The sequence below is a fragment of the Thunnus maccoyii genome, chromosome 14 (genome assembly GCF_910596095.1).
Source record: "Thunnus maccoyii chromosome 14, fThuMac1.1, whole genome shotgun sequence".
Classification (NCBI taxonomy): Eukaryota; Metazoa; Chordata; class Actinopteri; order Scombriformes; family Scombridae; genus Thunnus; species Thunnus maccoyii.
Genome location: NC_056546.1, coordinates 25,609,371 through 25,712,078, shown reverse-complemented (window position 1 = coordinate 25,712,078; position 102,708 = coordinate 25,609,371). Strand labels below are relative to the sequence as shown.

Sequence of the window (102,708 nt, the reverse complement as noted above, 5' to 3'; positions counted from 1 at the left end):
CAGATGATGATGTGCTATGTGGTGCACCTAGTGCGTGTTGCACTTAAAGGGGAAGTCAATCGATTTTGCACATCAAAGTCTGTTTGCAGGTCTTTGGGTGTACTGCTGCATATGTTAACAAAGCTGTATTAAGTCTTTTGAGGCTCCAGAGGGAGCTGCGTGAAGTCTGATAAATTGCCTTGAGTGATGTCATTTTTTGATTGGGGCTGAAGACTACAAATCTGGGAGTGTGGAGTTACTAGACCTCTGTAGTCCACTCCTCATCTTTGCTTAAGGCTAGCAGCGCAACACCCGAATCTCTACAGCTCAGGGAATTGAGTCAAGTTGCATTGTGGGTGATGTAAGTGTCAGATTTTGACAAGGAGGAAGAATGCATGGAATTAAAAAAAAGATGATGTCTCTGGTGCTGCTGCACGACTTTAATCCTATTTTAAAAATTGTCCGTTGAGAGTCTGACAGTGTGATCGGAGTGCAATGCTAAATCACCTCAGCTAACCAGAGGGGCACGTAGGCTGACCAGAAGACCATTTAGGCTTCCAGAGGGGGCACATGGGGACACTCAATTGCTTCAACTGCTACTCTTGCGTGACATAGGAACAAAATGATGCATTTAAGTGTCCCATTAGAGCACACAAAAAATCTAGCTTGAATAAAAGTTTAAAAGAGACACTTTGGTAGCAAAAAGAGCTAAAAGATGAGCCTTTAAGCAGCAGATGATCACTTTGTCTGCAAGATTTCAAATGTAACTTGCTTTGTTTAGATGTGTGAGTGATGTGTGCCAGGCAGCTGAAGTTTGTAATGGAGCGTTTCACCGACTGACGAGGATTACAAATTTCAGGAAAATACGGACCATGGAAACAAAAGGTAATACCAATTTGAAGTGCTAATAAATTTATCTTAATTTTCTTGGATACAAACTAAACATACAGTATCATGAATTGAGAACAAGCTGTGACACAGTTGCTGTATCAACAAGCAGGACAGAGAGGACCCTGCTGAGTTTCTGTAAGCACAGTATATCTACAATAGGATTAGGACACAGTCAAAGGAAATCAAAGGTCAACTAATGGCTTGTCTTAAAAGCGGAGGGTGGAGATTTGTTCCTTTTGATGTAGTCACACACACCCACACCTCACCCAAATCAGGTTTAGCTCCTTAAACAGTGGCAGGAAGGCAGAGTATGCCAGGGGCCAGACGCACACAGAGAGCTGAGCTAAGTTCTTGGCAATAACAAGGTTTAGTGAGGTCTATGTTCAGGTGGAGATAGCTGGTAGACTGGATGAAATAATGAAAGGTTACGGTGCATATTGTTCATTTCAACAGAGAAAGATTCATTTTCCCTATCATATAGCTTAATGGCTGCAGTGTGTGCAAAGGAGGCCATGAACACACTTGTGTTTTTACTCTCCTTATAGGGACCACACACTATCATTTAACAAACCCTAAAATAAGTTTTACCAACACTTACTATGACCCCTACCGAATCCTTATTCCTTATTACTTCAAAACACAAGTCCTAACCCTGAACTGTCACAGTGTTTGGAGAGGTGTCACTTTTTGTGACATTTGGTCATCAGATGACTGGCAGGCATTACATCAAACAAAACAAACAGACATATAGACAGCAGAAAGAAGAGAGTTGTACATAAATAGACAGTGTGAAGGTGACCCCGCCTCCAGCACTGTCACACCACAGATCAGCGTGACGCCAGATGACCGGGTGCCATGATCCTCTCACTCTGTGTCCATGTAGACATCCATGTGTCTGCTGGCCGAACTCGAACCAACATTCACTACCTGAATGACAGGTCACAGGCTGAACTTTGACATACATTCACATCTAATATTATTCTGTTTCATGGAAGTCTCAGGAGATTTCCTAGAGTGATTGTCATGATACTGATATTTGTTTGATAGAATTTTTAAAACAAAAAACAACTTAAAATAGAGCACAAATATTCTCCATATGCCAGTTCACTTGTCAATTTGCAGAATTGCTGAGGTCATTAGAATTTTTGGGACCTAAAAATGTTCACATAGAGCATGAAATAAAATATGCTATTTTGTCTTGATAAAAATAATTTGTAAACTGTAATTAAAAAGGGCTTCTAATGACCTCTACTGTAATTTCTATCATTTTATGGCATAAATTAGAAGACAAATTGACATTGTTGGGATGTAAATTGCATGAATTATATAATATTGATACCCCCGTTTAACATAAAAGGGAACCTCCTGTAATTTTACGCATCATAGTTTGTTTACAGGTCTTGGGGAGTATTACTGCACATGTGGAAAAAGTTGTATAAAGCCTTTTGTGGCTCCAGAGGGAGCAGAGTGAAGTCTGATAAATTGTTACTTGAGTCAGCTTCAGCTGGGGCTAAAAATGAAAAAAAAAAAATGTGTGGGGGTTTGGAGTTAGAAAGAAGTGAGGTTACCAGAACTCTGTAGCCTGTTCCTCATCTCTGCTGGAGGCCAGCAGCTCCAGCCTACTGACATAGCACATCCGAATCTTTGACTGAACTGTAGGTGGTCAAGTTGCATTGTGGGTAATGTAGGCGCCAGGTTTTGGCAAGGAAGAGACTGCATGGAATAAAAAACACAATATCTCTGGTTCCGCTGCATTAATTTTTATATTTAAAATAAAAAAAAACTAATGTGAGTCAGACAGTGTTATAAATCATTGGAGTATTCTTTTAATATCCCCATTTTATTGCTTTGTATGTGTATTGTGTATGTGTATATTTACTAACGTTAATATTCTCTTTTTGTAATTGCTTTGCATGCTTATAAATTATTTCAATAACTTTTAAAATTTTAATATCACATTGTCTTTTATGGTGACCATATATCATCTGTAGTTGTCCAGGAACTACAGATGAACTAACGCTGCCACATTTACAGCACTGTTTATTAATGCACACTGTCCTTGTTAAACCAATAAATAAATAACTAGAATAAATACATTTACTCCCTTTAAATGTGATTTTAATCATTTGTGTCTTTTCCCAGACATACGAGTTTCCAGTGACTTTGGCTAACAAGGTTGTTCATGTGTGAAATATATAATTCTTTTCATATACAGTGACTGTTCTGTCTCTGACCTCTGTCACTGTTTGTTATCTACTGACAGACAAACACGTCTCTCTTCTCTCTTCTCCTCGCTGATCCCCTCGTTCACTTTTCCTCCAGTTTTGTTTTCTGCTGCTTAACCTGCAGATCTGCTTAAGAGGCCAGACGAGTGAGCAGAGCACGAGGCTGAAGACAGTCTGGCTTAATGAAGATAACTACGTTTACTACGTAACAGTCCTGTCTGCCTGTATGTATGTGTGTGTGTGTGTGAGTCACAGAGAGAGAGATGCCAGTCCAGCGGGAATAACAGGAACCAATCAATGTGATTATAAAGGGCATTCTCTGCTGCTGAATTGATTTTGATTCCTCCGACTTCCCGCTGAACAGACACACCGGCTGATTTTCCCAGAAAGAACTCGGCAGCCTCGAGCTCTTTATTATTCTCTTGATTTTATCGAAAAATACAGTTCAAATACTGAAACAAAATCAAAAGAGAGGCTGTCTACCTCAACCTCACCTTTGGTAAAGATAGAAATAAGTTATCTTATCTATCAAGTCCAAAGAGAATGTAATACTGAATACAGTCATAATGTCATGTTTTCTTTATAAAATCATGCTTTTTATCAACTTTATTGTGAACATGAAAATGCCAGTTGCCACTAATGTAACATGAAACCTGCACAGCATAATGAATTAAGTAAAACCAGATTTCCCTTCTTAAAAGTCAGAGAGTCTGTGGCTGAGCTGAGATCTGAGTCCCCTCCCCAGTTCATCCCTCCCGCCCCTTCCCAGATACTGAGCTTTTTGTTCTGCATCTAATGTTTTCATTAGGAAACTGGACGCAACCAAGTCAAGGAGGGAAAGATTAGTGAGCAAGAGAGCGGACGCAGGGCAACGAGGGAGAGAGGAAGAGTTGTGGAAAAGAAGAAATCCTTTGGTTTTCAGTCTGGTTCTGGATTTGAAGACTTTTGGGGGCTTTCTCTCCTTTCACACACTCTTTGAAACACTCTTTGTCACCATCTGTTGCACAGGTTTCCCTCTTCACCATGATCCATCCCCTCACCTCCTCGGTTGGACTCCTCCTCCTCCTGATTGGCTACGCTGCGGCAGGTAAGGGATGGGTGTGGTCTGGAGGAGGGAACGTAGAGGGGTCACAGGTCAGACAGGAAGGGCCAAAGGACACACAGCTTGGAAATCAGCTGAGCAGATAAGTGGTTCAGTCTGTTAAAGGTTTTGATTTACGGATCAGTGCAGCAGAAATACGTTTTCTGATGCAGTATTGTTAAACAGTTCCTGGGATCATCATCAGTCAAACGAAGTTACATTCTCAGTTCTCGCAAATTCATGTCTATTATATACATCAAGTCTTTGTTTCATGGTACAATACATGTCATAGACACTCACAGATGTGTGTAAGTGTGTGTAGATGATGGCTGGATGCACACATGTGAAGCTGAACTGACATCATGTGTGTTCATACACATACATGTGAGTGTGTGTGTGTGTGTTAATGGTTTGCCAGCACATCTGTTATTAATTTCACTGCAGCTCCAGCCAGACTTCATCTGATATACTGTCAGCACAGCTTTAAACAACAACTTTTTCCTTCATGCATGTTCATCTGCCTGCTTCTAAACAGTGTGTGTAGCTTTGTTTACCAGTGTTACCAAACTCCAACGGATAATCACAAAAATGTGGGCCAGTTCTCTCAAACCAAATCTGTGACTGATGGCCTCAAGTGTAAATTACAGTGACTTCATACTACAAGAATGGCCAACTGCAAGAGGCACACAGCAAAATGAACACAACCTCATAGGGCACGGTGCTCTGCTGGTGTCAGAAAAGTATATGTGATTTTAAAAGATTAAATTGCAATGCTGTCACAGTTGTACGTTGTCATTTGTCATTTTTGATTGATTGACTGTCTGAGGGCGAACGGCAGAGAGGGAGAGGATGTGTGAGAGTAGCACGCTGCTGTTAGGAGAAACTTTTCATTGAGACTGTGATGGACAATGAATAATTGTCAACCCTGAAGTATTTTGGTTTAGTTTCTGACTCTCTGACTCTAAGCTCAGTGCTCAGTTGGCACAGGAGTAGAGGATCAGGCCTGTCCAACCACCCAGTCTAGTGAGCAGTGCTGCATAGGATGAGTGGCATATCCTTTTATTGGAAACTGAAGGCATTCAGTGTATATGTTTTGGCCTGTTAGCAGCTAGCACAGTCATAAGGCTTAATGTTAATAAACCCCTGGACCTGACAACAAATCATTTTTACTGAATTTTCTGAAGAATTGTGTGTTTGCTTGTGCTGAGAGTTGCTGTTCAAATTGCAAATAGTTGCCACCATGATGTAAAATCCTGTCAGTGTTTTGGCATCTGATAAGTCTTAAAATTCCCCATCTTGTTACTCAAACTGGTTCTCATTGTGACACACGGCTGTTTTCAGTCTCTGTGCCTACCAACAGATGAGAGCAGCTTGATGTCAGATGACGTGTAGGCACTGAAAGCAGTTGAACCGTGATTTGAAGAGCAGGAGATGAAAACAGCTGAAATGTCAGCTGATGAATGTGCACTGAAAGCAGATGAATTGTCGGTGCAATTATGAGCGCTGGAGATAGTTGAGGTGTGTGCACTGCAGATGAGGTGTCAAATTATTTGTAAGCTCTGACAGCAGTTGAAATGTGTGTTGAGGTGTGAGAGCTGAAAGTAGTTGAACTGTCAGTTGAAGCGTAAGCATCAAATGGAGGTGTTTTAGTGATTGTACCATACATGCAGGTTTTTTCACTTCACATTTTTGTGCTTGCTGGTATTCACTGCACACATCTTATGACTGGAGTTTAAAGCTCATTGATCATGCTTGTAAGCTGCTTTGCGGTTTTTCATGAGCGTCTATCAGACTAGAGCTCGGTCTGTATGTATGAAGACTGCTGTCGTGAACTATCGCTCTGACCTGCATTGACTTCCCAATTTTGCACTCGGCTGCACTCCCTCTCCCCTGTAGAGAGTCATGTCATCGTAAAAACCTGCAGAGCCAGAAGAACCTGCGCACAACACACAGTCCTGCACACACTCACGGTCATTCACCTTTGTCCTCGGGTGGAGCCAGTGAGTTGGACTGTCATATCTGTGTTTGCTTTTCCTGTGGCATGTTTCCTTGGAATGTGTGTGTGTGTGTGTGTGTGTGGGGTGGGGTGGGGGGGGGGGGGGGGGGGTACTATGTGATTTCCCAACTCCTCCTGGAACAGTTCTGACAGGGAAAATATGTTTTCATTTGAGCTGGACAAAAGCAAATGCCAAAGGAAACGCGAACAAATACCTTCTCACTGTTTGGAAACCCAGACTGTTGTGAATAGAACATTTCAGCCAGTCAGCTATTCTGCATCAGCCACATTAATCGCATCTGTAGTTTATTTCATAAGACACAGACACTCCTTCCTTTTCATAAGAGCTCTGACAGACTCGGTGGGTGAGACATTCATCATGAACATCAGCATGTCATTCTCGGTTGCAAGTTTTCCCCTCTTAAAGCACAGGCTGTGCTGTGTACACACTGATCACACAAACACACACTGACACATGGATGGAAGCACAGCTGCGGTTTGGGGGATTTTGGAGCCCCCTTTTTTTTTTTTCTTTTTTTTTTTTCTGCTGATCGGAAAACCAGCCACACATTTTGTAACAGCTGAAGACTGTGGTTGTTATGAAATGCAACAATGGAAACCGCCACTATGATCACTTCCCATCTGATTCTACCTCTACCTATCTCTTTAGCAGACAGCTGATAATTCATCTGTCACTGTCAGACCAAAATAGATGAACTCTGAAAAGTCTTCATGGGCCCAAGTGAGCTCAACAAAAACCTCCGTCACGGAGGTCACACTGGAGCAGACATCTGCTTTGTTCACTCAGTGAGAAAATCTGACAAAAGCGGCTCTTACAGTACCTTCCATCCATCCGTTGCTTTTTCTTGGCCTGTTTCCTGCATGTACTGCACTTGGCACCCCTCCTGTCGGTGTAATGGAGCTTGTAAAATGCTTCCATGGGATGTTGTTGTAAAATCAAGACAGCCTGATGCGGAGGCATTACTGTAGCCTACACGGGAAGACAACGTGCAGAATAAGATATGGGAATCATTTCTGGCTGGTTCTGCTGGCACAGCCATTATTGAAGAAAGAAGAAGAAAAGATTTTGGGGGTCGGTGCAGGACTAACTTGTTAGGGTTGGATATTGTTTGCAGCATGAGATCAGCAGAAAAACAATTCTGTATCTACCCATTATATTTCCCCTGTATGGACAAAGAAAACTGCAAAAAGATGAAAAAATAAGGACTTTAAACACCCATTCATCAAAGGCAAACAGCTTTTAGTCCTTTATCTTTCATAGTTTACGTCAGGTATAAATATAGTGAAATTTGCTTCTGCTGAACAGCTAAGAACACCTGAAGAAATCCACTGTCTGTGTTTATTTCAGGGTAGACTGAATGCCTGGTGTTTTTGTTCTGAAATTAGAATTTCCATCATATGTGAAACTGCCTTTTCAAATAAAGAGAGGAAAACAGGTTATAGATGCCAGGAAATGAGAAATGAAGGTATTAAATGGTAGGAAAAGGTGGGGAGAAATTGAACCGGTATGTCTTTGTCATAGTTATCAGATGAGTGTCCAACTGGATCAGCTGTTAAACAAGAAAACTGTGTATATTAACCTCCAGAAATGCACAAGATATATGTGAAGAGGTTCAAGGTTTAGTTTTTCTGTTTCCACAGTTGGAGAGAGATAATTTTGGCTTGTTGGAGGTTACTAGCTCATTGCTTGTTGGCAGTTAAAGCATACTTTATGTGTTTTTGCAAACACTAGGCAAGGAACCAGCTCCTAACTATATTTTTCCAAGAGAAAAGTTGAAACTGCAGCCTTGTTTGGTCATTGGCAAGCAGCCACGATTTGAATGATGTTGACAAAACCCATTCCACTGAGGTACCTAACACTGCCTTAGCATCATTAATGTTCAATAACAACACAAACTGTCAGCCATTAGCTGTTCGCATACACTCCAAATGTTTCATCTAACAACAGCGACAGCACTGCTGCCAGCACTCAGTAAATGAATGAGAGGTTCACTCATTTATAAAGTATAAATGCTATCAGTGGGAGCCTGGCCTGCAGCCACTAAGAAGGTGTTAGAAAATGGAAGCAGAGTCCTGAGAGAGAATGCCAGCTTCCCCTAAAATACGTCGGCTTCAAAGAGAAACAGATAATTGGAAACATAACTGTGAAAGAAACCGGCTGAACAATGCATGTGGCCCTGCTCACCCTGCTGAAGTTCATTCACACCAAGAGCATTATAGTGGGCTGACTGGTGCACTGTTTTATTCTCTGTTTAGACTCTGTGTGAGTAAGGATGATCACTCCACTGCTATTATTTGTACTTCAGTTACTTGACAGACATATAAGTTGGAAAACAGTCAAAAATAAAATATCATTTTCCTCTTGTCAGATTTTAAGACTTAAAACATTTAACACTACATTCATTTGTCAGCACTATTGATGTTTCAGCTGTTAATTTCTCATTTTTTTCCTTGTATTTTATGGTGCCAAAAGCTCCACTTAAAGGAATAATTGGAAATTTTTGGAAAAAAACGCTTATTTGCTTTCTTGCCAACTTTTTATTTGACAACTTTCGGACTGAGCCAGACTGTTTCCAGTCTTTATGCTAAGCTAAGCTAAATTTCTGCTGGCTGTAGCAATTTAACATACAGGCATGAGACTGGTATCGACCTTCTCATCTAATTCTCAACAAGAAAGCAACATTATTTCCCGAAATGTCAAACTATTCCTTTAGCATCATAAATTGGAGTTTATATCCTTGTATTGCTCCTTCAGGGAGAAACCAGGCCTGTTTGATATGTGGAATCTGTGTTTTTGGTTTAAATGTTTGCTGTTTTTTAGAATAAGTTGGGCTTTAGTATCTTTTACTCCCATAGAAAAGATTTTTTCTCCTAATTTTTCTTCCTAATACTTGTTTAAAGTGGAGGTTAAGTGAAATGCTCCTTTTAAAATCAGTATATTGTTTAAGCATATCATCACTAACTTTTATGATGCTTTTTATGGTTTTCAGCAGTTTGCTTGCTGTAAGAAACTTACATTTTATACTGTTCATCTACTCAGATATGCACCTGTTTTGCTTTCAGTACCTGCATCTGACCTGCGGCCTCGAGCGGTGCGTTCAAGTGCATGTCAGGAGCACACAAGTCTTCACAGCCGCCTGGATACAGTGGAGAAGGTGCTTTTTTTTTTTCAAACCAACCTCACATTCAGCCTGCAGTGGTTTGAAATCACCAGGATTCGGGATGTTTTTTCCCCCTGGTGTTGTCAGCTTCATTATTAAATGTCAGCTTTCTCTCCGTCTGAGTCTGCCAAAAAATCCTCAGCATTTCCTTTCAAGGATAAGATGTCGACAAAGCAGTGGCTCAACAGCACATCCAGTCTCACTTACTGTGCAAAAACACCAGGATTTCTACTTTTTCCAAAATGCTGAGGAGCTCCTAATTCATCTCCTCCGATAAACCCCAGACTTACTCTGACCTTACCTTACTAGCTGTTTTGGGCAACTGTATAATTCATATGAATAAGTGGTTGTATTATTCATGAGAGATGATTCTATTATTCATACTACAACTTATTAATGTATTATTTATACGGCGACCACACAAATATGTCTTCTGTCTCCTGCAGAATGTGGAGGACACAGTTGAGAAGCTGGAGGTTGAGCTGGCTGCTCTTCTGGATGCCATTGAAGCCCCAAAGTGGCGTCCCCTGTTGGACAGTAGAGGAAAGCCTGTAGACATCCTGGAGGACCCAGAGCAGAGGGGCCAGTCCTAAACCAGCCATCCATGGAGGATTAACTATAGACAGCTTTTGAACTTGGACTTTGAATGATTAAATGCATCTGTTTCCATGAGTTAAATGCAAACCTATGTACACATATACCTTAATACAGAGTTTGTACCTTAAAAGAAGAGGCAGGCTTTTGCACAAGACTACTGCTTAGGTGTTTGCATTATTTACTCTTACTAATCCTGCAACAACCTCATTTCTTTGATTCAGCCCTAGATTCTTCCTTCTGCAGACAATAGTGGCACAGCTCATCTTTACAACACTGTTCAAAGAGATGAATTCACTTTGCTCAGTCAATTCCCACCCCTGCTCTTCATCGCCCTCTACTGTCTACAGACAAACTGTGCCTTTAACCCTTCACCCTGCATTTGAGTGAAAATGACAAAGACACACACGGACAGATGTCAAATTACTGGAAGGAGTTTTATTTCTTTATCAAAGCAGTTAAAGCAGCATGTTTTTAAACACACGGAGCAGTTCCAGTTGGTACAATACAAGGCTTTTCACTAATTCCCCCTAAAAATCCTGCAGCACAAGAACATTATGCAAAATAGGATCACGTGGGGGAAAGGAGCGGCATAAATCACATTTTCTTCTCCTTGATTTGTTTTCTCAACAGGGCACTGAGTTTCAAACTGTATCCACAGAGTTAAGACATCTACAGTATGGTACGCCTCAAGAGCATCCATCGGAAAACAGTAGAATAGGAGACATGCTGTTGCTGGTCAAACACTAGCACAATGCCTTTTGAAACACCTAACGGCATCCAAAACATTAACACATAAAGAAACATGTCAGGAGGGTTTGCAAGCACTGTCCAATTAGGAATTATCACTGATATCGAGGAACAAATGCCAAAACTGCAGATTGTAACTTAGAGAAAAGCTACACTTAAATTAACTGTCAAAATCAGTTATTATCCATTTACAAATGATTAACATATAATTACACATCCACTTCAGGCTTATGTTAATTCCTATGGTGTGTAGACTGATTTAATGAGTCTTAGAAATAACTGAGCTTTCTTTTCCACATATGAAGACATTCAGTTTTAGTAATGCAGCAGATACTGTGTTGGGGTGAAGTGAAAAATCTGCCCCCAATTCCAGTTTCTTCTTGCTTTGTTGCACAGACAATAACGCAACACTTAACCCACAACAGAGCATCACACACAACTGCTGACTTCATTCCACTCATCCGGCAAGGGTACGAGCCTGTATACTTGAACAAAGCATTAAGACAACCTACAGGATGCCAAAGGGTACTGCGTATCATCTAAAAATATCATGCCGTCCATATAACACTGGGATTATACAATTTTGTACAGTTTAATGATCACAAAAGTCACTGTCCAGAAACAGTCACGCAGGCCAGTTACAGTATACTCTGATTTGGACTGTGTCAATAATCAGGTGAGCATCGAGGGATGCGATTACCAAAAGCTTGTGCATGCACAAATCAGCCGGTAAGGCTCAAGCTCCAGTCTTCGGCAAAAACAGGCTTATATTGTAAAGGTACATGCAAACAAGCGCAGGGACTGAGACTATTAAATTCATCATATGCTTTGGCAGACCTGGAAGATGCCACTTTATATCCCTTTAAAGAAGCTTCTTAATCTAATCATAATATATAGCATTTAAATAAATAGTTGAACTTTTTGGAAAATACATTTATTTGCGTAGAGTGAGATGAGAAGATTGATATCAGGCAATTAGCCTAGCTTAGCATAAAACTCTCAAGGGACCGCTACAACCTTCAAGACAAGGGTTACGCGGTTGATGGAAGCAGCCGAGCTAGCGCTAATACTAGCAAGCTAATCTGCTAGCATACATCATTGGCCGTAAAAACTGTTATTTCCCAAGATGGGCAAGTTACTTGAAAAATGTAATAAATTACTCATTACTCATTGAAAAAGTAGTTACATTATTTGTTACTTTAGTTTTGTTTCTCAACCCAGCTCAATGAAAGATGCTCCAACTCCAAATCCTCTATATTCACACATCACATATTCGGTATTTTACACATGTAGAAATAGAAAATAAGGCATTAACATTTAACAACCAGCCAGGCTACATTTTGGGGGTATTTATTGACTATCAACAGCATGCTTAATTTTAGCCCCAGAGATTGTACAGGGGACGGGTGATTCCTGAATGTGGGTTTACCAGTGGCTAATGAGAGCTAGCTAAGAATACACTACATCTTTATCTGTAATTCTCAAAACAATACAAGTACTGAAGGAGGACTACTTTTTGGTAGCATTCTTGTTAGCTGGGCTACACATACTGTTTTGACAACCACAGTTAAGGATGTCTTCAGTAGCGTACATTACTTTATGTTTACTTTACTACATGATTTCTGGGTTACTGTTTTGTATTAATGCCTCTGTCTGTCACGTGACCATCGCCTTGTGGGTCGTTACATTCCAATGAGTCTGCCAAAACAACATTTGAAATCCACCAACCACACCCCTAAAGCTCACAAATGAAGTGTATCTCATTTTTAAAATATGTACACAAACAGTAATATAAAAAATATAATTTGTGGTTTTATAGTTATGTGATGTAACACTTTTTCCATCCACCCAGAACTTAACAGCATTTACAGAGAGTCACTGTGGTTACCAAATAGTTGCAGCATGCAACTTTCCCAGAAATTTTCGGTTTTACATCACTGTTTGTGTATGGGTTAAACACACAAGATACAATATTTCAATTAGTGAGTTTTATGCTACGCTAAGCTAATCACCTCCCAGCTCCATCTATGTATTTAATGTACAGACATAAGAGTGGCATCAATCATCTCATCGAAGTCTTGCACAGTGAATAAACCTATTTCCCAAAATGTCTATTACTTTAACACCCCCCCAACTTACCTGAAATGTATGCTTTATACAGAATCACAATATGATTGTATAAATTATATTATTTTCACTTGCAGAAGGAACATTGAATTTATGTTATACTGGGAAAAAGAGACATACATTCACACACTCAAAGTTCCTTAGAAATGGTTATGCAAATGGTAGAAAAGCTTTGGCATATTTTGCCTACAAGTTGTGCCTGCACACTTGGAAAGAAGAGCCGAATGAAGCAGTATGAAGGTTCCACTTCAGACAGCTCTTCCTTTAGTTTAATATGTCGAGTTTGCAGTCCCACATAAAACTGTGGTGAGTTTAATTACCTACACTGTATGCTATTTACAAGGTTTTCATTTTATTAGGCCTTAGGGTTTTAAGGTGGACCTTTGCTACATGTTCCCAGGTGTTCAAACTGAGATTAATGGTGCCACCTTAAATGTACCACTATCACTATGACAGTAATAGACTAGCTCATCTATACAATTTGAAGTACCAACAGGGCACAGCTACACATTTAAGTACAGCCCCAAAACAAGCTCTACAGAGAGATGATCTTTATAGTAACCGAGCACTTAGAGATGATGAGGATGTGCAGTGAAGCTAACAGAGCTTTCTAACAGATTCTTAAAGGATTGTTGATGATTGGTATTTATTCCCCAGAGCACTTCTGAATGCCCTCTAAGTCAGAGCAAAGCGCAGGGCTGAAATACTACATCTTTTAAGCATTACAAACACAGTGACGAGAAAAACTTTTCATTCTGATTGTTGCACTGATTTCCCATAAATTACAGTACCTTAACACCTTAAAAAAAGCTTGGAAAATACTTCAGAAATTATAGTTGGCTAAAGAGGAAAATCAAACTAGCATTAACCTATAATGCATCCATGGCAACAATGTGATTAACAAATACTGATTATCATCAACAGGCACCACTTTAAACAGGTTTAGAACATGAAACCAGTCACACTGTCTTGGCCGACTGAAAACAGCCGTGAAAACTTCAGTGTGTCTTGGAAAGGTGTTGCAACAGGAGGAAGGCGCTCCAGGAGAAAATGAAAAACGATTGTTCTGAATTAGGGCACACATTACATGAAAGAGGCTGAGGGCAAGAGTGAACTGAAGACACAGGCAAAAACATAAACTGAGTGCCTGCGTGTGCTGAATAATTCAGTCGTCCCCATCAGATTTAGAAGAGGAAGGCTGAGAGGGGAGGCGTCTCCACCGAAACCGCCGATCCCCCAAAAACCGTGGACTGCTATTGCTCAGGATGTCATCATGCTCGTGGAGCATTCTGCTTGTGAACAACACTTCCTAGTAAGTGATACCTTATTTGTCATGCTATACTGTAACATTGCATAGAAGTTAGAGCTTACTCTAGGGCGGAGGGGGAGGCGGGGACTCTCTCTGCTTCATTCATGCCTTACCGGAAGGATGCTACAGAACAAACCTAAATAAATAAAGGAAATGGTGGGAGCCATTTTGGGTCCTGCTGTGCGTCAGTCGCCCTGCTGTGCGTTTCCTCCGCTCCTGGCTACAACAGAGGAACGAGGTGAGAACGTATGTATTGGCTTGGCACAAACACTCCTGTGTTCATCACTGCGGGGCAATGTGGCGCTAGCAGCTGCCGGGGGAGGAGCAGACCGAGCCGCACATGCTCAGTTTGGAGGAGGACTCGGGCTCCGGCTCAGGATCTGGTTCGGGCTCTGGTTCGGCAGTGTCATCATCGGTGGCTCCTGCCTCTGCGTCTCCATCCCCGTCTCCACTGGCATCGTCACCGCCGGCCTCCGACTGACCCTCCTCCTGACGCTTTTTCAATCTTAGACACATGGAGAAATAGACGGAGAAAGACATTTACAATAATGTATGTAAACCTCATCTTCATTATAATTTTAACCTTTAACCCCATCTGGTTGACCAGGCAGACAAAAATGTCAATTTTTTAGTATTTTCCTTATTTTTATATCATTATGAGCACATTTGGTCCTCATAAATTAAGTCAAATCCAACACACACACATACAGAGAAAGAAGCAGTTAGTAGTCGGATGTAATGAGAGGCCTTATATCGTACTTGTCTCTGCTGTGCATAATTCTAGATATTATGTCCTCAATTATAAATAGAACTAGATTGCCATTAATTAGAGCAATAGGATATAATAAGACATTTGCCATACAGAAGGATTTCAGTAATGCTGCAGTGGCAGGACCTGGTCAATAATAGATGAGGCAATAATTTAGAGCAGCACTGAACCAATATTCCACCCTTTACATTGCACAGAGGACATATTCAATGATAGATGGACCTCATAGTCTATATTCATAATGAACAGAACATATACACAAACATTAGATGCATAATATGTAGCCAAAGCAGGGTGGAGTCAATAAACTCTTATCTATAATTTACACATTCAAGTTATTTTATTAAAGAGGCTTGTCTGTCTTGCAGGTTTGAAGTGATATGCAATGCTCTCCTTTAAGCTGAATGTCTTCTTATACCAGTAACTTTAGTGAGTTACATACACTGCATGCTCTGTGGTTTTGTTTTATAGTGGGCATGAGATAGTAATTGCTGTGCAGCTCCTCTCCACGTTCTGTGGCTTATACACACACTCTTACATTTTGTTGTGTTTTTTTGCAGCAGTGATGCTGCAGGGTATTTTCAGTGTTAGCTCTACGTTCATCCATGCTTTAATCAGAGTCACAGTTTAAGTGCAGGTGAGAAAAATGTATGACAATAAGAACGTTATTGTGAACTTTTGGATCAGACATGGTGTAAACAAACCAAACCAAACCAAACTTAAAAGCAAAGTTGAACAGCAATATTATTACCTAAAGCTTCTCTTGTTAACATCCTTTGCAGTTTACTGATTAACTTCTGACTGGTTCAACTATTACCTACAGTACTTGCTCTAGTGGTGCACACTCACTGTTTTTCTGTGTGATGAGGAATTATTAGCAGCTTTCAAGTTTACCTTCAAATAAAGCGGTAGCAAATGTGGCTAAACTGGTAACTTCTTGAAAACATGTCTGATCTCTTGTGTTTGGTGAGTACATTGATCTAATGATTGATAGAAATGATGGCAAAATCTACAAAAATAAAACTTCTAATAAACAGAGTTTTCCTTTCAGAGGAAAGACAAAAGTGGTGCAACATCACCTTACATTCAAGAAAACAAGCAGAAGAGGGTAGAAAAAAAGAACAACTACTTCAGCAATGAGAGAATTAATATCGTAATATCTCCTTGTGCATCTGGAGATATCTGGATCTGTTGGGCTCCAACAGGAGCCACATTTGTTTTGTTTAAAGGGTAAATGAAGTATAATTATCGACGTATTTTGACCTTTGCATTTGGTCCAGCAGGATGATTTTTTCTGTCTGTGTTGCTGCGTCACTGTTGAATGACTAAACAGGAAAGTCGGCTTTAAGCTCTGTGTTATTGACGGTCTGCTGCTGATGTTGTGTTCTCTTACTTCTCACGGTTGAAGATCATGAACTCTTGCTGCACCACTTCAAGGCACTCCTGTAGATAGTCATTCTCCTGCAGGCAGTCAACAGACAAAACATCCTACTCATCATCCACATCATCAACATCCTCCACATCAACATCATTTTCATGAGGAATTACAGAAAAAAAAACTTAATGTCATCTTTAATCAGTCACTGCCTGACCTCTGTGGTGAAAATGTCTTTTTTTCATTCCCCCCCCCCTTGGTTGATCTTTTTAAAACAAGTCATGAATTGTTTGTGAGCTCTCCTCAAATTGGATGTTTGGCCTGAGACAAAAATAGAAGCTCATATTTCCGAAAGCACTTGGGGCCATGACAACACCACTGAAGGCTTCATAATTTAATAATCTTGGTAATAACGCAGTATGAGCACACACAAGCTACACACACACACAGGCTCAAAGTCTCATAACCCTGCCATCGTTAGAGGTACACACTCCTTCCACACGCTGATCAGTGCTGATAACATGTGACACACACACACACACACACACACACACACACACGCACACACGCACACACACACACACACAGGACTGACGTTAATAACACTGATGTCATGATGACTGTCTGATGGGAACAGGCTGTTTCTCATAAATACAGAGAGGATATCTCTTGTCTCTGGTAAATAATGTCTCAATCAAACACAAGGACAGGGCAGAAGAGACAAAGAGACCCTAATACTAACAGTATGATCCTGGTTTAAGCACATACAGGATAAATCAGGACAGGTTTCATCATGTATTAATAATTTCATTAACTTCTCCACAAAAATGTAGATGATTTCTAATGATAACCTGTCTATTAAAGCAGGCTATGTGACTTTTGAAAGAAGAAATAACACATTTTTTCTTTTAAAAATGAAAAGTTGAATTCAGAGGCAATAAAACACACTAACTCACTTCAATACACTCAATGCCAATGTTAGCAAGTTTTAGGTATATATTGCTGTGTAACAGACCTTACTGAGTCAGTTTACTGACTTAGTGACTCTTTTCCACTGGTGCTACTGTTAAAGTAGGTTATATTTAAACATATACAGTATACATATATAAAGTTGGATTGATATTTAGGATTACAGCAAAATTTTCACTTGTAAGGAATAGTTTGAGATATTGGGAAACATGCTCATTCGAGTTAGATGAGAAGAACGATACCAGATGTGAGATAACCTGCTAAATATGAAGATACAGTTAGCCGCAGGTTAGCGTCTCTTAGCATAAAGACTGGAAACAGGGGAGAAGGGTTGAAAAGGGCCTGGTTCAGTCCAAAGGTAACAAAATTAGCTTGTTCTACAGTGCAACTCTAAAGCTCACTTACACATAGTATCTTGTTTGTTTAATCTGTACAGAAAACTAAGTGTGAAAACAGCAAATAATCCCTCGGCTAAACTAAGCTAACCGGCAACTGCCTCCAGGTTCATATGTACCGTACAGATGTGAGAGTGGTGTCGATCAAACTACCTTAATCTCAAAATCCTTCTCTTTTGATATAATCATATTTCCTTGTGTTCTGAGTGGAGTAAACAGGAGTAAAATATAGAGAGATTATTGGCTGTTTGAGAAGGTATCAAATCTAAAAAGATCACAATAGCCTACCGCTAATCGGGCTGTATGATGCATGATGCCTGCAGCTAATATGTTTGTACAATGAGTCTTTTTCTGCTCAATAGGACAATGTTATTCATTTTGCCTTGAGAGCTGAGAGTTGAGATGATTCCCAACAACAAAAAAAAGATGAGATTTGGACTGTCGCCATTCTAAAAATATGCAGTTCTGACAGGAACTGACAGACTAGAGAGACCGAGGTAAACCTGATGAGCTGCATTGTTATCCCAGGCGGACTGGTCCTGCCTCTTCATGTATACAGTGCCTATGGGCAAGTAATTTACCATGTCAAAATCCCATGCAGCATACTGCATGCAGAAATAGTTTGTTCTCATCTGTGTGCTAGTGTCCTCATTTGCTTTTACCACCTACATAGTGAAAATAATAAGGCTAAAAGGATCACATTAACAGCTAAACAAAAAATCATAGAATTGTTTAATGGCAAACAGCCTTTTTAATGTGAAGAAGGCTAAAAATAACCTTTTCCATCATCAAAGGGAATAAAAGCCTTTTAACAGATTCGGTAACATCTTGAATTCCACCTTCATGCTCACAGCTCCTAAACAGGGAGCCTCCTCCTCAATGGAACATATTATTTAACATATTATTTTTAATGCTGAAGTTATGCAGTGTTTCAGTATTTCATCTCCCACATCTAAAACTCAAGTATGAAAGACAGTGAGGATTATGTGACACCCTCTTTCAAATATCCTTAAGGAGAAACACACATCTACACACAAAGTGCATAACAGCTGCAGCTTTGGCTTTTAAGATGTGATTTGTTTGTGGGTCTAGGATACGGTATCTTCAACATGGTTTGCAAATCCACAACTCTGCAAATTGTAAAACACATGCAAAAGTGAAAACACAATGAACAGAGATGCAACGAAAGAAATGTTTTAGTGTTTGTGGCATTTCCTTGAAGGTACCCTGTGGAATTTCTGACCTCTAGCAGTGCTGCGTAGTAAATTCTTTATGAGTGGGTCCCTGTTTTGTTTGTCTCGTGTATGCCTACAAGGACACACAGTTGACGTTATACACAGTTATACAAACCATTATGGTTCCACATTATTCCACTGATCTATAGGTGACTATAATGCGCCAAGATGTGCAGCAATGTGCCACAAAGGCAGGGAAGAGGAAGACAGCAAGCTGGTAAACATGGATGTAAAAGATGCAGGATTTAACATACCTTAAAATCAGCTTTGCAAATGTTTAAGGAGGAAGGAAATTTGTTTAAACGTTTCTTAGACCTCAAGGATACACGCAATGAGTTCTGGTGACAAACACTAAATGTAAGCAGGACTTTTGTTTGTCTACAAGAAAAATTCCACAGGGTAGCTTTAATACTTGTGCTTTTGCTTTTGTATGTGTTTTGTCCTTAGAGACCTCCTGGTCTGACAAAACAGACAATTTCATCTTTCATCATCTTAGACATATTATAGACCAAATAGCTCTTGAGAACATGTTTTCAGGGCCTTTAAGGTAATTGGAGAAGATGGACCCTGCAGCCCTCTCTGTGTGATTGATCAGCCTGTGCAGACGATATCACTCACAGACTGTGAATCCTTGCTGTTGTCTCGAGACCGGTTCTTGGCCAGCCTCTTCTTCTTCTTGTGAAGGGGACGCGACTCCAGGATCATCTCCTCCAGCTCAAAGGTGGGGTCACAGTGGAGGCGACCTTTCTGCAGGAGGAAGACACACAGGAGATAATTAGAAGAACAAACACATACACACACACACAGGATCATAAATCAGCTGCGGTACACAGCTACATACACTGCATAACACACATGGATGCGCTCACATGCACATGAGAATGTACAGTTAAGTGCATGTGCAAACACACTATAGAGGAAGCTGCATTCAGTTTCCTTTGCATTATTTAGTTGCTACACATGCTCATTACGATCAGCAAACATGAAAGAGTGCCTGTGTGTGCTTTTAAGTGTTTATCGTATGTGTGCGTTTGTTGATATCTGATTACTTCATACTAACATTAGGAACAAATCCGGCCTCCATCTTCTTCTCGTACACGGCGTCCCAGTTGACGTCAGCGAGGTAGGGAGATGTCTGCATGTCAGACAAGCTGGAGAAACGATGCTCTGGGTTCACTGTCAGTAGCTGGAGGAAAAGAACACACACACACACACACACACACATATAATGTCACCTACTTCTTGTCACCTTCCAAGTAGCAATATCACCTTCACAACTTCTCTCCTCGCTCGCAGCCAGGCTGTTCTCTCAGCGAGGTGAAATAAACTCGACAAATTGTGGGTGAAAAGTAAAAAAAAAAAAATCGATCAGATGGTTTCTCTCCTTTTTATCGTGCGGTTTGAAAGAGCAGTTCACTAAAAAGATGTGTTGCCAGTATGTGTGGCAGCTGGGGTAGCTGAAGTGAACATAACAAGGAGCCGAAAATATCCGGTGAAATTTGTACCACTTCCTGGTCTCCCTCAAATAATCCTACCTTAAAAACCTCTATATCTGATATTCCATATTCCTACTTATAATCACTGCAACTCCTTTCTATGACTATTATCTAGTGTTATTTTTACTATTATTATTATGGATGCATTTTCACAACAGTTTCAATTAGCAAAACTCTACTATATGCTGTATTTTGGCCAAAAATAGTTAGCAGTTGTGTTGCAATGCTGCTCACCAGAGGAATGTTAAAATAGGAAGAAAAGCTTGCAAACACATGTTGCATTGATCCAGTGGCCTGTGAACTTAAACTGAAACTTGTGCTAATATGAGGTGTCTGTATTCTGCTCACTATGCTTGTGTTTTGCACTTTGTATGTCAGGACAGTATTTTGTGTATAAAGGTAAGAATGTAGCAGGAATTTACAAAAAAAAGTGTAATTATGTTGCCACCAAACTTCAACAAGAAGAGGACAGAGACTTTTAAGCCCTTGTTGATGTACAAACCAACAGGGGGCACTGTTAATCAAATCAGCTATTCATCAGGTTTGAATCTAAATTGTTGCAGTGATCCAGACACATGCATGTTGCACATTAGTGTGATTGCGTCTTCCGGAGATGAAAGAAAAACTGCTGCTGATACAGTTGTTTTTAATGGAATACCATCTGTTTCATGTTGCACCTCGGGGTAAACGTTGGAAATGATAATAGGATGTGGCTTTTGTTGTCATGTTAACGCTCCTCCTGGGCTTTATTTTCTTCCTTTGGTCACAGGCTGATTCGGTTTCCTCCTGAAGGGCCGGTTAGGTCTGTCTCGCTAGAGTCCAGACACGGTAATCGATCAGCAGCAGAGCGGAAGAGATCAACGCTTCGTCCAGAACACTCAGTCGCTCAGACACAGAGCACATGCACGCACTCATGCTCACACTTGCACTCTGCCAAAAAAATATCCTTCTTAACAAGCCGTGGTTTTTCATAGTCTTGTCTTAAGAGGACTAAAGATATGCTGCCAGAGGGGATGATGTTTCCTGCACAGTTTCACTTGTTCAAATGACAACATGTTGGCACACAGCTACTATTGTTATTGTAGGGAGAAAATGACTCTTGATTCAACAAAGTGTTGAACAGATTTATTTCCATTTCCCATTTGACGCAAAGGGAATTAACTCATCCAACTGGCAGACTTCACTTGTAAGAAAAGCACGTTTTGAGCCTCAATATGAGGTTAAATTACTTGTTATGATGAATATCGTCAGCAGTACACACACACACACACACACAGTTTCTTCTCTAACCCACTTGCGCCATTTCTGTGCTTCCAACCCTCAGAATCCCATCTGTCGTTTTTCTTCTCCTTTGCCCTGAGGGTCTCAGCTCATCCTCCCTCCCTCCAGCTCCAGACCTCCCTACCTGCATCCTCCGGTCCTGTGGCTTCAGTGCCTTTTTACCTCAATATGGACCCTCTATCACCCCTATATCCCTGCCCTTTTTCCTTCCTGACAGGGTCACGTTCAAGTCACTTTGATTTCACTTAATCAGAAATAATGTAAAACAGGAAATACTGTAATCTTCATCCCTTCATTATTTCATTCATTCATCTGTTCATATTTATTGACAGTATGTTCAGGATTTTACCAAGCAACATTTAAGACTTTGAAAATGATTTTGAATGATATTTGGAATAAAATAAGTCAAGTTTATCCACCTAACTACAGTAACAACATGGACATCAAAAGGAAATGTATATCTAATGAGAGTAGATCATAACATTTCTTACTGCTACCACACACTTCCACAAATCAAGAAGGCGTTGGATGCAGAAGTCAAAGCATCCACATAAAATAAGTGGCCAGTGTAGTAAAAAAGGAAAATGTTCAGGGACACATCCGATTGTGTTCATTAAATCTAAGCGGTTTTCCTTGATCTAAGAGACAGCTGCCATTTGTATTGATGATGTAAAAGAACATCAAAATCACTAACCTCTACCACTGCCCCGAAATTCAAGAGTTTCATCTCTCAGTGAGTTTTAAACTTTGAAGTAAATCCAACTACATAACTCACCGAGCTGATGGTAAATTATGTCCCGCTCACCTTCCTCATGAGGGAAACTAGGTCCTTGGGCCATGCTGGGCTGTACTGGACACTGACTGTACTGAAGAGCTGAATCAGAGACTCCACTGAGTTACTGGCATGGATGTCATAGGGTCTCTGGTAGGAAGAAACAATGAAAAAAGGAAAAATGGGGAAATGAAGGTAAAGAGAAGTGGATGAATGCAGGAAAGTTCAGTTTTGCAACCTAATAACATAAAAACTCAGTCATGCCTTACCCATCCACGCAGCACTTCGAAGACCGTCACCCCTAGTGACCACCAGTCTACTTCAAAGGCGTAGCCTGTCCCTCCACTTACAAAGGACTGGAAGATCTCTGGGGCTGAAAGCACAAGCAGAGAATCACTTCAGAAGAAGAAAAAGCTTCTCAAACCACTGGATATACATGCAGCATGTCTCTGCAAAATACCAACAGAAAGCGTTCGTTTTACGGTAGATGTAGTTGTGCCATCACAAGACAAGACAGAACATTTTTTGCATTTTTGCCTCAGCTTTTCATAAATAAACACAAGATCTGTAATTTCTATCATCTAATTCACACAAGTATCTCTTTAGTGATGAACGTGTTAAAAAAAAGTGTTCAGAAATCAGCAGAAATCTGAGTCTACCACCTTCTGGCAGCAGTGTCTAATTTGCACAAAGCGTGTATCAACTACAAGCTTGTCACATGCTTACAATTAAATCTGTGTGCTTTGTGACATCCTACTGAGGTTGTTAGCTATCTAACAAAGAGGGAAACCATCAGTTTGTTCCAATTAACTGGAGTGTCTCTGTTCAAGGTACATCTGAGCATTTTAGGTTACAGACTAGAGGCAAAACAAGACAGTTTCCTACATTACTGAGTTGCCCTGTGCTCAAAATACAATAACCCTTTCTTGTAGCCCTCTTCTTCTTGCCAATGAGTGTTTATTTGCCTGAAGCAATCAGACCTCCATGATGGCACCAGCAATGGGTGATAAAGTTGTGATGCAACTGCAAAGCAAAATTACCCATGTAGGGCTTGGTTCCAGCTAAGGCCGTGGCTCTCTCTCCATCCTTTATTATCGTTGCTATGTTGAAGTCCGTCAGGTGAGCGTGACCTGAGGAGAAACAACCATAAAATCCATCAAAACTGGTTTTAAATATACAAAATTTTGGAAATATTTCAGCAAGGACAAAACAGTCTGACATTTCAGTAAACTGGACCAGTGTGTCCTTGTGGTTTTGTGTGTCACACACTGTCGGACACACATTCTTGACTCCTCTGACCTTGTTACCGTTGTGACTCATTAGTAGCCTGCAGGGTCATTTTTGTGTGTCCTGCTTGTCACGATGGACCCACTGCTGTCTGTACAGTACGCTGTGTAGCTAAAAGGTTTTCACACTCATTCCCAGTTCTCCTGATACTGTCAAAAAGTGGATCAACACTTACTGACTGTACTAACATTTCAGGGCTTAAACTGAAGAAAAAACACATATGTCTTGAGGACATATTTGAAAGTTACTTCACTTGTCAAGAAGGTTAAAACAAATACAAATGCACTAATACACAAACCAAACAGTTCACATCCTTACCTTGCTCATCCAACAGGATATTGTCTGGCTTGACATCTCTAAAAGAGACAAACACAAATCGCAAAAGAATTGTCACATAAATAAGCTTAATGCATGAATGCAGCGTGATTTTATGTGATTCATAAACACATACAGTACTACTGAAATGTTGCTGTTAGTGCAAGTGTCTCCTAAATGACAGTATTTCTGTATTTCTCAGTGAAATCAGAGCGCAGTGTGTCTAGTCATCATAGTCTATGGTCATGTGGGAAACACAGGGATTAGATGTGTACAGTATGTGTGGATGTGAAAGTTTGTAGGAGGTGTTTGGAGGCTGATGTAAGTGTGAATTACATGTTGGTGCAACATGTTAAGTGTGTGTGTGTGTGTGTGTGTGTGTGTGTGTGTGTGTGTGTCAATGACAAGGAGAAAACTCTCCTTCCCTGCATTTCAAACGTTGCCAGAGCGCATGAGAACACAACCATCACCCTGGAGGCTCTCGCAGGTTTGTGCGTGCATGCTTATTACACCGGGCACCCATGTAGCGGACACATTCAGGCACGCTCTCACACCCGCGCACTCACACATCTCGACATTTCCCAGCCCCTCCAAGCCCTCCACAGGCAATTAACGGAGTGTGCACAGCTTATTTAATTATGCCGCACGTCACGCTGGTGTGGAGAACACACGCGGTCCTCAGAGAGCATCTACACACCCCACAGGACGCATGTGTTCGCTGTGGCTATGCAACACTAAGCTGATGCTAATATCATCTGCCAAAACTCTTGGAGGGGAGTGGTGGAGGTGGAGGTGGAGGTGGAGGTAGGGGGGAAGGGGGGAAGGGGTTGGGGACTGATCCAGCAGAACAAGCCTGGAGGGGAATACATACATGTTCACAGGAGGAATCCTGATTCCAGTGCCAGCTACAGCAACGTGCTATTTTGTTTGATGTACAAAATTCACTCAACATTTGATTCATTTTGCAGCGAGCCCAGAAACACTAATCCAACTTGAAACAGCATGGGAAGTGAATCTCATTTTGTACAGGAACAAACATCCAGTGTGAGATGACCTAACAAATGGAGCTTTTAACATGTTGAAAGTATGATGAAGAGAAGAGAAGAGAGGAGAAGAAGAGGGACTCCACTTCCCTTACTTCCCTTCTTCTCATAGGACTAATTTTACCTTCTTGGGCATGGTGGCAGCTGACTGTTGCTAGGAGACCAGAGACCCTTCTTCCCTCAGTTGGTGCAACAAAATAATTGTATAGTATTCTCCTGTCAAAAACTTACAGGGTGGAACAAAATTGTAGAGCTGTGGACGGCCATGGATACCCAGGGATTGGATTACGGCTCTGAGAGCAGACACAATTGTGTCAAAGGCAAAACAGCTGATGTGAAGGAGAGGGAGAAAAAAAAAGCACAGATAAACAGTTTTTGTCACCTCTTTCTATTGGCAGTTTTGAAATGTACATCATGGACGTAATTGCCAACTACAACGGGACAAAAAGACTCTGGCTACATGTCATGTAGTGAAATGAGGGAGCATGACTGACTCTACTACATAGCATCACACACTCACACACACCTGGACTGCTATATAATATATATATTTAAGTCATGAAGATTATGCTGTGATATGTGATTCTGCATCACATGAAGGGGCACACAGCTTCCTGTAAATACAATAATTTGTATATTCTGTATATGATGCATGTATGTGACTCATGTACTAATGTTTGAATCAGGCTTTTACATTAAGTTAAGGAATAGTACTACATTTTGAGAAATTAACTGTCTTGCTGAGAGTTAGATGAGAAGATCAATACCACTAACCATCAAGCAGAGTCTTAATGGAGTCTTGTCATCACTGTGAGATTGCCAGGCAACCAGTGGAGACTCCAGGAACTCACTGCTACTCTGCCAAAAAAGTAGTCCCGCACATAACCCCCCCCCCAAAACACCACAAAGTGTCATTAGGGGCTTTTTTATCCACCTGTTTTTATTTGTTGAGCTTGAGCTTGCCCTCTTCTTCTGCGATGGTTTAATGACTGGAAAAGTAGCACCACCAGCTGTTTATGTTGGTTAGAATTACGTTACATTTGGATGGAAAGATAACAATTTTTACACTGGTTTTTATATGGACAAAACAAACAACATATAATGTGTTAATAGTGAGCTTCAGAGGTGGTGGTAGGTGAATTTTTTTTTAAACTTTTGGACAGAGTCAGGATAGATGTTTCCTTCTGTTTCCAGTTCAGACATATACTAAGCTAAGCTAACCCACTGCTGGCTCCAGCTTTATATTGAACAGCCAAATATGATATTAATATCAGTCTTCTAATGTAACTCCTGGCAAGAAAGTAAATAAGCGTAATTCCGAAAATGTGAAACTGTTCTTTTAACACTTCTGCTATGTGTCTCTCATCTAACTGCTTGTTTTTATTCTGTAAAACACTTACATTCTTTTATTTTTATTATGGTAAATGTGAGGGTAAATAGGAAAACACAGGTATGCTTCATTGTGACAGACCTGCAAGACTGCACAACCATATACACACACACTCACACTGACAGACAGTATACTGTTGTTTTAAGGAAGAAGTGTAGCCCAAATGAGGTTTTGAACACGGTTCAAACTGTTTTTTTTCAGCCATCTGTGGCACTAAATCTGCAGTCTGCAGGGATCCAGCTCTTTCACTTACTGGACTGCACAGACACTTACTGCTGCACTCAGCATATTGTACAAAAAGATGTGGACAGCGAGTCCACTCTAGTTATAGATGATGGATGGTAACAATTACAGGAACACACATAAGAGCTATCTTAAGACATGTGAAATATTGCAAATAAAAAAGGGATGTACTCAATGAGAAACTGAATATATGAAAAAGCCTCAAGACAGCCTGCTTGCATAATACTCTTTTCGCTTATGCGGTGGTATATTTTCTGTCTGATAATTTTATGCTCCACTATAATTCATCTCACTCTTACAAGAGATTCAATCATGTTCAGTTGTCTGAATAGAGGATAGCAAACTAACTCTTCTTCATACTGTCTATGGATACAACAGTAAGTCATGACTGGTGCATAATAGAGAAAACGTTTGTAGAAAAAAGCATACACCTTGCAGTAAAAATGAAAACATGACTAACACTTTCTACCATATTTTCTAGGGAGCTGCGGGGCACCATGCTTTCCTCTGGAAGAATAATGTATCAGCTGACAGGACATGATCCTAACCGTAAGGTGGAAGTGGAAGCAGGTCAGATTTGTCAACAGGACGTGATAAGAGTGGGTGTAAGAATATACATATACATCTATATATACTGAGACATTTGAGTCATGTTTACAGCCCAGAGAACTACATATGAAGCTAGTTAGAAAGGCACTGTGACTTTGTGATTCCGACAAACTAAAAGGGCTTACATAAGGGAAATAGATTGTTGCAGCATTCCCTCTGGAATAAAAAGGAGTAAAATGCATGATGTAAAGGCAAGATTCTTGACTTTTACTAAAATTCAGTTTGGGGTTTGACTTCCAGTCTGAAGAGTAAATGAATTACATTCTTCAATCACCAATAATATTGCTGAAAGCTGGGGGAGCAGAACTTTATTTATCAGTGGCAGGCACCATGAACAAAACCTCTTGAATACTAAAAGTTACAGATACAACCTTGAAGCGATCTTCAGAATTTCAGGAGAAATTCAAGGCTTTGAACTGAGGCTATCTGATGAAACAAAATATAATGATGTAACAGGCTGACACTGGTGCATCAGATGTTTTTGGAAAGTATTGTAAGTAATGTGGGTATAAACACTTTAATGGGTGTATTTGAGTTGAATGTGTCGGTCTCTCTTTGAACTGCTGTTTTGCAGATTGGATCAAAACAGTTCAGCTGATCCAGAAAATTAGACATCTGCTCCCACATTAGGAGTGTCATTGTGTTTAATGTCATTCATTCAAGTCATTTTATTCAGTGTGATACTTGAACACCAAGGACCTAAAAAAAAAATCCAAGCCAACATGTGCTAACCAGACTTTTATATTAAGTCTTGTTGGCACAGACCTAAAATAAAATTAGTTTTTTAAAATACAAATCAAAGCTTCATTAAACTATATTTCTATATGAACAATTGATCAATTCTCTTTATGTAATGTGAAACTGGTTGCTTGTAGTATCAAACCCATACAGAATTATCACCTGACTGCAGTTTTCCTCAGCTCAACACAGTGCTTTATGATTGTTTCTTATGGCCAGCAACTTTATTGCTGTGGTTCCGTCTCACTGCTCTCATCCCTGTTGTATCCAGTCACAGCCGGCAGCGGTTTTCAATGAAAAAGATCTAATAAACACACTGTGTGCTACCTGCCCGGCACCAAACAGCACACACACAAACTTAGTGACTAGCTGGTGAACACAGCAGAAGGAAGGAAGTTGTTGGAGATCAGAAGAAAAAATGCAAAAGGAGAGTAAATATCAGATTAACGTTTGACAGGTGGACTCCAGATGAATGATAATGTTGCTGCATGTTTGCCAACATATTCCACATATCAATTTCATGAGGTGGTAACATGTCAGTGTTGAGTTTGCAGCTTCTTTTTATGTCCCCAAGAGCCTCCCCTCCCTTGACTTACTGGCTTCTACATAATTTAGAAAAGCTGAGAAATTGTCTTTATGTAACATTAATTTCTAAATGAAAAAAAAATCTATGTTTTTAAGTAATACAGTTTTAGAAATAATTTTTGTCATTTTTCTCAGGTAGTTGACGGTGAAGACAGGAAAGACTAGGAAGAGAGGCGTTTATTACTCATTTCTTAAGAAATACTGACAAAAGGCTTGGAAGCCGTGGGAGGCCTTGAGCTGTGGAAATAGAAAAAAAAAGAAAAACATGATTTTGTACCTATGGATGATGTGCTGGCTCTGCAGGTAGTCGAGGGCCAGTGTCATCTCACAGAGGTAGAGTTTGACAGCGTCCTCGCTGAACTGGACACTCTGCTGTAGGTGGTAGCGCAGGTCTCCTCCCAGCAGGAGGTCCACCACCATGAACATGTCCTCCTCATCTTGGAACGAGTACCTGGGAACGGGGGGAAGGAGGAAGGACACAGGACTCAGTCGCTGTCCGGTTTGAAAAGGAAAAACATGCTGTACAAACAAAGACAACAACTGAGCACATAGACAACACACATATAGTATAGGGGGACTTGTATACTCTTGAGAATGCATGCAGCAGACATGTGCAAAGCTTACACGGTAAACATCTGCAGACACACATGCATGTTCATATAAACCCACACAAGGACAAACATGGCAGATATCTACAGATGGGTGACTAATTAAAGGAAAAACCATCATAAAGTGTTGTTCTAAGGCCACCACGAGCAACCAGAACAACTTTGGTGTTAGTCGGAATAGATTCTCCACGTTTCTGAAGAAAGAGATGAACACCATTCTTCCAAATGATGTCCCCTCATTTGATGTTTTGAATGATGGTAGTAGAGAGCGCATCTGTCCAGAATGGTGTTCAATTAGGTTGAGATCTAGTGACTGTGTAGACCACAGCATATGATTCATATCATTTTCTTACTCATCATATCAATCAGTGACTCTTTGTGCCCTACATGGAAACATCTGAATGTATGTCTCTCAACTCATTTACTCAGGTTTTTCCTTTAATTTGTCACCAATCTGTACGTACAGCTACATGCATCTTTCTCTGCCTAGTACCTAAACAAATAATTCTGAATCTGCAACCTTAATGCATAATGTATATTTATCTCAGAGTAGTTTATGTATGAGTGTGCCTTTCCTGGCAGTCTCAGAGCATGCACTTTGTACCGTAATACGTTAACACCCATCATTATCCTAATAACATGCCACTTATTTGAAGGAATGCAAAAAGAGAGGAAGTGGTTGTCAAATTACAGCCTGGAAACAGCCCATTTTTGCTTGACGTGACTAAACTGAAGGCTGCTCGTGGTCCGCTTAACATTTTTGTCAATCAGGCTTACTAATCATGCACATCAAATTAAAACACAGCCTCTCAGTGATCTGGGTGGGGATTTGTAACACTCCAGTCCACAATTTCTGCCCCAGACACTGAACAAAACATTAAGCCACATGGGTGAATAAACTGCTTTCATTACAACAGAATCTAATTTCTCATCTAAGAAAAATAAAGGCATCTTAATAGCCCTCCCCCCCGCCCCCCGTGTCTATTTTCTGTGGAGGAGAGAAAACAAACTAAGCCTTGGTGATTTATTCTATCAAACTTGGTTTAATGTGGTTGTTTCTGAGCCAATTCTTTGTTTTCCCATTAAAGCTCTGACACCGTGGCAGTATTGCTTCTTTTTATAGCTGCAGGTTCCCTCTATATCTTCAGGCTTGGTCAGGGGGACATTCTGATTGGTCCTATTCAGGTGCAATTTCCTGCCTCTCTATAAGCGAGAAATGGGGTCCGTGTTTGCTGCAGAGTGAAAATCATTCCATCTCATCCACAGATTGGACGTTCTGCCTTAGAGAAAAAACACATTTGTGTTACTGTTGGGTCTTTCTCTTCTCCTAAAACATCATGTAGATTAATTGATGAAATGGCCTTGACTTTCATGTGATAGTATAGATAATGGGCAGAATGCACACTCTACTAATACACAAAAACAACACGTATAGCATTTTCCCTTGATGTATTAGATTATGAGCCTTACCGCTCAATCTTTAAATACTGTAACATTAAACGACAAGTTTGCACCAAGATTCAGCTTTATATTAAAATTAAGAGTTTTTGTTCAAGACACCTACATTTTCTCTTTCTCAGACACCCTGCCCACAATGCCGCAAGACAGTCCTGCAGCATGTATGCACTCAATAGGAGGTGACAGTAGAACCACCTACATTAGACACAGTAAACCAACCTGCCCTGACCCTACAAAGATTAGCCTCACTGTTAAAACACAGAGTAGCCTCAGCAGATGGCCAGCCGCAGGATGTTGTTTGCCATTGGCAGGGATTCCTCACTGTCACCTTTTTATCACCTCATTGTCACAGTCTGATTCCCGGTATCTAGTTGACAGATGAGCATCCTCTGAGGCGGCACTCGCTATCTCAGTGTTCCACAAAACGGTCTTCCCAATATACTGCTGAAAAATATCTGTGCTCCCAATGCGAGACTGTGGCGGCTCACTCTGGTTGTCACTCCCTTCCCCGCTTTTGCTTAGGTAACAAGGAGATGTCAGATACAGGCCGACAACTGGAGCATATGAAAGCTCGGCGATGACAAGCCCTGTCACTTTGAAGACTCTTGCCAAGGATGGGACAGCAGAGAAACACAAACAAAATCTACGCCATTTTTTGGGAGCTCATCACACTAAATAAAACACAATGTGAAGTCCACAAATTTGACAGTCCTAAAAAATTAAATGGGGGACTTTCCTGCTGTCTGGGAGTGGAAAGAAATACTGGTTAAACAATAGAGAAAAGGAAAGTGACAAGGATTAGTTGAAGGGGACTTGTTTCTAAAGATTTTTTGTAGACGTCCATTCAGCCATTTTCTGCTGAACATTCAGGTCTGGCTTGCAGTGGTAGTAGGATAAGCTCAGTGGCCCTGACGTCATTCTCTCTAGCCTTTTCCTCCAGCGTTTTCCTGGGGGATCCCAAGGTGTTCCTCGGCCCGATAAGATATACAATCCATGCGGCATGCTCCAGGCTCACCCCTGGGTCACTTCCCAGGTGGACATGAGGTGGGGTGTGTGAAGAATCCTAGTCAGATGTCAGAACGACCTCAACTGTCTCCTTTCAATGCAAAGGAGCAATAGTTCTACTCCGACCTCTTTCTGGATTTCAGAGCTTATCACCTTGTCCCTTAGGGTGAGGAAAACTCATTTTGGCTGCTCATATTCAAGGTTATTACTACTTTAAGGAGATAGTATACATTGGGGACAGACAGGTGAAGATGAAATGTGAAGGGTTCTGATTTAAATTAAGGCTAATGGTGGTGCTTGCATTTGGTACAGATAATAAAAATAAATGTAGTAAATGTAGAAACTACAAGAGTGCAGATCTCTGCCAGGTGTGCCTGGGTGCACGAACAGTCCCAGTTTTTTTGAAGATGCATAGAATAGTGTAATGATATAACCGAGCATTTTGGGTTCACCTAACTGTATAAAACTTAATAAGGAAACAATAAACGGGATGATAAGTCCAAACTTCTCAATTTAAACATTGTTATTTATATAGAACATTTTGTTGTAACACAAAATGACACCCCTTTCCGTACCTCTCTCTCCCCTCCCAAACTAAGAAAGTTTGAATCTCACTCAGTTGTCCCTCTTGACATATTGATGTTGCAGCTAGTTGCTAACTTTGCCTATTTGCTGTTTGGATTGCTGCCATTTCTAGCATACAGTGTTTTTTAGAGCATTTTTGCTCAAAACAGCTGCCTGTTGCAGCAGGAAAGGAGGATGATGAGACATGTGAGAATGAACCAAAACAGTTAAATTGCAGGCTATAAAGCCAAATCAATGAGCTGAAAGAGGCTAAAACGCTCAATAGAGCTGAGCAGTACTATGGACAAGAGTCATTTGATCCATCCTTAATATAAAAATATTAATCAGTGCAGCTTAAACTATTTTTTATGTAGGGTTCTTTACTATAGACCTCAGTACACAGAGACACTTGAATACGTCAAAATAATGTTTTACCACCAATCTCATTTTATGTGCCCTCTGCTGCTCCTCATATTGAAAAATGAACACAATTTATTGAGTAGTACATCATAATGAGCAGAGACGAATTGCGGGTCAAACCTCTGGGTACAAATGAATGCCTTGGAGTAATCTGAGGTTTGGGGAGAGCTGTTACTGTCCAAAACCAAGAGGAGGCCATGTGGAAAGGCCAGGACAGGACTAAGCTGCAACAGTCACAGCGACTAAGAGAGGAAGGTTAGCCGGCTGGAAGGAGTACAAGGAACAGGCTGAAATAATCAGGCCACAATGACAAATGAGCCCGGGGAGGCAGGGAGGAGAGAGGGAAATAGAGGGACAGAGGAAGAGGATAGTTTTGAGGAAAAAGCCAGAGAAAAACAAGAGCTTGTGATTCTCTTGGCTATAGTTGGTCTGCAAAGTTTCAATGGCCTATATAAAGTTGATGATAGAGATGGGCTGGCTGGAACTGGCTGCATGACTCAATCACAAGACACTGGCATTCTCCTCTGAGGATTCCTCCAACAATGGTGTGAGTGAGCACTGCCTCTCCTCTCAGTGGCCTTCAGCCAGTCGCATTAAGTCACTCCACCTACCTCCACTGTCCTGCTTTCGCAAGGTGCAATTTGAAAGCCGTGTCCCACAAAAAGTTCTTCTTTAAGGGCAGTTTCAGTAGAAGTTTTAAGTCCTTCAGGGCTGCAAGTCCAAGGCTATAATCAGCGGATGCTATATTAGAGAAACAGACTCCTGTGCTGTTGGGAATGATCCCATATTTTGTCTTTTATGAGGATGATTTAAGGCTAATCCCCCTTGCAAGGCTTGTTATAACTGATGACTTGGGGTGTAGAGGCTAATTTGTTCCACAGTCTCCCACGGCCTTGTTCCATCCAGGCCTGAAATCAATATTCCTAATGGAGGCTGAACAGGACACAGCACATCCATCCTCACCACTCCTCTTGTGCGCTTTCTGACTGTGGTTAAGGGATGGACAGTAAGAGGAACCATCCACAGCTCCTCCAGATGACTCACCCGTTTTTTGTTTTAAAATCTTTAAAATCGTTAAAGATGACTTCCAGGGATTGTGTTTAAAGGTCTGACTCTTTGACGACAGTCGCTGCGACAACCCTAGCTACCCTCGCTGCTCTCTGACTCAGTTTTCAACAGCGTAGTGGCAGCGTCCATTTGGTAATGATTCACTGCTGCGTGTCTGGGCCCTTGGGGAGAACGGGTGATGCTGTTTGAGAGTGATGTGTTGTGATATAACGCTGAAGGCAAAACCTTGCTTTTATAATGATGTACTATACTCCGTAGGCCAGGGGATCCAATTCTTTGCTACACCCTAATGCTGGTTACTCTCTGCTTCTGGATGGGGAGAAGTGACCCTTTGGGGTTTCAAACATATGTGAGGGAAAGAAGAAGTCAGCGTCTTCTCATGTGTCACAAATCTTTACAAGGATTTGTGTGGATTTGGTATATGCAGTAGATGATAGTCAATTTTTCCTCCTCCAAGGTAATCCATTCAGCGTAGCCTCGACTCCTACACATCATATCTATGCAGCGAGGGAATGGTCGCAGCAATTACTGTGGGCTGCAAACTTGACATCCGCCCAGCTTAAGGCAGCCTTCACCCAGCTGATGGGATTCAATGTGGGCTTTCACAAGGTTTCTTCCTAATGAATTTCCTCTGAAGCTAAGGACAGAGCTGTTCATAAGCACAGCAGAATTCAGGATGTCTCAATGAAAGCAAAACCCGCTTCGAGAGTGAAAGTGCGTCTGTGTGTGTAGGTAAGAGATGGAGGAAAACCTTACAAATCCTCCTAGACTGCTTGTCTCATTTTTTGACAAAGCAAATCAATGCCAAATACTTTCTTTGCGCTGTCTTGTGTACCCCTCCTCTCTACTTCCTGCCCCTCTCTGTGATTGCAGGAATCATTAATTCCTCTGACAGCTGTTTGGTGTGTTTTCCCACATTCTCTCTGACTCCTGACTGAGTCTTTGGCTCCCTCCTGGCACCGTATCAATAGAAACACTCCTATGAAGCTTGATCAAAGCTGGCGTTTCTCGTGAGTTGCATCTTTTTTGTTTGCTTTTGAGAATAGGCAGTTCCCCAATTCCCCAGCTGCTCTATCGCACATCCATTAATGATGTACCGAAGTGCCCAAATGCCAAGCGCCAGAAATCGTAATGCTCTGTTTGACAAGCCTATGGATACTGGCAACTGTCTGATCTACAGGGAATTGGTTAAACAGCATACGCACACAGTGAACCAATTAGGCTGCTAGTTGTTATACAGTAAAGGAGACGATGAGAAGATGAAGCAGAGTTCTCATCAGTCTTATCTCATTACCTGCCTGGCTGAGATGCTGTCTCAAGCAGCAGCTAAATGAAGCAGACAGTTTATGCAATGCGTACAGGTGCAACGCATAACAATGCTGTCACACACAGATGCTCACAAAACGTCTGCATAAACTGGAGCAGTAATAACAAACTTACCATAGACTCCAGATATAAATTGATTTCCTTTATGTCTTGCTGTGTTCTCCTCTGTCCAGTGTGAGGAGAAAAATCAAAACTTTCCTTGAATTATACAGTTTTGTGCACTGAGAAATTCCAACACAGGAGGGCTTTTAGTCCCTGAAGATGATCCTTAGCAAAGTCTAATGTGAATCCAGTCATTTGATGTGGATGGAACCAATCCATGGTGTGTTTTTTGGTCAGCTTCTGACTGTAAGTTTAGACAATGGGTCTCATTCAGTCATATTTACGCAGAGATTTTTGCACACAAAATGAGTGCACACGCAAAATTACCGTCAGATTCATGACACGCGTGCACCAGTCAATTTTATTCATACCGCTGTGTGTATGTCAGTGAATCAGAATCATTCTAAATTGACATGTACGTGCCTGCTATTGATTATCATACATAATCATACATGCCCCCATTACTCTATATAAGGAAAGCTCTGTTGGAGCGGTGCAGCAGTGGAGAGAGCTGTCACTCATTGCAAAGAGAAAGTAGAAGCCAGAAAAGGCAGATTTGGCTGGTAAACATGTCATTGGCACGACCGTTTGGAGCCCGATTGTGAATCCTGTATACATCCTACATACCTGTTGCACCACTACCACGCAGTATGTCCATAACAAAAGAAAAAATTGGTTAATGTTTAGATTTGTGGAATTGATCTAAATAAATCCCTGCTGCTGTGCCAGGTGTGCATTGTTTCGTCTCAGTCCACAACAGGTTGTAAAGTAATGAAAGCAGAGCGTCCCTCCCTGTTCCACTACTGAACTGTCAGACTGTGAGGACACTGAACAGGCTGCTGGGTAATCAGCTGCATATATCAAATCTGATGGGGAAATTAATTGCTGTCACATTCCAATATGGAAATTCCGATATATGAGCTATTGTCATCTAAAAGTGGGAATGATTTATGGATTACAACATCCTAGCTATTAATTGTATAATTAGAAAATAAATTATGTATGATTAACAGTTTCACACCTTTAAATGTTGTTTATTTATACCTGTTTATTTTTTAAATAATTGTGGTTTAATATACTGTTTACATTGAATAAATATTGACTATATTGCTTTTGAAGACCGTGGGACGTTTATAATTTGTGTGTACGCAGGGTCTAAGGTAGTTCTAAATTTATTTGCAGAGTAAGACTAATTCAGTTAAGAACATATTGATGAATCCTGGATCTGTGCTTAAAACCTTCGTACACACAGTTTTAAGCACAGATTTGTGCATACACACTGTTTGTGAATGAGGCCCAATGAGAGTACAAGTATTCTTGAAACATATTTTGCCTCTCTCTGGTGGCTTTGCATAGGACCCGTCTGGTGATGCTAACATTTCAACACATCAACACAGCTGCCCAAGTTCAGGGTCTGTGCATGCTACGTCAACAGACTCGTATAGTAACAGCTGCATTCAGACACTATCACACAGCTGGCTTCATGAGCCAACTCTCCCTTGTCGCAGTCTCATGGCAATGGAAACAGCCTGGTGAGGACGACGTGCCTTTGCCTCGTGCACTCCTCACTATGACGCTTTATTTGTCTTGTAGATTTGACAGCTCCCGTATGCTTTTCAACAGGGCCAGTCAAATACAAGCAGGCAAGCTCTGAGCAAGATGAGAGACAAAGCTGCTGTCTAAAGACCCATTCAATTCCTCAATGATAACTGCACCAAAAACTTTCAACTCTTGGGGACCCATTAGGATACATTGTTATTCAAGCATTTGCACCATTAAGCTTTTATTTATAGATACGGGGTGCAAACAAAGGCATCTTCTTTAAAGGGGTCAGTTCACCAAAATTATAAAAACGTATTACCTCACTTACCTTGCCAATACTGACCTTATTGAATCTTCATTACATATAGTTTCTTTGTCAATTTCAGTATAAAAATAAATGTCTATAGATGTCAATGAGCCTCAAAATTACAAAGTCCAAAGGTAATAGTTCCATGAAAAAGTATGTGGATCACATCTAGAGTAAGACCAACTGCTGAGTATGGGACATTACAACTTTGGTATGAGGGAAGCTGGCTGAGCTCATGTTTTCCACAGTATGTTCTTCCTGTGAGATTGACAGGCCATTTTTGGAGCATTTCTGTGCAGCCTACTTAGAAAGCAGAGAAAAGAGGTGTGAAGTGCGAAACTTCTCATTCCCACATAGCTGAAAAGATACAGTTTAGCGTCTTTGTCGCTAATGGGCATTTGAAATAGTGCTGGATGCAGAGCAGGAGAGAGCAGAGCAGCACAGCACATGGAAAACTAGAACACAGAAGGCTTTGGCAGCAATACACTCCTGCAGGGAATTATACTATAAAAAATACACAGGCATACTACTGTACGCTCATTAAAATGCCTTCGGTTTGTTCTAGTAGAGTGGCTTCTCTAGCAGGCAAAAATATCCTGTAGATTAAACTTAAATCATTCACAACTTGGTGAGGGAACGGGCCCAGGACACAACTTTTCTTGGTTTATCTACTCACTAACTACACAATCCATCATGGTATGAGTGAAAAACAAAATATTCTGGCGGCGATTGCTCAGATAAGATAGGCACGTGTGATATCATTCTACCAATTGCAGAGGAGTAAAGTGCTTTGTGTAATATGCCGTGAATGCCGTGCCAGGTCCCCAATTACATTTAGAAATGTGTCCCGCTCGGAGATGAGCGTTGAATAATGAAAGCAGCCTCCATTCACCCACATATCAGACTCCAGGGAAGAGTAAGGTCATTTCAAACCACAGTAATTATCAAATGTGTGCTTCATGGGCTCAGAGTCAAAATCCCAAAATATCTCTTGTGTAAATTGTTTCATAAGTTAATACTTGAGAAAATTCTGTTTGAGCCTTAATGAAACTAACAAAACTTTCTTTTTCCTCCACTCAGCGCCAAATGTAGAAAATAAAGTGCATGCAACACAAGGAACATAATATTCACTAAGAGGACATCTATTTTAAGGTTGAGAGTGATGCATGCACTTCTCCAATGAGAATCTCTTTTGGGTAAATATACGAAATGCACAAAACAGACAAATCAGGCGACCGACACAGGCAGAGCAGACCACATTGAAAGTGTAAAAACATAAGATAGTCACCAGAGATTTACTAAAAAAACATGTTCAATTTCCTGTAGGATCTCAAGCTCTCTAAAGACGTTTCGGACCTCATCTCTCTCTATGCACTGCTGTTTGTTCATGTACTTCATGGCGTACATCTTCTCCGTGTCCCTCTTTTGTACAATGCATACCTGCAGCGAGCAAGGATAGAGAGAAAAGAGGGAAGGGAGAGAGAGAGAAATGGGGGTAAAATCAGAAGAAACAAATCAATAAATGTAAGCACATTAGCATGAGATAAATATGTATATAGACAGTTTGTATATAAAATGTGCATGTGAATTTATAAAATAAATTAACATGCTTCATGAACACACACATTCAGATCTAATTGTAGAAATATCTTGGCAGGGTAAAAACTAAGCTAAGGTGACTAAGCCAAGTTTCAGCTCCACAAATGCGGCCTTGCTGTTATGCAAATCAAATATGTTTTCAAAATAGCCCACAGCATCTTTCAGCTGTTGATTAATGCAGTTGCTGGGATGGATACCCGTATACCGATGCATAAAGTGCCGACACGCTGAGCGACTCTAATGAACGTCATTTTCAAACACAGAAGTTTGTGGCAGAAACCACTTCCAAACAAATCACCTCATTATTCGTTCGTTTATTTATTTATTTCGTACGAGTTTTTTGTGGTTTTTTGCCAGGAAGTGGCTGCGGAAGGTCAGGAGTAGGACGGGGAGGTCAGAGTCATTACAGTAACATTACTCTCAAACCGCAGTCATTAAACAGATCATGGACCTGCTGGAAACCCTGCCTGGCAGACAAACAAGGAATTAAACTCCTGAGGCTGCTTGTTTATCTTCACTCATTCAGATACTCATTGTTCATTGTTTAATTAATGGACGGTGAGCTGAAGTGAAGATAGTTACAGGATAGGTTTGAATTTGATTCCCATCTATCTTGATACAAGGCTTACATGCTATATGCACACTATGTACTATATGTATGAGTTACTGGTCACTGTAATAATTCCCTTGTTCACACTGCCTCAATAGCAAATAAGCAGCAAATAAGTCTCTTAACACATGACACACATATGAATGCATTTAGACACATTTAGAGAAAATCTGAACCTATCCTTTAATGTGGTTTTACAGCAGCCTTCAAAGGGTGGTAATATGCGAGTGTTGAGCGGGGATGCCACCAATCCTCGCCATTGTCAGTAAAATGCTTAAGTGGGCCAGAAGGAAAACACACATTTACATGAGCTTCAATTGCAAATTGACTAAAAGGATGCACAAAAAATCTTAGCCTTTATTTCTTTAACAGGATTTCTCTAATATCTTGTAAACAAGAACTCTCGTGTCTTTAATCAGGGAAAGAAAGAATTAAGACAAATCTGGTGAACTCAGCTAGATTTCTGATAAAGACAGCTGATTTCTGGGTCATGTATATGTTTATCTGGGTTTTTATAAGAGTGCATGTGCATGACAAAGACTTGAGATGGGAAAGGCATCACTTTGGCAGCAGGAAATATTACTCATCCCGGTAATGCACTTAAAATATGCCAGCCTTGCTTCAAAGCTTAGATAGGGGGTCGGGGTTGAAATCTGATTACCAACCACCTGCGTGTAAACACCCTCCCTGATCTCCTTCCTTAACTTGATTTCTCTCAATAACCTGGTTTCTTGTGTGCATGTGATCATAATGAGTATGAAATCCGTGTAAAAAGACAGAAAACTCACTGTAATTCACTGTCAAAGTGCTTCAGGAACAAAAGCTAAGCAGCTGTTTTGGCCCTAGAAAAAAAGGGGTCCCACAACGGCCCTATTGCAGCACTTGACCATCCTGTGAAGCTTTAAAAGCTAAACAGCCCCCTGTTGTTCCTGTTCTAGTCAGAAGGCCTTAGCTGGATTGAATTGTCCACTAAGGCACAGGTCTACTCATTACACTGTGAGCCAGACAGATGGCTGTTGCACAGCATTCTGGCCCAGATGCCAGCAAAGAAAACAGACTGCAAAAAACATTCATCTCAGCTTCAATCACTTTAAGCATTTGTTCAGTCTTTAAGTCTTACAAAAGAGAGAAAAAAAAATCCCAACGGGGAATGTATACCTCCCTTGTTTGCAGTGCAGATAGATGCAGAGGCATAGTTCAACGTTGCTCATAAATATTGTGATACCATCTTGAAATGAGTTGCTTCGAAAAACAGTTGTCAGCCACATTCAAGTTACCTCTGAACTGTAGACAAATACTAAAGATATAGAGAAAAACTTCTGTAACATGGCACTGGAGGATATTTTTCACTTGATTGAATGGGGAAAAAAAAGATTTGAAGACTGAACACCAAACCTAATGAGGTGTTAAAATGGACATTATCTATATGGTGACAGAGGGAAATCTGTGGCTGTGTAAAACACCATCTATTTAATTATGCTCATGGTTTCCCCTCAAGCACAGATCTCAAACGAGTGCCAGGTCTGACTCGGCTGTCTCTCCTGTTTGCTCCGTCTGGATCTCCGAGCTCAGATTTTCCCTACTTCTGTCACGTTCATTAGTTCATCACAGCTGAAATTCATCAGACCTGTTCCTCCTCATTCATTAAGTGTCAGATTATACTGAGGAAGAGAAAGTCTATCAGCAGCCTACACTGACTGTTTGCTAAATCCTGCCTCCCTTGGTTACTGTTGCTATGTCTGTCCCTTTTCATGCTCAGCAGATATGCAATTTACAATGATAACACTGTCAGGTCTTCTCCAAATTCTTAGTAATTTTTGAAAGAATGGGTTGTTGATTTCAGACAGAGGTAGACAAAGCAGGCTCCTCGTGTCTAGCCGACGACTGTTGATTTTGCTGATTGAGATGACAACTGTCACTGGTAGATTTCGGTACATGTTAATTGAGTTGGTTGAAAACGCTGTCACCGCCTGACCTTTCTAACATAACAACAGAAAAGGATTTGAGGATGAGGATGAACTAATGTTTGGCAAATGTAACTCCATCTCATGTAACATTAGCTGAGGCTTCTGAGTTACCTCAAAACCAGTAAAGAGCAGGATAGAATGGTTAATGTTACCCTTAGCCCCATTTGTGAACTTGTCAATAATAGCAATAACAATAATAATAATAGCACTCTGTCAATAACGAACTTCAGCACTATTTCTGACGTCTCAAATGGCGCTAACATTACCTTGAACTCTGATAGCATCCATGACCTGCTTCCACACAGGGAAATACTACACAGTGGATGTGCTTGTCATAAAAACAGCTTTTTTTTTTACCTGTAACCCCACAAACTGATGTAGTTAGTGCTGCTTGGACTTGGAGCTACTGCTGGAGGTGGTAACCTAGTTAGCTGGACATGCTAACGATTGCAGCTCACACGTACAATCCATTCTGACACTTTTGCTTTTGTGCATTTACAGTTGCTAAGCTATGATTGGACAATTGATTCTCATGTAACATGTTGATCAGATTTCAGATAAATATTGATAAACCTGGGCAAGTATTGTTATCAATATTATTGTCAGTATCTGCCACTGCAGACTTTTAGTGTCTCATGGTTGAAATACTGATACTGACTATCCTTATCCCTATAAAGAAATATATGATTATGGGGGAAAAGTTAAACTTACATGTTCAACACAAACATTTTTTAGTATAATTAAATTACAAAAACTCCCATTAGATTTCAAGACTCCCCACCAGTTCAACCATACCCCCTACTTCCTTTTTAGACTTTCTTTTTTAGCCCTCAGCATGATAACATGCAGCTCCAGGCCCTCCCTTATCCCAGCTCCCTCGTTGAGCTCAACACAGACCCAGTTTCTCTTTGCTCTCAGCGAGGCCAGTCTGTACCATCTGCACTGTGCTAGAAGGTAGTCTAAATAAAGTCCCTTAAATCTCGCAAACAAGAATCCAAAAGGTCCTTTACTCATCCCCATCCTTCTTTCATTGTTAAAACAAATAGGGCTTCTTCCACATGCACCTTAACCTATTTATGTTCAAGCAATTTTCCATGTCAGCATCATGAGGGAACTGGAACCCCAGTCAATTTTTAGAGACACTGACATTTCACTGGCTCAGGACACATTTTGGATAATCTCTTTAAGGCACTGTTGAGAGCATAAGCAGTAACATTCTTGGGTAAAGCCTTCCAAAGGTTACATAACTAACCAAAAAGTACATTTTCTGTGTAGTATGAGGCCTGTGAGTGACCGATGAAAACCAACATCTTATCTGGAAAATGATGGCTGCATGTGTAGTACATCACTCAGTGGATATGCCATTTATTTCTTATTATTGGTACAGAACACTATTTTCTCAGAGATGTAATCTGGTAAGTTGGACGCACCACGGAGGAGAGTGTTTTTAAAAAATGGTCCTGCTCACAACCCCATAAATATGTGACCATAATGCAACTTTGTAATGAATGTTCACTGGTGGATTATCCATTTCAAGTAAGCTTCAAGTCACAGCAAGATGAAATGAATGGAAACCATTACTGAGCATAAAGTAAGAAATTAATCTAAAATCATACAGCATAATTTAGAAAATGTTAATAATAATGTAAAATGCATATGCATGTTCTCAGTTTTAAGCATGATTCATAAGGCATCATCTTTCAGCTTCCATTTTTTTTATTCTTTGAATTTTTCATTACGCTTCATTCAAATGCAGGGGTGTGCACTAAATGGGAGCGTAGTAGCACAAGCGTCTGCCCCTTTGCCCTTTTTGCCTCTCTGGACCAAATATGAAATAACTATTACACTTATTATTGCTATTACCCCTGCTATTCTGCTGCTGCTATTCTTGTGATTAATATTGCAAGAAAGCCCACCAAGCTCCCTTTCAATGAGCAATGATGTCATCATCTTTACTGTCAGCATTCATTTCTTTTGAAGATTAAATTGAGAAGAAAATCTACATCTCTTTTTCTTCTATGTTTGTAAATGAACATTATGTTAATTCTTTACCTTTATGTAGGTGATTTGCTCAGCAGTTATTACATACTTGCCTGAAACTATGAGCTTTAAACTGGTTCTCATTAATCAGTTAGTTGGTGCAGAGTGCATCACATAAGGGCTTGAACCCCTGTGAAGTGTCTTTTAAATTTCCTTTGAGGTATTCCTGCCCAAGTAGGGTCACTGTGTATTACTGACTTAATCATTTTGTATTAGATATCTTGGGGCTCATTGTTGCTTTGCACTATAAAAGGCTAAATGTGACTGGGGTTACACAAGAAAAATATAGTTTTATAGATGAAGCATTGTTGCGCATTGCTTGCAGTACTTAAGAGCTGACAGACAGAGAGAGAAATACTTGAGGCCCCTTTTTCAAAGCTGATTTCAAACCAGCAACCAGCAGGTGAATCAGTATCAAATATCAAGTTGTTCTGTTTTGAATTAAGCTACTTGTCCCTGGTCAAATGTTCCTTAGTGAAATTCATCTCTGTAAGTTAAAGTTTTCATTGTCTTTAAACATTAATTTGGAATGGATTCATGTTTTCCTGATCAGATGTCTCTCTGTGTTGCTGACCATATTATTCTGTGTTATGTTGTTATTTCTTATGAGCACAGAATATGGCATCACATACAGTACAGCTATTTTTAGATCCTCTTTATTAATTGTGGGCAGCTGTGTAAAATGTAAAACCCAGCGTTTCTCAACCAATCAGATATCACACTGTCAGTCATCTCAGAGTAGCCCCGTCTTATCTGGAATCCTCAGGAGCCGGTCAGCGGAGTGAAATGATGACTTTTAAAAAGGATTTATTCATATATTCATAGAGCATATTAGCAATTCAATGCATTAGACCAGTTTAGTATGGAGCAGGAAAAAGTAACAATTTTGAGGCGAGAGGTGTCAGACTGAATGTTTTGCAATCTATTTGCATATGAATGGAGATATTTTCACCTGATTGAAATCAGTTGAGAAGGAAGATTCTGGCGATCCCTGTGACGTGCAGTTTCAGAACTGAGGCAACGACAGAGTGATAGCTTCTGAGACCAATTCTCTCTGAGCAGTAATAGACACTAAAGTGTCCCTAATTAATTCTGTAACACTATTGCCAAAATGCTAATGGTCAGCATGAGCCAACCGTTTATTACACTGCTGGCTAGGTTTTCATTGTTAAATTCTAATTTAGGAGCACCTGTTATTCAGATTCTTTTTGAATTATTTGTCAGTAATAAAGGTCACTCTGTTTTCGAAGAGGCAGGGTGGAAGCTAGGGGCGAGTCCCGAGAGCGGTGCCAAATCTCTCCACTGGCTGGCTGACGCCATGTGCTGCATCTGGAAGAAGAGCTGGCTAATAATTTGGCACATTCACCAGACCAGGCTCTTCATTTCCTTACCTCAAGCCAGCACCAGTTTCCAACAAAGGGAACTCATTGTGCTGTCCACTGGACAACTTAAAGGAAAAGGCAGACAATATTCTTTATTTTAGCCATGTAAAAACAAACAATCTAAGCACTATCCAAGCCCACTGGTTCCTATATAATAATGTCTTAAAACTGCTGGGAAGTTTTTATGGGGGTGTGAGGTCAGGCACTGATTTGTCTCAGTAGTGAGAATTTCACAGTGTCAGGAGAGAATATTTGGGATTAACTCAGAATGAACTGCAGTGCTCATGTTTGTAATGAAGGAATATGTCATCCATTGCAACAGTGTGGCTCACTGATGTGCTTTCAATAGTTTTTGGACAATAATGGAGCTCCATGGCACAGAGGAATAAGCTCTGTCAGGCTTAGGATACAGACAATACTTGTTAAAAGGAGCAATTCATTGCTGTTTTTAGTCTTTTCAGGGGATTTGTTGACAATGAGAAAAACATAGAATATCTACAGACATTTAAAGGTGCTTTCACTTGTATTCACTTGCTTACCATGACCTTTTGAAAACAGTAATGTATGGGGAGGGGTAGGGACCTCGTTTGAGGAGGAGGAACAGTGAATGTGTTTTGACCGGCTGTATTTACATACAGCATGCGAATAAAACTTGCTGTTATGGTTTAGGTGACAATGCATTCAGCACTCCCATACAGGGAACTTGAATGGTGTTGTGGTTAATGAGCAAATACAATTGAAGGGGAAAACAGGCCATTCATATGGGCTGTGTCCAGGGTTTATACTTGGCTCCAGATTCCAGATTTGTCTCCAAGCAGTGGGAGGGACGACAGCACTGGCCCGAGGTGAGATGCTGTCAAAACGTTGGCTGTAATCTCTGACCACCAGCTGCACATAGCACCTGTTTATCTCCCCTAAAGAGAGCTTTTTAGAGGTAGTCAGACACACACACACACATACACACACACACGCATACACAAACGGAGTAAACATAAAGGCTAGACCCATCGATTTCTCTCTGGACAGTTTAAGAAATGTGGAGTCACTTGATGTGGAGGAATTCAAAGCCAAGGACAAGGCACGTGAGGGAACGCTACAGATGGGAGCACCTGTCTGTCTCATCAGTATCCTCAAAGGCAGGCGCCCAAAGAAATCCTCCTTTGCATCACAACAGCTCCGTTGCTCAGTTTTAATAGTTTTGAGCTCTGGAGCATGAAACTAACTTTGTTTTTCTGCAGCACAATCATTATTTAATCAGTGCTAAGAAAGGAGAACAGCACTAATAACGAGGAGCTCAGCGGGCTGTTTCCTGGAGTTAATCTCCACAGAGTCAGCCAGGGGCACCTGGCAGGCAGAGAAACACGTTCCTGCTATTGAACAACATGTTAAAACTGCCACAATTCTAAATAAAACCACAACAGTTATATACCTACATTTTCTGAAAACTTTTGAGGATCCTTAATGAGGCAATACGAGCAGCAATTACAGAATAACAATAGTGGGTCCTCCATGCCTTGTAATGGGAACAGCTACTTGTAAACTCGCGTTTAAAAGCAACAGAAACCCATTAAAAAAAAAAAAAGCAACAGTGACTCATTAATAATTCAGTATATTCAACGGACCATCAGAGACTGCACAACAAACCATGCAGACTGCATACAGCCTACTGACAGAGTAAAGATTATTCAAAGATGCTGTAATTGATGCTTAATTGTTGCAAAAAGGGGGGGTGGTGATACAGTATATGGGCTTTATTACAGTGTCAGAAATCTGAAACGTATATGAAACCAACATAAATATATAATTCAATCTAAGATCTCAAACAAAAACATGTTTCTTCTTCCTGAATATTCTTGAAAAATCCCTCTGAGACTCAGTGTGACCCATCTACTGCAGATCATGAGACTAATTATATATTTCACCGAGATGCTCCATCCAGCTCTGACTTCAGCCTTTTTACCCCGTTGCTAGATGGATGGATGATGTTAATTTGGGAGGTTATTGGATTATGAACCCACAGGGCATTAGAGGACTCACCCTTTAAATTTAAAAAAAAAAATCATCTTCTTGACTAGAAAGAATCATATTTTATGTGGTGGGGGAAATGTGGTGTGTTAAAGAATACCACTTTCAAAACACCAGACCATTAGGACATGCAGGTAATTCCTTTGCCTAACTTAATTAAACCCCATAGATGCTTTCTCATTCAATTTCATTAAAACTTAATTTGGTCTTGGGGCGCCAGTAGTCCTAAAACAAAAATAGTTCTAATATTAAAAATCCAAGTTCAAGATGAACAGCCCCTTAAATACCACTTTTATTAACTGAGGGATCCCTGACAATTGAGTATTATGCTGCCAGAGTTATGAAAGAAGACTGGAGTATTAAGACTGACAGACCTACAGGCAACGGCCTCGAACTATGCTCAAAATAGGAAACCAGGAAGTTCATTACTATCCTTTAATAATGTGTTTCATCCATCATGGCAAAGGTATTAAATCCTAATACTACGACCTCACTCGTGGCTTTTACAACATATATTCCAGCCATTTATCTCACAGTTAGGCTGAACAATGAGCTAACAGATCAGAGTGCAGCATCTTGCTCAAGGACACTTTGATATGATGCAGAGTAGCGATTCAAGCTAACGGCTGTGGTTGTAAACCTTGGCTCCAGGACCCTTGGGGGCTCATAGTGATTTTAGAAGCATTACAAGATGATTTCTGTCATGTAATAACAGAGCTGGGTGACATTAATAAATTATTGCTACACCAGAGTACAGTTTGTATGGTTTTGGATTGTTGTATTATCATGATATCTTTAATGATAAAGTTGCATTGAAGCTTAGTGAAAACCAAGCTTATCTGATTAGCTTACCTGCCTCTTAGCTGTTTGGTTCTCATGTTGGCATCACTCATGTTTTACTATCTCAAAAGTTTTCTTGAGTGTAAATATTTTCTGAAAGTGCCTTCAGCCATATCCAAAATCAACTCATGAGTGAATACAATACTGGTTCCATGTGCTTGCAATATTTCTAACAAGTTAAACTGAAAACAAATAATAAGGCAGAAATATGCAAGAACCATTTTTAAGTGTTACCATTTATTGTTATTTTTTTCTTGTAACTGACAGAGCAAAATGCAAATAGACTCTCTCTCTTTCAAACTAACAAATTAATCTAAGCAGATACTCATCTGCAATAAATGAAACTGAAATTCAAGAGAACAATGTGCTCACTAAGATGAAGAAATTCCAATTTTCAAGGTAAATGTGATAGTGTTGCAGATCAGTTGCACTACACTAAATGAGCTGATACACAGAGGTAGCATCACATCTGCATACGCGACATCAAGTGAGGAGAGGGCACATCCACTCCAGATGAAATTGTTTCAGTTGTTTTGTTGTTTTGAGAGTTGCAGTCTTTCCATCTTAAATGGCAGGATACTTTTAATGTAACATAAGGTACAACTTAGTCACACTCATAAGGTACAATTAGTCTCATTCATTTAATTAATTCAATGTAAACAAAATTATAAGTAGTTATCTACTGATATACAGAGTAGAGTAGAGCTAGATCAACCAGCCCAAAATCTCCCATAGCTGTTCAATTGGGTTTAGATCTGGTGATTGTTGAGGCCATAACATATGCTTCATGTACCTCATCATTTATTCACTAAGTTTGTTAGCATTGCACTTTGTCACCTTTTGCATTGCATTTCGCTCATTTTTGTTACATGTAAAATTGGTGCAGTGATTGTCTGCCTTAAAACAATCCTCATTCCAAAGTCATAGATTATGCACCTGTGTATTTACAGTACCACAACTTCATTGGTCACAATTAGACAATGACTGTGAGACTAAAAGGTTGACACAAGGTCCTGGGACGGACTCTCTTACCACTCGGCCACCTTCATGCATTATCAGGTACTATGTGGATATCATATCTCTGGGAATCATGGTCCTACAGGGTAGGCTGACCTGAAGTCTCTCTCTCTCTGTCCTTGCGTGCCGGGTCTGTAGGTGAATCTCAGTAAATAAAAATAAAGCCCAAATTCCCAGTCTGCTGCTCTAAATTTTTTATAAGTTCAAAACAAGTGATCTGCTGCACCCCAGACCTCTGCCTCAGCATCCAGCTCTTCTCCGTCTACCCAGACCTCCCTCTGGTTAATCTCAATTCTATGCACTCCTTGAACACGTGCACTTATTAAATGCTTATTAGCAGAACAAATCACTCAGCCACAAAAAAAAGCTCTTTCATGTCGCGCTTCAAAGCGAGGCGTCACTGTTAAATCCCAGGGTTGGCCGCGTGTTGTTTACCTTTACAATCCGCCTTCTTCTTCCTCCTCGCTCCCTCCACTGTTCTGCTATAGTTAGCAGTCCTATCAATTGTTGTCAGAAGGTCTAAAGCTCCTGGGACAACAAGGCTTGCAGAGAAGAGAAAAGGGTAGGGTGTTAAATTTAGTGGACTTAGCCAGGAAGCTGCAGATTTTCTGTTTTCTAGGTCAGGTAAGTGCCAAGTCGGCCAGAAGCCTCTGACTGAGACACATGGTGAAACACGAACAGATAGAAAACCAGAGGGGAGGGAGGGGAAGAGACCAGCTTGTGTCTCTCCTCTTAAGTTCAGCGGAAATGTACTATACATTAAGTGCTGACATCCATCATTCTCTCAAGCCCCTTTCACACATGCACTGCAACCAAGTTATCCGAACATTACCTGAAGGAGCTGTAATGTGTGAACGCAAATGTCCGAATCAGTCGGACCGGACATTAAATGGACTTTACCCTGCCAGCTCCCTAGTACAAAGTCTGTGTAATGTCCGACTGAGTCCATGTGTGAATACAGCAGGTCGTTTTCTGTAGAATTCACAGTGAGTGAGTGGGCGTGTTGATGACGTTTCTATCATGTGGCTGGTGCTGGATAAATGCAGCAGGCCAGCTAAGCTGCATTGTTTTGACTGGGCCTGAACGCTCCGCTGTGAAGCTAGTGCTAATGGGAGAGAGGACTTCCTGTGATTTCTTGTAAAATAAAAGCCGTTTTATTCCGGGTGAAAAACTTAAAAACACAGAATCACAACTGCAGTGTACTTTTTGCGTCATGCCCTGCCTTCTGCACGCTCTACCAAGGTCCAGACATTGTCCAGAGTTCATATGAGAAAACGGCTTCAGATTAGGTTTCAGCTTTTGTTCGTTGCTGGGACAATGGGTTCAACATCATCTTCCTCATCGTCTGCGAGCAGTGATTGGAAAAGAGTTGTGTAAGGACAAGATAAGCTGAAAACATGCAGGCACGCACACTCGCTCGCACACACACATAAACACTCTTGCCAACATTGCAATTGGGCAAGAGTGCTTTGGGAGAGGCAAGCGGGGCAAACGCACTTTCAGGGTCTGATGAACATGTCATCCAGGGAGAAGAAGGAATACTTTGCTGTTTCATTTGGTTCATTCCACTGGATGTCTTCTGCTCCACAGCTGCTGCTGTCAGCCTGCAGGAAATGAAAGTGTTTACTGAACTTGGCCATCCATTTGCACAGCTCCAGGATGCACTATTACGGCAGGCATGACCATTAATAAGCACAGTCATGGATCAGACTTCTCTTGAGACTGACTTGGGCAAAGTGAAGCTCTGTAGTATAAAAGTAAAAAGGGAGGTGTTCTCTCCATTTGAGAATCAACTCAAATACATTACAACATCACATTGTATGCTGACACACATGAGAACTTCATACACACACTCTGTATACACAAACACACACATTCCTCTGACAGCCTGAGTGAACTTCAATCTTTGAAGCGGTGTCCTCTGGAAATCACTGAAAATTACACAGGGACTTGTTGTCAGCAAGGGAAGAGCCAGAACAGTCTGAGCAATGACTCCTTGTTTGAACTAAACAACAATAAATATATATGGTAGGGACACACCAATCCGATTGGTTGAAAATCGGATTGGTTGAAAAAATAACCGGCCAATGCCAAACATTCTCTGCTCCAGCTTGGAGTTTGGAGTATTGTTGTTTTTTCATTCTTCTTCTATGACAGCTGAGCATCTTTGGGTTTTGGACTGTGGGTCAGACATAACAAGACATTCAAACATGTCATGTTAGACTTCTTTTATGAGAAACTGTCATTTTTCACCATTGTCACACATTTTAAAGACCAAAACAAAAACAACTCAGGGTATCAGCCAATAAATACTGAGTACAGATCAGATACCAGTACGAACTAACTGCATTGACCAAAGTGGGATATTTTTTTTCTATGTAAGGTAACATGAGTCAAGAGAATGCTGTGACTAGGGCTGCAATCTGCAAGCCCTGCCAATCTGTGAATAATTTTTTCAATTTATTGTTTTGTCAATAAAATATCTAGAATATAATTAACCCACAAATTTTCAGTTAGCAGCAAATCCTCACAATTAAGAAGCTGGAGCCTGAGAATTTATTGACATTTTTGCTTGAATAGTGACTGGAAATGATCATCAAAATAGTTTCCCATTGATTTTCCAATCGATTAATCAACTAATGGGTTCAGCTCTAGCTGTGATGCTAAAAACAGTCTGCGGGCCGCTGTGACTGATATGAGTGTAACTGATAAAACACTGAATAATATTAGGATGAAACTGTATCTAATGTGGCTCAGTCATGTCATGGCTCATACCTAATCCATTAAATATGGTCAGTACTGGCCCCACTACCTAACAGTATCATATCAGTGTATCCCTGACTAAAATCTAACTTTCAGTTTGAACTATTGGTTGTTCGAGTTGCATAAAACTGCCAGAAACAAGAGGGAAAGGAGACAGTAATATAGGAGGTGGCAGACTTCTAATTGTTGTGTCGCACGTCAAAGAAAAGAAATATTGACTTAAATGCACATGATTCAACTGATATAAAATTTCCAAAAAGCCTCCTGGGTAAATACACCAAATAGCAGAAAATTGTTCTCAAAGCACAAATGTATAGACAAGACTTGTCTCGAGTCTGTGCTTACCTCCAATTTACATGAAACACACAGAAGGACTTTGAAGTCACTCGTGTATGAAGGTAGGAAAATATAAGGACGGCATAATGAGGATTACATGCATCACAGGATGTAAAGGAGACTAAAGATGCACAAAAGTGCCTGAAGGCTTATCTGGAGTATATTCTCTTTAGGCTTCCTAGAGGTGTAACCGCGTGTTTCATTAAAGGTGGAATATCTCATACATATTCATTAACGTGATAGAATTTGCAGGCTGATATATCTTGTTCCCTATCATCCTGATGGAAATATGCTGTAATTGCTTAATATAGCATGTCTTCTTTTAAAATTAAAGCATAATATAAATCAGTGAGGAATAAAACTGACCATTACAATGATTGACAACCTGCCTGTTAACTTGTTAACTAAAGGGATATGATATCGTATTTTCAGTCCTATAGCTGACAGCTTGCAGCTCTGTCCCTTTTTATGTTCGGAGGATTCATTCCCTGAGCTCTCTCTTAGAAGAGAACGTCAGTTTACATTCATTGTTCTTGTATTCATAAGTATAGAGCTAGTAAGTCCTACTATCATCAGTATGATAAGTAAAAATGTAAGATCATAATGTTATTTCTTTATAACATAACCCTGTTTGGCTACTTAGCTTAGCATGATTTTAATATTATAAGAAAAAAGGTTATTAGGATGAGCACTAACCAATGTATTTAGCAAATGTAAGACTATTTCCATCAATGTTGACTGGGGTTGCTCGAGAGTAAACTTCCCCAATTCCAAGAAAGAGCAGGACAGAGCTGCTAACGTTAACTGCTAACTGATAAACTGATACTGATAACTCTGATAGCATCCATTACTAGCTTCCACACAGAGGGGAAGTGCTACATGGTGGATGTGTTTAGTTGTAAACTGGGTTTAAATATAACCTGTATCCCCATAAACTAATGTAGTTAGTTTATGATGTACTACCTGGACTTGCAAGTAGTTTAAGTCTTGGCTGCTACTGTAGGTAGTAAGCTAGTTAGCCAGACATGCTATCGAATGCAGTTTAAGTTAAACTCTGTTAAACTCAATGTTGAAAACATTCCATACACTTTTTCTCTTGTGCGATTAAACCTGTTAAGCTATGATTGGAGTCAACTGATTCTCATGTAAGCTTTTAATCAGATTTCACATAAGCCTAAGTATCAATAAATCTGTACAGGTTTTGTTAGAAACATCAGATTATTGTTAACATGTCTTACAATTATACAATAGGACTGTTATGTTGATTAATGCTGGCATTAACGCTGATACCCACAAATGTCAATGTAAAGCATCTTCAAAGGCGAGTGTCTGATCCTCTATTCTGATGTCCAGCCTAGGGCAGCTGCATTGATGATTAAAGGACATTGCGTTCGTGGGTTGATGGAATTCTTATCTGAACTTTTAGAGCTAAATGAGTCATTTTTATCATAGTTCTGCATCAGATTTCAATCGGAAAATGTCACCTTATCCCAAGAAAAATGCTGGCTACCGTCACAGTTCTGCAAATGATTCTCCATGGAACTGCACAGATATCAAAAATGTGGAGGTGGAACAAAACTCTTTCTCCAACTCTTTCTGGCTAACACAGTGTAGTTAAATAATAACAGTACATGTGTATGCTGATATTTTGCAGTATTCTCTGGAGAAGAATAGTTGGAATTATGATGAATAGAAGCAAGAATTTAACCCCATCATTAGTAGAAATTCTTCAATACTCATGATACATAACTCATTAATGTGTGTAGTTGTGTCTATGTGCAAAGTCATGCTTTGGCATACTTGGACGATGATGGAATAAGATGCTGAAAAAAGATGGTGAAACATTTTAGAGGTTATGATAGCTTTCTGGCTCACATCACTGCTGCCATCATTTCCAACCATGTATATTATATTTTGTTGGCAGGAATGTTCACAGCAACGCCTCCAAATGTTTTCTCTGGATACTAAACCTGCCCAGACATTTCATTTTATTTTTTATCATAAACAAAGCATACATTTAAAACAAAATAAATGAACATGGGGCATTTCATGATTTCTGAGTGTTCAAACGGCTTTATAGCCCCCGCTTCTTTTAGTGGAGCTTTGTACTGTAAAACCTATAGGAGGTGTAGTGCAATGGAAGACCATACATTTCTAGGTTAACAGGTTGCCGAGGGCTACCACTGCAGCCAGGCTGTGCTGCAAAGCTGCACTCTGAAAAACCAACTCATAATCTGAGCCCTTCGCACCTGCGGCGGGAAGGTGAAAACACGGGAGAAGTCCTTATGAGCGAGCTGAGGCTGGACTGTCAGTCTTTAGAGCTAGGAGGACTCTCAGTGTGCTGCCTGGGAGCCCTGCAGGGCTAACCGAGAGAGAAAACGCTAACAAAGGCTTCATCATCTCCTGACCTTTCCACGGACGCCGGTGCCTTCCCCGATATGAGGGTGCCCCGGCCTCTCTCGCTGTCCTTTTCCCCTCCGTGTATCATCTCCTCCTCTCCTCCACACCCACTTATTTCCAGCGCCTGTCTCTGATCATCTGTCTTACTACTTCCATCACACTGGGTCCTAATGAGGGTTTATTCCCACTGAAGTGTGTGCGGTGTACAGGGGATGAGGATGTGGTAACCACCAGCTGAGCTCCTGCGCTACCTCTGACCTTCCTTGCCTCTCTCCATCCGCCTCCCTTTTTGCTTTCCTCTCGCTGTTTAGATGTTTACCTGTCCATCTGATTGCTGGCATTAAGGAGCTGTCACTAAACTGCTGTCACTGCCAATGACTGTCATGTCTCCCTTGAGTGTCAACTCCCCCCTCAAGCTCTCCCAGTACAGGCCTTAATGAGCACTGCGGCGGAAACAGCTGTCTTCAATACAGCCTGAGCTGAGGAGATGAAGTGATAAAGGGGATGCACATGGGGAAAAGGTAGAGTATGAGGAACAAGTGAAAGAGAGAGAGAGAGAGAGAGAAAGCAACAGGGGAGCAGGCAATTATCCTTACTCTGGTGCTGTATATGGCCATCCAGCCCTGTAGCAGGCGTGGTACAAATGAGCTATATCGGCCACTGCTGTGGAAATAATCACACCTACCCAACATCACTCTTCACCCCACACTGTAGAGGACAGATGCTCCAAAACATGAGAGAAAGAAGTAAAGAGAGACTGCCCTCAGAGTGGGGATTCAAATAATATCAATGCCATATTTTTTTATTTATACTATATTGTTTTGCCAACACAGCTTTCTTTACTGTAGTGCCCATAAAACACACTTGAATTGAATTGTGAGAGGAACAGAGGGGGATAGAGAGAGAGAAGCTAAGCCTAAGGTATCAAAAGGAGAGGGAAGGAAGGGAGCGAGACACCTGCACTGTTATATCAAAATGAGAAATGGGGGGGATGATTTGCCCCGAGACAAGGGGAAGAGAGTGTGAGATTTTTGGCAGCAGAGAATGAGATTTGAGTATAGCCAAGTGCAGACAACACAACTTTCACCATGATTTGCCTATTCTGGACAAATTTATGATATCTTAGACATAAACCCTCAAGCTGGTACAAAATCTGTCACGACAGGCCAAATTTATTAGAGCCAAAAAACAAGAAGAACTTGTAGTTGGAGCCCTTGGAGATGGGACTGTGGCACAAAGATGTAAATACGAGCAAGCAGAGACATGTCATAAACAAGCATTATCCATCTGCACTGCTGTCATGTTTTAAAAATGTAGCAAAACAATAAAGTTTTGGCTGCATCCGCAAAGCACTGGACTCAACCTGATCAACTGATATAAGACCTGACTTGGACTTGTTCGTGTTTATTAGTCTATAAATACATAAATGAGGCTTTTCAAGAGTGCAGAGGAAGAGCAGAAGCAGAGTTCAACCTACTAATGAGCCTATGTCAGCAGCTGCAGGTGTATTCTGCATTATTTCATGTCATTTTACGATGGGGGATACTTTGTGAGAATTTGGTCCTAAATTTCTCACACTGTCAGAATTTTGACACAGGCTCTAATTTGGCCGTGGCTGGAGTCTACCACAGGATTAGTTGCACACAAGCCCATGCCCACCCTCATGTTAATATGACAACAGAAAGTCTGCACAGGCTTTGAGACAGATGAAGACATGGAAAGAAGCTCTTGTGTTGACAGAGTGACAGCGAGAAGATCGGTAGAAAGAGACACCTGCCCTAAGACTGCATGTAAAAAGGTAGAGATAGAAAGAGGAAGAAAGACAGAGAGAGATGAAGAGCGGAGTAGAGCTGCTGTCAGTCGTGCCTGCAGATGGCTTTTGGAGGGGGGAGCTTCCCCATTCTCAGTTCCAACCTACTACCTCACAGCCTCCTGCTGCGCAAGGACGAGCCACGCGACACGCATTCTCACTTTCACAAATGCACACTACCACGTACTCACACACACACGTACAGTACTGCACAACAGAGAGCCCATTTTCATGGAGCACTTATACAAGCTAGAATATACAGATCCTGTTTCACAGTGCTACAGTGTGAGGTAAACATCTCCCTTTGTTTTCTCTTTATATATCTCTCACAGTCACGCACACACCAAAGTCTTTATGTTTTTTGGTTTTTAAAGTGGTTTATTTGAATAGTATAAATGATTATAACCAAGACTTCATTGAATAAATAATAGCAGAATATCAACTGCTTTTATTTATGGTGCAAAAAATGTGTGTTTGCTTTATTTTGTAATGAATTAACATCTTTATCCGACTACATCTCCACTCACACACACTCATCGAGGTCTTAGTGTGTTCTGTGGGAAGCTGAAGACTCACGCTGTTAAGTATTTAGAAACAGCAGGAACACAGAGTGAGGCCACACTGGGCCAAAAGACACAGACAATATGACCTCCAACAAGGACAAACTTTATCTGGATATGAGCATCTGTCTGACTGTGTGAGTGTATTTTGTCTGTGTATGTGTGTATGTGTATGTGTGTGTGTGTGTGTGTGCACATGTCTTTATTAAAGTGTGTCTGTGTACATGACTGTGCTGCAGATATTGCATAACTATGAATCCGGATCTCTCAGACAAGAACTGTGTCTATTTCCCCTGTCTCTCGGATGGAACAGTTGGTTTCTGTTGTTTGATGCTTTAGCCGGAGCGCTGTCCAAAGATGAAGGAAGAAAAGAAAGTGTGTAAAGACCTTTACATCTAAACTTTACTGTCACATCCATGACTTTTTCAGGGCATCTCTCTTGGCTGCAAGACCAGCTCATTTTAAACTGTTTTTTCTATCTTTATGTTTGAATTTCAAAACCCAAAAACATGAATGAATATTTATTTACATGTGGCATATATTGCCAATAAACTGGAGTGAGTGTAAATAAAGTATCCACTGCGCCAAAACATTTGAGCTGCCCTGCTTCAGTCTCTGAAGCTAGGCCTGCATGCAGTGTGTTTCTTGGCTTACTGCAGATTCCCTTCAAGTGAAGTGACAGCAGCTTGGGAGAACAAAGCAATAAGTAAAATTAACATAAATTCACATGGTAATGTATTCAGCATTGGGCAATGACTTTCCATGTAACAGAGGAGCATGTTTTTGAAAAAAAAAAAGAAAAGAAAAAAAAGAATTCTTGAGACGAGCAAAGCAGAAAGAATTTGCAAAGGCGTGCACAGACACAAGTATAATGAACAAATATTAGGATTCAAAATGAAGATAAACTATTCCAATCTCTTGAGCCCAATTGTGCATCGACACACACAGACACACACATCTCGCCCTGAATTCATTACTGAAGTCTCACTCAGACATTAAACACGAACACAAAGGAATTCTTCCACTAACAAATGGCCAACAAGTTAATCCAAAATGTCTGTTTTATCAACAACGGCCACCGATGATAATACTGCACCTGAGACAAGGTTGAAAAGAACTGCTGTAATTTGGTTCAGCAGCACACACACACACACACACATATATACAGACATGCCAAGTTTTCCTCTCAGCTGTATTCAGCACAACCATCGAGTATGATGACAAATGCAGTCACACTATTGTGCTGCTCTGTAATTAAATGGAGACGTGGGGTCGAAACTCCCAACAGGTTGGCTGGCATGAGATGAAAAGTAAATTGGCTCTCCTCTAAGTGACTTTATAGAAAGAATTATATAAGCCATATTTATCACTATTACTAAAATAGAAAAATTATTTATCTCTTAAGCAGCATAATATGGTGAGAACTACAGCGTAATCTCTGGCAGTCCATTCTGCCTGGCCTTCTCTGATTCTTTAGTGGAGATAATGACTGTGCTGGGTAATTGAGGGTGCAGGTGTGAACACATGCGCCCACTGCACGAGAAATGGAGGTTACATTACCTTTCCGAAGCTCCCCTTCCCAATGGCCCGCAATATCTGGAAGTGGTCAAAGTTCACTGTGAAGAAAAAGAGAGGAGGAGGAGAGAATCCGTCAGCATGAGTTCAGCTGCAATTCACTGTACAGTGCAGTTATGAAGTATTAGAATTTGTTGTTGCTTTAGCTCTGCAGCTCATTTGAACTAAATTGAAACAATGACTCTGACTCTGAAGTGCTGACTATAAGCATTAATTTGAGGGTGTTTACACAGTGTAAGAATTCCCTTTTATACAAGCTCCCTCATTTTATGGGACAGAAAGTCATTGGGCTAGTTAACCTGGTGTCATTGCTATTAATAGTTATCCTCAATCAATAAATCATTAAAGTTTACCACCCACAGACATCAGCAGAAAATTAAGTGGTGATGTCCTGCCAGGCCGGTATTGAAGCCTTCTTAACTTCTTGTCTGATGTGCAGTAATTGAAACACATTCTTGGTTTGTTTAGAACTTTCTACAGTAGATGGTGTTAAAAAGGTTCTTGTTATCTCACCTCTATGTTTAAGATCAGCGGGAGTCATGCAAGAGCCACTTACACAAACTGATTCGCTCTTAAGAGGCAGGTAGGATTTTACAAAATTTAAGAATATTTGTGGCATTTAACAATTTTCTAATGATCAAATCAATTTGCAACAAGTTCAGGCAGTAATGAGAGTTTGTTGAATCTGACTTGGAATACTTGAACAAGCAAACCTCACAGAAAAAAGTAAGAGAATTTTAGTATAACAATATAAAAATGTTCTTGCATGAGCCCCGATGTCCTGCTGCATCATCTGAAATAAAAAGGGCTATTAGTTCTACACTGTTCACCCAATATAGAGATGAACACCCTCAAACACTCTTCAGAACTGAAAGTCAGCACTTTAACCTAATAGTTATTGTTTCATTTCAAAGCCAATGTGCTGGAAGAACAGAGCCACCACAATCAAAAACATATTACTGTCCTAATACTTTATGACTGCACTATACAGGACATTGGATTGGTACGGTCTCTTAGCTTTTAGAATCGATAGAACAAAGAAGATATTTTCTATTAAACAGAAAACCAGCTCATCTGAACACTTTGGGGCGAGAGAACTACAGTATTTAGACAATGAAAAGTCTGGAATATTGAAAATCAGAGCACAATAGAGAAAACATGAAACATGTATGTTCAAACAAGATCTGTACTGTCTAGCTTCGAACTAGTTCCATGTACAGTCCTAAAAGTTACAGTATTTACAACAAAACAGTACAACAAATAATTAGATTCTGCAAAGCTTCTGATTATGCCTTTTATGTAGTTCAGTCCATTCACATGTCTACTGAGGCATGTTTTGAAAAAGTTTCTACATTCTGTCTTATCATGACATCAGAATGTAATCAAAATGACTCATGAAACATTCACAGCGTGGCAAATGATTAAAATGAGTTTTAGATCTATCGCAGAAAACTGGAGAAATTCAACACAGCCACTGAAATTATCATCACCATCAAATGTTGCATGCTTCAAATTGTGCAAATAAGCAAGAAGAAATAAAAGAGGCTCATGATCCCCAAATGAAAACTTTTAATTAGGAATTTCAGCTTATTTGGTGAGAACATCAGAGCTCACAAACAGAGAGGACACTTAAAAAACAACAACATCCACAGCACTGCAATCATTCATCATATTTTATTTTGTTACATCAATATGTGTAATGGCACAGTTAGATGTTTTGGCTCATTGCCTTCAGTGGATGTGTGTTCTGCTGAGTAATTGAACTGTCCTGTGTGTAGTACACATTTTAAAATATGTACTGAAAGCGATGGTGGTTGGATGGGAGGGATGAGAAACAGCTTTTAAGCCTCATAATGACGAATTACTCTCAAGTGAGCCAAAAAAAGAAACCTGTTAATGCAACTCAACAGAACAGTCCCACTAAAAATACTCTCTGATAATGTAGTGTTTCATTTTTGTTGAGACCTTATCAGAGAGATGTTGACTCAACTCTGTGGTAGAGCTGTCCATTTATGGCAAAAACACCAAAATGCAATTTTTCTGACCAATATTCAGATTGTAATTTAAAGTGAAATGCTTTTCCAAAAATTAAACTACTAATGTACATTATACTAAACAAGATATAGCCTACTTGGACCTTGCATTATCACAAACTTATATTGTTTCTACATTAGTATAATCACATAAAATAATGCTATCGCTAATATTGCATTTACTAAGATGTTACTTATACCTGACATTTGCCTACTCTACCTAATAATTATAAATGTGGCTTTACATTTAGTGAAAACAACTGCATAGTTGACCAGTTCTGTTAATAATGAAATACTGCTGGTAAGTCTGACTGGCGTTAAGAAGCTGTGGACTACACCGAACGCTATTGCCATTGAGAGAGTGGGTAAAATGGAGAACTGAGTAGACACTATACAGCTAGGTGCAAACTTTTCAGAAATTTCAGTGACGACTGACAATCCACAGCTTTGTTTAGAATGGCATCTGGTCACCAAATAAAAGCATCAAAGAAGCAAAGCATTGATGACTACACCTACACCACCCAACAAAAATACATTCCCCAACATCCCTGGTTACAATTCTGTCCGTGAACCTTTGTTGCATGCCATCCCTGTCTCTCTACCCATGTTTCCTATCTATCTGCACAACCAGAGGCTGTCAATAAAGGCAAAAAATGCCAAAAAAAAGTCTTTAAAAAAGGTGAAGAATGAAGACAGGTGAGTTGGAGTCCAACCACATATCAAACACCGGCCTACTCACTGCATGCAGTCCTTGATTGATCGTTTCAACAAACCGAAATCTTGAAGAAATAACAGCAGAGATTAATAAAAACTGTGACAACATTGCACTCAATATGGCAGAGATTGGTGACAGCACAAAATCAGTGGAGGAGATGATTGAAACTTTGTCAACGCTGAAAAAAAGAGAATGAGGAATTGAAGAGAGAACCTGAGACTTTGAGAAATACTACTGTTCAGCCCCACACTGTAAGCTACTGTTAGCATTAGCTTCACAGATTGACTGGACATATTGTTTGACACTAAATCCTGAAGTTGTCAATTCAAGAGTTATAAGCTTAAAATGATGATATGGTGTGCTGAACAGTCCAACAACTCTGTTCACCAGCTGTCACTTACTCTAAAACTACTGAGCTAATAAGCTGCTAGCTGTAATCACCTAGATTGTTTATGTCAAAAAGGACTTGTCACTGTTGGTCTTTTATGATCATGAGAAAGACTTTGGCCAGGCATAAATGGTACAGATGCTGGCATGCAGAGAGCATAGTAACAAGAAAACAGCCAAGATTTCTTTTTTGTTGTTTGGCCAACTCACAGAAGTAACCGTAATTAACTACTGCGCAATAAATTACTCTGCAACAGTTATGATTACAGCCAGTGAAATCAACAGTTCTTGGCTTAAACATCCGCTTGCTATAGCTTGTTAAGACATTTATGTAAATTGTAATTGAAATTGCAGCTCTTGCAATTTCAAAATAAAAATGATTAATCATTTGGCTCTACTTTATGTTCCTTTCAGAGGATGTAATGATTTTGGGCTGCATTACTTAAAGGTGTAACAGGTTTAGACTTACATTGTATAGGGTTTTTTTATTAAATGCACTGGTACTGATTGAAACCAGAGGAATCAGTCAGTCTTTTACTTTGAACTGCAAGTATTGCAATGTGGGCTGATGAAGGCTACCACTGATCGACCTCCTCGAAATCATCTGTGAAACTGATTGAGACTAGTTTCTGCTGTGTGTGTGTGTGTGTGTAGCAGTGCCCAAGGCAGATGTGAGCACAGCAGGCATGACCCTTACTCACATAGCTCCTCCTTAAAAGTCAGTCAGCTTCTGAAGCTCACATCCTGATCTGTTCAGCTCCCTGACCAAGTAGACATGCAGTGATCATAAGAGAAGAAAACACATGCTGGGCCTGGGCTCCTTCCTTCCTTCAGACCTGTGCTGGATGAGAAAGCAAACCCCAACGTGCTAGTTGCTTCCAGACAAAAAGACACAAGGTGTGGTTTGCATGTTTCGTCTGGAAGACAGACTAATCCAGTGTGGATTCTCTCTGCTCAGTCTTTTGTACATGGCTAATCCTTTCATATGGCATGGCTCTGACTGCACCCTGGTGCCGGCACACAGAGACACTGTACCATGAACATAGCTATCCGTGAGGTATTAAAGGGATAAAGGGAAATGTGAAGAAATGTGTATATAATGTGGTGGGTTCATAGATTCAGCAGTGCTTTTCCAGATGAGAGTGAGAATAACGATGCATTTCCCTCCAGCTCTCATGCCAACATTAACTTATACTGAGCCTGTTGAGCAGTCTGAAACTGCAGGCAGACATGCCCTAACAATCGAATCACTCACAGACATGACAGCAATGGCAGCTGGTACAACAGCTAACCCAGTTTGCATGTCGCTTGATTATTTAAGATTTATTTTTAATTTATTTTCCGACCTGATATCAAAGTGCCTTGTTTTCAATTCACTGAGGAGCAAATGTAAAATTTTGAATAAATAAATTTAAAGCTGCACTGCAATGATGATTTTAATATGAGCAATGGATCAATTGACTATGTGTAATGTACATGGGGTCAGAGAACTATGTGGGTTCCCCTCAGATCTATGGAGAGTTTCAGTGACTTTTAGGTCATTGGTTTGGTTTAACTGTTTTGGTTGACTCTCACTGCTCTCGTTAACCCAGCTTCCCAGTGCAGCTTTTTTAGGCAAAAAGTCTGATAAAGTCAATGTTCTACCTGCCTAGGACCAAACAGCAGAGAGACAACATTAGTGAGTAGCTGGTGAGCAATTAGCAGCTTAAGAGCCAGATATTTTTCTCAGGAGTTGGTGGAGAGCAAAACAAACCTAAATGGATTCATCGGGTCACCAAAACACAACACCAAGTGAATGTTAATGTTGCTTCATGTCCACTGGATGTGTAAATAGGCAAATGTTTTCAAACACTTTAGCTGCATCAACTTTGTAAAGCGATCATGTTTGCAGCTTGTTGCACTGCCCCCAAGTGGCCAAAAATTGAACTCATGCAGGTTTAAAAAATCACGTTTAAATATCTAAATTAGACAAACAGCTTTTGTAATATTTGGATGCCAAATGGTATTAGTCTGACAGTGGTTTGCATGTGGTGGGTCTGAAAAAGTATATTTTAACTTCTAGGACATGTTACCTCACTGCTGATTTTCTTCATAATCCCTGAACCAACTTCAGGAGGAGGTCAAGATTCACATAGCAGTCACACTCTATGTGTCAGATAATGCTAATATATTTTTAAAAAAAATCAATGTAAGAAATGTAAATTCACTTAGACTTAGAATATGATTCTACATAACAGACAGCACAATTAACCATCCACCTCAACTTTTCTTTTCATCCATCGATCCATGTCCCCAGCATCGCAGCGCTTCCTCGAAGTATGAGTCATCGGGTAATGGGAAGCAAAACAAAAGTAGCCCCCCCCTCCCTTTAACTGGCCTGGTGAAAAGAGCTGCTCTTCAGATTCAGGGGCATAAGAGATTTGGGCTTTGTTCCATGATAAGGGGATAATTAGAGCGGACACTGCATTTCCTGTAACCATTGCCTCAGCATAAGGGGCTCTCTTTCCCCCCACATGGTTGGTTGCTGGTTCACACATTCCGGGAGAAGAGTTATGTGGGAGGCAGTATAGATTTTTCATGTCATACAAGCTTTATGCTGACTTAAATCACAACATAGACCATCTCTGGACTGCTTGACCAGTGACATCACACTGCAGAGGTGAAGTGCTTCAGTTAATTAATAGGTTTATTGTTCAATAACGGCCTTGACAGGCATCATCTGAGAGCTAATGTTTTTCTCTCTACCCTTGGACTGAATTAACAAATCCTGTGTGACTACCCATTCACCAGCATTTCAATGGATGTTTTTTCTAGTGCTGTCTATGAGAGTCCTTAGGTATACAACACTTTTCTTTCCCAGCTTCAAGTGGTTGATTTCACACAGTTGCTGCAATGAGTGTTGAGTCAAATGAGTAAAGGACAGAGGGCATCCATTTGTTAAACTACAGTCAACAAACAGGAGGACTCTCCATGGAACATCCACACCGAACAAGAAAGGCTTCAATTATTGTTATTGTAAATCAATGGAACACTGTTGATGGTGTTTGTAATTTGTGTCATTTCACTGTCAAGTAGTACTCAAGGAAAACCAGCAGGTTAATGGTGAATGAGGCCAGAAAGAGGAAAAAAGTGTCTGCAGTCAGAATTGGCTCCATCAAGTGCTCTCAGGTTTCACTGGATGCTGCACAAAAGACCAGACCAGACCCTGCAGACAACTGCAGCGTGTAGTGTGAGTGAATTTGATCTACCATGGAGACTGTGGGAGAACGACAACATCTTTTCCTCTGTAGAGGCTGGAAAGCTGCTGACACACCAGGATGATATGCTGAGTAGGCTCCACGGGGGTCCTCAGTGGGTGATTGGCTCATGTGGAGGAGCTGATACTGGCATAAAGCCCATGTCAAGGGCCATGCAATGTGTTAGTCTGGTCTGAGGGAGAGTGTGCGTCTTCATGTACATACTTAAAACATCTAATTGAGACAAAGTCACAATTCAGCACTGACTAAAAGAAATTATAACACTTATGCTTTTCTCCTCTTTGAATTCCCATTTAAATTTTTTCTCTTGATATCCTCAGTGTTAGTTCATACAGAAACATGGGACTCTGCCTGATAATGCCTGATAAACTCCAGATTGGGATGGAATATATCTTGTTGAAATGCACATGCTGTATGTAAGCATATGTTTTTATGTCCACAGGCTTGTACCTTCAACTTTTAAAGGACCAGATATTTTCTACTGCAGCTGTTAATCTTCTGTACTGATGATTCAACCATCAAAGCTGTGCAAGTGCTTCAACTGTGAGTCATGTAACATTGTCTATGGGAAAAATTAATGGGATTTTAACCACAGGGGTACCCAAAATAGCACCCCCACTTTGCAACTATATATTTCAATCAAGATATGTCCTGTTATGTCTAATTATTTGTCAGCTTGCCTTTAACTTCCTCTCACTACTGGCAGAGTTTTGAGTGCCTCATTATGACAAAGTCAGTTGTAACAATAATAGTTTGGGGCTGCCTGGGGTGTCATAAGCATGAAAAACAGCTCTTTGGCACAATGCTCAGGTAGGGATGCAACTAACAATTATTTTCAATATTATTAAATCTGAGAATTATTTTAAGATAAACCATTCAGTCTACAAAATTATGAAAAGTAGCCACCACAATTTCCCAGAGCCCAAGGTGACATCTCCACATTTCTTTTGTCCGAGCAACAGTACAAAACCTAAAGATAAGCAATTTACAATGTACAGAGAAAATCATCAAATCTTCACATTTAGCTGGAACCAGTGAACATTTGGCATTTTGCCCAATAAACTGCTTAATTAATTTTTGATTATCAAAAATGTTGATTAATGTACTGTCAATTAAAAATCCACCTCTTGTTACAGCACTACTTGAGGCTATTGAAGATGTGGTGGTATAAAGGGAGATGGACCGATTATGAAATCTTTCCTGCTCAGGAGTGGCTTACAGTAAGAAATACAGGAACAATCACCATCCAATAACCTTAGTAGTGGTCTGGTGGGGGGATTCATACAATCTGATCAAAAGCTCGGCTTACTTCTATAATGATTGCAGTTAATACAATTAATTGTAATACAGTGCATGAGAAAAGAGGGAAGGCTAGACAAGGTGAACCATGTGGAGGACACCTTCAAAACCATGAAAAATACATTATGCAACGGGATCATTAACCTTGCTAATTATACCCTGGGAAATACTGAACTGGAGAGTTTTGGGGTCCAGAAACAACCTTTCGAAGCAGGTCTCTTTAACTGGATAACTTTTATAAACTAAGGATGGTATTAATCTTTCATAGACGACGAGAAGTTGCAGTATCTCAAGGCATTATTGGAACATGGTAAAAAAGAACAATGCAATTAACAGCTGGGACCTTATGGAGAGGCAGAACATGTTGACACGTTCAGAAAAGTACTGTGAAGGTATGAAAATTAATATGAATTTGGCGTGTGGAAAAAAGTTTCTATAGTCATATTTTGGCATTAATTATGAATCCTAAGATAATGTAATTTTCATGAGACGTTCTTTATTAATCACCATCACAGTCGCTGCTCCCGGCACAAAGAGGGTTGTGTGAGGGGAGGAGGGGTGGCAATCTATCAAGAGCGCAGATGCTGATGAATTATGAGTTCAACTCATATACAAGTACCTGCGGTTTAGATAGCTACGGCATTGGTTCACTAAACAGATGCTGGGCACTTCAAGGTTGTGAGTTCATGTTATTTATGCAATGGTACTTGCTTATGAAAAGTTAGTTGGACTCACTATTTTACAGTATTGCAAGGTGTGATAAAACTACAGTGGCTGCAACGTGGACAAGCACAATAATTAGCATAGCAACTTTCTCAATCAATAAAAATATATCACTTTATTTTGAGTTGTAACTGTAGTTCAATCTTGGGCCATTCAGTGTAATATGGAAATATGGAATGCGGTGGTTTAAATAAATAATTTTCCTAGGTTTTGTCAAAGTCAAAAGAGATTTCTGAGATACTGTGCATGACAATTAAATGTGGACAACTGATATAGTGTCCTCTTTGAGGGTGATGAGATGCATTGTTGTCCCATTTTCCGCCCAAACCCAAGATTTTGTCCTTCGAGAACACATCAGTGATCTAGTGGAGAAAATAACTGAATTTCAGTTGGGTTTAATGAAAAACCACTGGGAGAGCAGAAGATTAAGTATTGATGCATTCCTCATCCTCAGTAGCCTCCAATTTCACCCTGGGTTCACCAAAGAGGCTATATCTAACTGGAAGAGTAACACCACATGATCAATAAACCGGACCAATGATACTATTCCACTGTCACAAGAAATGGATGCGTCAAGCTGAGCTCGAATGCTACCAAGGACTGTGAAAGAGGCAAAGCACTATCCTAATGGGGGGCAACCTAATACCTTTGATGTCAGTAGAGCTTGAGTACATTGATCTACGCGATACCACTTAATACAATGGAGCCATGGTTCACCGTGCTCATTCCATTCACGTCTGAAAGTGTTGTGCTGAGAGGGCTGAATCATAAATGCCAGAGACTACTGCCGGAGTTTTGTCACATGTTCTACACCATGTAAAAATACTTCCATTTAAAAACCTGAGTGACTTATCAACTCGCACTGGCCTGAGCTAGATAAACCTGCCTATGCCAGGTTTAACAGATTTTAGTATTAGTATTAGTAAACATTGAAAATGCATATTTTAAGTTTGGGGTTTTTTTGTGGATTCTTTGGGATACTTACTTTAAATATGAATATAAACAACTTAACTTACATGATTAAAGCTATAGTAGTAGCTTAGATAGTTCTTGTAATGTGAAAGTGTTATAATAGGCTACAGTCGATCCCACTGAGAATCAACACCAGCAGTTCGCAATTTTTATAGCTTTCAGCCACTTTCATCTCTTACTTCTTGTTCAAAGGTCCATATCGGAGTCAGACCAAAGCTGCATTTTGAATCGAACTAGTAGTGGAGAGTTGAAAAAATCTGATAATGATATATAGGCAGATATTTGTTTTTTGAACATTTTTGAAAAGGATCCCTTAACTTTGTTTTTTAAAGTGTTGTAAGATGTGTAATGACCATAGACTGTAAAAAATATGGATGTAGCCACCGTAATGTCACCCATTGGTTTCTGAAGAGCAGTTTTGAAGCTCAAAGTGGCTGCCGCCATTTGGCAGTGCCTGACTCCGCCTCACTCCTGGCTAATCCAAAATAGGCAAAGAGGTGGAGCTGAGGTGGGCCAAATGAAGCCTGGTTGCTGAAACAAGCCATCTAGCGCCTAGCAACCTGTCATTCAAAGCAGCCATGTCCTTAATTATGCATAACTTTACGGTTTAATAAAATTTTAACGGGTGAGTTATAAAAAAAATTGGTGGAGAGCCGTATACAACAAGTGGCTGGTGAAAACTAGTGACAATGCACAAAGCAAGGAGAGGCAGATATTTTCTTCCAGAGGTTCTGGAAGTCAGGGCTAAACCATTCATTCATCAAGAGGAAAGATAGAGGACCCCAATGATTTTTCCATGTTGCTCCGTTCCTACTAAAGCATAAGTAACAACAGTAAAGGTTGACCATAGCTATGATTGATGCCATTCTTCCACTAGATACAGATATAGAATATCACTTTGCACAGGCACTTCTGCCTTTACTGATGTTCTTCCATCTAAAAGTTTGAAGGAAGTAAGAAGTTCATAGAGGTTCATAGAGAGTGATTATTATTATGAAAACTTGCTTTAATAACTTCAGTGTCAGTCATAACAGGACTGTATTATACATAATTTGCACCTAAGGTAATGGAACAAAGCAACAACATTACTGGCACCCAATCAATCATTATTCCAATAATGCTAAAATGAGTATCTGAATATTGAAATATTGGTAGAGTGGGTAAAATGAATACATATCAAAAAGCCTTTTAAAATGTTAAGTAGTTTGACACAGAACACAAAAAGTGAACACTGAAATGTTAATGCACAGTACATTTAGAGTACAACCAAGCCATCAAATCACACAGAGTGAATGCACCCTATGTAGAGAAGCCCATTGGACTGGGATCAAAAAACCTCCTAGCATCGATCCCTTCCTGTTCTGTCTTTTGAGAATACGCCTCTGCTTCTAATCCAATCCTATGCTGTCTGCCTCTGCACTATGTTATCAGCCTGTGTACAAGCCATTTCTCAGATTTTGCTGACAGGTTTCCATTTGCATACACAGTGCATAGAACCACTATGCACCATGCTTGGCAGCTTTATAGCATCAGCAGCAGGCACCGCTGGATATAATTACCACTATGTGCTTTGCTCAAGTTCTCATGGTGGTAGTTTGGTATTTCTACACAGACGCTGACAGAAGGATCAGTGACTGAGCGCATGTGACTCTTCACTGTGCATGTGACTCCACACAGTGCAACTAGGATCATAGTAAGAACGGGTCTAAGAAGAACTGTTTGCTTTACAGCAGCTTCTTCTCCCACGTGATTACTGAATATTTTATCGCAGTAGTAAGCCATATTTCATGGTTTGTAGTAGTCGAGCTGCCACTGGGACACACTAGAGTCTTTGATATTGAGCATCCAATTGAATGCAATGAGAGCTGGATGCAGGAAGACTTACTGTACGATTCAACTCATTGAAAATCCAAGGCAATTTGCTGTTGGTATACTCAGTTTTTCACGTGAGCTCAGGGTCTGAGCTCTGCTTATAGGCCACCTTGATCCTGACCTTCCACTGATCTTCTTTGATCTTTATTGATGGGACTCTCATTACAACATGGGGGGAAAAGACTCACATGTTCTTTTGATCAGCATAGGAAAGGCTGTGCATGTGCCGTGGATAGTGATAAAGAGAATATGGTGGCTTGAAATGTTTTACATTAGCAGCATGCTTCATTTCGAGTAGTTCAAGTTTTAACATACTGCTCTCAGAGGTGCCTCTTGTGCAAATAAAAATGTATTTGTTGGAGAATTAAGAAAAGAAAGATCAAGTGAAAAACGTCAACACTGTAACACTTTTTCCACAGATCCATTGCTTGTTTAGGATAAAGATGGAACTACCTCCTTTGTAAGAAGTTCATTAAAGCATGCTGTTTCCCTGTTTACCTAAGAGATCTGTCTGTAGCTACGGTTTACTCTGTAACTTGTGACAAAAAAATTTCAAACAGATATGATGGGGAAGTGCTTCTGCAGTGCGCTGAAGGCCACATTTGATGAATCTGTTTACTTAAATCACTATCATCACTGAGCAGCCATCATCATCATTTTCTCCTTGTACACTAGAGCACTAATACAGCCTAATTGCGGGCTCTCTAAACAGAGCATCACATGAATATTCATGAGCACTACAGAGCTCATTGTCTTTACAGGCGTGACAATTTCAGCTATGGATCTCAACTGATAATTGGACAAGCACAGGGAGATACTCACAGAGGGTGTGCCGGTGCAACACTATATTCAATTCCAGTGGTTAGTCGGCGATCCCTGCGGGCGGACTGTCATGTGGTTATACCGTCTTTGAATCTCCTTGCATGTGCATTAATTACCCCGAGAGTGTTTTTTTGATCTTCATCTACTGGGCGGCTTTTATGATGACACAAAAGAATCACACTGCTGGAAAATTAAAGCATCCATTAAGGCTTGATCTGGCTGTTTTTTTTCCTCACTGTGTTTGTGTGCCTCACTAATGTGATGAACCTCTATTCAAAAACAACTAGTGGGGCATTTGATTCATAGTCCTTACCTTGTTGCTAGGGTTACTATCAAATTAGACTGAACTTGAACTGCTGGTGCCTTAAAGATGATCAATGCTGGGCATAGATCAGGGGTGCATGCATCAACTGCCAAAGTTTTATTGGGTGTTTCATTGTTGACCGATAGAAACTAATGATTTTCTCTCCGGGCAGTCATGCCTGTTATTTCTTCATCTATCACTCACCTACTACTACAATATCTAGTCCCTGGACTTCTGTGGATGGAGACATCCAGGCCAGTAATCTGGTTTGCTATATCTACATCTTAAAGATATCCATATCTCTCTTCCTTGTCTTTAATTCTGCTCTCTGAGTTCAGGCTTACTGTTGTGAACAAGGTCTTTGCTATGGGACCTGTGAGGAGGGGCGTCACTAGAGATTTATGGATAGGGGGGCTAAGCCTTTATCAGGGTGGTCTGGGAGGAGGATTTTTTTTTTTTTTTTTTTTTTAAATGGCCCCAAAATGTCTGTTTGTAATGAATTTTTAGAGTAGCAATAGGTATAAAATCAACACAATAGATCTGTCTCTTCATAGTTTGTAATAGGCATGGATCTAATATGATTTAAATGCTATTCATCCACTCACAACAGACACAGATCAAGCAGAGGCATTGAAGTCAAGGAATTCTATCTCCGCTCTCTTAGATATGTTGCAGGTCCTAAGTATGTTATTCATACAGAGACTGATGTTTGATGTGTGAACCTCTAAAATTAAAAATGTCATAAAATCATTTAGGCTAGTTTATGCCTAGTATGAGTAATAGGCCTATGTCATAAAATTCAGTATTAATGTTAACTGAAAGCTTAAACAACTTCCTTCTTGATCACTAACCTCCATCAGACCTGCTCCTTCAGCCCTGTCAGTCTCCTCCATCTTCCTCCTCCCCCCTTCAGACAGCCGGGGTAGTTGTTTTCCTAGTCTTTATGCTAAGACGAGCTAATTGAATGCAGCTATTGAACAGATATATATAAAATCTTCTAAGCTAACTTACCAAGGCAACAAACAATTTTTCCCAACATGCTGAACTATTTCTTTAACCTGGTTTTTTGCTCTGCCCTGTACCGTAAGAGCATGCCAGTCAGCGATCTGCTGAGAAAGTAACATCCACTGTTACAGCAGTTACAGTTTGATACAAGATACCAATGTGCAAATGTAACCCCCCAGGATTTAGACAACCTCACACAGTGGTTGTGCTGTTGCAATACAATGTCAAGTCAGTTTTATTACAATTATCCAATAGTAAACTTTATGTATAGTAGGTATGACTATGCACAGTATCGTGGAGTCGTAAAGTTGAATGAGGTATGAAAACGCTGCACAGATGTCGAGTAAATCTTCACAAACAGGGAGCCGGGCCGCTGAGAATGAAAGAGGAGATATGAAATTGGACCTCTGCACAAAAAGAAATCACTACAGGAGGCTGTATCATTCATCTAAAGGCTGTCAAGACGAAGAGGGAGCGAGATGAGAACACTTCAGAGGATAATTCTGCACTGCAGCATGGGGACTTTCGCATGCACAGCATTGTCACAAAGAAACATCATCTGGACCGTGTGAAAACTTCTGAGGTTACCATGGCAATGTGTCCCATTGTGTGTGTGTGTGTTTTCTCTCTGTGTATGTTACGTTACAGGGCTGCCACATCATCTCCTAGTCCCTGCATTGGCAAAATTAATTCACCGTGATTCACAACTCCTGGGCCAGCATCGGCACATTGTGTATTCCTCATGTTTTGGCTCATTAATAACACACAGAGGAGGCATTGTTCTGGACTACCTATGGCCTATTACCGTATATCTGGGAACAGACAATACATATAGACTGTCTGCAATGCGAGTCAATGCCAGTGTAGGTTACTCCTGCAGCACCGTGTTAAATTACTATATTGAAAAAGCCATGGATTTATTGGACAACTCCTCAAAAGGTCATCATCCCAAAATCAGGTCAGCCACTGCATAGTCATTAAAGTTGCAGGTACAGCGAAAGATACATCACCACTCCCACCGCTACTGCAGTCAGATGTCTTTTAAAACCGAAATAGTTCACTGATTAATTGATCATTCAATCGACAGAAAATATATATTTTGATAAGCGATTAATTGTGCCAGACATGTACTGGTATCACACTTCTTAAATATGTGTATGTTCTTCTTTTCTCCGTCTTCTTTCACTGTAAATTGAATATCTGTGGGACAAAACATGCTTCCTGTTTGCTCTAAGAAAGACTTCACCTAAGGACCATTTTATTAATTTAATAGACAAAAAGATTAACCAAGAAAACAACCAGCAAGCAACTCAATAATGATAATGATTAGTTAGTTGCAGCCCTTGTGTCTTTTAGCTTTTATGAAGACAATTCTGATTCTGCTTATAGACCCTGGTTTTTGTTAAATCTTGGTGTTGATACTTAGCATTTCATCTGATTAACAAAGAAAGCTAAATGTTACACGCAAATGTAATTGAGTCGGACACACTAGTACTAACTGATTCTGGAGCATTCTGTCTACAAGTGGTGCTCAGTGGGTCCAAACCCCCTGATTCTTATATATTTGGAACCAGTGCCAAATACGAACTAGTTCTCAATACCCAACCCTAACTGCTTTTACCATCCTTGTATATCTTCAGTGGGACCTGGTTTCACAAACCGCTGGGCTGTGACACATCGTGGTGAAGAAATGGACCACGCTCCGGGGTTAAAATGCCATACTAACCTTTCGACTGTTCACAGAGGGATACATTAAGGATCTATTTAGAGCGTGGTGAGAGGTGGTGGGAGGTGGTGGGAGGGAATGTGGTAGAGGCATAAGAGGAGGAAGAGCAGTCACAAAGAGTCTCTAAGAGAAAAGAAAAATTGTGATGGTATAAATAGAGTTCTGTCCAGTATGAGGTTTTTTTTTGTTTTTTTTTTTTAAAAAAGCAGTTCAGGTATTGAGCTTTGAAAAAAAAACAACAACAAAAAAAAGCACTCTTTATTTTCAGTCCTTCAAAGGTGAAAAGTACACTGACGGCTGAATAATGCATCTTCACTTGCAACACCAGCTGTCTTCACACGGACACATATACAAAGCACAAAAGTGAAGACGTAGATATATCACAAATTATTCACGAAAACATCTCCGACCCCAATTTAAGGTCACTTTCAGGAAACGTATGTTGTATAAATGTATTAACCTGAAGAAAGAAGACTTATATCATCACTATATAAGCACACTTACAGTTAAAATAGGGGAACAATACCTCAAGAGAAAGAAAACAGCTTTAGTTAAGCAACGGCGATACAATACTTTACTACACTGCCTAACGGTGCTTGAGCTGAAGCCCGGCATGTATGACACTGCATTTAAGTGTGTGTTTAAGGTGAGGGGAAATGGACACTGTGGCCTAGTTCTCTCCCATTAGCAGCTCCGATCTGAAGCAGAGGCAGGACACGTCGTGTTCTGGCCCAGATACACCTGACTTTCTGTTAGTCCGCGCAGGTATTGAGGACAAGCGCTAGAGCTGTATATTCAGTTCACCAGTCAGGTGTGCGCTCATATGATGCATCACCCCAAACCCAGTTTCAAAAGCCTCACATGGTTACACAACATCTTTTTTAAACTAAATCACTTGCTATCGACTGAGACACGTTTCTTTCGACACCTGTGAGAAGCGGCGTGATTGTTTTTACAGACCTCTGATCTATGAAGTGAATGAGGTTTGTTTGCATACACACTCCCCCGGGGTATAATGTGCAGCTGCAAGGGAGGAGACTCTGTCAGTTTAAATAGTGTCACATTTCAGTGGCCATTCAGTGTGCAGTATTTTAAGAATGAGACTATGGATGTGTGTGTTTGTGTGCCGTTATTGAGTCATTGTGTAGCCTGGTTACTGTTGGCCGATTTCTTAAACATTATGTAAATGAAAAACTCAGCTGAAAAAACTGATTTTCAGCCACATGTACACTTAGCAGTAGCTGAGTTTCTTACTGGGGTTTTACAAAATCATTTGTGCATGACAGACTTCAGACAGAGAAAGTATTGCTTTGTACAGCTGGATGAAAGGAAAGATTATTACTTGTGGTGGTGCATCCTTGTGTCTGAAGTAATTAAATCCAAAGCCCTTGATTAGCAAAATATGGTTGGGGGGTAGAAAAGAAATCTGATTACTGACCAACAGCATGTAAGCATGGGTTTTATCGTAATCCTGTTATGCAGTGTGTATGTGTGTGTATGTGTGTGCGTGTGTAAAAGTGTTCTCTGACTTCCTGCCTTAACCTGATTTCTCTCGATAACCTTGTTTCTTACGTGCATGTAACAATAATGAATGTGACAAACTCTTTGGCAACACAGGTGAGCTCAAAGCTCTACATAAAGACATAGAGTGGTGGTGAGCGGTTCGGTATTCTGACATCAAAGAGGCTGGCCGACAGACTGTCCAGCCCTGTCCTCTTACAGTGATGTGAAGAACACAGTCACCTTCCTCTGACCTCCTTCTCTCAGTTACAAATAGCCTCCTGAAAAAAAAAAAAAAATCACATCCCAGAAGGACAGCCATAAAAAAAAGCAATCATTTCAATACCGGTTGAAAAGTTTGCATACTGTCGCAGCCATAGAGAGACATACTGCAATTTAACATCTTACAATAGTAGATGAAACTGTAATGCTTTTGTGAAGTTAAGAAACCAAAAGCAACACAAGAGCAAAAGTGCATTTAATGTTTTAAACAGTGCGTTTATCTGCTCTAACATAACCTGCACTCATTAGCAGAGTAATGCTGCAAGTTCAAGGAGCATATCATTAACTATCTACATTAGATGGGTTAAAAGAGGCCAGTAGAGCTGAAACTAATGATTATTTTCATTATCGATTAACCTGACGATTATTTTCTTAATTAATCGATTAGTTGTTTGGTCCATAAAATGTCAGAAAATGGTGAAAAATGATGATCACTGTTTCCCAAAGCACAAGATGATGGCCTCAAACATCTCCTTTCATCCCAACCAATAGTCCACAAGCCAAAGATATTCTGTTTACTGTCATAGGAGACTAAAGAAACTAGAAAATATTCACATTTGACAAGCTGGAATCAGAGAATTTCAACCTTTTTTCTCAAAAAATGACTCAAAGCGATTATTCGATTATTAAAATAGTTGACAATTAATTTGATAGTTGGCAACTAATTGATAAATTGACTAATCGTTGCAGAGACTGGTTCACAACTACCACATCCACTGTGTAGTATTTTCCCACTGTGTGGACACCAGACCTGGATGCTATCAGTTTATAATAACGTTAGCAGCTCTGCCTCGATCTTTACTGGATTTGCATAAGTTTACACTCAGGCCAATCAGGCTACAATTCTTAAAAAATGGAAACAATTTTGACACAGGAACAATGCAGAGTTGCTGAGATTGTCTGAAGACTGGTTTTAATTGGTTTCCATGGGCAGTAATGTCTGGACTGGCTGCTAAATGAAATGTTGGAGCCCAGAGTTAGTCTCCGTGCACTACACAGATGCCTCCTCACAAACAGACACTACACACACACCCAGCGTAAAGAATGGGATTACAGACTACAGAGTCAAGCAGAGCCTGTCAAGCAACTTGATTTTGTGATATGCGATTTTAGTTTTTATCCTCTCTGATCCTCTTCTTTTGCTGTGAGATTGCCTGAGTATGGAAGCCTATCATGATTCAACAATAAGGCTTGCCCAATTGCCCAGGACAAGTAAAATGCTACGTCAGGCTAATAAATCTAGCAACTAACTTGCCCGATTTAGCAAGTGGTAAAACATTTTTAAAAAAGAAAAAAGGAAAAAATCAATAATAAACTAAAAAAGGTTTCAATCATTTTTTTCAATCATTGTTGTATCATAAATTACATTCGCATTCTCTGGCACACAGCACAGCCCCTCCCCTTGTACATATCAAAAAAATATTGGCACGTGCTGTTGGCCAATCAAGGATGGAGTAGGCTAGTAGTGTGATGCGTGAAACAAACACCCCTCAGGATTATGTGAGCACTGCCAAATAGAGGAATCAGTGGAGCATGTCATTTTTCACTGCCATAAATACTCTCAAGAACAAGAAGCATTAAAGAGGCAAATCAGGAAGCTTGAAGAGGAAGAAATGAGTCTAAAAAAAAATGTATTTGCCATCGGGTTAGGGAGTCCATTTCATTATTTGGGCTGATCAAAAGGATGAAGTGTTCAGTGAAATATAGTAGCCTGGGAACCAGACAAATCTGCTGAGCTCATGTTTTATTTGCTCTGGCAGATGCATCTGGCTCCCCTCCAGTTCAGACAGATTTCCACCCGGCCTGGAACTGGACGGGCCAGTCACAACCGTTTATCTAATATGGGGCAGGTTTGATACAATGACTAACAGTCCAAAAGGTCCGGGGATGATCCGTCGTTTGAGTTTGACTGTTGTCAATAAAGAAGTCTGCAGAGCGCAACGCACCACGCTCACGAAAATCAGATCAAACTGTCAAACTAGGCAGCACCGATCAAATATGAATCAAGATTGTTGGTGCATTGCCTATTTTCCGCCTCAAAGGTTTCAGAAACATATTTTAGGGTAGTGTTTAGCTGCAATTTGAGTAAGTTTATGAGTCGGCCGCCACGCTTCGTCACACGTTTCACTGCCCTGATTGGTTGTAGGTCAATCCAATTGCATCCAGAGACATTTTGGTCTGCCCGTTGATAACATCCTTTGGAAATCAAAAATGCATTTAGAGGTTCCAGACTTATACACATTTGCAAATTAGTGTGGAGATGGCAGACTAGAAATATAGGGGATGGGTCATTCCATTTTTGATATGCAAGAATGTGCATCTATGACACTGTGTGTCCTTGTTCTGTTTCTTTTACTTAAATAAAGATTAAACAGGACAATTAACTGTAGTCTTTGTTGTTATTTGATAACCGCTAATAAATAAAACATTTTGTATAGGTGCAAGTAAAAATTGACTTTGGGGAAGTAGATTTTTTTTAATTGGTGCATAAACACAACACAGAGGCAGAGACATGAAGTGAAAAATATGCATCCCTAAAATAAAAAACAAAAACAAAACAAATAATAATAGTACAAAAATCACCATATTAATTACAAAAAAATATTTTTATGATGCCAGCCAGTTACCACTGCTAGGTTCTGTTGTTCAGAGCTCGTGTGCATATGTGTGTGTGTGTGTGCATGAGTGTGTGAGTGCAATAAGCAGAACAGCTCTCCCAGTCTAATGCATTTACATTTACATGTCAACACGTTCTTTTGGTGTCAACATGAAAATGAAAGTGCAAAGCTGTCAATTCTCTCATCAAGTTAGGACGTCATTTCCTCGTTCAGTGACTTGGTTCATGAACATTTACAAGTTCTACCGACCGACCTGGGCCCGCTTTTACGCACCAACCGGAAGCAGCAGCGTTTGTGTGTCACTGGGGTGATGGCAGAGAATATTGTTCACCGTAGAGCTGGTTCAGTCTTTGAAACGAAATGTCAAATGCCGTTTTCATTTTCAAATTGTTAGAAAATTGCATTTTCATTTTAATTGTGACTTAATATTGCTTGCATAAATGGAAAATCAGGTTACATTGTTTATACTGCATTTTAATTTTCTAAATTTGAATAATGTCCACTGTACAGCGGGGTACGACTATGAAAATATAACAAGTATGTGAAAATGAAAATGAAAATTAGATTATTGCATTTTAATTTTTATTTTTAGTCAAATAACTCATACATATGTGGAAAATTATAATGCAATTGTGGAATTACATTTTCATTTTCACGTTTGAATCATCATTTTAATATAGTCCCCTATAGGCTTCCATACCTGAGCATGGGCAAATTGAAAATATACTTACAGTTTCATTCAGGTTTCCCGCAGGAATAGCCTAGGCCAGAGTGCTGCTTCTCTTCCCTCTGTCATGAATCTAGTTCAGTAATTGAAGCAGTGGGAACGAGCTGAATGCAGGCAGCTGAAAGCAGGAATATATTTCTCCAGAAGAACTGTACGCCCAGAGAGCCAAATATTGAACTAAACTACTGCTGCAAGAGCGCCTACAGCAAACAGTTTTGTTTGCTTTATTAGACGCTCCTCTTATCAATTCCAGTCTGTCATTCCCCAAAGACAAAGTCGAGCTGATTTGTGATCAACAATAAAACCGTGTCCCCTTTGGAGAGGTCACCAAAGTGCAAATGTAGTGACAAAAACAGAGGCAGGGGAAGACAGCAGGTGTGAGAGAATCCACACTGTTACTCCTCCACCCTACCATGCCCACTTCAATTGCATTCCCCTTATGCTAATCCCTTCCTCCCTGCACAGAAACAGGCACAGACATACACACACACACCACAATAAGCAAGAGCGACCTTTCTTTCCTCTGTTGTCATCTCAGCATCAAGCTGAGCAGATCTCTTTGAAGACTTCTTCGCTCTGCCTCTAGAGCCGCTACAACTGTCATCACCTGCACATCACCCGAAGCAAACAAGGTCACATATGACTGGGGAGATGGACAAAAAGAACACATGAGGCATTGTGAACTGCTTTTATGAAGTGTTGTATCCTATACCCTTAAAATATTGAGAGCACAGAAATCAAATGCTGGCACTTTAATATTAGTCCTTATCTGAAGTATTTAAAGGGGTATTTACAAGTTATATTAGGGCTAAATTAATATAAATCAGTTTTATATTGAAATTGCAATTTAAAAGTGCAATTTTCACATTATAAGAGGAGCAATTTTAGTCTTAATGAGCAGGTCAAAGTTTAAGCCAGAGACTGTTGCTTTCACCGGCCATAATGATAACTGTCGCCAACAAATTTACTCAGCTGTGGCTAATTAACGTTAATTCTGTGAGTTGGCAAAACAACAAATAGACTCTTGGCTTTCTTCTGGTTAATTATTCTCTCTGCATGCCTGTGTCTGCTTGGCCAAAGACATATTATCTGGGAGAAGAAAGATCACATTGATGTTTGAAAAAAAAAAAAAATATGGAGTGGGCTGTGTGTTTATAGTGTTCAGAAAAGATCAACCGAGTGAGAAATCTCTAAGCAATATAAGTCACGTCAGACAGGTGGCTAGCTAGTAGCTTGGCAGTTGTTGAGAGCGAATAAAAGACAATTAGTGAAAAGAGTTGTCACTACCTTCCGGTTAAACCTTTTAGCATGATATCATCGTTTTAAAATCACCACCTTAAAAGCTTTCACTTGAGACCTGCAGGATTCGTAGCGGTGAAGCTAACGTTGCAGCCTCAACAGACCTTTTTCACGAAGATATTTTGAAATGTGACAGCATAGGTGTAAATAATCACACACTTGTATAGAACGGAGTCATCGTTTATGTTATTAGTAACACCTGTGCTTTTCTTTCTATGACAAGTTAGAACGTCTGCTGTGAAAACGGTTTATACAAAGCTGTCACCAGTAGCAGAACGCCAACACAGACAGACCCGACTTACCAGCAGTGTGTCATTATTACCCAGTACACAGCTGTTATCAGTTAATATAATGTCATTTTTGGATGGTCAGTATTCCACAAATGTAGTATCTTAATAAGTAAGCTAAATTGGTCAATTTTCTAGAAAATTTTCTAGAATTTTCTAGAAAACTGGGAAAGTTTACGAAGGAATTTATTTTTTATGACTGGTTTAAAAAAAAAAAAACAGTAAGTAAGACAATCTCTACAACTGACAGTTTCACTGCTTTCATTCCTCTCTCTTTATCTGAGAGTCCATCTGCTTTCAGTGATTACACTCCAACTGTGTGTTCGGATGGAGATCCGACTCCATCTCACCTCTTTCTGATGCTTACACTTCAAATGACACTCCAAACCCTTTCAAGTGACGGATCTTCACCTTTGAACACAAACATCTTCAGCTCTTCTGACACACTGTCCGTACACAATCTACTCACTTCAGCTGACATCTCATTCAGTTTCATGAACCGGCACTGACTTCAACTACATCTTCAATTCCTTTCAGCACTTTTACTTCGATTGATACTTCAGCTGCGCTCAGGTCTTACATCTGAACTGATTTGAACTTCTGTCAGTGATTGTATTTCGGTTGCCACTTCAACTTCATTTCATTCAGTGTTTCAGCAATTCCAACAGTTTCGAGTACAGATTTTCAGCAGTGAGCGCATTTTATTCTGAAAACGTTCTAGTTTTATCTGATTCTACTCATGTAGAAACACCAGATTTGTGATTATGCTATGCAGACCACACACACAGGCCTGTAGTTTGATTTATAGAAAATAATCTCAATATTCGTCCTGGGTCACGTCTTTATTTTTGAGAGAGGGTTGCTACTTCGGACATGAGCTGTTGCTGTATATCTGATCATTAAAGCGTTAAGATGCTACAGGGGAAATACTCAACAATATGTGGCCACACTCCAGGATCAGATGATACCGCAATATGACCGCGACAGTATTCCCCCACCTATTGCGTTACTGCTAAGGGCAATTACGGCAGCCCTCCGCTGTGGCAAGAGGCCAGTAGCTGCAGGCGGCCGTGGAGCGGAGTTGAATAAAGGGAGTGAGAGAAATTGAGAGGCTGTAACAGAGATGAAAGAAAGTGAGTGCCTCAGTATTCAGTGCAAGTAATCAGCCATCTCTCTCTCTGCATCTATCTTTATCCTCGACCAAATCTGCTTTCATTGCCTCATACGCTTCTTCCTTGACGAGGAGGAGCAGTCACGCACACGCTCAGACGTTTCGGGGCGGACACACATGCGCGCCTACACAAAAGAGGAGAAGTTTATTGTCCACAGAAGTGGAAATTTGCCTTTGGCTTAACAAGGATGATCAAAAGCATACAGTGATATAACAACACAATAAACAGACGACGCAATTAACCACGTCCTCTGACTGCACATCATGCACGCATTTTGAATACTTTGTAAATCCTTCGGAGCATTAATAACGAGTACACCAGGTCCGTGTGTACATGCACAATAAAAGCGTTTGTCAGTTCTGCACTCTCTCTTGAATACCACGCTCACAACAAGCGCTCTCTTTCAAAAAGCGACAAGCTAGTGCTGTTCCAAGTTCAGATGAGGACTCAGAGAGAGAGAGCGGAGTGTTCCTCGGTCTGGAACCTGGCTGATAGTTAAATCAAACTCTCTATACACTCACATAGTCAGCTCCAACTGTGTTTGTGGAGTAGAACTCATTCATAGTAGGTTGCCACTAATGAGTATTATCATTATGGATTCATTTGTTGACATTTTTTTTGTCCAATTGATCGGTTAATTATGTTGTTTGTAAGATGTAAAAAGTATTGACACAAACCCACCAGCTGTTTCCAGAGCCTGCGGTAATGTCTTCAAAGGGCTGGAATCACTCTGACTGAAAGCAAAGTGTCCCTCAATGAAAGAGAAGCGAGCATAATGACATTTTGCATTTGCTGTTGAAAATCTGCAGAAAAGCAAATGTTTTATGTTTTGAATTCATAACTGACCTGATAAATTATTCACATTATTTTGTCCAGACTTAAGTGCAACGGTTGGATTCTGGAGACAAAGGTGTCAACAGTTCATCTTTATTCACGAGGTTTCCAACCTATGAGTCAGGACGAGACACATCTGAGAGGTCTCAACACTGCTACACATATAATTACTTCTTCTCCAATTTGTACTCTCTGGTGAAATACTGGACATTTGCACCTCTTCAGGCCTCCAGAAATCATTCAGACTAAACAATCGGAGAGTCTTCATTTCAAGTCACTGAGAAATAAAACCTGCAACAGTCATTGTTTCATTTTAAAAAGGTAACAAGACAAAAAGATTAAGAATTTAAAAAAAAAAATTTAACATGCTGTGTTCAGTGATTTAGCAGTCAAAGGGAGTAAGAAGAAACCTGTCCTAAATAATAAATAATATATATAAATAAATGATGATAAATAAAGAGTGTGATAGACCAGACCATTAAACTATCGCTGACTTTTATTAATTTCCTACCCTGACTGCTGTTGTCAAAGAGTTTGAGTGAGAAAAGCAGTGCAGGATGTGCACCTCAATCAATTCCACAGCCTTCCTTTGTTAATCAAACTATCTGCCAAAAGAGCCCTTTTGGCAGCTATGCTTCGACATCAACCTGACCACTTGATTATGTTTGCAGCCTTCGGAGCCAAATGCTGCTCTAATATTACTGCATAATGTAGGCCACATGCTGTTTTCCAAGAAGCCCAGAGATACTGTTTCTAAGAGACCTGACAGGCGGCAAGAGACATCTAGAGTCGAAGTCAGCATCAACAACGCAGTGCACCACGGTTCGCTCCCACTGTTATCAGTGCTAGGCAGCCCTTTGAAAAATGAACAGGGTAGAAGAGAAGCAGCTGCTTTACAAAAGACGCTACACTGTGCAGAAGCGGCGCTTCACAAGTGTTCAAGGTGATCGGACTGACGTTAACAGTTGTCTCTATTTAATGTATATGCGCCCACCTCTGCAGAAGAGTATTTCATTGCTGCATAAAGACTACATTCTGCTACACTTACATCAAATACTCCTTTGCAACAGAGAACAGAGTCTGCAATCTGTGCATTTATGGATCATCATGTTGGTGATGACAAAGACGGTGACGATGACCACGATGAAGCATACGCACTGACTTTTGACACTCGACGGATATTGAAAGTGAAGCAGGGCTACAGCAGTTATTAGTGTTTTATAGGTCATACATAAGCAGCACCTGCCTCGTATTAATGATAAGAGAATATGAAAACTGTCTTCAGTCTGGTAATAAAGATGCTGGAGGCTCTCTCTGTCTCTTCACATCAAGGCTGCAACTAACAATTATTTTCATTATGGATTAATCTGCCAATTATTTTCTCCATTAATCTGTTAATCATCTTGTCAATAAAACATCAGAAAATGGTGCAAAACGCTCATCACAATATCCTAAAACAGTAGATGATGTTATTAAATGTCTTATTTTGTCCAATAAACAATCTAAACCCCCTAAATATTAAATTTACTGTAATTTATGACCAACAAAAGCAACATGTTCTCACATTTGAGAGCATTGAACCAGTGAATGTTTGGCATTTTTGCTTAAAAAATTACTTAAACGATTATTCAATTATCAAAATATTTGCAGATTAATTTTCTGTCGACTGACTGATCAATTCATCGAGTAATCGCTGCAGCTGCACTTTACATTCACCACAGACAAAGTGGAGAAACATGAAATCTCAGCCTTGAGAGATTCAAGGTTTCTCCTTCAAACACAAAAAAAACACACCTACAGAAAGAGAAATTGCCTGGCCAACAACATCTGTCGAAACCTGAAGACATCAATGCAGGACTTATCTTTGGTCAGCTGGTGCAAGGCTCAGAACGTACAGCTTAATTTTGCACAGCCACTCCTGTTCTGTTCAATAACCACTAACCCTGATAGTTATCTGAATTAGTGCTGGACACTTTTCTGTGTAGGCTATCGACAAAAAAGCTGAAAGCTTAATTGGGTTATCCCTGAATGTAGGAGTGTGTACTAAATACACACACACACACACACACTGGGGCCATATGACCATATCCCTGCAGTGATATGACCTCATTTACTCAAGTTTTGACTGTAACTTGGCCAGCACACATTGATGGTAGCTCTCAGCAGCAACACTGGCTTTCTGTAGCTCTATCACACACATCCAGTGACTCAGTGCTCAGCTTATTTGGTGCACTTCCAAGAGGCTTATTTTTTCATACAGTGACAAGCTATCATGAATTAACATTACTTCCATGCGTGACACTAATCTTGTCTTAATTACGCAATTAACTCTCTGTCTTCAAATAGTCCATATTTCAAAGAGTTCATTCAGGCTTAAAAGTATTTTCTCACAGTATGAGCAGCAGATATTTTTTTTTACTGTAACCGAGTGTTAATGTTACACTTTCTATCATGTAATGAAGATATTCATTTTATCTGTGTATATGGGCTCATTTGAAGTGGAAACCTTGCATGCTGTGAGTGTAGTGTGGGCGTTATTGTGTGTGATGAAAATACTGATTTATGGTTAGTTTGCTTCTTTCATTATCGCCTCTAGATAATAAACCTGACAAACAGTATAGTTATCCATTAGTAGGAAGTTTATCCAACCTTTCAAACACACACAATCACGGACTTTGTTAAATATTGGCATCATGCTTTGAGGATTAACCTCAGCAGCAACAGTGTTAGTCTGTCGACATTAGCAAAAACTTTGTCAACTTAGCTCCGGTATCAGCAGACTCTGTGGTAATATTACAGGCTAGTGCTTATTGAAGAGATTTTAGACACAGTACCGTAAAACAAAAACACAATAAATCAAATATTGAGACACCCAGACTGACTAACTGTTAGCAACAACTCCTAAAAGGAGTGTTTACTTTTCCATCACTTACCATCTTCCTTTTCATCGAAAACTGGTCTCTTTGAAGAACTATTGGCTCCCATCCTCTTCTTCCACTTGCCCCAGTGAAACATTGATGCTCAGATTGCATTCCTCGCCTCTTGAAAGAGAAACTACAGCTCAGTGTAGGACACCCTCCTCAATGAACAGTAATGATAACCAAACATTTCACCCAAACCGGGTCCGTTATTTCGCTTTTATCCGTTAAATATTCTCCCCGAAAATTTGAGCAACCGCGACTCAAAGTCTTTGTGAACCAGGGGAGGGCGAGTGTAGCAGGTACCGACGGACTGTAAAATAGCTTAAAACACAGACTGTTCGGTTAGTTACAGCTGGACTGTTGAAATATTCACTCGGTACTGGCTGTGTTCAGTTGTCTTCCGTATCCTTCCAGCCAAACCGAAAGACTTATGTTTGTCAGAGCTCAGAGTGAAGAGCTGCGTCGAGTGTGATACAGTTACAGTAAAACCGGAACTCAAGCTACTCAGCCTAGAAGATAAAAGCTTTAAAGGGATAGTTCGGATTTTTTGAAGTGGGGTTGTATGAGGTACGTATCCATAGTCAGTGTATTAACTGCAGCAGGTGGCGGTCGGCACGCCCCTAGTTTGGAGAAACAGACAGGAGTATCACGAAAGCTAAGCAATGTACTGCTGTGGACGGAGCCGACAGCAAAACGTATTTTAGACACCTAAAAAAAAGCCTATTTAAAAAAAATCAGTATCAGTTTGAGTGTGCGATCTATTTAGATTATTTTCAGCCCTCTCTTTTGGCACGACCTTTTTGTCAATTGTAGAACCTCCATATTCCTACGCATGCACTCTCTGATCCAAACAGCTGATCTGCGTGTAGGAATACAGAAGTTCTTCGGTTGAGAACAACGCCAAACGATTATCAAAACAGTTGGTGATTAATTTAATAGTTAATGACTAATCGATTAGTCGACTAACCATTGCAGCTCTATTGAATATAAGCTCATAGCGGAGCATCTGATATGCAATATGAATTTATGAGTGATGAAATGCAGTCTACGTAAAAATATAGTGAGTTATACTGTAGGCCTACATCAGTTAAATATTTATAATATAAAGTTAAACAGAAATATAGCTAAATGGTTGTTTTCAAAAATTGCCGCCATGTAATGTCAAATGAAAGCTTTGATTGGAGAAAACAATTAATTTCAACTCTTGTGTAGGGTTACTTTTCTCTTAACGTTTTTTGCTAATAAGACCTTTATATTGAAAGTTACAACCGGAAGCCACCATATACAATTCTGGCTGCCTTGACACTGGGAGAGTAGTGTGACAGTTGCTGGCCAGTGACTGTAGTCGACGTCGCTCTGTATCACAGACTGTCATACATATCAACACATAAGCACCAGCCTCCATAGGTGAAGCCAGAATAAATCAGTATCTCTTTTACAACAGAAAACAACTGCTGATATCCTCCAAACCCAAATGAACCTAGATGAATTACTACACAGTCTCATTAGAAGATGGATGGGTGGTACCGGGATCACTGAGGGGGAAAAGGGGATTTAACACTTCCTCTTCAACATGCACACTCGCTTCATTTGCGCCTGTTGCTGCCCTGTTATACTATTGCACACATAATTAAGTGTGACATCTCTAATGCTGATCGAATTGCATCATTTTTGCTTTGCTTTTTGATCTCATAATCACAGAACAAAACCATTTTGCACACGCAAAAAAACCAAACTGGTTAATGGATGCAGTTCGCCTTGTTTGCACGTGGACAGTTGCCGTAGTTTGTGTTGACCTAGTTGCTATGGTTACGACGCCAAACTCGTGCGGCGGTAGCTACCAAGTTAGCATGACACTTTCCTAACTTTTTTCCGTTTCATTTGAAGAAAATACTAAGTGACGCCCACAGTTTAAGAGTATGTTGACTCAACTTCCAGGTGAGTTAATTCGGCCGTTCAACAGTCACTGAATTGTTTGCTAATGTCAGGCAGCAGTGAATAGTGACCAGTTTAGCTTGTAGGCAATTTAAATGTTCGCGTAAAATAGAGGCAAACCTGCCCTTTAAATGTGACACTAATGTGAACTTTATTTTCAGACACTGGGAAAGCGATGCCATTGCAAAACCTGAAAACTCTGAATAATGAAAGCGGTCTTTGTTTGTGAAAAGTGAATATTTCAGCATGACTTATCCAAAATGTCTTATACAGAAGAGGAGGAGGAGGTTCCTGAGCCGCAGCTAAGCTTTGTCTTTGGGAACAGTGCTGTCAGACCACAGACCCCCCACATTCTGCCTGAGGATGCTCAGCCAAAGGAGCTCACTGAATATTATTCATCAGAGACTCTGTGTCTGAGCAGAACTGAGCTGAAGCATGTTGCAGACAGTATTTTGAAAAATAGCACACTAAAGGTCAGCTGGGATTTCACTGTTCATTTGTCAACCTCTGACCACCCATCCAGCCACAGTACATATGTTACAGTGGTTTTAAAGCAAATAATCTGTAACGCATCCACCAGAACGTTTTATATCTCAGCATAATTTATTATTCTGCTTTAGCTATCAACTCTAACCGTCTCATTATTCTGTCCTCAGCATTTATATCTTGAAGGCAATCAGATATGCAGTCTCCCAGATTCAATGTTCACCAGCTTGCCCAGCCTGCTGTGGCTAGACCTCAGAAATAACCAAATTACATCGCTCCCTGCTGAAATTGGCTTGCACAGGTAAGCTACTTAGGCAATTGCTCTTTTAAATATATGCTGATTGATTTTAGACCACCATGGGAGTATGCCAGTATGTTTCTTTTTCACATTTCAGAACAGTTATTGATAAGGCTTTTTTCCATTTCTATTGATATTAAGGGTTCTTCTGTTTAGTAGCATGTGATATGAAACAGAATAGGACTCCTACAAATACAAAACAAATTGTGACAAATGAGATTCAAAGTAAATATAGGCATTTCTAATTAACTTTATGACTTAGACATATCTTATACAATTTCTTCCTAAATTTATGACCTTGCATGTGTGATAGCCCGTGCAATCATCTAATAGTCTGTGATTTTGTTTATTTAGATCTCTGAAAACATTACTACTAGAAGGGAATCCCATCTCAAAGCTTCCACCAGAGCTGGGTGAGTTACCTCTGTTCACCTCTGACAGCGAGCAACATCTCTCCTGCTCTCTGAAATAACACGCTGTCTTTTTGTTTCATCATTTTCAATTAGCCTCACTGGCACATACCCTCACCAGCCACTTCATTAGGTACACCTGTGCAATCTAATGCAATCCAAAACAGCAGCTCTGCCATAAATTCTACTTTTATGAAGCTTATATATTTTCAGTTTTTGTTGACATTGTCAGAAAGGTGATAATTCTATTTTATGTTTATTGTTGAGGTCATAGTGGGTGGTGGTGGTTTAGTGAGGTTCATTATATTGAATGGTGTTCCTAATATTTTGTCCAATCCATTAACATATATAAGGGGGGGCATTAGAAATACTTTTCAATAAAATGCCCTTCAGTACTCCACCACCATCCACTACGACCTTAATAATAAACATAAAATAGAATTATCACCTTTCTGATAATGTCAACAGAAAGTGAAAATGTATAAGCTTCATAAAAGTAGAATTTATGGCAGAGTTGTTGTAGTGGATTGCATTAGATTGCACAGGTGTTGTTAATGAAGTGGTCTGTGAGTGTATTTAGACCTGAATTACATTCAATGAACAACAAATACATGTTAATAGAAAGCGCAAACAAAACAGTTTCAGATGTTTTGCTGTTGTCACTAAAACTTTTACTAATGCACTGTTGTTTGCATGTATATTAACATCGGGAATCAAGAAATGTACCGTATGCAAGCTTTCTCTACTGATGCACTCATTGTAAATGAATCTGGACACAAGTGTCAGCTAAATGCCAAAAGTGTAACCTGTAACTGTAGTAATAAGGGATTCATTATTTGTCCACTTTTTCCTAGGAAATGTGATTAGCCTCAAAGGCCTGAACCTGCGGAACTGCCCCATCAGTTTCCCTCCACATGACATTGTGCGCCAGGGGCTCCAGTGCATCCTCCAGTACCTAAGGAGTGCTATGGCTAAGCGACCAGTTAGCATGAGGAAGACCCCTCCAGGTGAAAGGCACCTTAACTTTGAACAACGCAGCAGCAAAGGTGATCAGTATGCACGTGCATTGTTACCATCTGCTCTTTTTGTCAAAGATAGGACGGCTGGAGACAAAAATAGCTCCTTGCCCTGGTACCACTTCATTGGTGTGACTTCTGTTCCCTTGGAGACAGCGCGTGCCACCCGGCTGACTCCCCCTGTTCCAGCTCTGTAATATTTTTAGCCAGATGAAAATGATCGATAACCTGTGGGCTCTTAACAGGAGCTCTCTGTCACTAAGCACTGTCTGTAGGTAATCACTATGAGAAGCCCAAGACAGCCCTCCACAGGAGAGGCTGGTGCTGCAGAATGAGCAGAGCCGAACCCCTCAATCAAACGATTTATCTCCCCGCCAACAAGGTTATTAACAAAGACAGGGCTCCAGTCTCCAGGGGGAAATCCTTTTATTTAATTGGCTCAGAGTATAAGTTTAGCCGATTTGAATATATATGATCCACTTACATAGTGCATTGTCATCAGCCTTTTTCAGCTCCAATAACATGGAAAATTTAACCTTTTTTAATCTAATTATCCTACATGCGGGTAAAAGTTACATTCAGCCACTTATTTTTTAATGCAGTCAAAACCTGCTATCCACATATTAAGCTCTGCAATCCAAACAGATTTTGAGAAGGGAACTATGATTAGTGGTTGTGTGAATTTGCTTGTAAAATGCTGGTAAATCTTAGCCGCACTTGAAAAATCGCTCTGTATTCTAGCAGCGATTCTTGCTATTCAACCAGTTGTCATCACCAATCATCATATACTTCCACCAGCCACTGTAGCCGTAGACAGTGGTGATTGTTGCCAGTATTGGCTGTCCCCACACCATCTTTGTAACTGCTGTGGTTGTTTCATTGGTAGACTTGCCAGTGGTTGAGAAGCTCCAGCTGTCAGCGCTGGTGGCGACGAGTGTGGAGGAGCAGGACGAGTCAGTGGACGAGGACGATCTGCAGAGGTTCAGGGAACTCAAACACAAGATGATGCTCCTGGACAAAGCAGAGCTGGGCTCAATAGCTCAGGGTGATGGAAACCCAAAGTCGTGCCTTCTTCCTATTACTAAACGGTGAGTAATGTAAAGGTATTTTGGTGAAAGGAATAATATTTTGATGTGCAAAAGTAAGAAAAAATATGATTTTCCTTTGTTTACAAAAAGTCTAGGCCAGTTACAATTATGAGTTGAACACCTAAAATGTCGTTACTGAGTCAAAATGACAAGTTATCTGTTAGCTAGTTTATATCTGCAAATATCTGTTGGGCATAAATCCTTTTTACTTGCTCAGATATCTAACAAAGTGAACGTGTTATTGGCTATCTATAGTAGGATAGTGGAGATGAATTGGTTTATTTTCAGTAGATAACTTTAGTGCTGAGGTCTGAAAATGTGGTGGAGAGCAAAGTATATGGCATGGTGCCTTGGAAAAGAATAGCAAAACACTTTTTAATGACATTTCTCTGCAGAGGAGACCAAGTGATAAAAATCTCCCAGGCTGTCACCACTGGGACTCAGGAGTGCTCAGGAGTGCAATAAAAATAAAGCATTTTGTTTCAATTCATTTGTCAGAAAAAAGGCGACTACCAAGGCCAGCATAATTCCCGAGCTCCGCTTGTTTGACACTCAGCAGTGGAAGAGACCAGAGGAAAGGAGACAGGCCGCAATGAAAGAGCTGAAAGAGAAACAAGCTATTCTCGATCAGAGAAAAAAGTGAGTTTCTGATTTTCTTCTAGAAGACCCTCAGTTCAGCATAGTATTGTATGTACCCTATTGACTGTACTGGTACCCTTGAATTGCATTGGAAGAATATTCAGGTCAGGTAATGCAACAGGTATGACAGGTCATTGTTTCATAAAGTAGGACTGCATTGTGTTGAGGTAACAGATAGTGAGGGATTAATATTAGGTCCACTATGTAAAGACATTTACAGACCCCCTTTGCAACCAGTTAGAAACTATAGACATAGCTCTATTACAGTGTATTGTCATCTGGCTCTCCCATAGAAGTCAAGAGGCTCTACGTAAGTGGCGCATACAAGCCAAGAGCACACAGGACAAGAAAATGTTGGAGAACAACCAGAAGAAGCAAGAAAGACAAAGAAAACAGGAGGTATGTGTGGAATAAATCACCTAAATTTCCACCTGTCGACCTGCCAGCCACAGGGGGGCAGTAGAGCACCACCTCTGTCATGATGGATAGTGGTCTGTAACAATAAACATGAAATACCACAAGATAAAAAATGTTTTTATTTAGATGCTAGTGATGAGTTTTCAGGTAGTAGCAATACCAGAGCCATTGTCTGTCATCTTTTATGATCAAGCTGAGGATGGTGCTGTTGAAGGCAGTAACAGATGCCAGTGCTTGTGATGCAGTGCTCTGCATCAGTGATCAAAGCTGATATACAGTACACATCTAGGCACACTTTAAATAATGCAGATGAATGGTTTTCAGTAAATTGACTGTAAGCTGCATTTTTATACATACAGCTGAAAAGTAGCCTATTATGTTAGCATTTAAACAGCAACATCAGTATAAACATTCACTGGAAAATACAGTAAAAACAACCCAATGAGACTGTTGTGTTGCAGGTTCTGTATTCTGGAAGGAAGTAATATTTTACAAGAGAATAAACAACTCCTCTGTCTGTTACAGGAAGCAGAAACAGATTTAGAACCGAATGTGGGGGACAGCAGTGAGGGTCCTCCAAGGCAAATGTCCAGCATGTCCATCACAGAGTGTGAGGAGACCAGGTAACTGAGAGCTCTGTGTGACTACACCAAAAAGGCATTAGTGCACATCCATAACAACCTCAAACCTGGGCCAGCATTAAAATGAGAATCCAAACTGCTGCATTGGCTAAGGGTGTTTTTTAGTTTGCTTTGTCAGTATGACCGTTTGCATTGACACTGATTGTACAGAATATTGGGTAAATCTTCCTGATATATTGTCTCAAGATTTATAAATCCCTCTCTAAAACGTGGATGCTTGTTTTGACGTCCACCTCCTCTTTGTGAAGGGAACATATTTCATAAGGGAAACCAATAAGGCGTAATGGCTCGTACTTGTATTCATCTAACCAGTGTGATTCATGAAAAGAGTGCCGTACATACTGTATCCGTGGTGTGTACAACTGACACAGTGATACAGTACATCCTGACCTATGAGTACCAGGACGACAGGTCTTTGGCCTGACTGTAAGGCATAAAAGTATCCACTAAATCACATCTCACATGGTGTACTACTGTGAACCATGCAGATGCTGATGGAAATCTAGAGACACCTAGTGGACAGAGAGAGACAGTACACCCACTATAGGATATCAGCAGTTTCTTTGTTCTTTTTTTGCCACATTGTTCCTTTGAAAAAAACTGATTACCAGATTAGATAATGCACCTTAGCCCCCTCTACTTTCATGAATAGAATAAATATTGGCAGAGGACAACACAGTCACAAGAATACATTTTAAACTATCACTCATAAAGGTGAAGATACCACCACCCATACCTAAGCACTTCAACTAAAATTCAGTCTTTCTGTGTAAAATTTTGACCTTTGACCTGTGTGGCCTTCCAGATCAGCCCGCAGGCTGGAGCGACAGATCCGTGCCCATGTTGAGAAGATGCAGGAGAGACGCAGGAATCCCAAGGGCACGGCCACCGAGCGGATTGCAGCAGCAGATCAAGATGTGGAAGAGGTCTGAAATACTTAATTATTCACACAAGCCATCTATATTGCAGTCATGGGATATTGATCTGCATTTTTTAGGGGGGGGGGGGGGGGGGGGGGGGGGGGGGGGGTGTTATTCAAACATTTTATGAATACAACAAACGTCAACACAAATATGAATTCCTTCTTCCTTAAAGCCCTTCTTGACAGGATTTCTCTGCTCTACATTTAGGTTTCTATTCATTGTACTGGCTTGTGTCTTGAACAGAGCAAATCACCTCTTAAACTAAATGTCTCTTATTTATATGTTTTTTTGTTCGTTTCTTCCTTTTCGGACTGACAGCTGAGGAAATTACAGACTCAGCTTCTAGAGAAGAGACGGGGAAGAGATGTTGAAAACTGCTTCACTATCTTCACTGGAGGCACCTGGCCGAGTTACCTTGGCAAGTGATGTGGATCAAACATTCTGCTATTTGAGTTTTGCAATACTGAATTCATGCTCAAGACTTTATGAATGGCTATTGTTATGCTCATATCTTAAAAATAAAGATCTCAATTCTGTTACTGGTCAAGCAAGTGGTAATTTTCCATGGTATGGTTCTTTCTTTCTTTCTCTTTGAACTTATGCAAGACAGCTTCAACAATACACCCTTACCCAATAAACATTTATCTTAACTTATTAACATTTAGTACATCAAGTGAGTACAAAACAAATATGGCATTGCTGCTTATTATCTCTGTGTTTAGCTATTCAATTCTCTGTAACAGTGACTCACCGGACTGGCATAATGGCATAAATGAATTACAACCACACATTGTAAATTAACCAAGTCTTCAATATAAGAACACCCAAGGGACATAAATTAGACACTGATAATATAATGAGGATAAAGTTGAACTCAGTTCACCAATTGTTTATTTTCAGATTAAGAATGACCCACATTTATAGCCTGATATTAAATAATGCAATTTAGATAATAGTGGATTGATTTGCAGACGGGTACATTTCAAGTAGAGTGCCAAATGTAAGACTTTCAAGGGCATTTTAGAAAAGAATGTGTAATAAATGCTCTTGCAAAAGTATAAATACTTGTAATTGAGATTGTGGCTGTGTATCTTATGTTGAATACTTCGACAAATCTCATATTTATTTCCCACAAGTAAAATATATGACTGTATCGCTTACAAACATATGAGAAAATGCATCCATATTTTAACAAATTTCCAGTTCTGTGGATTGTGTTCATTCAGGACAAACCGCCATTAAACTCTCGCTGAGGAAAAAACGGAGGCATTCCTGAGAGAAAAGTCGGTAATAATGGCATCAAACAAGTCAAAGTGAGACAGAGAAAGGGTAGGCCTTGTCTTACGAGCTCTTGCTCCTCTAGCACAGAGAGCGTGATGTCAGCGGTGGCAGTACTGTTGTAATTGACTTGGTAGGGGTGATGGCGTCATTTTATGCCCTGCTGTAGCCTCCTGCTCCAATTGCGAAGGGGAGACGGATCTTTGGCCGACGCGACCGTGGCTCCCTTGGCCGGGATCGAGCACCGCCGAGCCGGACACCTCACCCCGGGAAACATGGAGGCTGTGGCCGAGGAGCTGCTGGCCGGCTCTCGGGTACCTGTCACTATCGATCAAATAGTTAACGATACACTGGTGGTGACGCTGACCTATCGAGAAAGGAGTTACACGGGGATATTACTTGATTGCGACAAAAAGTGAGTATTATTTCGATTTTCCCTTTTCTACATTTATGTCTAAAATTAATTTGCTAGACTCAGCTAACGGCTAATCTACCTTTGATGCTAACCGCTCAACACTAGCAAGTTAGCATTTAGCTAACAGGGCCTCCATACAAAAGACATATAGGTTATTGTAGCTGACAGGGTAGCTAGCCTGATGGCTAATGGCACTGATTTAATTTTAGCCTATAATAACATGGTCAAATACATTATTTTACCATGGTGAAATAATGTATGTCAAGTCAGTTGGCCCGTCTAAAAGAGATTGATAATGACTTCTCATGAACAATAGCTAATGTCAATGGGTTCATCTATAGCTTATTGTTAGCCTAATCAAACAGAGCAGCTCAAACGTATTCAGTAAAAGGGTAGGCCCTGGCTGAACAGCATTCTGTATATCAGTTGTGTTTAGATGTTTTTATTCACATAGATTGTGTTGCATTGTGTACTGTTTCTCTGGAGTGATGTTTCATTTCAAGTAAACTGAAACACATTTGCAGCACTGACAAGAAGCCTTTAATAACCAGTCACTTTTGATCTATTGAAACAATGGAAAATGACAATAAAGATACATGTGGGATCACAACTGGGGGGGAAATCACAACTGTAATGCTTTTTTGTTGAAACAAATCCAGTGACCATCATAGCTTGTATTTGACTAAAAAGCCCCTTTCTTGTCAGTTAACAAGACAATTCAATCCTGTTCAAATCAGAAAACCATATAGGTATAATCAAACATGTATCAACAGTCATGTCTTATCTTCCCCTCTTATGTGTTTGTCACATGTGTAAGCCTTGTGTTGCTCTTGGTGCTGTGCACCTTAAAAGCCACTGGCTTTAGACTATTTATAGACTAGCAGAATCAGAATCTGACCAGCTTTGCCCCTTAGTATGCGTAGATGGTTTTTCATGTGAGAGTTCAAGCTGTCCTGAAAATAACCCATCCAAACGGGAAAAGGCAGGCCTTGAATAACTTAAAATAGGCCTATATTTCAGGCCTTGTCACTGACAAAATTTGACTTCTTCTTCCTTTTCAGTTCATTGAAATGCATTTCCTGTCATTGTTTCCCACAGTGTTTTTTAATGCCATCGTTTAGGCCTATCATTAAGGCTGATCTCTGCATCTAGTTACACTATACACAACGTGAAACGGCAACAGTCCGTTGAATCATCGCTGGTCATATGCTGCGTCCTTGTACTGTGCTTAACTAGCACTGCCTGTTCCCTGTCACAGGCAGCTCTGTTTGTGCCGTGTCAATCACAGTGAAGGCTAATATTTAGCTGCTTTAGGGTTGCATATAAAAAGGTGAGAGGAACAAGCCTCACCGAGAGACTATTTTTCAGAGGTGCCTGCCAGCTTCTTCTCCTGGGGAGGAAGACGGGCTCCCCAAATGTGCACTAATTAATAATCTCACCACACATAAGCCCCAAGTAGACACGGATGCAAAAACAAACTGAAATCTCCTGGCTCCTTCCCTACATCTCTGAATCCCGAGTGATTCATGGGATTGTTTTTGTTCAGTCAGATGTTAGGGAGGGGGTGTCCTGGGCATCCTGTAGTCTCTTTGTCTGCTGTCTCCTGACTAAAGCAGCACAGCCATGTTACTGTTGCCTGCCAGCCACCTTTAAAGACTCCTTGGCAGTTGGGCCTTCTTTGGGCAGGTCTGCATGCTCCTTAGTATGAAAAAGAAAACATAAAATCACTCGAAGAAAACTACTGATACTATTGCTCCCTTTTTGTGGCCCGAGGCAACATGACAGATAACCGCCTGCCTGCTTGCACAGTGGTCCCCAACCCCCACACGTAAAGAATTTTCAGCATACAGGTGACAGGGAACGCAGCGTCAGTTTGTCCAGTAAAACAAATAAAATGGTAAAATAGGTTTCCCGACTTAAAGCCTATGGTAGAGCACTTATAGAGAAGGCTTTGACCAGCTCAGGGTGCTCTTTTCTCTTTTTGGCCTAATTCAGACAGCAACGTATTAGATTTGTGCTGTCCCACAGGCCTAAAGTTATCTGATATGGTGAAATACAAGCACAGCATTACAGTAAAGCTCTTGTAGAGGAAATTGCTTAACTAAAAAATTCAAGAAATGTTTGTCACGTGTAACAAGAATGTTTATGAGGCTTGATGGTTTGCATGAACATCACTCAGGCTTTCTAACGAAGCTCAGTGAGTGCACTGTTATTAATTTATTGTTTCCTTTTCTCTTCTTCATCTTAGGACCGGGCTATTCTGTCTACCAGATTTCACAGCAAAACCCGGGGACTGCCCGATATCAAAATCTGCTTGTGAAATCCCCGAAGTTCTGAGTGAGGAGCCAGTTTCCAAATCTCCCAGCCAGACTTCACACAGACCAAAGGATGAAAACACTCTCCCTGAAAGCAGCATACCTACTGCACCTCTTCCCTGCCCTGTGCCCACACCAGTGCCAGCTGGACAGACTCCTTACCCTCCTTATTTTGAAGGAGCCCCGTTCCCCCAGCCCTTATGGGTGCGCCACAGCTACAGCCAATGGGTACCTCAGCCCCCTCCACGACCAATCAAGAGAAAGAAGAGGCGGACGCGAGAGCCTGGCCGCATGACCATGAGTACTATCCGTCTGCGGCCACGGCAGGTACTATGTGAAAAGTGCAAGAACACACTGAATAGTGATGAGGACAGCAAAGACGGCATGAGCAACACCAAGGCCTCTAGAAAAGAGAACTCACTACAGAGCGACGATGATGGCGACGACAAGGATACCCCCACTAAGCTGTCGAGAAAAGAGGATGTAGTTGCAACCAAGGACACTAAGAGACGGGAAAATGGCACCAGCCTTGACAGCAAACGCCTCAGGAAGGACAAAAGGGGGGAGGCTGAAGGGGAAAAGTTCCCCGGAGGTGACGTTATCCCCCACAGTCCGGTCATAAAGATTTCCTATAGCACTCCACAGGGCAAGGGGGAAGTCATGAAGATCCCCTCGCGAGTCCACGGTTCAGTCAAGCCATTCTGCCCCAAACAGCTGGTGCAGAATGGTTTGGGAGAAAACGGCAAGACGCCTTCTGATCCCACCAAGGAGCAACGGCACATTCTAGATGCCACAAGGTCTGGCCTCACAGTGTCCATTCCCAAACTCAAACTGACCAGGCCTTTCACGACCGTGGGTCAGGATTTGCCTTCTCCAAAGATCTGCTTGAGACCCCCTCAGCAGGAACGTGATGACAGTGTGGTTGAGTATGAGGCAGAACTTGTAGGAGGCGCCAGGAGACGAAGCCCTCGGGTACCTGGCCCCTGCCTCCCTCACTCTGAAGACTCAGGGGAAGGCAAGAACTCTCTGGAGTTGTGGTCAGGGAGTTCAGGCGAGGAGGCAGAACGCGGCCACAGCGACCTCACCCTTCTCATCAATTTCCGTAAGCGCAAAGCGGATTCTTCTAGCCTGTCGGTTTGCAGCAGTGACAGCCTAGATGAGTCCAAGTCCTTCAGCTCCGATGGCACCTCACCAGAGCTGTGCGATTTGGCACCAGGCGAAGACCTCTCTGTAACCTCATCTTCTGTACCCTCACGGGATGACTGCAAGACAGTGCCACCACTCACGGTGCGGCTGCACACCCGCAGTATGGCAAAGTGTGTAACAGAAGAGGGTCACGCTGTGGCGGTGGGCGACATTGTGTGGGGGAAAATCCACGGCTTCCCCTGGTGGCCCGCACGCGTCCTCAACATCAGTGGTACCCGCAAACAGGAGTCGGCCAATTGCGAGGCGCAGTGGCCCCAGGCAAAGGTGGCGTGGTTCGGTTCACCGACCACCTCCCAGCTCTCTGTTGCCAAACTGTCGCCCTTCAGAGAGCTCTTCAGGTCCCGCTTCAACCGCAAAAAGAAAGGGATGTACCGGAGAGCCATACTGGAGGCAGCCAAGGCCGTGGGTCACATGAGCCCTGAGATTACATCGCTACTTTCCCACTGCGACACGTAGGTTAGTTCATAACAGTTAGACTTTAAAGGGTAGGTTCACAGTTTTTCCAAGTGTGTCTTGAAACAACAGTCAGGTTCCCAAATGAACAGTGAAAGAGGTTTTTCCTCCTGTTCATACCTACTGTTAAAAGATCCCCTTCAAATGTGCTTTCAATGGAAGTAATGGCTACAAAGTTCACAGTGTGTCCACACAGTCGTTTTGTGCAAAAATGATCGAATTCCCTCTTTCTTTCCTCGGACAGTGTTTCCCTGTTGAGCTGTGGTGGAAGTATAGTAACAAAAAGAGGGACTATGGCACTAAAAAGACTATAACCTTGAAAGATATCTACTTGATTTGACTGAAGCTTCATATTAGCTTCAGATAAACTTTTAAATACATTGTTGCACAGAAGGAGGACTGTGGATTTTGTCCCCCATCACTTGTGCATAATGAAGGGATCTTCTAATGTCAATATGAACAGGAGGAATGATTACAGCAAGAAAAACCTGTTTCAATGTTCATTCTGGCCCCTGACTGTTGTTTTAAGACTTGAAAAATAGAGAACCATTCCTTTTTAAATGTCACTGTATCACATCTACAGTTTTAGTGTGATAAATGTGTCCCTGTGCTTAGACCTTTTAATAGGGTGAGCAGTGCGTTGAAAATTTACATAAACAAACATTATGATTTTCTCACTTGCCTAATTTAAGTCATGTTGGTACAGTCGATTAATTGATTCCTTCAGACGGGCCGTAGCTGACCCCTTCACTTCACATAAAAAAAAAATGACAAGTGCAAATACAACAAATCACATGTGCCCCTACATACAAGCAACCAATCACTGTTGGTCAGTGTAGACAGTGTAGCAATAAAGCTCAATGTAAATACTTTTGGAAAGTAGCTGCAGCTACAAGAGGAAACACTGGCAATTTGTTCACATGAAAGACAACCATGTCATACGATATGATGGCCAAGAAAAAGACCCAGCAGTCCATTACACAAGTATTTACTAATGCCACTCCATTCCCTCAAACAGTGGATCCCACGCTTTTTGGCTTTGGACCCCTTAGAATAAAGCAAATGTCTATTTGTGACCCACCGTCTCAAGTTCTGGTCTTTGTGTGAACATGAGCTGTGAGCAGTTCAACCATAAACCTTTTTTAATTTGAAGGATTTTTAGAGTCTTAAAGAGAAGAGAAAATGAATAAGACTGCAAGAATGGAAATTCCTGTGCACAAGCGTATTTAAAAAGGTGTCACTTCATTTATCATGTGTGACTTATTGTGAGAATTAACTGTGACGTGGATTTCAGGTCATACTGAGCAGTCCTACCCTCATAAATACCTAATTTGATGATGTTCGTGATAAACTTGAGGGGGTTTTAAGCTGAGTGAAAATGATTCCGCACCACCCTTGCTTATTTTAACGAACGCTTTTAGATCTGCCATGCCAGCCGAGGACACCCTGTTACATTTATGTCATAAAGCGGTTTCTGTGAATTCAAAGCAGCAAAATAAACATTTAATACCAGTTTTAATGAAGGCGCAGGCTGTTCTGCTAACTGTCAACAGGAGTAGCTTGTTAACACAGCTAATTTCAGAACGTGAGTCCCAACAAACAGACAGTACTGCTTTAGCATAATGAAAGCCATTCATACATTTTAGTCCAATGCAAGAACATAAAAATAGGTTTCCAGTTATGAGTTTAAAAGTCATTGTCAAGCTGTGGCAGATTTGTAGGCTAAGCCAAGTTTGTTTCCCTGGTTTCCGAGTGCATTGGCCCTGGGTAGCCAAGCAGCAGGTCCTTAACACACACTCAAAGGTTAAATATTGTCTTTGAGTGATATGAGAGACAGACAGGAAGCTTCCAACGCCTCTGTTTACTCTGTTATGGGCTGAGGAGCCAAGAAGAGGTTGGTTGTAGTTCAGAATATACACAGTAAGGGGTTAAGACAAGCCTATATTTGGTGCTTTTTCCAGAGCTCATAAAGGAAGCGTTTTTCTTGCTCTGTCAGCTACATGGAGGTTTCAGCAGGCTGGAAAGTAGCTGACGTTCACTTCACAGCGCTCCATAATCTTTAGATGACTAACATGACATGTTAAGAGCCACATCACTCCCTCTGCTGAGCCTTGAACACTCAGTTAGAAATTCCCTACACCGAATATATATATAACCTGCCGTGTTTGCTCATTGTCTTTACTTTGTGCTCTCTCTTTTCTTTCTCTCTCTTGTGCAGAGGCTGAGGACTAAAGAGAGGTCTCCGAGGTTTTTCTGAATTCTCAGACTCTGTCATCAAGACCCAGGAGGGAGTACGTGCGGTTGCCATGGCTACTATTTATATGCCGTTTTTTTTTTTTTTTTTCCTCTTTTTTTTTTTTTTTTTTTTTCTTTTTCACAAGGCTGGTGGAAAATGGCCGCCAAGGTGGAGTGTTGTTGAGACTGGATAAGGGAGCAAAAACAAGGCCAGGCATCTCATGGTCTACTATGAACTAAACAATTCCTCCTTTTTTTTTTTTTTTTTTTTTTTTTGTTATTTTTTAGATTAATCATATTTCAATAATAGAGTCGAGTAACGACACTACAAGAACCCGAATGTATTTATTATCTGTAATGGTTTAGTCCACCTTTCTACTACAGTCGTGCAAAACCTCCCAGTCTGCTGCTGTCACTATCACGGTCCTTGCCGCCGATGTGTTCACTGCGAGGTCCGACTCGTCCAGCCTCAAAGAAAATCCACCCCCTCTTTTCCACAAGGACATGAGACATTTTACCCCGGTTTTAAAAAGTCTTAGCCTGAATCCTCTTACTTCTGAAAATGTGAACGGCTCCATCCAGAGACAGTAGTGACTGTTCCAGCTCTTCTAGCGATCACAGTGTTCCATCCTCGTAGCCTTCTGCGACATTAGTTGGATTTGTGGATGTACTGTATTTATACTGAACTCTGTCCTCTCCAGAATAATGTGTTATGTGTCTCTCTTCCATTTCATTTTTAACTTTTAGAGGTGTCACGTCAACAAACTTCCCCTCCAACTCATTTTTTTTTTTTTTTTTTTTTTTCCTGAGAAACCATTTTTACATCACTTTAATTATTTAAAGCGTCACGTTAAGAAAAAGCACTTTATCTGTACCTTGGTGGCCTGCTGTAAGCTCACTGTCTGAAACACTATTGCGAGATACAGCCCTGATAGGCAGCAGGGGAATTCAGAAGTCTTTGTGGTTGACTATCCATGGCCTTGGAGATAAAAAAGAAAAAAAATCTTTTTTTATTTTATTTTATTGTACGATTTTTGGGGACACCAGACACCTGTTGCGGATGGTTGTGTACACTGTATTCTCGCATTTGACTTGGGTGTGTTTCTCTCTCAACTTATCTACTACACACACACACACACACACATATTATACACACACACACACTACAAAAATCCACGTTACATTTCCACTGGAGAAACATGGGTCAACAAATGTGTCGAAGCCCCCTATGCATTATCAGTTAAAGCTTTACGAGTGACTTTGGGAGGAAGAAAAAAAAAACAAAAAAACATGCTGTAAGAATACTGTGAATTCAACTGCTGAGTGTAAAGTGTGAAGAAAAGCTCGCTACTAGTCAGAGCCTGCAGTTATTGAGTCATCCGGCAAAGCAGACTGCAACGCTGACCTTTAGTGACCTTTGTGTTGAAAGCAGCACTGTTGGAATAGGGGGAGGGGGGCGGCGAAGGCAGAGACCACTGCTGTCAAGCACAGCCCAGTCTGTATTAAAAAACGTACCGAACATTGCACACAGTCACGCTCAGCCAACCAGCCCGTCTCCTTTTCTTCTTGTCTGGGAACGTTCTGTTCTGATCGAGGCTGAAAACTGGCTCATTGATCGTCAGTGAGAGAAGTGTGTTTATTAGAGGAGCAGGTGATGCACTCCTCCCATTTTGATAATCTGCGGTTTGACTGTTTACCGTCAAGCTCAGCTAGTTTTCCAGGCAGCCTTACACGAGGAGTGGGAGAGTCTAAATGTATGTATGCCTGAGAGGGGAAATGGCCGTCAGGATTTTCCCATGTATGAGCAACATGGCTATCTACTGTTGCCCACGTTGGTCAATGTTATTGGCTACTTTTTTGTTTTCTTTTTTACATGTACTGTACATAAAATAAAATAAAATATACAAGCAATACTTGTGCTGTTGTGGATTGGTTACTGATGGGAAGAGATAGAGTTGCTGTGGTAGCTCAGATTATTAGTGTTCATTTTTGGCTTAGATATGTTTTCAGTGAGTGAATTTGTTTTGTTTTTTTAGTATTTTTAAAAGTGCACATCACCAACTTTCCAGCTGATGATGTCATCAGCTCAAATCTATGCAGCATTCATGTCATATTGTTATTGTAATGACGTGTTTCCCACTTGTAAAAACTGTTCATGTCAACATCCAGCTTGTGATTTTGACTGGAAAACTGTGAGTGTGTTTTTTCTGAAAGCTTTGATATATCCAAACTGTTAAT

The 102,708-nt window shown here is 40.5% G+C and overlaps 3 protein-coding genes across 8 annotated transcripts; 2 read left to right on the top strand and 1 right to left on the bottom strand.

Annotated features, from left to right (window-relative positions):
* Window positions 1-10,366: 10,366 nt before the first annotated feature.
* LOC121911489 (serine/threonine-protein kinase 32C-like) lies at window positions 10,367-85,450 on the bottom strand. 3 transcript variants are annotated; one of them, XM_042433019.1, is made up of 13 exons: window positions 84,728-84,803; window positions 61,797-61,936; window positions 57,946-58,001; window positions 38,325-38,476; window positions 28,914-29,087; window positions 24,032-24,069; window positions 23,467-23,556; window positions 22,696-22,799; window positions 22,460-22,576; window positions 19,938-20,063; window positions 19,496-19,624; window positions 16,297-16,364; window positions 10,367-14,639 (listed from the first exon to the last, which is right to left on the bottom strand). In XM_042433019.1, the coding sequence occupies exons 4-13, from the start codon at window positions 38,441-38,443 to the stop codon at window positions 14,438-14,440; spliced, it is 1,167 nt and encodes a 388-aa protein (XP_042288953.1). In that variant the 5' UTR covers window positions 38,444-38,476; window positions 57,946-58,001; window positions 61,797-61,936; window positions 84,728-84,803; the 3' UTR covers window positions 10,367-14,437. The 3 variants fall into 3 exon arrangements, 2 of the variants coding, with proteins under 2 accessions (XP_042288953.1, XP_042288952.1); XM_042433018.1 differs by lacking the exon at window positions 61,797-61,936 and having other exon boundaries at window positions 84,728-85,450; XR_006099869.1 differs by lacking the exons at window positions 10,367-14,639; window positions 16,297-16,364; window positions 19,496-19,624; ... (2 more) ...; window positions 22,696-22,799; window positions 61,797-61,936 and adding an exon at window positions 23,726-23,862 and having other exon boundaries at window positions 84,728-85,446.
* A 1,033-nt stretch (window positions 85,451-86,483) lies between these two features.
* On the top strand, window positions 86,484-93,115 carry LOC121911719 (leucine-rich repeat-containing protein 27-like). Of its 2 annotated transcripts, XM_042433506.1 has the most exons (11): window positions 86,484-86,653; window positions 86,924-87,123; window positions 87,307-87,437; window positions 87,789-87,847; window positions 88,699-88,890; window positions 89,747-89,948; window positions 90,447-90,587; window positions 90,881-90,986; window positions 91,530-91,627; window positions 92,451-92,571; window positions 92,887-93,115. In XM_042433506.1, exons 1-11 carry the CDS (start codon window positions 86,635-86,637, stop codon window positions 92,992-92,994), a joined length of 1,377 nt encoding a protein of 458 aa, XP_042289440.1. In that variant the 5' UTR covers window positions 86,484-86,634; the 3' UTR covers window positions 92,995-93,115. The 2 variants fall into 2 exon arrangements, with proteins under 2 accessions (XP_042289440.1, XP_042289441.1); XM_042433507.1 differs by lacking the exon at window positions 86,924-87,123 and having other exon boundaries at window positions 86,486-86,653.
* Window positions 93,116-93,282: 167 nt separating this feature from the next.
* pwwp2b (PWWP domain containing 2B) lies at window positions 93,283-102,383 on the top strand. Of its 3 annotated transcripts, XM_042433505.1 has the most exons (4): window positions 93,284-93,897; window positions 94,016-94,261; window positions 96,510-98,234; window positions 100,454-102,383. In XM_042433505.1, the coding sequence occupies exons 2-4, from the start codon at window positions 94,122-94,124 to the stop codon at window positions 100,458-100,460; spliced, it is 1,872 nt and encodes a 623-aa protein (XP_042289439.1). In that variant the 5' UTR covers window positions 93,284-93,897; window positions 94,016-94,121; the 3' UTR covers window positions 100,461-102,383. The 3 variants fall into 3 exon arrangements, with proteins under 3 accessions (XP_042289437.1, XP_042289439.1, XP_042289438.1); XM_042433503.1 differs by having other exon boundaries at window positions 93,283-94,261; XM_042433504.1 differs by having other exon boundaries at window positions 93,284-94,261; window positions 96,510-98,238.
* The last annotated feature ends 325 nt before the right edge of the window (window positions 102,384-102,708 follow it).

What these genes read in the sequence shown, in the direction of transcription:
- LOC121911719 (XM_042433506.1), top strand. An exon ending in CTTCTTCCTATTACTAAACG is followed by an intron (nt 89,949 to 90,446) that starts GTGAGTAATGTA and finishes TTCATTTGTCAG; the next exon opens with AAAAAAGGCGACTACCAAGG. An exon ending in ACAGAGTGTGAGGAGACCAG is followed by an intron (nt 91,628 to 92,450) that starts GTAACTGAGAGC and finishes GTGGCCTTCCAG; the next exon opens with ATCAGCCCGCAGGCTGGAGC.
- pwwp2b (XM_042433503.1), top strand. Translation starts at nt 94,002, where the DNA reads ATGCCCTGCTGTAGCCTCCTGCTCCAATTGCGAAGGGGAGACGGATCT. An exon ending in TTACTTGATTGCGACAAAAA is followed by an intron (nt 94,262 to 96,509) that starts GTGAGTATTATT and finishes TCTTCATCTTAG; the next exon opens with GACCGGGCTATTCTGTCTAC.
- LOC121911489 (XM_042433018.1), bottom strand. Translation starts at nt 84,809, where the DNA reads ATGTTTCACTGGGGCAAGTGGAAGAAGAGGATGGGAGCCAATAGTTCT. An exon ending in TATCCTGTTGGATGAGCAAG is followed by an intron (nt 23,557 to 24,031) that starts GTAAGGATGTGA and finishes GTTTCTCCTCAG; the next exon opens with GTCACGCTCACCTGACGGAC. An exon ending in TCGAAGTGCTGCGTGGATGG is followed by an intron (nt 22,577 to 22,695) that starts GTAAGGCATGAC and finishes TCTTCCTACCAG; the next exon opens with AGACCCTATGACATCCATGC.